Below are 138,927 nucleotides of genomic sequence, written 5' to 3'. Positions count from 1 at the left end.
AGATTGGCAAACCCAGTGGGTCTGGGTAGTGATGAACATTCCGAGTGTTTTTGGTGAGCCGGCTCATTTGGCTCCGTTGACGTAATAGAGACGGCTCATTTGGCTCCCAAATGGCTCTTCGTTCAAAATGCTTAAAAATCGACATAAAACCATGAACATTTTTCTAATATCTAGTGTAAAACCCAAAATAGAGGCTGCCATTGTCAGATTATGGAATAATTGTTGACCAGATTGACGTGCTCTCCTCAATGTTTATACTTTCTGCAGTGAGGATTCGCCCTCTTTAGAGAATGATTTTGTAATTTATTTGCAGAAAAACGTTTCAGCTCAAAAAGCCGTAGAAGCACTATGCAAATCAGGAAGACAAATGAGCGGCTTTTTCGCCGATGCGGTTCCCGATGTTCACCAAAAATATCCGTTCAAAAAGAGCCGTTCGTTCGCACTAGGGCCGGGGTTTATGCGTGTCAGTTGTACTATGTCGTTTATTTCTAGCTACATCGTTCAACGTTTCATACAGGTCAAATGACAAGGATCAAATAGTCAAGAAGAATCCGGAAAGGAGACTCGACATTGTCAAAGATTGTCTATTATATTGACAATATATTTGAGTTACTGCTCTAACAATGGAAAAACATGTAATCAAATATGGAAAGCAGGAGGGAGGAGGAAAGATCAGGTCTTGACCATTCTAGCCAATGAGATGGCAGATAGGGGCGTGACCAACAGGCCATAGAGATATATAGAGGACTCAACTTTGTATCTGTGCATTATACCGTCTGTGGCAGCATAGGCAGCGTCATTGTGGCTATTTCCATTTTAAAGTTGTACATTTTCTCCTTCTTCATCAGCTGATTGCCCCACCCAGTGACTACTTTAAAATGGGGAAGCCCCCAATGACCACGTCTATAGGATGGATTGGGGGTGGATTGAATCCCGGAGCTGACAAGGTACACATCTGTTGTTCTGCCCCTGATCAAGGCAGTTAACCCACTGTTCTCCGGGCACTGAAGACATGGATGTCGATTAAGGCAGTCTCCGCACCTCTGAGTCAGAGGTGTTGGGTTAAGGGTTAAATGCGGAAGACACATTTCAGTTGAATACATTCAGTTGGACAACTGACTAGGTATTCCCTCCCTTTCCATGCTAAAACAGGGTATATCCATGATGAGTACTCTGTCTATCTCTATCACAACAGGCACAACTCCGATATAAAGTCGTTTTTTGTAAAGTTGACGAAATTGCACATGTCCCCTTATATCAGTACATTTGTAACAACCTAACCGTTACGAAATATATATTAGATCAAATAAGCCTCACAATTAGCAATAATATAATTGCAAACCAAACATGAAATTAAGGCCACCAAAAGTATAGAAGACATGATGAGGAATAAAGTTCCACATAGAAGTGTGTCTTCTTAGCAATTGTTTAATCCAATTGATCTTAAAAGTATTATTTAAGGTAGTAAAGTCCAGAAAATTCAGCCCACAATACTCATAAGTGTTCATTACAACAGTTTTTCTAATGTAATGGGTACGGTTTCTCCACAGAAAGTTGAAAAGCACTTGGTTTATCTCTTTGCTTATTTTACCGTCAAGATATAAAGATAGAGTGGCATATGTTAGTCTAGAGATACCTTCAGCCTTGGTTATTAGGATTCTTCCTTATAAAGATAAGTCCCTCTGTAGCCATTGATTTAACTTCTTTTGGGTTTTTTTTTATATGAAGGTTAACATTTAGTAAGCCTCTAGACTTCTGATCCTTTGTAATGGTTATGCATAAATATGTAAGTTCTTCTTTCACTGGAAAATCATAATATGAGGGTGTCACACAATCGTTGACAGCCATGAGTTCACATTTATTAATGTTAAGACATTGACCAGATGCTTTGGAAAAGGATTCTATTACATTGATCGATATGGGAATCTGACTAGCGTCTTTCAGAAAAGTGTAGTATCGTCAGCCAGCTGGCTTATAATACTTTCTTTACTAGCTATGAAAATACCTTGTACAGGACTATTATTTAAATAATTTGTAAGAAATTAGGTGATTAATAAAAATAGATACGGTGAGATAGGACAACCTTGCCTAATTCCTCTCTTCAACTCAAATCTAGGTGAGGTGCCATGTTTGAGTTTGATAGAGCTGTTACAATTCGAATAGTCTTAATAGCCTTACAGAAAAATCCCCAAAGCCAAATTTATCAAAGGAGTGGAAGAGGAACTGATGTTCCACCGTGTCAAATGTTTATAAAAATCTAAAAATAATATGAAGCTATCCATGGTTATTAGGTCTGAGTAGTCAAGTATGTCTAATACTAGTCGGATATTGTTAGAAATATGTCTGTTCCTCATAAAGCCAGACTGGGTTTCATCAATGATTGCGTCCAGGACTTCTTTAATTATTTTTGCAAGTAGTAACATACAATCAGTAGTAGTCATTATTAAGAAGACGCGTTGGACGTCAGTTTTTGATGAGCAGCACCTCTTCTTTAGGTTTAGGTATCAATGTTATTAACCCCGACTCATTGTAAGAGGAAGAACATTGTTTTTAAAACTCTCTAAAAATACTTCAAGTAGGAAGGGAGCTACTTTTTAAGAAAATAACTTCTGCCGTAATTCCAACAATTTAATTAAAATATTTTAAACCTTTATTTAACTAGACACCTGGTGATTTATTGTTCTTTAGATGTTTGATAGACTCGATAATCTCTTCAACTATGATGGGTTCATCACACTGTTTAGATTCTATATCACTGATAGAGTGAACATTATTCAGTGAGTCAAAAAACATATCTGTCAATTCCTGAGAGAAGGTAGATCTATACAATTTCCTGTAAAAATTGCTACAGTAGTTAGTGATTCATTTTTTGTCATCTGTAATAACACCATCAATGTTTAAATTATGGATAGTGTTATTTGTAGAGTGACATTTGTGTTTTAAAGTGGCTTGGAAATACAATAATATTAAAAAGGAGGCAAATAATTAGTAGGAAGATCTTTTGTCATCATTTTGATGTTGCCAGATTGACTTTAGATGCAGTATACGTTACCTAGCTAAAATTGAGGGGAGGACACCGGACTTTAGCTAGATAACGTTAGCATTTCTAGCTATTTTTGATGAACTTTCTAGCTAATGACAACATTGCCATCTGTCCAAAGTAACTTTGACGACATGATAACGCTGGCAAAGTTGTTTCGTACTAAATATTTGACTACTTTAGCAATGTCATCGTATTTCCAGGCAATATAGTGTTATTTAGACGAAAAAGTAGTTCGCTTCTGACCAGAATGACTGGGTTTATCACCACTAGTATGGCGCCTCCGGTAGATAAAGCAAAGCAGTTCGACACATACAACAACACAGAGCTACACATGGAATAAGCAAACATACAATCAATAGTACAGTAGAAAAATCTATATACAGCATGTGCAAATGAGGTAGGATAAGAGAGGTAAAGGCAATAAATTGGCCATGGTGGCGAAGTAATTACAATATTGGAATTAAACACTGGAATGGTAGAATGTGCAGAAGATGAATGTGCAAGTAGAGATACTGGGGTGCAAAGGAGCAAGATAAATAAATAAATACAGTATGGGGATGAGGTAGATTGGATGGGATTTTTACAGATGAGCTATGTACAGGTGCAGTAATCTGTGAGCTGCTCTGACAGCTGGTGTTTAAAGCTAGTGAGTGAGGTAAGAGTCTCCAGCTTTAGTGATTTTTGCAGTTCGTTCCAGTCAACGGCAGTAGAGAACTGGAAGGAGAGGCGGCCAAAGGGAGAATTGGCTTTGGGGGTGACCAGTGAGATATACCTGCTGGAGCGCGTGCTACGGGTGGGTGCTGCTATGGTGACCAGTGAGCTGAGATAAGGCGGGGCTTTACCTAGCAAAGACTTGTAGATGACCTGGAGCCAGTGGGTTTGGCAACGAGTATGAAGCGATGGCCAGCCAACGAGAGCGTATAGGTCTCAGTGGTGGGTAGTATGTGGGGCTTTGGTGACAAAACGGATGGCACTGTGATAGACTGCATCCAATAAGTCACCTTGTCCTAGAGATTTACAGGGTTATTGCAAAGTCCCGCCAGGGTAAGCCTACACAAAACACAGACCTTATTTTAAGTGTTTCTCAAATCCGCTATTGGGGAAATTAAATGATGGAAAAACGAGCCATTTCACTGTATTCATACTATGGTACCAAAGATTTTTATAACTAAACCAAGGTAGACCACATCCCGTCGTTTCAAATGGGAACAAATGAAGTCATAGTGGCAGAACAAGCAAGAAGGAGTACAGAGCCAAGCATGAGTTAGCGAGATCCTGTTTGCGCATTATAGCATACATTTGAATATTTCCGTTAGGGAACGCCTACTCTGTGAAGTTCCTACTCTGTAAAGTGCGCATGTGCAATAACTCAATTCGCCTTTGCACTCCTGCACAATGCACTTTTTAAAAACGTTAGTCAAGGATAAAGTCTACAAAACTTAGTTCACTGTTCGTAACATAGTTTTGGGAACAGAAAACTGTATTAATATTAAATGTTTCATCGATGAGAAAATTAACAAAATCCATCTCGTTCCATCTTCTCACACTGCTGGACACTTGGCTTATTTGATTTATACATCCGGTGAAATATCGGTCTCATTGTTCTATCTGTGGAAAGAGAAATAGTGATGGTGTCTTTTTGTAGGCACTAACTCCTCCTGTCAGGTGCGTGAATGAGGACCCAAAAGCGAATTAACAAAACAGAGTTTCTTTAATGACGAAACACACGTAGGCTCAGATGGACAGGCAGATTCCGACAGGACAGGACAAGGTTAGATGAACAGGCAGATTCCGACAGGACAGGACAAGGTTGCAGCAAACACGACGATAGTCTGGTTCAGGCATGAGTAACACAAACGAGAATCCGACAAAGACAGAAGCAGAAACAGAGAGAGATATAGAGACCTAATCAGAGGGAAAAAGGGAACAGGTGGGAAAAGGGGTGAACGAGGTAGTTAGAGAAGACAAGGAACAGCTGGGGGAAAGAGGGGAAGAAAAGGTAACCTAATACGACCAGCAGAGGGAGACAGGGTGAAGAGTAAGAACAGGAACAGGACACAACATGACAGTACCCCCCCACTCACCGAGCGCCTCCTGGCGCACTCGAGGAGGAAACCTGGTGGCAACGGAGGAAATCATCGATCAGCGAACGGTCCAGCACGTCCCGAGAGGGAACCCAACTCCTTTCCTCAGGACCGTACCCCTCCCAATCCACTAGGTACTGGTGACCACGGCCCCGAGGACGCATGTCCAAAATCTTACGGACCCTGTAGATAGGTGCGCCCTCGACAAGGATGGGGGGGGGGGGGGGGGAGACGAGCGGGGGCGCGAAGAACGGGCTTAACACAGGAGACATGGAAGACCGGGTGGACGCGACGAAGATAACGCGGAAGAAGAAGTCGCACTGCGACAGGATTAATGATCTGAGAAATACGGAACGGACCAATGAACCGTGGGGTCAACTTGCGAGAAGCTGTCTTAAGGGGAAGGTTCTGAGTGGAGAGCCAAACTCTCTGACCGCGACAATATCTAGGACTCTTAGTTCTACGCTTATTAGCAGCTCTCACAGTCTGCGCCCTATAACGGCAAAGTGCAGACCTGACCCTCTTCCAGGTGCGCTCGCAACGTTGGACAAAAGCCTGAGCGGAGGGGACGCTGGACTCGGCGAACTGAGATGAGAACAGCGGAGGCTGGTACCCGAGGCTACTCTGAAAAGGAGATAGCCCGGTCGCAGACGAAGGAAGCGAGTTGTGGGCGTATTCTGCCCAGGGGAGCTGTTCTGACCAAGACGCAGGGTTGCGAAAAGAAAGACTGCGTAAGATGCGACCAATAGTCTGATTGGCCCGTTCTGCTTGACCGTTAGACTGGGGGTGAAAGCCGGAAGAGAGACTGACGGAAGCCCCAATCAAACGGCAAAACTCCCTCCAAAATTGAGACGTGAATTGCGGACCTCTGTCCGAAACGACGTCTGACGGAAGGCCATGAATTCTGAAAACATTCTCGATGATGATTTGTGCCGTCTCTTTAGCAGAAGGAAGCTTAGCAAGGGGAATAAAATGAGCCGCCTTAGAGAACCTATCGACAACCGTAAGAATAACAGTCTTCCCCGCTGACGAAGGCAGTCCGGTGACAAAATCTAAGGCGATGTGAGACCACGGTCGAGAGGGAATGGGAAGCGGCCTGAGACGGCCGGCAGGAGGGGAGTTACCGGACTTAGTCTGCGCGCAGACCGAACAAGCAGCCACAAAACGACGCGTGTCATGCTCCCGGGTGGGCCACCAAAAACGCTGGCGAATGGAAGCAAGCGTACCCCGAACGCCAGGGTGGCCGGCTAACTTGGCAGAGTGAGCCCACTGAAGAACGGCCAGACGAGTAGGAACGGGAACGAAAAGAGGTTCCTAGGACAAGCGCGCGGCGACGGAGTGTGAGTGAGTGCTTGCTTTACCTGCCTCTCAATTCCCCAGACAGTCAACCCGACAACACGCCCCTCAGGGAGAATCCCCTCGGGGTCAGTGGAGGCTACTGAAGAACTGAAGAGACGAGATAAAGCATCAGGCTTGGTGTTCTTAGAGCCCGGACGATAAGAAATCACGAACTCGAAACGAGCGAAAAACAGCGCCCAGCGCGCCTGACGCGCATTAAGTCGTTTGGCAGAACGGATGTACTCAAGGTTCCTATGGTCAGTCCAAACGACAAAAGGAACGGTCGCCCCCTCCAACCACTGTCGCCATTCGCCTAGGGCTAAGCGGATGGCGAGCAGTTCGCGGTTTCCCACATCATAGTTACGTTCCGACGGCGACAGGCGATGAGAAAAATACGCGCAAGGGTGGACCTTGTCGTCAGAGAGGGAGCGCTGAGAAAGAATGGCTCCCACGCCCACCTCTGACGCGTCAACCTCGACAACGAACTGTCTAGAGACGTCAGGTGTAACAAGGATAGGTGCGGATGTAAAACGATTCTTGAGGAGATCAAAAGCTCCCTGGGCGGAAACGGACCACTTAAAGCACGTCTTGACAGAAGTAAGGGCTGTGAGAGGAGCTGCCACCTGACCGAAATTACGGATGAAACGACGATAGAAGTTCGCGAAGCCGAGAAAGCGCTGCAGCTCGACGCGTGACTTAGGGACGGGCCAATCAATGACAGCTTGGACCTTAGCGGGATCCATCTTAATGCCTTCAGCGGAAATAACAGAACCGAGAAATGTGACGGAGGAGGCATGAAAAGTGCACTTCTCAGCCTTCACAAAAAGACAATTCTCTAAAAGGCGCTGGAGGACACGTCGAACGTGCTGAACATGAATCTGGAGTGACGGTGAAAAAATCAGGATATCGTCAAGGTAAACGAAAACAAAGATGTTCAGCATGTCTCTCAGGACATCATTGACTAATGCCTGAAAGACAGCTGGAGCGTTAGCGAGGCCGAAAGGAAGAACCCGGTATTCAAAGTGCCCTAACGGAGTGTTAAACGCCGTCTTCCACTCGTCCCCCTCCCTGATGCGCACGAGATGGTAAGCGTTACGAAGGTCCAACTTAGTGAAAAACCTGGCTCCCTGCAGGATCTCGAAGGCTGAAGACATAAGAGGAAGCGGATAACGATTCTTCACTGTTATGTCATTCAGCCCTCGATAATCTATGCAGGGGCGCAGGGACCCGTCCTTCTTCTTAACAAAAAAAAACCCCGCTCCGGCGGGAGAGGAGGAGGGGACTATGGTACCGGCGGCAAGAGCTACAGACAAATAATCTTCGAGAGCCTTACGTTCGGGAGCCGACAGAGAGTATAGTCTACCCCGGGGGGGAGTGGTTCCCGGAAGGAGATCAATACTACAATCATACGACCGGTGTGGAGGAAGAGAGGTGGCCCTGGACCGACTGAACACCGTGCGCAGATCGTGATATTCCTCCGGCACCCCTGTCAAATCACCAGGCTCCTCCTGTGAAGAAGAGACAGAGGAAACAGGAGGGATAGCAGACATTAAACATTTCACATGACAAGAGACGTTCCAGGAGAGGATAGAATTACTAGACCAATTAATAGAAGGATTATGACAAACTAGCCAGGGATGGCCCAAAACAACAGGTGTAAAAGGTGAACGAAAAATTAAAAAAGAAATGGTTTCGCTATGATTACCAGAGACAGTGAGGGTTAAAGGTAGCGTCTCACGCTGAATCCTGGGGAGAGGACTACCATCCAAGGCGAACAAGGCCGTGGGCTCCCTTAACTGTCTGAGAGGAATGTCATGTTCCCGAGCCCAGGTCTCGTCCATAAAACAGCCCTCCGCCCCAGAGTCTATCAAGGCACTGCAGGAAGCTGACGAACCGGTCCAGCGTAGATGGACCGACAAGGTAGTGCAGGATCTTGAAGGAGAGACAGGAGTAGTAGCGCTCACCAGTAGCCCTCCGCTTACTGATGAGCTCTGGCTTTTACTGGACATGAAGTGACAAAATGACCAGCGGAACCGCAATAGAGACAGAGGCGGTTGGTGATTCTCCGTTCCCTCTCTTTAGTCGAGATGCGGATACCTCCCAGCTGCATAGGCTCAGCACCTGAGCCGGCAGAGGAAGATGGTAGTGATGCGGAGAGGGGGACAACGGAGAACGCGAGCTCCTTTCCACGAGCTCGGTGACGAAGATCAACCCGTCGCTCAATGCGAATAGCGAGTTCAATCAAGGAATCCACGCTGGAAGGAACCTCCCGGGAGAGAATCTCATCCTTTAGCACTGCGCGGAGACCCTCCAGAAAACGAGCGAGCAAAGCCGGCTCGTTCCAGCCACTGGAGGCAGCAAGAGTGCGAAACTCAATAGAGTAGTCTGTTATGGATCGATTACCTTGACATAGGGAAGACAGGACCCTGGAAGCCTCCTCCCCAAAAACAGATCGATCAAAAACCCGTATCATCTCCTCCTTAAAGTCCTGATACTGGTTAGTACACTCAGCCCTTGCCTCCCAGATTGCCGTGCCCCACTCACGAGCCCGTCCAGTAAGGAGAGATATGACGTAGGCGATACGAGCAGTGCTCCTGGAGTAAGTGTTGGGCTGGAGAGAAAACACAATATCACACTGGGTGAGGAACGAGCGGCATTCAGTGGGCTCCCCAGAGTAACACGGCGGGTTATTGATTCTGGGCTCCGGAGATTCGAAAGCCCTGGAAGTGGCCGGTGGATCGAGGCGGAGATGGTGAACCTGTTCTGTGAGGTTGGAGACTTGGGTGGCCAGGGTCTCAACGGCATGTCGAGCAGCAGACAATTCCTGCTCGTGTCTGCCTAGCATCGCTCCCTGGATCTCGACGGCTGAGTGGAGAGGATCCGAAGTCGCTGGGTCCATTCTTGGTCGGATTCTTCTGTCAGGTGCGTGAATGAGGACCCAAAAGCGAATTAACAAAACAGAGTTTCTTTAATGACGAAACACACGTAGGCTCAGATGGACAGGCAGATTCCGACAGGACAGGACAAGGTTAGATGAACAGGCAGATTCCGACAGGACAGGACAAGGTTGCAGCAAACACGACGATAGTCTGGTTCAGGCATGAGTAACACAAACGAGAATCCGACAAAGACAGAAGCAGAAACAGAGAGAGATATAGAGACCTAATCAGAGGGAAAAAGGGAACAGGTGGGAAAAGGGGTGAACGAGGTAGTTAGAGAAGACAAGGAACAGCTGGGGGAAAGAGGGGAAGAAAAGGTAACCTAATACGACCAGCAGAGGGAGACAGGGTGAAGAGTAAGAACAGGAACAGGACACAACATGACAATACATGACACCTCCATTGTTCGTTGGACAAACCCTATGAGGAAAATGTATGTCATTTTTGTAGGGGTTTTGGATAAACGTCGACAATGAGGTCTGTGGTAAACACAGGCTTAGGAGAGCTTATACATTTTGTTTTATGAGATAATCTTCATCAGCAAACTTAACTTTTTGTGAATTTTGAAAAATATATGTAATAACTAGAAACAAATCAAATAAAGGCTTCATATTTCATAAAGTCATGTTAACTGAAATGTATTATCTCACAGAAGAAACCGTATAAGATCTAAGCCTGTGAAATGATCAGATCTTATTTTCTGCGTTTATTCCAAAACTGTATTCTTTCCCCATTCATTTTTTCCCATAGGGACGGCTGAATGAACCAGAGATCATTTTTTTCCTGATTTTATGACTACAAGCTGGCGAGTTCTTAGCTACTGCACATGCAGCAGCTACTCCTCCTGGGGTCCACATAAAACATACAGATATACTGAACAAAAATATAAACAAAACATGTAACCATTTCAACGATTTTACTGAGTTACAATTCATAGAAGGAAATCATTCAACTGAAATAAATTCATTAGGGCCTAATCTATGGATTTCACATGACTGGGCAGGGGTGAAGCCATGGGTGGGCCTGGGAGGGCATATATATCCACTCATAGGTGAGCCAGGCCCACCCACTGGGGAGCCAGGACCAGCCAATAAGAATGAGTTTTTACACACAAAAGAGCTTTATTTCAGAACGAAATACTCCTCCGTTTCATTAGCTATCCAGGTGGCTGGTCTCAGACAATCCCACAGGTGAAGAATCCGGAAGTGGAGGTCCTGGGCTGGCGTGGTTACACACGGTCTGCGGCTGTGTGGCCGGTTGGACGTACTACCAAATTCTCTAAAACGACATTAGAGTCGGCTTATGGTAGAGAAACAAACATGAAATTATCTAGCAACAGCTCTGATGGACATTCCTGCAGTCAACATGCCAATTGCACACTCCCTCAGACATCTGTGGCATTGTGTTGTGTGACAAAACTGCACATTTTATTGGCCTTTTATTGTCCCCAGCACAAGGTGAGAGTAGAGTATTACTTTATTAATCCCAGTTTGGGAATTGTTTTATCACAGCATGCAACATCAATGTCTTACAATGACAGAACATGCAACAATGACCAACACATGATAAAAATAAGAAAAATGTATAAATAAAATAACACATTAAGACAAAGGCACACGCACTAACCATAGTATCCATAAAATAATAGTCTTATTCAAGTGCTGTTTTCTATCCTTCTCTGGGGAAAATAGGAAACAACATTTTCCAATAGAATGACCTTATAACACAGTTAATTAATTACACTCATTAAAAAGCCTCATGGCTGTGGGTAAAAATGACTGTCTAAACCTCTCTGTGGAACATCTGGGCAGGATGAACCTGCTACTGAAGCTGCTCCTGTGTTGCATTAGAGAGCTGTGGAGTGTGTGTGTGTGTGTGTGTGTGTGTGTGTGTGTGTGTGTGTGTGTCACTGTCCATGATTGTGTGTGTTTTTACTTGCAGCCTTTTTATGAACATGTCCTGTATTGATTCCAGGCTGCAGCCAATTGTAACACTGGCTTTGTTAATGATTTTGTCAAGCTTGTTTGTCTTCCTTGGCTAAATGTCCTTTTCAGCACACAATGGCATAGGTCACTATACTCGCCACTACACTGCTATAGAACATACGAAGCATTTTGTCACATACACTAAAATATCTAAGCTTCCTTAAAAAGTACAGTCTGGATTGAGCTTTTTTGTAGAGAAGTATCCTTTCAGTTCAGTTTGTTGTCCACTATTACACCCAAGTTGTCACATCCGCTCCCACTACGCCCTCTTGTGTTCATCCGGTGTCGTCTTAACCTGCAGTTCTCTCCCTGTACACTCTCTCTCTCTCGCTCTTGGTGTGATTGTGTGGTTGGAGACAGTTGTGCTGGAGTCAGAGCAGATCGCTACCAGCTACAACCTGTTCCATAATCAAGACCTCTACAAATACTCATTCCTGCCACTTCCACTCTGCCAGATTGTAATCTCTGCTCATTACTGCTCTGTTGCTGGCTCCTGTACCACATCTCACCACACAACCACCTTGCTCTGGACTTCACTCACCACCACTGCCTTGGATTCCCCTCCGGACCTGTTTACCCTGTTCAACTCAGTCAACTCCAACCTCACTCTACACTTCTGGGTTTTCTGCAATTTATCTGAGCTACCCCGGTTCTGCACTCCACATCTCTCTGTGTACAATAAACATTTTGGTTAATTCATCCCTGCTTCCGCATCTGAGTCCGCTCTTGGGTTCCCCTGTGTTCGCGCTGTGAAACACAAGTACTTAGAAGAGTCAATAGGGCCAATCTCTTCACAATTAATAGAAATGGGATTAATAACATCTTTGTGAAATGGTGTGAGGCCAATTACTTGGACCTGAATGTACTGAAGATCAAGGAGCTAGTGGTAGGAAAAACAAAGGACTCCGTCATATCCCTGTGATGAGCATTGTCTCCTCTCATGACACAGCTTACTATATATAGCAGAGTCATCAGAGAATTACTGTAAGTGGCTCAGTTCATTCTTGTGTGTGAAGTCATTTGTGTAAGCAGAAAATATCTGATATTGCCTGGTTCAGTCTTACGAACTGTGGTCTATTAGTCAGGTAGTTCACAATCCATTTGATTGTGTGTGGATTTAAGTGAATGCCCTTGTAATGATGCACCTGTGTAATGATCATGCTGTTTAATCAGCTTATTGATATGCCACACCTGCCAGGTGAATGAATTATCTTGGCAAGGTAGAAATACTCACTAATAGGGATGTAAACAAATTTGTGCACAATATTTTAGATAAATAAGCTTTCTGTGCGTATAGAACATTTATGGGATCTTTTATTTAAGCTCATGAAACATGGGACCAACACTAAACATGATGCATTTATATTTTTGTGAACAGGTGATCAGAAATCAGGTGATTGGAATCTGGAGAGTGAGTTGCAGTCAGGGGATCTATGTGTTTGAGAGTGTGAGCTGGAAAGTGAGCTGCGTTCAGGGGATCTACGTGTTTGAGAGTGTAAGTTGGAAGAAGACGTTACAGTAGCAGTCCTCATGAGAGCCAGTTTCATTGTAGCGCTTGATGATTTTTGCGACTGCACTTGAAGAAACTTTTAAAGTTCTTAATGTTCTATATTGACTGACCTTCATGTCTTACGGTAATGATGGACTGTCGTTTCTCTTTGCTCATTTGAGCTGTTCTTGACATAATATGGACTTGGTATTTTACCAAATAGGGCTATCTTCTGTATACCCCCCCGTACCTTGTCACAACACAACTGACTGGCTCAAATGCATTAAGAAGGCAAGAAATTACACAAATTAAGAAGGCACACCTTGTCATGTCTGCTCTCCAGCATTATGCACTCCTGCCACCATCAGTACGCACACCTGCCTTTCCCCGTCACGCTCATCGGCGTATTATTGGACTCACCTGGACTCAATCACCAGTTTACATCCCTTATATTTGTCAGTTCCCCATCTCTGTTCCCCGCTGCTGCATTAATTGTAATTTGTCTTTGTTTACCCGTGTGCTGAAGCTGTTCCTGTCTTGTTACCTGTCTGTTCCGCGATAAATGTTCAACTCCCCGTATCTGCTTCTCATCTCCAGTGTCAGTCGTTACAGAATGCAGCAGCCATCATACAAAGCATCGGGGAGTACTGACGTTCCGGTTGGTGGTGACTCGGGTCCAGGGCCGACACCGATGGAACCAGGGTGCCTAAGCCAACTCGTCGGGCTGTCACGACCTAGGTCTCAGCCTGATCGTCAGGGTTTTACGCCCAGTAGGCTCGCCAGGCTGCTATGCCTCTGCCAGATCATCGGGCTCCCACGCCTCAGTGGGATCTACAGGCTGTCACACATCAACCGGGTTGTCAGGCTCCCACACCCCTGCCAGTTTGTCGGGATTTTGCGCCCAGCCGGTTTGTCCAGCGCACGTGCCTCAGCCGGCCATCAGGCTCTCCCAGGTGGGACACCATGTGGCGCCCCTACGGGGGGGGGGTACTGTCACGCCTGTCTTTGTTTACCCGTGTTCTGACGCTGTTCCTGTCCTGTTACCTGCTTCTCATCTCCAGCGTTGGTCGTTACACACCTGTTAGTTGAAATACATTCCAGGTGACTTACCTTATGGAGCTGGTTGAGATAATTCCAAGAGTGTGTAAAGCTGTCATGAAGGCAAGGAGTGGCTATTGGAAGAATCTCAAACATAAAATATATTTAGATTTGTTTAACACTTTTTTTGGTTACTACATGATTCCATATGTGTTATTTAATAGTTTTGATGCCCTCACTATTATTCTACAATGTAGATAATAGTACAAATAAAGAAAAACCCTTGAATGAGTAGGTGTCTAAAACTTTTGACATGTAGTGTATACATATTAATATTGCGCTGTTAAATTAGATCTTAGCATGTTGAGGCACTAGCCGCTTTGAATAGAGGGGCGTTGTGTACTCGGTGTGGAAGGCTACTTGGCGATATTACGCTCCGCTGGTTGTCTGAAAAGCTCTGCACAACATGGCCGTCATGGAGGTGCGGTCAGTGGGAGCCAGCCTCTTTGTCCTGGTTCAGCGGTGAAACTGGTTGCTGCGGTGCTGGGAGACTGCGTTGGCGGATAATTTCAATGTGCCATGTGTCCATGCAAGTCATTTGTTTATTGAAAAAAATGCTCATGTTAAATCTACGATCACCCCAAGCATCACTGTGTGTCCCAATCTTCATATTACTTTCGCTTCCAACAACAAGCACGAGGAAACAGCGCAATAACCTCTCTTCCTGCGACGTGAATAGGTTATATTCGGTAGCCTACATTATGTTTTATTGTTATACACCAGATATGTGCGGTAAAATGTGTTGTTTTACATTGTCAGGCATAGTAGTACAGTGCCCCTGTAGCAAATTAGGGTTAAGTGCCTTGCAAAGGGCCTATCGACCGATTTTTCACATTGTCGGGTAGCGTTTTCGAACCAGCAGCCTTTCGGTTATTGGCCCAGCGGGTTATTTTCCTGTGTCTGGTCCGGACTGCATTCTCACCTGCAGGGAACCGCACCATGGTACAAATTGAATCTGACCGAGACCCCCCTTTTTGAGCGAACCACTGTGCGCTCCCGAGTGCGGACAGTGATCACACCAGCCCAAACTCATCGAACAAAGGGAGAAAACGCACCAGAGTTTGGAAAACAAACGCTCCAAACCAATTCGGTGTGAAAGCCCCCTAATGTGTAGGTCTACAGTACAAATACTCACATTTATCACCATGCATCTACCTCCCCTAAACCCTATCAAATATGTACATTGCTCAGAGCAACATTAAGCAATTTATTGAATAGAAAACGGCTACACATTTATAGCTGTCTTCTGTGAATGTGCCCCTAAGCCCAATATCACACACCCATCACCACATATTATCATGTCGTCATCATATCGTCGTTGTGGTTTCCCCTCAGGTATTTTACATTACGTGATGACACTGCCATGACACGCTGTTTGGTCCAGTCTCTGTTGACCAGGGCAGGGTTCGACTGGGCAGGGTTCGACGAGCAAGACATGGCAAGCAGGTAAAGTAGACAGAGGTCTGTCTGCATTACAGTTTCAGTACTGTTCATACGCACCTATTAAGCATCTATAAATTATATTTAAAAACAATATTGCTTTTCACTGCAGGTTTGCAAAGTAATACAGCCATTCTGCAGGGCAGGGGTACGGGGCAGGTGTAATCCAGGTGTTGAGGAAGCTTGAATCTCCATACTTGAATGATCTTCCAGCCAGGACTGGCTCAGTTCAGCGGTCGTGGCTCATTTGGGAATGGTGGTGCAATGAGGTTAGCGGCTCAATAAGTATAGCTGTACTTCTGTATATCCTCTCTCTCTTTCTCTCCCTCGCTTTCTGCTCCCAGTACTCCAGGCTTGGTGCGACGCTGACCCACTCTTGTTCTCTGTGTTACAATGGAGCAGTACTCCAGGCCCTCACGGTCCACCTGCACTTACAGGGGCTTTGGAACTGCCACATAAGTTTATTAACAAACTCATTTTATAGATGGAGGAGGTGGAAGGAGAAGATTCTGCTCACAGTGACGCCAGAGTGTAATTACTTTCTGTCACACCCTGATCTGTATCACCTGTCTTTGTGCTTGTCTCCACCCTCCTCCAGATGTCAGGTCATCTTCCTCATTATCCCCAGTGTATTTATACCTGTGTTCTCTGTTTGTCTGTTTTCAGTTCGTCTTGTCAGGTCTTACCAGCGTGTTTTCCCATCTCCCTGCTTTCAAGTTCTGTTTCCTAGTTTCCCCAGTTCTGACCATTCTATCTGCCCTGACCAGGAGCCCCGCCCATTGTCTGAAGTCAGCGCAGCCTGCCCCGGGATGTCTTCCTGTGGGCTCGGAAGTTGCCCCGGACCTCTCTGCCATTCCCGCAGAGTACCAGGACCTCCGGGAGGTTTTCAGTAAGGCCCAGGTCACTTCACTTCCTCCGCACCGACACTATGATTTTGTGATCAACCTTCTCCCAGGAACCACACCACCCCGGGGACGACTGTACTCTCTGTTGGGTCCGGAGACCAAGGCCATGGAGACCTACATCGAGGACTCCCTAGCTGCCGGGTGTATCCGTCCTTCTGCCTCCCACACTGGGGCAGTGTTCTTCTTTGTGGAGAAGAAGGACAAAACCCTACGCCCATGCATTGACTACCGGGAGCTCAATGACTTCACGGTGAAGAACCGCTATCCACTACCACTCATTGCCTCGGCCTTCGAGCCTCTCCAGGGGGCCACCGTTTTTTCCAAGTTAGATCTGTAGAACGCCTACCATCTGGTGCGGATATGGGAAGGGGACGAGTGGAAGACTGCCTTCAATGCGGCCATTACGAATACCTGGTCATGCCATTTGGATTCACCAATGCCCCTGCTGTGTTCCAGGCCCTGGTTAGAAACATTCTTCGCGACATGTTGAACTGGTTCATTTTCGTCTACCTCGATGACATCATCGTTTTCTCCCACTCAGCCCAAGAACACATGCTCCACATCCGACAGGTCCTCAATCGCCTACTGGAACACCAGCTTTTTGTGAAAGCAGAGAGAAATGCTAATTCCATCGCTCCACCATCCCCTTCCTTGGTTACATCATCGCTGCAGGAATATACAGATGGATCCCAGGAAGGTGAGAGCGGTGGTGGATTGACCCCAGCCTACATCCAGAGTGCAGCTGCAATGTTTCCTGGGATTTGCCAACTTCTATCACCGCTTTATGCGGGGTTACAGCACCCTGGCTTCCCCCCTGTCTGCACTCACCTCTCCCAAGATTCCATTCACATGGTCCCCAGCTGCTGATTTGGCGTTCTGGGACCTCAAGCACTGTTTCACCACTGCTCCCATATTGGTTCATCCTGACCCGTTCAGTCAGTTTGTAGTGGAGGCTGATGCTTCGGAATGTCAGAGTGGGGGATGTCCTGTCCCAGCGTTCTGCCCTGGACCTCAAGTTACATCCCTGTGCCTTCTTCTCCCATCACCTCAATGCCACGGAGAGGAACTACGATGTGGGGAATTGTGAGCTTCTCGCGGTGAAGATGGCGTTGGAGGAGTGGAGACACTGGTTGGAGGGGGCGGAACATCCGTTTATTGTGTGGACAGACCACAAGAACCTGGAGTATCTCTGCACCGCCAAGCGTCTCAATTCCAGCCAAGCTAGGTGGGACCTGTTTTTCACCTGGTTTAACGTCTCCCTCTCCTACCAACAAGGATTCAAGAATATCAAGCCAGATGCGCTGTCACACCGCTATAGCCCCGTGGCTACCCCCTCAGACCCTGAGACCATCCTTTCCACCTTGTGTCTGGCGAAGGCACTCAGCTGGGGAATAGGGAAGCAGGTCCGTGAGGCGCAGTGTTCCCAACCGAACCTTGGGGGGGCCCAGATAACCGTATGTTTGTGCCTGATGCGGTCTGCCCCTCGGTCCTGGAGTGGGCCCACTCCTCCAGGCTTGCTTGCTACCCGGGCTCCCATCGGACCCTGACCTGTGCGGCAACGCTTTTGTAGGCCTACCATGGTCCTGGACATCTGATGATCATTAGCCCCTCTGCTGTTTGTCTTCTGTTGCACTGTTTGTCTTACATCCCACCTTTCATGTGTCTAGGATTAAACCTGTGTCTTACAGCCCTTTTGTCTCCTGTTTCCAGGCCCACCCCTCTCGCCTGTCTCATCGAAGGGCCAACCGACATACACAGTGAGGAGCCTCCTGAAGGTTCGACCGCGGGGTTGACTGGGGTGCCGGCATTGGAACTCAGCGATGAGTTCTGGGTCCAGGATGTCCCTAGCGGGGACCCAGCACCTCTCCTCCGGGCCATAACCCTCCCAGTCAACCAGGTACTGGAATCCCCTGCCCTGAGGTCGAACCTTCAGGAGGCGTCTCACCGTGTACGACAGTTGGCCGTCAATGATACTTACACAGATTTGTTACACAGACTTGTTCTAACAAACATCTTTCTTTTCTGTTTTGCATCCAGCCTCAACGAGCCAGAGTTCCCATTCTGTTGAGTCAAGGATGTGATGGAAAGGAATAGCGTCAGTATTGAGGAGGTCATATCTGATCTAGGTCAGTATTGACTCATGGAGTAAATACATACTATATTTATCACATTTCAGGTAAGACCCAAATGCAGACTGTGTTGAAGTAACAATGTTTATTACAGCAACAGGGGCAGGGGAATGACAGGTCAAGGCAGGCAGGGGTCGATAATCCTTAGTAGTGGGGCAAAGGGCAAGGGTCAAGACCAGGAGGGTGGGAAAGAGCGACTAGAGAAAAGCAGGAGCTGAGACAAACCACTGGTTGATTTGACAAACAAGACGAACTGGCAACAGACAAACAGAAAACACAGGTATAAGTGTAATGGGGAAGATGAATGACACCTGGAGGGGGGTGGAGACAAGCACAAGGACAGGTGAAACAGATCAGGGCGTGACAATATTCAGTGGTGCCATTATCCCTCTGTCACAGTCGTCGTAAATACACTCAGACCAAATTGCAGCGTGGAATCGGTTCGACATATTTTATTGACAGTCAAACGCACAAAAAACAATAAAGAATAAACTATACGTGAAGCTCAAACAGTGCTCACAGGCAACTACACAGAAACAAGATCCCACAAAACCCTGTGGGGAAATGGCTGCCTAAATATGATCCCCAATCAGAGACAACACTAAACAGCTGCGTCTGATTGGGAACCATACCAGGCCAACAAAGAAATACACACTAGATTACCCACCCTAGCCACACCCCGACCTAACCAAAATGGAGAATAAAAGGCTCTCTATGGTCAGGGTGTGACACCCTCTAAGATTTTTGTTAACTCTAAAGATAGGCTTCTTTCTGTGTTTGAATAGCATTGCAGCCCTACACTCTGTCCCCACTGCCATGTTCTGTGTGCTGCACTGCCTGGAGCCCCGGGATGGTCTGACCAATCGCTACGTTGGCCTGGAGAGGACAATCTGGCCTTGGGGGGGGGAGGCACAGACACTATCGCCTGCATGCCAGGGGCCATTGCAGGGTCACGTTATGGAATTTATACTATCCCCAAATCTAGCAGAGGTGCTGTGAAGGGGCAGAGGATGCTGATATGAAAACTCTGTACCACTAGGCACCGACTGAAGGAGACTCTGGGACTGACAGTCTGCCAAACACAGCAGCACACAGCCCCCTACTTACACAAAGGGACTTTGACCGAGATAAACATACAGTCATGACTGAAAATATTAGCACCCTAGATAAATTATTAGCAAAAAAGCCCTCTTCAATTGAAACCACAGGTTTTTAATGTGGTTCAAGTCTGGAGACTGAGATGGCCATTGCAAAATGGTCAATTAACCATTTCTTTGTGGATTTTGATGTGTACTTGGGGTTATTGTATTTCTGAAAGATCCACTAGTGGCCAAGTTTCAGCTTCCTTGCAGAGGCAACCAGGCTTTTGGCTAAAATTTCCTGGTACCGGGTTGACCTTAACAAGGGGCCCAGGACCAGTGGAAGTTAAATATCCCTATAAGATCCACCAGCATATTTTAAAGTAGGTATGGGGGTTATTTTCTGTATATGCATCCTTCGTTCCACACCGAACCTACCACTGGTGTGCCTGGCCAAAGAGCTTTATTTTCATGTCATCTAACAAATGTAAATGCTTGGACTTTTCTAAATGGCAATGTCACTTGGATTGAAACCAGTGCCATGGTCAGGTGACATGAAAATAGAGCTCTTTGGCCTCGCACCAGTGGTGGGTTTATAATCGAAGGAAGGATGCATATGCAGAAAAAAAACATACCTAGGATTTCAAGGATCTGGAAAGATTCTATATGGAGGAATGGTCTACAGTCCCTCCCAATATGTTCTCCAATCTCATAAAAAATCTAGAAGGGCTGTGTCGTTGTCCTCCGAAGGGGAAAACAGGGGTGCTAATAATTTCGAGCCCTATCTTTTCGAGGGATTAAAAAAAAACTTGTTAAACAAAATCTTTCTCTGAGTAATTGTATTAGTATAAAGACATATCCTTTCATTTTTGTTGCATGCAACATAGCTCAGTATTTGTTTCAGGTTCATTTTATACTGTCTTTTTTGCTCATCTTTATCAAGGGTACATTGATAGTGTCACGTAATACTTCCGCTCCTCCCCTCCGGCATTCGACGTCGCAGGTTTACTAATCACCCATCCAGGGAACCATCATTACGGCACCTGGCTTTCATCATTACGCGCACCTGCGCTTCATCATTAAGCACACCTGGCCTCCATTACCTCCCCTTATCTGGCACTCCCTTAGGTTCCTTCCCCAGGCAGCATTGTTTCTGTTGTTCATGTCTAGATGCTACTCCTGTGTTGTATCGTTATTTGTTATATTAAATTTACCACCTGTTTCTCGACTCCCATCGTCGACGTTACAGATAGCTATTTCATACATCCTCTTATTCCGTGGTCCTCCTTTTGCCATCTGTTGAACAATTAACGTAAACTCACTCACGTTAGTACATCGTGCTGGTCTGTACAACCTGACCTTATTTTAGTGCCCAAAAAACACGATACTTCCAGATCAACTGTAATATCAATACCAATGTAAAGCACAATTTCTCCCCTTTCCAACAAAATCAATGACGAGACCTTCATGATGCCCATCTCTGCATGATTCAAGAAGACAATGAGCTCCGTCGGGTCTTTTTTTAAATGACGGGTGGGGGAACAGCTTTTTTCACTCGATCTGTCCAATTTATCAGCTTATCGCCTCTAAAATGTAAATAAAACATTATAAAGAGTTTATATAATGTGTCATTACATACCTATTTGAAGGTTTGTGTCGAATTTGAACTGGGTTTTTAGGGCGGTGCTAAAGTGATCTTCAGAAGTAAACAGCAGCTTTTGAGAGTCATGAAATCTTGCAGTGATGATGCAAAAAATGACTAGGTATCCCCCTTACCCTGTACCTTTCTTGTTTTTAAACGGTGAGAGCAGTGCTACACCTGGTGGAGAGAGGCAGTAAGACAGAATTAGTTGATTTATGCGCACTGTACATTACGCCATGACAGGTCACGATGTAACGTACAGCTTCTCCAATACTATAGAGCCATTACTATGTCAATCAACGCTTAAATAGAAACGTAGTTCACACCCCAGATTTTGATGTCAACAGTGTCGCTACAATCCCATTTGTTTTCTTTGCAGCCTCGTTTGAATGTCGCGGTTGCGCACATTTGTACGGAATGGGGTTAGCGTACCTTAGTCTGTCACGAAAAACCTAATTTCTGAATTTAACATGAGTTACTATATGTCTTCTTTTTGATAGAGAAAATAATTGAATAAAAAAAAAAGTAAAGTAAAAAATTGTTTGATGTATTTGTGTGTTTGTTACTGACAATGTAAACCAACATCTGCGAAATACAAGCCGAGTACTTTCTTTGAGTTAAAGTACAGGAGAGATAATTAGATGTTCCTCTTCTGACAATCCTCAGCAGTCGAACTTTCAGAAATTGAATGTGACAGAACAGGAAGAACCTGCGCGGACAGGTGAGGTGAAGGCTTCCGACTCTCGAACGCAATGATCACGAACATGCCAGGGATGATTCTGGCTCAGTGGGAGTAACATTTTTGTCCAGTACCCTGTATATTTCCAAGTGTATTATTTATTCCTTGTGTTATTTTTCTATTATAAAATGTTTCTCTCTCTCTGCATTGTTGGGAAGGGCCCGTAAATCAGAATTGAACTCTTACAGGCTGACCACACCGCTTGTGTCGCGTGCGCGAGCGTTGCAAAATACATTTAGAAATCGTGTAACACCGAACCCAAACCGTCTGCGCGCGTGCGCCATCGTGCATAAATCTATTTTGTCCCCCACACCAAACGCGATCACGACAGGCAGGTTAAAATATCAAACCAACTCTGAACCAATTATATTAATTTGGGGACAGGTCGAAAAGCATGATACATTTATGGAAATTTAGCTAGTTAGCTTGCACTTGCTAGCTAATTTGTCCTATTTAGCTAGCTTGCTGTTGCTAGCTAATTTGTCCTGGGATATAAACATTGAGTTGTTATTTTACCTGAAATGCACAAGGTCCTCTACTCCACCAATAAATCCACATATAAAACGGTCAACCGAATTGTTTCTAGTCATCTCTCTTCCTTCCAGGCTTTTTCTTCTCTTGACTTTATATTGCGATTGGCAATTTTCATAAATTAGGTGCATTAAAGCCACTGACCTCTTTCGTCTTTCAGTCACCCACGTGGGTATAACTATTGAGGAGATGGCACGTAGGTACCTGCTTCTATAAACCAATAAGGAGATGAGAGAGGCAGGACTTGCACCGCGATCTGCCGCGACCAGAATAGAACTGATTTCTATTTTACACACGTGAGCAGTGTGGGTGCAATAATTGAATAACATAGATTTCTACATTTATTTTGACCTGAGCTGTGTTCGAATACCCATACTATATACTGTTAGTTCATTTTAGTAAACAAACGGTATCCTTTCAGTTGAGCGTACTAGCGCTTCGCCTGTCTGCCGGAAGTTGATGCTGTTGTAATGCAACCTCTTGCTAGCTTGTTAGCATAACAAATTAATATCAAGACTTTGGGTGTGTTGCTAAATTCAATCGCACACTGGATGCTCTGGCTGAGGAGTAGGGTTGATCCAAGCGTTCTGACCTCCCAACTGCAGTCAAGCACCTAAGCTAACTTGCTAGCTACTTCCAGTCACAAATGAGAGAACACCTCACTCTGACCATTTTACTCGCCCTAGCAGAGCTGGTTAGGCAGTTTTCATGTTATCCAGAGTGTTGGTGACTGTAACTGTGCTGCTGTCAACAATTTAATTACGCTTTTCTGCTGACGTTTACTGACACTGGCCACATTCAACGTAGTAAATTCATCCCTTATTCTGCGCTCTGCCTCTGGCACAGTCAGACTGCTCTGAAATCGGAGTAGATAGCCAGAGCGAATTTACAAACGCACCCGAACAACTATACCACTTAGCTAAGCTATGATTGACAGGGTTAGCCATAGTAGTATGGCGCCCCTGGAGCAAATTAGGGTTAAGTGCCTTGCCGTCGGATGCCAAGCAGTTGCCATACCAAGTGGTGATGCAGCCAAACAAGATGCTCTGCAGCTGTAGAACCTTTTGAGGATCTGAGGGCCAATGCAAATATTTTCAGCCTCTTGAGGTGGAAGAGGCGTTGTCGTGCCTTCTTTACGACTGTGCTGATGTGTGTGGAGCATGTTAATTCCTTAGTGATGTGGACACTGAGAGCTCGACCCACTCCGCTACATCCACGTCAATGTGGATGGGGGCATGCTCGGCCCTTCGTTTCTTGTAGTCCAGGATCAGCTCCTTTGTATTGCTGACATTGAGGGAAAGGTTGTTGTCATGGCATCACACTGCCAGGTCACTGACCTCATACCTATAGGCTGTCTCATCGTCGTCGGTGATCAGGCCTCCCACATCGTGTCGTCAGCAAACCTAATGAGGGTGTTGGAGTCATGCGTGGCCACGCAGTTGTGGGCCAAGTTTCAGGTGGCAAATTTATGGTCATTTGCACCAGTATGTAGGAGGGGGATTCCAACATGTGAGAAGAGGGCATGGGACAAAGGAGTGTGTAGTTTCAGTTTCATTTGTGGGGTTGGCCATATAGCTGGGGATCAGAAATGTCCTGTACGAGTGAGACAGTTTGAAGTTTCCAGGGATTCATGGGCCCATGTCAGGGCTGGACCGGTCATCAGAGGTAGCAGCAGACAGGTCCGGTGCTGCTGGAGGGTCCCCTAGTGCAGGGACAGGCAGGGAGTCAGAGGCACGCAGGGTCACTGGCGACAGCTCGTCAAGTAGCTCTAGCTGGTGTTGATCTGGTGGCGGTGAGGAATAGGGTCTGATCAGCAACATGTGGCGATGCTGGGGAAACCCTCTCCCTGGCTCAGGCAGCCAATGCCGACTCCAGCAGCATCGCCACGCGATAGCGAGCACCAGAAATGCACCATAAACCGGTGCTTGTAGCAGTTTAATTCCTATATCTGGCGGCTGGTCATCTGTCGCTGGGGATGGCTCCCTGAATAGGCCTCGTCTCGCCAGACTCTCAGTGCTTTCCTGAACAGACACTCTTTTGGCACATCTTTCCGTTCTAACTCTGGAATTTGCTCTTTCCCTCACAAAACATACAATTCTTTCCACGTCATTGGCACTTCTTTTATATTGAAACCCACTCAGCGTGACAGGTCCCGTTATTTCTTCTAAAGCCCGTGTGCAGTCCAGTCGCAATGAAGACGATTTACCTTGTAGAAGGTTATGTTTTGTCCCTGTTAGTCGTGCGGTTTACCACAAACACGGCATACATCAACATATTTTGATGGGTTTTAATCAGCGGTTTCACGGCCATCCTCACGCACTGTGGCACCTACAACACTAATCTAGTGAGTCCGCCCAAGCAAGGCATTTGATTGGTTTGACGTGTTGCGAGTCGTCACTGATTTACACCGGGTTCTTACCCCTTTTTAGCAGATTTTGTGCCATGGACTTCCCGTTTAGGAAAACCTGGTTCTCAATGAGGCTACTGATGAGCTAGCAAACTAGCTACTAGCTCTGGTCCAGCTTCAAATGACATCATTGACCCAGAGGTAGCTAGCTACATCCAGAGCCATATATTTCTAAATATATGGCTCTGCCTATACATCAATAGAACCAAAATGATAGCTAGTAAAAAGCCTTCCTATGTCAGCTGGTGAATAATTTGCTATGTTTTGTTGTATCTTTTATCTATCTTAATATAAAATACTAATCTACTATCCATTACCTGGTTGTTAATAAACTACCACTTCCCATATATTTGGCCACATCAGATGCATACTAGTAGGCAGGCACACTCTTTGGCCAAACATAAAAATGTATTTTCCCCAGTACAAGGATCTGAGATGACCACTCTTGGCAGAAAGTCTCAGTCTACAGTGACTGGAAGTGCAAGAAAAGTTTAAGACAATGTAGCTGACTGGCACAATCTGATTCTGAAATGGGACCAACTGAATGATGAAGGATCCACCATTGCAAATAAAATTGTCAATCTAGGGTTGACAATGTATTGCGATGTCTTGCTTGACAATAAATGGAATTGGGAGGAAAGTCATGCTAATGTTAAATGGCAATCTTCCTCATCACTTAAAAAAAAATCTGTTTACATAAAGAGATGGAAGTCATGAAGGAGGATCAGGACACATCTAATTCAGAGAATGCATTTGGAAACAGTAGTGAACTACAAGAGTTGCTAAGTGTCATGGACAAAATGGTGAATCCATAATTTGTGCCATGATTGAACAGTATCAAAGACTGTGGAACAATCAGCCAAATCTTGATTAAGGATTGTTCCACCTTTCCCTCTGGCAACACTAACAATTGTAGCCTGATTCCAGATCTGTTCGTACTATTTTGCCAACTTTGACCATTTTCTCTTTCCATTAGACACGTAATTGAATAAAAAAATTGATAAATTGGTTTAATCTGAGAAGGGGATCATCGACCTGGAGAAATTCCAATATGGAACAGGAAGACAAACTCCTTTGTTTCAGACCTGGCCTACATCACAGTTCGATGAGACTTTCCATCAGTTTAAGATGCCTTGTGCTTTGAAAATACATGTAGGACCCAGAATACACATAATTCTGGACTAAAAAACATTATGAATTGCTTTTTAGTTTTTTCTGGGAAACCGATCCTTGAGGTGTTTTTATTACGAATCAGAAAGTATTCATACCCCTTGACTTTAATCTATTTTGAATTCAGGCTGTAACACAACAAAATGTGGAATAAATCAAGGGGTATGAATACATTCTGAAGGCACTGTATGTTCCATGACAAGTAGGTTTTGTGAAATGTCACCATTTTTATTTCAGCTGAGGTCCCCTCCAAGCTCTACGAAGCCTACAAGCGTGACTGGACTCTGAAGCGGGCCATTCTTCAGGAACTAGCTCACACAACAACCTCTCAATGGTGCACCTCTCCTGCAGGCTGTATCAGCTGTACATTTTATTTATTTATTTTACCTTTATTTAACCAGGCAAGTCAGTTAAGAACAAATTCTTATTTTCAATGACGGCCTGGGAACAGTGGGTTAACTGCCTGTTCAGGGGCAGAACGACAGATTTGTACCTTGTCAGCTCGGGGGTTTGAACTCGCAACCTTCCGGTTACTAGTCCAACACTCTAACCACTAGGCTACCCTGCCGCCCCAATAGACAACAGTGCAAGGCTACGGTTAGAGGGTCTTCTTTTAGAGACATTGACGAATCTAACAAACATAAATTGGAACATTTTTTTCATATTGGAATGGGATTATATTCTGTGTATGGACTTGTAAGTACAGTAGCCATACAACTACTGTACGGATGTTACAAAGGAACTCACATGCACCGAATGAAGCACAGCAATGCTGCTGGTTTCAACTTTCCGTTAAATAAAATAATGATTTGTTCTCACATTCTTTATTAAGAGGAAAATGAGCTAAACTGTACAGTATATGAAATGGTTGTACTGCAACAATGAATCACAAATGAAACATGGAAATGAATAAAACCACAACTTTTACGATTTCTTTTAAAGTTTCCCCTCCATTGAATAAATGTCCCATGGTATTACAAACCTATTTTATGTTTGGAAAATGTTACACCCAAATATATAAAAAGTAATAAAATAGTGCAACTTTTTTTAAACTGCTTTTGATATTTATCTACATATAAACATATCACAAACAACTAAACACTTTTAAGGAAGGGCTAATAATTTGTCTAAATATGAAAACACCACATCGAAAATAATGTTTACAAATTCATAAAGAACACTTGGAATACAATAAAATCCACCAGAAGTAAGAAATCAATATGGGTGAAGTTGAGGGGGTTGAACATGGAGAAACAACAAATCACTGCTGTGTTTTCCCCTCAGCCTCAATACCAAGCAGGGCATGGACTGCTTCCAGAGGGACTCCTTCAGGGGCGCGGATGTGCATGGTGGTGCCGTCAGGCCCGTTGACGATGACGATGCGCTCAGAGGCCATGTCGCCCTCCTGGCCCTCTGCTAGGTGCATGGTGAGCCCCTCGGTCTGGATGTAGATCTCCTGGCCTTCCTGGGTCTCCTGAACCACTACCTGGCCTCCGCTGGAGACAGCCTGGGTCAGGCCACTCTCCTGGACCAGGGTACAGTTGGGCTGATGCGGCTGAGTGCTACTACTCCTGGGCTGCTGATCTACTGGGACTGGGTCTGTGGCCAAGGCCTTCTCTAACTCTTTCATCTGATCTGCTATGTCAGTGGTGCTCAGGACCTCAGTTGGTTCTGTACCAGACACACCCTGACAAGTCTCCATGGCCTCTCCTCCCGCTGAGTCAACGGTCTCTGTCATGCTGTTGGATAAGTGATCCTGGATCAGTTCCATGGGTGTTACGTTAGTCTCTGGGTTAGATGAGACAACCTGTGGTTTGACGATAGCAGTCTGAGTGGCTTGAGGGCCCATGTCACTGGTGCTCAGGACCTCGATTGGTTCCGTACCAGACGCACCCTGACCTGTCTCCATGGTCTCCTCTCCTCCCGCTGAGTCAATTGACTCTGTCATGCTGTTGGATAAGTGATCCTGGATCAGTTCCATGGGTATTACATTTGTCTCTGGGTTAGATGAGACAACCTGTGGTTTGACGACAGCAGTCTGAGTGGCTTGAGGGCCCGCGGGGCTCTTGGTGGGCGCCTGAGTTTGTGGTGAATTGTCCTTCATGCTTGTTGATGCGGTGTTCTCTACTTTGGCCTCACTGGATTCTGAGAGTATACAGGGAAATGAAAGCAGAAAGAAAATGTGTGATCTTCCATGATTTCTTCCATGTTTTGGTTAGGACATATATCAAATATCTATCCACAGGTTGTTAGTTGGTAAAATATACAACATACCTATTTTGGAAGTCTCAACGCCGTTCTGATGAATTTGAACACCAACCCGGTTTTCCATTTTAAATCTCTTCGTTGGAGGTAACATTTTAGAATTCTGGGTAAAAAATGTTAAAAAGACTTTCATCAACTTAAGAATTACCTTTACATTTTTGCATCTCATAACAATTAATTACCATGAAAAAAATATATAATTCCATAACAGCAAGAGTAGAGTTAGTGTGCAGTCTAAATGAAATGGTGCTTACCTCCATGTAGCGGACATTCTTGGTTGCCATGTTGGTGACATTCTGCTGCGTTGGAGGGTTGAGGACTTTCAACCTGTTCACCTCATCGACGATGCCAAGAGATTTGGCAACCTAAGCAACAGGATGTACATTAATGAACAATTTTACTCTGTACATTTTGTTTCCGAGACAGAATCAATTTGTTCAATGCATTTGAATACATTTCAACTCCCAGTGTAGTGGTACTAATAATGAGATGTCTGTATAGTATTTTATGCATGGAAGTTCTTTATTTGTAATCTGGCTATGACGTTATTAATTCCCCCCAAATGTATAGTTTCATTGAATTTAATAATATAGCTGTACTTCTTACATCTACATTGTGGACCTCCAAGGCCGTGTGGACACCCTGCTGAGGGTTACTGATATAGTCCCGGGCCATCTTCTTCACCTGGCTGTGGAGCTGCTCAAACTCCCGGTAGACATCCGAAAACTGGGCTTTGGGTTGCCGCCCCTTCTCCACCTGACGGTTCATGGAATACAATTATTCAGTAAACCACAAACTACAACTGTGTCTTATTCGATATTTGCCTGTTGCTAAAAATGTATGATAAAGTGCATTCAAACATTGTGTAGCAAAAACAATGTATTGTGTAAATTGCTTTATTGGCGTGCAACTGTTTGTTCAGGTGGTTAGCGTGGTGACCTTACCTTCATCAAGAGGAACTCCCAGACAGTCATGACCTTAGCCAGGCGAGGGAGCACAGTCTCCATCAGTTCTTCATTATCACACTCGTGTGTCACCTAGCAAGGGAACAAGTGACATAAACAGTCAAACAACTTATGGTGTTCAGAGATTCATGTTATACTCACAACATTACTAAATACTCATGTGTTTTGCATTATAACAACTACATTTTGTTTGTATATTTAACACTTGTTTTTAACTTCATGTAGAAACATTCCTAGCAGCAACCGTTTGTTTAAAGTGTTCTGATTCCTAATTTGATGTACCTCTTTCAGCCGTGCTTTCCTTCTCTGGGCCTGCTGCTCCACACTGGCTACTCCCCCTCCTAGCTTTGGGGGTCGGCCCCGTCGCCCCCGTCTCACTGCTGGGTGTACTGCCACCATCGGCAGGCCTTTGGTAGGTGGTCTGCCCCGTCCTCTGGGCCTCCCTGGTCCCCGAGCCTGGACCACTACCTGGCCCACTGCCTGTCTGGTAGAAGCTGCTACTCCTTGGGCTGCCGTGGTATCCACCTGTGAAGGTACAATCCGTAAAAACATTATGGACTGGTTTCCCAGACACAGATTAAGCCTAGTCACGGGCTAAAAGCTAGTTCAATGGAGATTCTCCACTGTGCTTGATTTTGTTGTTGTCTTGGACCAGGTTTAATCTGTGTCCGGAAAAACAACACTATAACAGACAGACATCACCATAATATTAGCTTTCGGGTAAATGAGCTGCAGGTTGTCAACATTCCAATGGTATTCGTTTGTCAACATTTGATTATACACAAGGTAACTTTCTAGCGACTTACTTTTTGTTGAGTGGTTGAAGTTGCAGCAGCCATTTTCTCTGTGGCATCACTTTTCTCAGGACCTGATGTATTTTTAACACTGTAGGCATTACTCTCTTCAGTTGGCTTCTTATGTTCAGCCCCAGCGCCTGCTCTCTTACCAGGGCTGTCTGTTTTTGGGGTCCCTTCAGGAGGGGACTTCAGTTCACCGTGAGAGGGATTCAGCCTGTAGTGTCTGGACAGACCTCCGTGGCCTATGTAAGCTTTATCGCACGTTTCACATTGAAAGGCCTTCCGCTTGTGACTGTAACTCATAGATGCTGCTCCCTTTTTACTATCCCCGCCATCCTCATCTTCCTCCACACTGATCTCAGAGTAATCATCAGAATCTGACTGATGGCCCTCGGCCAAATCCTCTGTCTTGATGAACTTATAGTCCTTCACCTTGTACTTGGGCGGTCTGGACACCCTCCCGGAACGGGTTTTGATATTTGGTGCCTTCTTCACTCTGGCTTTGACCCTTTTAACTTTTTCCACTGTGGAGGCTGGGACAGAGACAGACGTGGTGGCAGCAGCGGTGGCAGGTTTAACTGCTGTGCCGTTGACCGGGGCCTTACCAGAAGGCTGCTGGGCTGGGGTCTGAACAGGTATGGGCAGTTTGTGCACAATGGGAACCAGGCTGCCAACCACGGGGGTTGAACTCTGCAGAAGCAGCTGAATGGGAGGGTCTCCAGGGTTCTGCTGTAGGAAGTACTGTTGCTGTCCAACCATGGGTGTGATGTGGATGATCTGGGGGCTGCTGCTCACACTGCCATTTGTAGACACTTTGACCTGCTGGCCTTGACTCGTCAAAGCCAAGTTCTTCTGTTGGGGGATTGAAATGGTAGCCTGCGTAGGTCCTTTCACCTCCTGCTTTCCAGAGGGCATCTGGACTTGGATTCTGATTGTTTCCTGCTGGTAAAATATAAACAATAACATCTGGATAGATTTCATAGCATCGGATTAAAGTGCTATGATCAAAAGTTATCTTTTCAAACACAGAATTAGACAATTGAGCATATTAAATATCAGTGAAAATCACATGTGCAATAAGTTAATAGAAAAAACTCATCCAAAAAGTAGTTACCTTTTTCGGGACCAGGCGCGTACCATTGTGGGACTGAAGTGCCACTTGTTTTGCAACCTTCTTCAGCTGCTGTGATGCATTCTGCATAGTGACCAGTGGATGTGGGCTTCCTACTGTAATCTCTGAAGCTGCAACAGTCGTGAACAAGCCAGTTGTGGGGTCCAAAGTGGTCACAACCTGCTCCGATTCCTTGGGTGTCTGGGCCATGGATTGCTGAGATTTGATCACTTGCTCTAGCACTTGTTGCAGCTCATTGGGAGCCAGTGCTGTACTTGGAATCGTATACTGTGTCTGTGATGAAGTAGTAGGGAGTGTTTTGATTACTTGATTTTGTTCAAACAGGCGAACAGCCTCACTCTCTGTCACTGTGACAAGCTGCTGTTTGGCCAACTGCTCCACTAGCTGTTGCTGCTCCTCTGCAGTCAGACCTGATCCCTCAACAAAACTACCGTCTGGTTGCACATAAATAATGGTGGTTCCAGGTGCGAGAGCGTTTACAAAGTCAGCACTGACTGTAGAATACTCTGCACCATTTGCAATACCTGAAGTCTCAACAATAGACGTTATGTTTTGTTCAGGTTGTTGTTCATTTCCATCAGTTTGGCCGACAACCACTTGGGAGTCCTTTGCAACGAATGTCTCCTCTTTAGTGCAGCTTTGCAGGAAATCTGTCAAGCCCTGCGCTTCAATACATTTATCGCCGACTTGGTTCTGGTTTTCCAATTCTGTAGAGGTTTCATTTTCTGGCAATCCAGAAACACATTGAACTTGATATATTGTACCATGATCTGCCCCTGTTGTTGTACTTGACACATCGCTCTCATCCTCGTTGTCCGCCATTTTGACTGTTGTAGCTAGCAGGCTAGCTAGCTAGCTAGATATTCATGTGCAATCCCCGAAACAATCGATAGATTAGGTAACTTGAATTTCGATATTTTTTTACAACCCAATGAGTTAGTAATAAAAACGACAGAGGTTACTGCAATTGTAAAATATATATATATATATTTAGGATACTGTGAAACGATGCAATCATTAAACGCTACAGAAGGTAGCTAACGGCAAAGACAGACGTGAGCAGAGTGGCTGCTGGCTAGATTTTTTTTCTCCAGCGTGTGTCATTTCCGTAGCCGGTCATTTTCTTCTTCGGTGGGGTTTATCGGCAGTTGGCATCCAACGTTGTGGTGCATTACCGCCACCTACTGTAGTTGAGTGTGGGCCAGAGACTGACAAACTAAAGCCAACCCCGTTTCTCTTTAAAAAAGATAACAAAATATTTGAGGCTGTATCTAATGACGTTCTACTCAGTATGCTTTGAAATTAATTTCCTGTATCCCCTTCTCCCTCATACTGGATCTCAGCCTCTCTCTTTCCCTCTCATACTGCCCACACAGTATCAGTACATGCTCCACTGTTTCTGTTTCCTGACAATAATCACACTTTCCTGTCTGATGATTTCCTATCACATTTAAAGTATTATTCAACCGTCTGTGACCCACTCTTAGTCGTGTAAAAATAGCCTCTCTTCTGTCTCTTCCTGCCGTCCTCCTCTCCCCGACTTTCCTATGTACTTGGAATAGATGCCTGCCTTTAGTGTCTCTATTCCACTGCTGCTGCCATATCAAATCAAATCAGGTGAAAAAAAACAGGTGTAGACCTTACAGTGAAATGCTTATTTACAAGCCCTTAACCAACAATGCAGTTAAGAAAAATACGTTAAAAAAAGAAAGTACGATAATTAATTAAAAAATAATAATAATTAAAGAGCAGCAGTAAATAACAATAGCGGGGCTATATACAGGTGGTACCGGTACAGAGTCAATGTACATGTTAGAGTTATTCAAGTGACTATGCATAGATAATAACAGAGAGCAGCAGCAGCATAGAAGAGGTGGGTCAATGCAAATAGTCTGGGTATCCATTTGATTAGATGTTCAGCAGTCTTATGGCTTGGGGGTAGAAGCTGTTTAGAAGCCTCTTGGACCTAAACTTGGTGCTCCGGTACCGCTCGCCGTGCGGTAGCAGAGAGAACAGTCAGACTAGGGTGGCTGGAGTCTTTGACAATTTTTTGGGTCTTCCTCTGACACCGCCTGGTATAGAGGTCCTGGATGGCAAGAAGCTTGGCCCTGGTGATGTACTGCGCCGTACTCACTACCCTCTGTAGTGTCTTGCGGTCGGAGGCCAAGCAGTTGCCATACCAGGCAGTGATGCAACCCGTTAAGATACTCTCGATGGTGCAGTTGTTAAACCTTTTGAGGATCTGAGGTCCCATGCCAAATATTTTCAGTCTCTTGAGGGGGAATAGTTTTTGTTGTGCCCTCTTCACTTCACTGTCTTGGTGAGCTTGGACCATGTTAGTTTGTTGGTGATGTAGACACCAAGGAACTTGAAGCTCTCAACCTGCTCCACTACAGCCCCGTCAATGAGAATGGGGGCGTGCTCGGTCCTCCTTTTCCTATAGTCCACAATCATCTCCTGTGTCTTGATAGCGTTGAGGGAGTGGTTGTTGTCCTTGCACCACACGGTCAGGTCTCTGACCTCCTCCCTATAAGCTGTCTCATCGTTGTGTCATCAGCAAACTTTTTATTTTAACATTTTTTATTGAACCTTTATTAATGATGGTGTTGGAGTCGTGCCTGGCCGTGCAGTCATGAGTGAACGGGGAGTACAGGGAGGGGACTGAGCACATACTCCTGAGGGGCCCCTGTGTTGAGGATCAGCGTGGCGGATGTGTTGTTACCTACCCGTTCCACCTGGGGGCAGCCCATCAGGAAGTCCAGGATCCAGTTGCAGAGCGAGGTGTTTAGTCCCAGAGTCCTTAGCTTAGTGATGAGCTTTGAGGGCACTATGGTGTTGAACGCTGAGCTGTAGTCAATTAATATCATTCTCACATAGGTGTTCATTTTGTCCAGGTGGGAAAGGGCAGTGTGGAGTGCAATAGAGATTGCATTATCTGTAGATCTGTTGGGGCAATATGCAAATTGGGTGGTCTGCACCATCACTGTCCATATCAGGCTTTTTGCATTTGCCTTGCTCATTGAAACTACAACATCCACATCCCCACTACTAAGTGCTTGTTTAGCCAGTACATCAGCTGCCTAGTTCCCCCTCTACCCCCACATGGACTAGGACCCAAGTAAATCTTGTCTGAATACCCATCTGTCTAACCCTGCCATGGGTTTGTAGTACATCATACAGCAGGTCTTGTCTGCTACGTGAGCTAAAGACTGCAGACTCATCAACACTGCACATGAGTCAGAGCAAATAACTACATCCGGTCACTTTATTAGACCATCTATGGTCGTTCCACAAAGTTTATAAACTCAGAGGCTTAACATCGCAAGATTTTCTGGGAACGCATGTGAAACAGACCAAGCAGATCCGGCTGGGGTTTGGGGTTTTCAAAAGTCAATGAGAGAAGTGAAAAATTCTTCCTTAGTTGTTCATTTTCTCTAAATCTAAATGCACAAACTAGAATCGAGGCAATGTTATTACTCTAACCTCATAAAAGTGACAAACGGACATGTTGGAATTTTTGTCAAGAACAACTTTATATCGAAGGAGTGTGTGAGACCAGATGAAGTGATTCCGCGCATGCATTTAGCTAGCCAATGTCGCCATGACATTGTCTACAAGCGTTATCTGGAGAAGCAGGTTTAGCCCATCTTCATACTGTACTGTCTTTGGTTTTTCTGTATCAGCGCCGTTTGGGTCTTTGCGTGTCAAAAAAGATACACGTAAAATAATACTATTTGACAGGTTATATAAGCTTTTAATTTGACACGTCAAATAACATAATTCTATTATAGAAAATAACATTTGAATTAAAAACAGGTTCAGCCCCTGGTTCGACCGCTATCTTTCAGAGTTACTCCATCTCAAGAATTGCATATTCATACTCAGGTTGACTGGCTCTCATTCAGGAAAATTAGAAATAAGTGCACTTAGGCTATCCGGAAGGCCAAAGTTTGTTACTTTAAGGAGCAGTTCTCTCTGTGGGTCTAACCCCAAGAAGTTCTGGAAAATGGTTAAAGACCTGGAGAATAAACCCTCCTCCTCACAGCTGCCCATGTCCCTTAAAGTTGATGATGTGGTTGTTACTGACAAGAAGCATATGGCTGACCTCTTTAATCACCACTTCATTAAGTCAGGATTCCTATTTGACTCAGCCATGCCTTCTTGCCCGTCCAACATATCCTAATTTCCCTCCCCTTCTAATTCTACTATCCCCGATGCTTCTTCCTCTTTTTCCCCTGCCCGAAACCAAATTTCTCCCTGCAGGCAGTCACTGAGTCCGAGGTGCTAAAGGAGTTCCTGAAACTAGACCTCAAAAAGCCATCTGGGTCAGAAAATTTAGACCATTTCATCTTTAAGGTTGCTGCCCCTATCATCGCCAAGCCTATCTCCGACCTTTTTAACCTGTCTCTCCTTTCTGGGTAGTTTCCCCATTGCTTGGAAGGCATCCACAGTTTGTCCTTTATTAAAAGGGGGCGATCAAGCTGATCCTAATTGTTATAGGCCTAGTACTATTTGGCCTGTTTATCAAAAGTGTTGGAAAAACTTGTCAATAATCAACTGACTGGCTTTCTTGATGTCGATAGTATTCTCTCTGGTATGCAATCTGGTTTCCGCTCTGGTTATGGATGTGTCACTGCAACCTTAAAAGGTCCTCAATGACGTCACCATTGCCCTTGATTCTAAGCAATGTTGTGCTGCTATTTATATTGACTTGGCCAAAGCTTTTGATACGGTAGACCATTCCATTCTTGTGGGCCGGCTAAGGAGTATTGGTGTCTCTGAGGGGTCTTTGGCCTGGTTTGCTAACTACCTCTCTAAAAAAGTGCAGTGTATAAAGTCAGAAAATCTGCTGTCTCAGCCACTGCCTGTCACCAAGGAAGTACCCCAAGGCTCAATCCTAGGCCCCCACGCTCTTCTCAATTTACATCAACAACATAGCTCAGGCAGTAGGAAGCTCTCTCATCCATTTAAATGCAGATGATACAGTCTTATACAGCTGGCCTCTCCCCGGATTGTGTTAAATGCTCTACAACAAAGCTTTCTTAGTGTCCAACTAGCTTTCTCTACCCTTAACCTCGTTCTGAACACCTCCAAAACAAAGGTAATGTGATTTGATAAGAAGAATGCCTTTCTCCCCACAGGTGTGATTACTACCTCTGAGGCGTTAGAGCTTGAGGTAGTCACCTCATACAAGTACTTGAGAATATGGTTAAATGGAACACTGTTCTTCTCTCAGCACATATCAAAGCTGCAGGCTTAAGTTAAATCTAGACTTGGTTTCCTCTATCGTATTAACTCCTCTTTCACCTGAGCTGCCAAACTAACCCTGATTCAGATTACCACCCTACCCATGCAAGATTACGGAGACATAATTTATAGAGCGTCAGGTAAGGGTGCTCTCAACCGGCTAGATGATCTTTACCATTCGGCAATCTTATTTGTCACCGATGCTCCTTATAGGACACATCATTGCACTCTATACTCCTCTGTAAACTGGTCATCTCTGTATACCCGTCTCAAGACCCACTGGTTGATGCTTATTTATAAAACCCTCTTAGGCCTCACTCCCCCCTATCTGAGATATCTACTGCAGCCCTCATCCTCCACATACAACACCTGTTCTGCCCGTCACATTCTGTTAAAGGGCCCCAAAGAACACACATCCCTGGGTTGCTCGTCTTTTCAGTTCGCTGCAGCTAACGACTGGAACGAGCTGTAACAAACACTCAAACTGAACAGTTTCATCTCAATCTCTTCATTCAAAGACTTAATCATGGACACTCTTACTGATAGTTGTGGCTGCTTTGCGTGATGTATTGTTGTCTCTACCTTCTTGCCCTTTGTGCTGTTGTCTGTGCCCAATAAAGTTTGTACCATGTTTTGTGTTGCTACCATGTTTTTGTCATGTTGTGTTGCTACAATGCTGTGTTGTCATGTGTTGCTGCCTTGCTATGTTGTTGTCTTAGGTCTCTATTTATGTAATGTTGTGTTGTCTCGTCATGATGTGTGTTTAGTCCTATATTATATTTCATTTTTAATCCTAGCCCCCAACCTCGTAGGAGGCCTTTTGCCTTTTGGTAGACCGTCATTGTAAGTAAGAATTTGTTCTTAGCTGACTTGCCTTGTTAAATAAAGGTTTAAAAAAATCAACAACAAAAAATATAGAATGTTGTGTGTGCTGAATTTGCACGTGCAAGCCATTACGATCATTGTCAAAGCTGTAACATTAATAACAGTTGGTAATAAGGCATTATTTGTTCGACCAAATAGTAAAATGTCTGTGTGATCATTTGCAATTTGATCAGGATCAAAAATGTTTGCAAATATCTTTGATACAGATGTAATTAGCAACTTCTGGGGTAGCTAGCTATCTCTCCAGCTTGGTAACGTTACCTAGCTAGCACCAACGCAATCTGTCTGAAAACAATGACCAGAAGATACTGTCATTTTCAATATTCTTAACAATGATTTAGGTAGTATCTGCTAGGTATCCACTTGCTGTTCCCCTATTGAAATAACTATCTAGCCAAGCACTTCTCCGTGTTGCCCAAAACTACCGTTATAAGCAGCCAGCTAGTGTCATCTGGATAGTATGGCTTCACCGGACCGTTATGTGTTGTGAAGCTAACCACAATAAGGATTAGCCACAATAGTGGAATTTGCGTTTCGCCTTCAAAAGAAAAGTTCATCTTTGAAAGTGATGCAGAAAGTTCATTGGTGGAATCATGCCATATTTAGACTAGAATAATGTTAAACAAGGTTGGAGTGTTGGAATTTGGAGCTATGAACTGGGGTATCATTCTACTCGGTGACACCCACAGAACACAATTGTGAAGAGTTTATGCAAATATTAGCATCATATCTCTTATTGTGGGACTCTGACTGTGGGAAATCACCACCTCAGTCATTCTATTGTGTGTATTGACATTCATATTGCACTGTACAGCCTGACCTAAGGATTGGCTATCAATGCAATCAGTCTACTCAGTACCCAAATGATTTTCCCCCAAAGTCCTCCTCAAGAGTTATCAGGCTCCAAAACATCCACATTATATTGTTTTTCCTCTGGAACAGTGTTCAATATACATAGTAGGTTGACTGGTACAATAAATGTGTCTCAATTCACAGTGGTTTCAGAGTCCTGCAATAAGAGCTACGAAGCTAATCTTCTCTGGGTGTCACTGAGTAGACTGATACCCAATGTCATTAATCCACATTCCATAAGGCTGTACAGTGAAATAAGTATGCCCCCAATGCAATTCTAAAGTCTAATACATCCAGTGGGATTTCAACAGATTTAACTAATTATTGTCTTTTGTTGGATTTATATAAGAACATTCCGACCTCGTTTAGCATGATCTATTCGATTATGGCATGATTCAACTTTTTGTATTAATTTGCATCACTTTCTGTTAGACTTTTATTTTAAAGGCGAACCGCAAATTCCACTAATGTAGCTAATCCTTATTGTGGCTAGCTTCGCATAGGTGGGTCCGACCACCATTTATAAAATAAGAACTGTTTTATAAATTAGGGATATTTTAGATGATGTCACCCAGCTAGATCGTTAGCTAGCTAACTATAGCTACTGAAACGGATTATATCGTTTTGCTGTGCTTTTGGGGAAGAACATTGTTTGCATCCATCAGCTAGCTAGCTTGTTCATGACCAGCTGTCCAGAGCTCGGGAAGTGTTCCTGCGGTCGTCTGGCAGCGGCAGGTGCGGGAAACAAAACTTGACCAGCATCATAGCATAAGTATCGGTGAATCGTGGTGACATGTGAAATACGAGTGACAGTGTAATCAATCTGTAATAACTACGTAAAAATGTATGAACATGTTAAATTATTATGCGACGTGTAGTCATATTCAGGTCCCGATTGGTCAACAAGCTTATTTGACGCGTCAAATAGTGTTATTTGATATGTATCTTTTTGACACGAAAAGACCCAAACGGCGTTCGATATTTCTGTGTATTTGTTTGCAAAATTCTACTCATAAGTGCATTTCATACATTGAAATATGCTCAGCAATGCTAGAGGTGTACTGTAGGCGTAGATTTCAATACCAACTTATTATGAGTTGACAGCTAAAAACCTGGGCAACCAGAGGAATTGACTCCAACCATAGAGCTAGATAGAAGGGTTGTTCTCAAAAGCCAGTTTTAGCATGGGCAGCGTCATTGAGGATTTTCACCATTTTGAAGTAGTCAACTGGGTGGGACATGGTTTAAGGAAGTGTCACATAATTTCATCCAGGTCACAAGGACGGATCACCAAATTAATTATACTCGTGAGGATACATTCCACAACTGCAAGTGGCAGTAAATCGCAAACACCGGCTTTATACCTGTACAAACAGGCAGTGTGCACCCTTAAAGTTATTTTGCCAACTCATAGAAGTAGTAGAAGAAGAAAATTGACTACTTCAAAATGGGAATCCCTAAAAACACGTCACTTCAATACAAGTGCCTTTTCGTTGCATGATAGGAGACAATGTTCATTAACCGTAACCGAATTCTCATAACCTGTTACAAAAAAGTCATAACTGTATAGAAGTGGTGTGTTTTTATGGAATCTCACGTAAAAATGGATATGGGCCACAATGGCGCTGCACATGATCTCACGGACGCCATAATGGGAAAGCTACAAATAATATGATCATTGTGAATAGTCAGATTAATATAATAGTTAGATTTAAACGTTGACATGCTTTGCAAGAAAAATTATTTCCTTAATAACCCTGTTTACATGGACACATCTGAAATCAGGCTACATGATGGGACTTTGATAAATGCTGAAAATCGTAAACCAAAATAAAGTTTCCAACATTCTGAGTTCGGACATATAACGCTGGTATGTGTTTTTTTTTCCTTCAAACGCTTACGTTCAGTTTTTCCGAACTCACTTCACTCGCGCAAAAGAAAGAAGCTCGCGCCGCTTGTGCTATAACATGCGAAGATACACCGCTATAACTGTGCAAATCCTAATAATTCGAAAAATTCGAAAGCAAGCATTTTCTTACTTCGATTTTTACCTTACGCCGATTAAAATAACGGAGTAAGGTGTTTCCATGACTACTGCCATAATCAGTTTAATATCGAATTATTAGCGTGCATGTAAATGTACAAGGCGATGTGTATCTAACGTTAAGTCTATGGACCCAACATATCTTTGCTTCACGTATTCTATTGAAATTCAACAATTTCCCCTTGCACATACACATATGGATGCTGTTCACAGGCTGTGTCCATAAATACACAAATATTGGTAATAATAAAGATGCCTTTGACACAACAACAGAGAAAATAAACAATATTGATAAACCTGTCAATAAACGTCTCATCTGGCACAGCAGGCAGCAGTCATGCATGATTGTGTTTTCCCGCGAGACAAGGAAGTGGTGTGGTGGGGTTTGTTGACGTTCATACTCCATAGCTCGAGACGGAAACATCTGCATGATAAGAGATGTTCTCGAATAATAATTCATAGAAGTGTGCGACAGCAATGTCGTCAGCTCTCTCTTTTATACATGCTTTTAGCGTAACGTATTTGTCATCTATATGATAATAGGATATAGGGACACAATCAAATGTAAGTCTGTGTAAACAAGTCTTGTATTTTGTTTTTGTAGCTAGCTAACGTTAGCTAGGCTAGCTAACGTTAGCTAGCTAGCTTGTCATGTCTGAAACGTCAACATTACTGAAACTGCTGTTGGCCTGGTTGTGCCTTAGTCCAAAATCGTTAGCTACCCAGTATTTTCGGTTTCATACGATTTCATCTTGGACCTCCAAGTGATGTCACTATCTATTTACTATTGTTAGCTAGCTAGTTAGGGACACTATGGAGAGATATTTGGTAAGGTTAGTTTCAGTTGATGTGGAGTTAGCGCTAACTGTGTTTGTGCTAGTTAGAAGTAGAAGCAAGGTGTGAAAATTGGAGGATAACCATTGAGGATAACCCCACAGTAGCAACTAGCTAGGTACCTACCTTGCCTGGTCTCACACTGTATTTACCGTAGCCAAATATTCTATAATCATTGTATGCCATACATGTCGGCAGGTAGCCTAGTTTTTTCACATTGTATTTATTTCACCTTTATTTAACCAGGTAGGCCAGTTGAGAACAGGTTCTCATTTTACAACTGGGACCTGGCCAAGATGAAGCAAAGCAGTGCGCCAAAAAACAACAACACATTAGTTACACATGAGATAAACAAAAGTACAGTCAATAACACAATAGAAAAATCTATGTACGGTGTGTGCAAATGGAGTAAGAAGGTAAGGCAATAAATAGGCCATAGTAGTGAAGTAATTACAATTTAGCAAATTAACACTGAGCTGATAGATGTGCAGATGATGATGTGCAAGTAGAATACTGGTGTGCAAAAAAGTAAATCAAAACAATATGTGGATGAGGTAGGTTGTTGGATAGGCTATTTACAGATGGGCTATGTACAGCTGCAGGGATTGGTAAGATGCTCAGATAGTGGTTAGAGCGTTGGACTTGTAACCAAAAGGTTGCAAGATCGAATACCCGAGCTGACAAGGTAAAAATCTGTTGTTCTGCCCCTGAACACGGCAGTTAACCCACTGTTCCTAGGCCATCATTGAAAATTTGAATTTGTTCTTCACTGACTTGCTTAGTTAAATAAAGGTGAAAAAAAGTAATGTCTATCATTCATGTGTTCCCATGTTTATGATTGCCATGCCTTCTTTTCCTATTCCACAGAGAGCAGAACATTGCCTGTCCACCATGGCAGCCCAAACCCCTCCACAGAGCGCCTTAAGGGAGTTCTGTCCCCTGTACTACCTGCTCAATGCAATACCTGCCAAGGTTCAGAAAGGCTTCCGCTCTGTAGTGGTCTACCTGACTGCTCTGGACACCAACAGTGATTACATTGCTGTGGGGAGCAGTATTGGGATGCTCTATCTGTACTGCAGGCGGGTCTGCCAGATGAACAAGTACAACATAGAGGTGAGTATGCCACTGTTTCATGCATTGCTTATTTTATTAAATTATTTTGCACTTTTACCCTAAACTAAATTTGATAACAAACATCCAATTATTAGTGATTCTATGAACCACCTTTACCCCCCCCCCCCCCCCCCCCAATAAGTAAGTTTGTCATTATGTTTAACTGTTAACATGTTACTGTATCTTCCCAGGGGAAATCCGAAGCTATCACAACAGTGAAGCTGCTCAGTTGTTTTGATGACTTGGTGGCAGTGGGCACAGCGTCTGGTCGGGTTGCTCTCTTTCAACTGGTGTCTCAACTTCCAGGCAGGAATAAACAGGTATGCCAACCAACCAATCAACTGATCTGTTGATACGAGTAAAGATAGTGTCATGTTTTGAGCTTTTTTGTTGTTGTTGTATGTTATTCCCTTTTAAAATGGAAAGGTGTAAGCTTAGCACATGCACTGCTCAAGCCTTTAGTGTGTGTGTCTGTGTGTATATCGGAGGGGTTCGAGAGGGGGAAAAAAGCACAAGACATATGTCCATCTCATATGGATTAAAGTATATCTTATCATATTATGTGCTAAGTAAATGTATCCCTTTGTGTAGCGAAACACTGAGGCCTCTCTCTTTTCTGTAGCTAAGGCGATTCGATGTGGTCGGTTTGCATAAAAGCACAGTCACTGCTTTGGCCTGGAGTGCCAATGGAATGAAGCTTTTCTCTGGTGATGACAAAGGAAAGGTTGTGTACTCTGCTGTGGACCTGGATCAGGTATAGCAGCTTTCATTCTTTCAGTTATGTGCTGTTTGTTTTCTAACCATCTTCTCTCACATATTTGTTGTACCCTTATACACTCAGGGTGTATGTAACCCAGTATTGTGGTTGGAGCTTTGACCTGTGTTGTATGCTCATATCCTTAGGGTGTGTGTAACCCAGTGCTGCTGTTTGAGGAGCCCTCAGCCATAGTCCAGCTGGAGTACAGTCAGAAAGTCCTGCTCATCTCCTCTCATCAGAGATCCTTGCTCTTCTACACTCAGGAGCAGGCCCTGCAGCAGCTGGGCACCAAGCCCAGGAAGAGGTAACCTACATGTTGTACTTATTCATTAAAAAGTACCACAACTTCTACATCAGTGACTTTTCAGCAACAAATCAAGTATGTCCCCTTCAGACAATTTATTGAGACATTTACATTTTCTCAGCTGAGCTTCTTCATATTTTTCTGATGTATTAAACCAGAGAGGAATAGACGGTGCAACAATCTAAGCTCTGAAGCTATGTGTATATCTTATATATGTCTCTTGCGTTATTCTTTTCCTCGAAGCAATGGGAAGTTTGGTGCGTGCTTCCAGCCAGGCCTGTGTAAGCAGAGTGGCCTGCTGGTCTATGCAGCGAGGCCTGGTCTTCGGTTGTGGCGGACGGACGTGCGAGGACTGGTGGAGGACACGCGGGTCCTGAAGCCTCTGTTCAACCAGCAGGTGCCCCAGTTTGAGCTGTTCCCCAGGCCAGCCCCCACAGGGGGTTATCGGCCCCAGGAGAGGCAGCTGGGCCTGGTGAGCTGCTTCCTCAGAGAGGGCTGGGTCCTCAGCTGGAACGAATACAGTGTCTACGTGTTGGACTGCCTCAACCAGGTAAAGATGTCCTCAGGCTGGAATGGATACTAAACTAATAATACATGTATTTTATTTAGCGCTTGTTACAATGTTTTGTTAGAGAGTAATGGCGAGAGGTGGTTAGAAGTGGATCAGTTGAGACTGCAAAGAATGTAGTAATTTAAGCCATCTTAAATTGGATTGCCTCAACCACAAGGTAATCAAGTGTGAATTGCATGTGTTACAAATCATATATTGATGGAGAATAATGAAAGATAGTCGGGTAAGTGAATCAGCTTAGAGAATACAGGTACCTGTAATTGAAGCCATCTTTGTGTCCTGTCAGAGTGTTTCTTCTTTCTAAAGGTCGGACACATCGCATCGAATGTGGATCTCCCGTTGACGTCTGACTGCTGACATTTTCGTGCGATTCTACATTTAAAATCGTTTTTCACTCGGTTCGCAAGTACTCTCGGCAGGCAAACGCTATTGGTGTGTTCGAGCCCTTACGGGAAGTCGATCTGTCAATGTTATTTTGTCTTTGACTTTCAAGGTGATCATCGGTGCACTGGAAAGCTGCGGGGACATTGTCTCTGTGTCATGCACTGAAAATGAGATCTTCATCTTGAAAGGAGATCGAGACATCGTTCGCATCTCCAATACTCCCGAGGGCCTAGCTTCCAACAGTAAGATGTCATATTGTATTTTGTTTGCTTGAATACATTGAAACCACTTTGGACTACAGTTCAAACCAACCAGACGGTGGAAAGAGAGACAATCACGATCTACAGATAACTTTCTTTAGTCCTTTAATTTCTTTAGTCCTTTAATTTCTTCTATCTCTATAGTCATTCCCTGAAAAGTCATTCCCTCTTAACCTTCTTCCCGTCCAGTTTCTGAGTTGTCCCTCCGTTTGACCTCTCCCCTGACCACTCCCACCATCCTGCTCCCGCCCACCGGCTCCGTGGAGACAGCCCAGCCTATCAGGACCATGGCCATCATCACAGAGCACGGGGAGAGGCTGGTGGATGAGGAGGTGGAAGAGGTAGAGGAAGTTCTAGAGCAGGACCAGCTGAGTGACAACCCCGAGGCGGGGGAGGCCGTAGCCCTGGTGGAGAGGCCTGAGGTGGGGGAGCGACTGAGCCACCAGAGAGGGGCCAGTGTAGGGGGCACCAGTGAGTCTCGTAGCCGCAGCAGCTCCATAACGTCCTGGGATAGCGTTCAGGGCATGATGCTCTCCACCCCAACCACCACGGAGCAGTCGGACCTCTCCTCCAGCCGCTACAGTGCCATCAACCAGGAGGACTTCCAGCAGGAGCTGGTGGTCAAGGCCATTAAAGTCAAGAAAAAGGCAAAGAGGAGGAGACAAGGTGAGTGGCAGTAGTAACCAATTTGGTAAGGCTCTGATTTTCAAAAGGGCCAAGAAAACTTTGAGGTCTAGTGTTCTCTGCTCTGGTTGATCACAAAATGTTCCAAAATGGCTCTAAGTAGCATTTTGATAGCTTTAAAAAAGTTAATTGCTTGTCTTATAATTGACCTTTTCCATATGAGTCTGGATTCAATACATTAATGTTGAAACTTAATTTCGGCTATGTTCTCTCTCTCTTTTTCTCTCTACAGAAAGTGGAAACCGCATCTGTGAGCAGCACAACAGCTGGTCCGAGAGCATTTGCAGTCAGGATGGAGGAGGGGGCAGCGACGGGGGGGCCAGCACCCCTATGAGTGAGCCCCCATCCGCCTCCGACCACACCAGTCTCATGTGCAGCAGTCTGGACCTACAGAGCAGGAGCAGCGGATCCCCAGACCAGGAGGGATCCGTCAGTGGAGGTTCCCCAGAACTAAATAACTCTGGAGCTCAGAGCCAGGGTGGTGGCCAGGGACAGGACCCTCAGACTCAACCCCCTGGGACTCGGCCTCCTTCCTGCCCCGCGTCCCTGCCTTTCCAGGACATGGAGTGTCAGTCCTACCCAGAGAACGGCCACGGCCCCTCGGCCACGAACAAACAGGGAGAGGCCCCTACCCCAGATGTAGACCTTCTACTGGAGTGCACCTTTGCCTACATGCAGACCTCAGAGGACCAGGACCCCACTGAGGAGCAGGAGGATGACTTCCTGAGCCCCCTCATTGGACCGGATGACTCTGAGGACCAGGACGACCCGCACCATCTGGAGCCTCCTAGCTGTGTTGATCAGATGTGTTATTCCCGGGAGCCTGAGCAGTGCCACTCCAGTGACGAGGAGGACATCTATGCTGCCCAGGGAGTCCCGTACTCAGCCTCCAGTGTCAGCCTTGGAGACGGCCTCAACGCCCTCAACCTCCAGGGCTCCAACATCGGACAGCAGGACCAAGACAAGACAGTAATATAACACACAACATGTTGTGTGATGTTTCTGCTTCCTTCCTCAGTGTGTGTGCTGCTACAGTACATTGCATTCAGTTTCGTTCTGACACTATATGACTAGTAGTGTCACATCAAAATAGAAGCATTGACTCATTTGATTGTTGTTACACGGTTGGATAGTTTTCACCATAGAATGTTGTTCATCACCAATACCAACAGTTCTGTCCCTGGTTGAACCCTCTCTCCTCTCGTCTCCTCTGTAGTTAGCAGAGAGCTGGATGGGCTACACAGGGCCAGGCTGTGGCATTCTGAACCTGGTGGTGACTGACCGATACATCTGGTGCCTGGACTTTAAAGGAGGCCTGTACTGCAGTGCTCTCCCAGATGGGGGGCTGAGCTGGCAGAAGTTTGAGGAGAACGTGCAGCAGGTGGCACTATCACCTTCAGGTGAGGATGTCTAAAATATGATAATTTAGCGGCAGACACTTTTATTCACAGTATCTCTGTATTATGCGTTATAGGTAGAAGGTACTGTGGTACCTGGTCTACATCGTTGTTGCCTCTATTTAAGATGAGCATTCAATGTGTTGGTACTTTTGGGAGTTGGTAAGTTCATTACCCAAGATTTCTCCTTTGGATGTATATACTAGTGGTTTGTCATGGCTGTTACATTGAAGTCTGATTTCATTTCAGGGTCCCTGCTATGGAAGGTGGAACAGAAGACCATGACAGCGTATGCATGTGGTAAAGTCACCATCAAAGGCAAGAGGCACTGGTACAAAGCCCTGGAGGATTCTGCCTTTGTGGCGCTTAGTGAAGACACAGCCTGGATCATCCATACCAGCGGAGACCTCTACCTGCAGACAGGTGAGATAGTTAACCACAGGGAAGGAGTTTGTGATTATACTCATGAGTCTTGTTCTTCTTTACTATCTGCTTTAAGAATAAGATCACTTTATTGGTCAAACCACATTACAGGGTTCATCTGAAATTTGACCTCCTCTTTTAACCCAACCCCCCCCGAAAGACACACATACATGTTTTTGGAGAGGTGCGGGGAGCTACCACGCTGGGCGCCCGGGGGGTTACAACGACAGGCAATGGGTTTGAAACCAGAAATCCTTCAGTTGCCAGCTCAACTCTCGGCAGACTTTTCCAATCGAAACCGGGATTCGACCCTCCGCTTGCTGTCTTGCCTCTCTAACCGCTGGGCTACCTGACACCCCCTTGCTCATTCCGCTATGGAGTAAAGATGAAGAAATCTGCCACTACATTTAGCAAATTCATTGCTGCATAGAAAATGTGCTCACAGGAAGTTTCTATAATATGGTTTTTGTTACAAACCATTTTACTTTATTTTAAATGTAAGATTTGTTCATGTAAGCTATTTGGACTATTCAATTCACTCCTCCATTTGAAACAAGACTTCAGGGTTTCAGCAGCAGGTGGCCTCAGGGCATAAAGAATATTACATCATGACCCTGTTCATTGGCAGTCTCAAGCCGGCAAATAAGTTCCTGCAATTAACCAATTGGCCATTAGATGGAGCTGTTTAGGCTCCATAATAAATAGTGTCATCAGTCACTGGCTAAATTAGTTTAGAGGTAATCATAGTGCTGTATAGATGCCATATTTGGGATGAGAATAATGAAGACGAATAAATCCCAAACATTACAAAATAATATCTGTCCCTTGTATTATGATGGCTTGTGAACAACACCGCTAACGCTGCAGGTTAAGACGAGTAATATTATTTCCCTGGTTGTGTAAGGATGTCAGTTGTACATGAAGCATGACTCTAGCAGCTGTCCTGACACATCCAGAGCCAACAGACACAGAGGCCTGTTCATTAAAGTACATGCTGTGTACGTCTGCCTCTGTCTAACCTCAGAGAAACCCTCTGAAATGGGCAGGATTTGTCACAGAAATTGGGTGGTGGCAACGAGATAAATATACACTTTGGAGACCGACATCAAAGAAATTGAAGATTAGTGATTGGTGGGCATAGTGTTGCTGCAGGCTTGTAATTTCTAGTGGCACATTTAATTTCAATTAGATATGATAAACTAAGAAACTAATGGGAGACTGCTATACTGGTAATATGGCTAGATGTTCTTTACTATTCGGTCATCAGATTTGCCACCAATGCTCCTTATAGGACACATCACTGCACTCTATACTCCTCTGTAAACTGGTCATCTCTGTATACCTGTTGCAAGACCAACTGGTTGATGCTTATTTATAAAACCCTCTTAGGCCTCACTCCCCACCATCTGAGATCTACTGCCCTCATCCTCTACATACAACACCCGTTTTGCCAGTCACATTCTGTTAAAGGGCCCCAAAGAACACACATCCCTGGGTCGCTCGTCTTTTCAGTTTGCTGCATCTAGCGATTGGAATGAGCTGCAACAACCACTCAAACTGGACAGTTTTATCTCAATCTCTTCATTCAAAGACTCAATCATGGACACTCTTACTGATAGTTGTGGCTGCTTTGCGTGATGTATTGTTGTCTCAACCTTCTTGCCCTTTGTGCTGTTGTCTGTGCCCAATATTGTTTGTACCATGTTTTGTGCTGCTACCATGTTGTGTTGCTACTATCCTGTGTTGTCATGTGTTGCTGCCTTGATATGTTGTTGTCTTAGGTCTCTCTTTATGTAGTGTTGTGTTGTCTTGTCGTTATGTGTGTTTTGTCCTATATTTATATATATTTATTTTTAATCCCAGCACCCGTTCCCGCATGAGGCCTTTCGCCTGTTGGTAGGCTGTCATTGTAAATAAGAATTTGTTCTTAACTGACTTGCCTAGTTAAATATAGGTTAAATAAAATAGAAAAATAGTAGTCTAGACTTGGCATGATTACCATTCTGTTTACATACAGACACTCACTCACTTACTCACAAAAAACACAACAAATGCACTAACTCACAGACTAATCCCTGATTGTGGTCGTGGTCCCATCCTGCAGGGTTGAGTGTGGACCGTCCATGTGCACGGGCTGTGAAGGTGGACTGCCCGTGCCCAATGACCCAGATCGCAGCACGGGGTGGGGTGGTATGGGCCCTCAGTGAACACAGGGCCGTCTTCTACAGAGAAGGCCTCAGCAGCTACTGCTCTGAGGGGGAAATGTGGAAGTACGACAAAATCAGGTAGAACCTTTTCTGTGTGTCATAGACCCCAGTAACAGTGATAGTTGAGTTAGCTATGCTTGCTTCTCGTGAAACTCATACGGGTTGTCATGTGTTTGTTCTATTAAATTGTAATCCAACAATGACTCTTTCACCTCATTTGAAAAGAGGAAGGAAGATGTCTGTCATACAGGCCTAGTAACAGTGAAAGTTGAGTTAGTATGACCAACCTGGGTTAAAATCCAGCTCTCCTGCATACCAGAAGACTGCGTTAGCCTGCTGAGCTAAAGGAAGCTAATGCACGTCTTCAGGACTCAGGCAATGTTGGCTATGCTTTCTTTGCTAATCATCATGTATTTGTGTGTGTGTTTTTCCTCCTTTCAAAGTGAGAGTCAAGGTCTGGAGCCAATCTGTATAGCCCTGGGAGAGAACAACACGGCCTGGGCTCTGGACACCGGTGGAAGTCTGTGGTTCAGGACTGGAGTCACTGCCAAAAAGCCCCAGGGGGACGATGACCACTGGTGGCAGGTTGGTATCCAATGTTACCCACACAGTGGCGGTCACAAAACTTTGTCAGCCGGTGATTGTCAAGCAAATAACTGTCGGTCTCACGGTAATTGACTGTTAATTAACATAAACACATTTAGCATCTCCTGGCTTCCACACATAGCCTACAAGGCATTTGAAAAAAGTCTAATAAATTAATGTAGTATAGCCTACACCTTCACAATAAATCCATTATTTATTGTAGACAGGTCTATAGAAACATGATATGAAGAACATGTAGTCTATTTCAGAAGAACAGAATAGCATACTCTGAGTTGTCCTTATGTTAAGTACTGATGTGGCTATGTCAAATGGCTGTAGCAGACAAGATCTACTTATAATTCCGTGGCATTATTTTATAGTATGAAGAATCCAATTGAACAAATATAAATATTTTCCCCAAACGATTTGAGGGATGTTCTGTGTTGAGCGGTTAACAAAGAAATATGCTTACTTTAGAGTTATTCATGTAACTTTAGTTGATCTACAAATGTTGGGCTATATGTTTTGATTTTTAATACATTGTATGGCTGCGTGACGAGACTCTAATGATGAATTGAGTTGCTTGAAAGGCATGAGCTCTGCTTTGTTTTTTGCACAGGCTGTACACATCCAAGTTCTATTTTAGCGCTTGGCTACGCAGACACTCGCGAGCAGTGTGTGTGCGCAATAATTGAATAGCATGTATTTGTACATTTATTTTGCAACGCATGTTAGGCTATTTCTTCACATTATAAACGCAGCAATGCCCACATGGTAGTAGGCTATAATGCTTTTATTATAAAGCTGCATTTTTATGGTGAAAATGATCTTCCCCAATCTTGAAACTCACACGCTGCTTATATATGCCAGTTAGGTTCTACACCCCATGTGAAGCAGATGAATGTGCTTAATTGGCCACTTTAGTTGTGATACAAACCTTTTAAAACATCTAGGCCTATGGGCTAGGCTACATGAGGTGTGCTACTATGTTTCAAACAAGTCGCAAAAAAAGCTTTGTTTCTATGGGCATGATGCTGGGCGTCATTCACAAGTGATAATATATCATTCACAAGTGGTAGGCTAATATTGTCACCCATCAGACTATTATTGGTTTAATCTTGTCTTTACATATACTAAATAATATACAGTTGAAGTCGGAAGTTTACATACACTTAGGTTGGAGTCATCAAAACACGTTTTTCAACCACTCCACAAATTTCTTGTTAACAAACTATAGTTTTGGCAAGTCGGTTAGGACATCTACTTTGTGCATGACACAAGACATTTTTCCAACAATTGTTTACAGACAGATTATTTTACTTATAATTCACTGTATCACAATTCCAGTGTGTCAGAAGTTTATATACACTAAGTTGACTGTGCCTGAAGGTACCACTTTAATCTGTACAAACAATAGTAAGCAAGTATAATCACCATGGGACCAGACAGCCATCATACTGCACAGGAAGGAGACGCGTCCTGTCTCCTAGAGATGAACGTACTTTGGTGAGAAAAGTGCAAATCAATCCCAGAACAACAGCAAAGGACCTTGTGAAGATGCTGGAGGAAATGGGTACAAAAGTGTCTATATCCAGTAAAACGAGTCCTATATCGACATAACCTGACAGGCCACTCAGCAAGGAAGAAGCCACTGCTCCAAAACTGCCATTAAAAAGCCAGACTACGGTTTGCAACTGCACATGGGGACAAAGATCATACTTTTTGGAGAAATGTCCTCTGGTCTGATGAAACAAAAATAGAACTGTTTGGCCTTAATTACCGTCGTTATGTTTGGAGGGAAAAGCGGGAGGCTTCCAAGCTGAAGAACACCATCCCAACCGTGAAGCACGGGGGTGGCAGCATCATGTTGTGGGGGTGCTTTGCTGCAGGAGGGACTGGTGCACTTCACAAAATAGATGTCATCATGGGGAAAGAAAATGATGTGGATATATTGAGGCAACATCTGAAGACATCAGTCAGGAAGTTAAAGCTTGGTTGCAAATGGACAATGACCCCAAGCATACTTCCAAAGTTGCGTCAAAATGGCTTAAGGACAACAAAGTCAAGGTATTGGAGAGGCCATCACAAAGCCCTGACCTCAATCCTATAGAAAATCTGTGGGCCGAACTGAAAAAGTGTGTGCTAGCAAGGAGGCCAACAAACCTGACTCAGTTACACCAGCTCTGTCAGGAGGAATGGGACAAAATTCACCCAACTTATTGTGGGAAGCTACCCAAAACGTTTTACCCAAGTTAAACTATTTAAAGGCAATACTACCAAATACTAATTGAGTTGTATGTAAACTTCTGACCCACTGGGAATGTGATGAAAGAAATAAAAGCTGAAATAATTAATTCTCTCTACTAATTATTCTGACATTTCACATTCTTAAAATAAAGTGGTGATCGTAACTGACCTAAGACAGGGAATGTTTACTAGGATTAAATGTCAGGAATTGTGAAAAAATGAGTGTAAATGTATTTGTCCAAGGTGTATATAAACATCCGACTTCAAATGTATGTGTGACATTTGTTTTGATTTGGAATGGACCATTATCATGTACATGTCTCGAAACAGGGGCATCGGGAAAAAATGTATGTACTTAAATAGCGAATGGATGATGCTTTTCCCCGTGGTTTATTTTCATGCCAGCCAGGTAGGCTATACACCTGTTGTAAATATAAGCAATGTGCTTTATAGAGTTGAGAAATAAATATAGGAGGCCTAGCCTATAGAAAGCTGATTCTGTTATTTTTAGTAGAGGCCATCACCCTTTTTTCTTGCACTGTTGCATAACCTATTGAAATGAGCTCATGGGCTCTCATGAAGTGTGTTTGGTTAGATTATCAAAAGCATTTGCTTTGATGTCAGAGTGATTAGAGGAACAATAAAGTGCTGAGTACCAGGCAGTTAGCAAGTTTGGTAGGCTACTAATGACCAGCAGCAGCATCAGAGCTTGGAGAAGCCTAATTACCGCGACTAAATGGTCATATGGAATTTGACTGCCTTCATGACTCGTGACCGCCGGTGTGGCGGTAATACGGTCACCGCAACAGCCCTACTCACACCCATAATTTCCATCGGTCCTCTATTTTGCACTTTGATCGTTTTTTAAGAATGTCTATTTTTTTAAGTCAAAGGGGTTGTATTACAGACTTCACCCCGAGATGACTGGCACACCTTCTAATGCTTATCTATTTCTGGCCTTTTGTTCCCTCCCTCAGGTGAGCATCACAGACTATGTGGTGTTTGACCAGGGCAGTCTGTTCCAGACGCTGATCCAGGCCACTCAAAACGTGGCCACGGCCACCAAGGCCCCGGTGGAGCGGGTGGCAGAATGCCTCCGCGTGGCCTTCCTCTCCCAGCAGTCCCAGTGCCAGCCCAGCCTGGTCTCTTCCAACACCACTGGCGTCTGGATTGCATCTGGCAGGAACGACTTCCATGTCGCCAAAGGCAGCCTCAGCGGTTTGTAATTAGACCTCAATACTTTTTTGTTAACTCACCAAGCTAATGCCTAGGCTTAAGCTTGGTGGGTTAACACAGATGTTCAGTCAGGAGCCATTTTAATTGTTGTTTTCTGCATTAAAATGCCTTTTATGGAGAGCCCTTGATGACATAACCACATTCCATAGAAACACAGAACTTCATCAGCTAAGCCTTCAGCCCAGTTCAGGTACAACAGCCAGTCAAGATGAGACTAGATGGTTTTAAGCAGTTTTAGAACTCTGAGTGGTGTAGTTTTTGAATGTGTCATGTCAGCTGCTGGAGTTTTCAATATTCAACATGTCAAATCTTAGCAAAATACTTGAAATGAGACGGGTCCGTTTAAATAAGAAATCAAATCAAATTTTATTGGTCACATACACATGGTTAGCAGATGTTAATGCGAGTGTAGTGAAATGCTTGTGCTTCTAGTTCTGACCTTGCAGTAATATCTAACAAGTAATCGAACAATTTCACAACAACTACCTTATACACACAAGTGTAAAGGAATGAATAAGAATATTAACATAAATATATGTACAGCGAGCTGATGTTCTGTGTTTAGCCAAGCAGGCTAACTAGCTATTTTGCTGCAGTTAGATACCCTAGCTTGCTGATATTTCTCTGACAAGTTGCAAAGTGAGCCTGGTTTCTGGTGCATATATTTCATAATACTCGTTTCCTACAGCACTATTTTCTTCAACACTTTTTTTTAAATATCATTTCTATTGAACCTTTATTTAACTAGGCAAGTCAGTTAAGAACAAATTAATTTGCTACAACAAGCGGCAACTTTTTCTCAAAGTTTCTTCAGATCCTTGTAAAGAGGCACCTTGACCGTAGAAACGGTCTCAACCGTGCGTCCTATATTTTTGATCTGAATTCCCCGTCTCTCTCCTTATGTCGGCTGTTCTATCTGAACGGGCTTTAAGGCAAAAACTATTTACATTTCTTTACTGACACCTTCTCAAAGGTCAAAGTGTGTTAAGGCAGTGAGATGGACAGTGAGTTTTGTGATAATACTGCAGAGTGTTTAGTGTGACAGTGATGTTTTGTGACACCACAGGCACTTTCTGGCAGGGTGTCGTACCCAGAGGAACCGTCTCTGCCACAAAGTGGGCCTTCGTCTACTCCTCGGCTTTACTCAGTAAAGAAGGTAGATTGATGACCACTCTTTGTGAACACATAACATTATTACTATCATCCCTCCACCTTATGGCAACAACCCATTTCAAATAAATGTACAGAAATAAAGAAGACCACTCCTTTGACATTACATTTACATTACATGTTATCTGTGTCTCTCTGTGTATTACATCACCAACATGTGACTGTGTTTGTATCTCTCTGTCTCTGCAGGGAGCTTCCTGTGGCTGGGCCAGAGCAGGAAAGACCTGTTCTGTGTTTGGGACCAGGATGGTCAGATGCACCCCACCACGGTCCAGCTGCCCCAGGACATAGAGATGGTGCAGCTCACTGCCTGCCGCGATGCCCTGTGGGGACTGGACCACCACGGCCGTGTCCACATCCGCACCCTCTCCACCAGCTGCCCCACTGGCATGCACTGGAATCTGCTGGACCTCAGCCAGCTCGGTGAGACCATACTGTTCACACATAGAAATAACATTGGTTGCCTCATCAGACAGATCACAAGCTAGGTAGCATCTAGCCTAAACTTAGCTAAATGCAAAAAATAACTGTGATTTTGTTTGCTAAATTGGTGATTTAGTGGCCTCACTGGGAGATTGATTGCAGTAGTTTTGTGGTATTTCCTTTCTGTTTTGTAGGAAAACTATACTGAACAAAAATATAAACGCAACATGTAAAGTGTTGGTCCCATGTTTCATGAGCTGAAATAAAAGATCCCTGAAATTTTCCAAATGCACAAAAAGCATATTTCTCTCAAATGTTGTGCACACATTTGTTTACAGTGCCTTGAGAAAGTATTCGGCCCCCTTGAACTTTGCGACCTTTTGCCACATTTCAGGCTTCAAACATAAAGATATAAAACTGTATTTTTTTGTGAAGAATCAACAACAAGTGGGACACAATCATGAAGTGGAACAACATTTATTGGATATTTCAAACTTTTTTAACAAATCAAAAACTGAAAAATTGGGCGTGCAAAATTATTCAGCCCCCTTAAGTTAATACTTTGTAGCGCCACCTTTTGCTGCGATTACAGCTGTAAGTCGCTTGGGGTATGTCTCTATCAGTTTTGCACATCGAGAGACTGACATTTTTTCCCATTCCTCCTTGCAAAACAGCTCGAGCTCAGTGAGGTTGGATGGAGAGCATTTGTGAACAGCAGTTTTCAGTTCTTTCCACAGATTCTCGATTGGATTCAGGTCTGGACTTTGACTTGGCCATTCTAACACCTGGATATGTTTATTTTTGAACCATTCCATTGTAGATTTTGCTTTATGTTTTGGATCATTGTCTTGTTGGAAGACAAATCTCCGTCCCAGTCGCAGGTCTTTTGCAGACTCCATCAGGTTTTCTTCCAGAATGGTCCTGTATTTGGCTCCATCCATCTTCCCATCAATTTTAACCATCTTCCCTGTCCCTGCTGAAGAAAAGCAGGCCCAAACCATGATGCTGCCACCACCATGTTTGACAGTGGGGATGGTGTGTTCAGCTGTGTTGCTTTTACGCCAAACATAACGTTTTGCATTGTTGCCAAAAAGTTCGATTTTGGTTTCATCTGACCAGAGCACCTTCTTCCACATGTTTGGTGTGTCTCCCAGGTGGCTTGTGGCAAACTTTAAACGACACTTTTTATGGATATCTTTAAGAAATGGCTTTCTTCTTGCCACTCTTCCATAAAGGCCAGATTTGTGCAATATACGACTGATTGTTGTCCTGTGGACAGAGTCTCCCACCTCAGCTGTAGATCTCTGCAGTTCATCCATAGTGATCATTGGCCTCTTGGCTGCATCTCTGATCAGTCTTCTCCTTGTATGAGCTGAAAGTTTAGAGGGACGGCCAGGTCTTGGTAGATTTGCAGTGGTCTGATACTCCTTCCATTTCAATATTATCGCTTGCACAGTGCTCCTTGGGATGTTTAAAGCTTGGGAAATATTTTTGTATCCAGATCCGGATGTAAACTTCTTCACAACAGTATCTCGGACCTGCCTGGTGTGTTCCTTGTTCTTCATGATGCTCTCTGCGCTTTTAACGGACCTCTGAGACTATCACAGTGCAGGTGCATTTATACGGAGACTTGATTACACACAGGTGGTTTGTATTTATCATCATTAGTCATTTAGGTCAACATTGGATCATTCAGAGATCCTCACTGAACTTCTGGAGAGAGTTTGCTGCACTGAAAGTAAAGGGGCTGAATAATTTTGCACGCCCAATTTTTCAGTTTTTGATTTGTTCAAAAAGTTTGAAATATCCAATAAATGTCGTTCCACTTCATGATTGTGTCCCACTTGTTGTTGATTCTTCACAAAAAAATACAGTTTTATATCTTTACGTTTGAAGCCTGAAATGTGGCAAAAGGTCGCAAAGTTCAAAGGGGCCGAATACTTTTGCAAGGCACTGTACATCCCTGTTCGTGAGCATTTCTCCTTTGCCAAGACAATCCATCCACCTGACAGGTGTGGCATATCAAGAAGCTGATTAAACGGCATGATCATTACACAGGTGCACCTTGTGCTGTGGACAATAAAAGGCCACTCTAAAATGAGCAATTTTGTCACACAACACAAGGCCACAGATGTCTCAAGTTTTGAGGGAGCATGCAATTGGCATGCTGACTGCAGGGCTGTCCACCAGAGCTCTTGCCAGAGATTTGAATGTTCATACAGAGGCGGCGCTCCTAGTGAACAGGGTCTTTAATGCAGGGAAACTTAAATCAGTTTTAACTAATTTCTATCAGCATGTTAAATGTGTGCAACCAGAGGGGGAAAAATTTGAGACCACCTTTACTCCACACACCAAGACGCGTACAAAGCTCTCCCTCGCCCTCCATTTGGCAAATCTGACCATAATTCTATCCTCCTGATTCCTGCTTACAAGCTAAAATTTAAGCAGGAAGCACCAGTGACCTGGGTCTATAAAAAAAGTGGTCAGATTAAGCAGATGCTAACCTTCAGGACTGTTTTGCTAACACAGACTGGACTATGTTCAGGGATTCTTCCGATGGCATTGAGGAGTACACCACATCAGTCACTATCAATAAGTGCATCGAGGACGTCGTCCCCACAGTGACTGTACATACATACCCCAACCAGAAGCCATGAATTACAGGCAATATTTGCACTGAGCTATAGGCTAGAGCTGTCACTTTCAAGGAGCGGGACTCTAACCCAGAAGCTTATAAGAAATCCCACTATTCCCTCCGACACACCATCAAACAAGCAAAGCGTCAATACAGGACTAAGATCGAATCATACTACACCGGCTCTGGCGCTCGTCGGATGTGGCATGTCCTGCAAACTATTACAGACTACAAAGGGAAGCGCAGCCGAGAGCTGCCCAGTGACACAAGCCTACCAGATGTGCTAAATAACGTCTATGCTCGCTTCGAGGCAAGTAACACTGAAACATGCATGAGAGCATCTGCTGTTCCGGAAGACTGTGTGATCACACTCTCCGCAGCCGATGTAAGACCTTTAAACAGGTCAATATTCACAAGGCCAGGGGCCTCCCGGGTGGAGCAGTGGTTAAGGGCGCAGTACTGCAGCGCCAGCTGTGCCATCAGAGTTCCTGGGTTCGCGCCCAGGCTCTGTCGTAACCGGCCGCGAACGGGAGGTCCGTGAGGCGACGCACAATTGGCCTAGCGTCGCCCGGGTTAGGGAGGGCTTGGTCGGTAGGGGAGGCCCAAGAGGCTTCTACCCCCAAGCCATAAGACTCCTGAACTGCTAATCAAATGGCTACCCAGACTACACATTGCACATTGACTCTGTACCGGTATATAGCCCCACTATTGTTATTCACTGCTGCTCTTTAATCATTTGTTATTCTTATCTCTTACTTTTTGGGGGTGTATTTTCTTAACTGCATTTTGTTAGGGCTTGTAAGTAAGCATTTCACTGTAAGGTTTACACATGTTGTATTCTGCGCATGTGACAAATAGATTTAGATTTGATTAAATTAGTCTACTATAAGCCACCTCAAACGTAGTTTTAGAGAATTTGGCAGTATGTCCAACCGGCCTCACAACCTCAGATCACGTGTAACCACGCCAGCCAGGACCTCCACATCCTGCTTCTTCCCCTGCGAGATCATCTGAGACCGGCCACCCGTACAGGTGATGAAACTGTGGGTTTGCACAACCAAAGAATTTCTGTACAAATCGTCGCAGAGAAGCTCATCTGTATGCTCGTCGTCCTCACTAGGTTCTTGACCTGATTGCAGTTCGCCATTGTAACCGACATCAGTGGGTTAATGTTAACCTTCAATGGCCACTAGCATGCTGGAAAAGTTTGGTATTCACGGTGCATGATGCAAATGGTGGTCACACCAGATACTGACTTGTTTTATTGACCGTTTCTTTTTTTAAAGGTATCTGTGATGACCAACATATGCAAATCTGTATTCCATTCATGTGAAATCCATAGATTAGGGCCTAATTAAGTTCTTTATTTTGACTTATTTCCTTAAATGAACTGTAACTGTATGAAATTGTTGCATTATGCATATATATTTTTGTTCAGTGTAAATGTTTTCCACATTTCATTATACTGTAGTAATAACTAAGCCATTTTGTTTGCAGATGTTAAAGGAACATTTTATATATAGGCAATAAGCATTCTTAAAAATTAAATGGCCATTTCATAACTGATCAGAGCTGAACATTTATTCCCAGTGTGACATACTTATCTAGCACATGCTGTATGTCTAGTCTGTCAAATGTCAGCCTGTCTTTTGGTGTCAGTTCCATGTAGCTGCATACTTTCGCACGCCCATCGTAGTGTCCCCACCAGCTTACGTTTCATGTCCCAGTGGTCGGCAATGGTACTCGCACCTCCAAACTGCAGTCTGACTTTGACCTAGTTCATGTGAGGTTGTCTTTCTAGTCCTAGTTACGCCCCTCAGGAATACAGGGAGAGCAATACACTAGCACTCCTGAAACAGAGGATCTGGATCTAGAGGCATTGTCTTGAGTTGGCTGCTGACACAGATTCAGCAGGCAGACGTCACTCGCTTCCTCAGTTTTACTAGGGAGTTTTTTTACTTATGTATAGGCAGGTGGTACTTACATAATACTTTTTTTTGTAATAAGGCACTCCTTGAGCAAGGTGTCAAAGTTCATGCCAGGCAGGGAAATTATCAGAGCAATTCCTCCTACTACAAGTCAAGACCTTTCAATACTCCATGAAGGAGTGTCTGATAAGTTCTCCAAAGAAATCCATATATTTTTTGGAGTGAACCGTTTACATTGCCTTTTAGACTTTTTTGGGCTGTACCACGTCTCAAGCAGTAAGCTGACATGCCTGTAGAAAACACATGATTCTAAAGAGATATTAGGCCTATGTATTACCGTCATTTTGGCAATGAGTCCCTACCCTCCATTCCAAGAGGTTGGTGTCATTTAAAATTCATGGAAAGTAAGTTATCTAACAGCAGATAGATTTCAACCCTTCGATAGATGCACCAGGGTCTTGGTAGAAGCTTCAGTGTTTGTTTATTGAAGAGGTTCAGGTTGTATATGTTCTGCTGCTGGAAAGTGTCTGGATGCAAATAGACAGCCATGTGACGACAGCAGACAGCTGTAGCCAGGCCGTATTGGGCTATGTGTGCATCACAATGTAACATGAGAGGGGAGGGAGCTGAGAGTACACACATTTTTAGCCGTGTTCTGTTAGATCATGTGGTCATTGACACTAAGTCTCCGTGCTAGAACACTGCACAGGAATCAGGACAGGGACAAGAGTGTTTGACACCTTTCACAGTTCATTATAGTTCATGAAGGAAGTTTTGAAAGTTATCGCATAATGAAAAGACATTTTTCAGTGAAACTTATTTCATTGTAAGACGTTCATTGGGTGTCGAACATTTAGGTAATTTGTTATAAAAGATTGATTTACTATATAATAAAATTATTTTTGGAAGGGAAATAAATCACAAAGCATTGGTCTATCTTGTGTGGGTTCTCCATGTTTGACATAAATAAACATTTAACAATGTTTTATCATTTGTTTCTCAATTGGCATCTTGTCCCTGATAAAACTACTAGTAAGCTTAGGGCTGTGGCGGTCATGAAATGTTGTCAGCCAGTTGTTGTCATGCACAAGACTTCCAGGCTCACAGTAATTGAACGCTAATTAACATAAATATGTTTAGCATCTCCAGGTACACATACAAGTCACTGATGCGCCACTTTGGAACATCGACATTTAAAAAAGTATAATAAATCAATTTAATGTACACCTTCAGAATAAACCCATTATTTATTTTTAGTCAGGTCTAAAGAAACATTATGAAGAAAATTTATTTCAGAAGAACAGAATATGAATTGGCCTACTGTAGGCAAATGTTATCTGGCTATGCGCCATGCTATAGGCTGTAGGCTTGTTTATTTAGCTGACAAAATAATACCATATAGTCCTGTGGTATTATTTTATATGATCTTATAGTAAAAATAATATAATTGGACTTAGCCACTTCATATCCTTTCCATTTTATTCAGCTATGTTGAGTGTAAAAGTGAACATTTTGAAACAGGTCCTATACACTAGATTTTGAGTTATTTGGGAACTTTAGTTGTGAATGATACAAACCTTAGAATGTCTTAGAAATCAAGACATACAGTATATGGGTTGCATTGTGCGACTATAGGCTATTGATGATTTGAGAAAGTAGCAACAAAAAAAGCTTGCGCTCTGTTCCTTGCCTCAGGCTGCTCAGCTGTTATCTCATCAAGTGATCATATTTTCACCCATCACACTATATTCAATGTAATCTTGTCTTAACTAATATGAAAATAGGCAGGAACAGGGGGGGAAAAAGACATGTCATCTGTATACACTCAAATAGCGAATGGAGGCCTCGCGTGTCCGTTTTGTAGGCTACTTCGGGTTTATATCGGAGCATGTGCTTAATATGAGCAGCTGAGAAATAAATCTAAGAACACTTATTTCACTCCAAGCATCAAACACTGCTTGATTAGCATGCTCTTGCTGCCCTGTAGGTAATATTCCGCCCAAACTCTGTATGCCATGGCCTGTCCCAGCTACCCAGTGCTTAATTTGGGAAACTTTTTTTGAAATCTGTTCCGGACCATCGATAGTGACATGTTTTCGCAAAACAAATCATATTTCACTAAACTGTTGAGAGCAGGAGATGGAAACGCATGGTGGTGAGATATTCTGTATAGCTAAATGTAATGTGTAAGCCAATTAATTGTGAAAATATAAAACAATCCCTATTACTAGGCTATTAAAATACAAATTCATTGATTGTAAGCCACCCTGCACAATCAATGAACCAACAGCATCAGCTAGGGCTATACGTTCTCTCCCAGACTCATGGATAGACATTTTGGAGCGTAGCATACCAGTCCATTCTGTATGCATTATAATACTGTCCACACTCAAAGGCCATTACTCACATTTGTTTAATTTTGGAGTATAGGCTAGACCAATTATGTACCAAAGACATATCAGTTTTATTTTGTGTTTTTCTACCATGCGTGATATGCCTTAGGCTATGTATTGTATTACGGCACAATCATCATTTTAATTCCGTTTTTTTTTACGGGCTTGGGCTCATAAGCTTATGCATATGCATAAGCTTTAATATGCTTATGGGAGTTTTGAATTAATCATCACCTTAGAAAGCAATGTCCATTTCGTTGTGTTAGTCTTTGAAACAAAGACTAACTACACTGTTTCAACCTGCTGTTGAAGTTCTTTCTTCAAATTGATCATCACAGTGAGGTGAGTTTTAAAAGTAAGGTAGGCCTTCTGTTTTGATGATAAGTATTTGATGTGATTATGTAAGCCAATGTAAATTGTCTGTATGAACACATATTTTCTCCACTTTCATGTGAGCATCAGTTGCTGCTTGAAGGCATAGTACACTAGTAATGTGTGCTTGCCCTGTGACCATCTTTGGTCCTAGAGTAGGCATAAATAGGGCTTTTAGTGTATTCGTCCTGACCTGGTGACCTTGCCAGGAAAATTGTTTGGCTCATAGATCACCTGATATACAGTACCAGTCAAAAGTTTGGACACACCTACTCATTCAAGGGTTTTTCTTTATTTTTACTATTTTCTACATCATAAAATAATAGTGAAGACATCAAAACTATGAAATAACACATGGAATAATGTAGTAACCAAATATGTGTTAAATAAATCTAAATATTTTACATTTGAGATTCTTCAAAGTAGCCACCCTTTGACTTGATGACAGCTTTGCACACTCTTGGTATTCTCTCAACCATATTCATGAGCTAGTCACCTGGAATGCATTTCAATTAACAGGTGTGTCTTGTTGAAAGTTGTGGAATTTCTTTCCTTCTTAATATGTTTGAGCCAATCAGTTGTGTTGTGACAAGGTCGGGGTGGTATACAGAAGATTGGCCTATTTGGTGAAAGACCAAGTCCATATTATGGCAAGAACAGCTCAAATAAGCAAAGAGAAACGACAGTCCATCATTACTTTAAAACATGAAGGTCAGACAATCCAGAACATTTCAAAAACTTTGAGCGTTTCTTCAAGTGCAGTCACAAAAACCATCAAGCGTTATGATGAAACTGGCTCTCATGAGGACCACCACAAGAAAGGAAGACCCAGAGTTACCTCTGCTGCAGAGGATAAGTTCATTAGAGTTACCAGCCTCAGAAATTGCAGCTCGAATAAATGCAGACACATATCAACATCAATTGTTCAGAGGAGACTGTGTGAATCAGGCCTTCATGGTCAAATTGCTGCAAAGAAACCACCACTAAAGGATTCCAATAAGAAGAATCGACTTGCTTGAAACACAAGCAATGGACATTAGACCGGTGTAAATCTGTCCTTTGGTCTGAGTCCAATTATTATTATTTTTTTCCAACCGCTGTGTCTTTGTGAGATGCAGAGTAGGCCGAACGGATGATCTCTGCATGTGTGATTACCACCATAAAGGAGGAGGTTGCTGGTGACACTGTCTGTGATTTATTTAGAATTCAAGGCACAATTAACCAGCATGGCTACCACAGCATTCTGTTTGCGCTTAGTGGGACTATTATTTGTTTTTCAACAGGACAATGATCCAACACACCTCCAGGCTGTGTAAGGACTTTTTGACCAAGAAGGTGCTGCATCAGATGACCTGGCCTTGGCAATCACCCGACCTCAACCCAATTGAGATGGTTTGGGATGAGTTGGACCGCAGAGTGAAGGAAAAGCAGCCAACAAGAGCTCAGCATATGTGGGAAGTCCTTCAAGACTGTTGGGAAAGCATTCCTCATGATGCTGGTTGAGCGAATGCCAAGAGTGTGGAAAGCTGTCATCAAGGCAAAGGGTGGCTACTTTTACCACCAGAGGATTTCCCAGTGAGGTCAGAGGTGAAAGGGTGATGTCAAAGGGTTAAAACAGTATATCCAATGTCTCTGAACACCAATGCATGTTGGATCTAGTACCATATACACTATTCAGAAAAAGAAATACAAATACTTGTTTAGGCTAGACATGGCTGTAGACCCCTATGGCATCTATGGGCTCCACACCCAAGTCTCAGGCAACATTTAGGACTAGGCTAATCTTTTCTAAGAATGTATCTTGCCCAGAAACTCCAGGAGTAATCTTGAATTGCAACCGATCCCTTTAGCGATCCCTATAGATTATAGGTTATTTCTATAGAGGTCCAGGTTTTCATTTTTTAGGGATAGGTGGAATTCATCAAGTCGATATGTTCCAGATTTTTACATTGTCAGCTTGGGAATTCAATCCAGCAACCTTTTGGTGACTGGCCCAGTGCTCCTACCCGCCAGGCTACAATGACAGCCACCTTATCAACAGTAGGGTGGTTTCACTGTCCCTGACCCTGTCTCTCCCCACACAAAGTTTGTTACAGAATGTCAATAGCTTAATCTAATAGTGATAATGTGATGAATGCAGAGAACAATGATTTTGGAAGGGTTGACCATTAAAGGGATGCTCCCAAGCATTTCAGCCAGTAGTTTTAAAAGTAGTGCTCACGAGCAAAAAACAGTTCCTTGAAAATGTTGCGCAATTGTGTACTACGCCATCCATTTCGTATAATATGTTACACCCTGCAACAAAAAAACATCCAATTTGTACAATCTGTTACGAAATTGTAAGTACTTAAGATCCCAGAATGCATCTTTAACCCTTTGACAAGAAAATACTAAGTAATACGCTATGTTTTGGTGTGTCGGTCCTCATATTTCATAAAAGTATTCACATCATTCAGTCGGAAACCTCTTCTAAAGACTGAAATAAGTATTTGTTTTTAAGTGATGAAGCCTTTGAAAACACAGTAAGTGTTGTAATGTTTCACATGAAATAATAACTTGTCTTTTTTGCCTTATTGGCTTACAACCCCTCGGCCTTCATTCATTTGTTAAACAGAAGCTCAGAGAACTCTTTGCATCATCAACATTTTTATTTTATTTTATTTTCATTTAACCTTTTATTTAAACATGCCATCTCCTGTTCTGGGCGATGTGCTTTTCCTTATCTGGCTTAGATTAAAGGGACTGTCATCACATCAATGCAATCATGGGATAGAGGAGCGTCAAGGTTAGCAGGACAAACCAGTTCACTTTATCAACACCTTGCCCTGATGTGTCTGTGAGGACATCCAGGCATTTAAACTTAACCTCTCCCGGTGGTCGTTGTCCATCCGTATTCTCTGTCCTGATATCACATGCCCTATGGTTTAGTTTGGGAAAGGTATAACATACCAAGCTTCTACAGTGTCAGTTTTTTACGCACGCACGAAACCATGCATACGTCACTCACTGAACATTTTGAAGTGGACGTATATGTATGCAGTCTTTATTAGAATAGAATAGATTGACTTCATTTTTCCCTGAGCGAACTTGCCATTGTGTCATTTGGATTAGATAATAAACACAGCACAAGTGTCATGTACTGTCATGTTGTGTCTTGTTTCTGTCCTTTCCCTTCACCCTGTCTCCCTCTGCTGGTCGTTGTTAGGTTACCTTTTCTCCCCCTCTTTCCCCCAGCTGTGCCTTGTCTCCTCCTAACTACCTCGTCACCCCTTTTCCCACCTGTTCCCTTTTTCCCTCTGATTAGTCCTCTATATCTCTCTCTGTTTCTGCTCCTGTCTTTGTCGGATTCTTGTTTGTGTTGTTCATGCCTGAACCAGACTATCGTCATGTTTGCTGCAACCTTGTCCTGTCCTGTCGGAACCTGCCGGTCCATCTGAGCCTACGTTTTGTTTTGTTATTAAAGAAGCTCTGTTTACGTTAATTCGCTTTTGGGTCCTCATTCACGCACCGTAACAACAAGAAACCGATGACAGATATACAAATAATACAAAGTCATTAACATAAAGTCAAGAATATTGCAGGCGAATGGGATTGCTTTATTTGGAGGTCATTGTTTGTTTAGAGGTCAGCCAGCCCAATAGTCAGATTATATAATGTGTGAGATTACTGTGACGTAATAGTGTTTTGTCACATGGGCCTCTAGTGTGCTGTGTTATATTGTGCCGCACAAAGCAATATCAATGGCTGTGGTTTCTGTTTTTCTTACTGAACAATAGTAAGAGAAAGTCGTACATACATATACTCCCAGTTAAAATGAGCCTATTATCAAAGTCTGTTACAATATTATGTAAAAGATCTCTGTTATTATTAGGCCTATATGTCTGAACCAATGTTCCTGCACAATCGTTTCTTCAGTGTCATGAAGAAAGACTTCACAGAAGCTGAAGAACTGACATTGGTTTGGTTTGCTTTGTCTTGCAGGTCAGGTAAGGCTGATCAGCATATCATGTGGCAGTCAGAATGTGTGGGCGTGTGATGGCTATGGGATGGTCTATTTCCGCGTGGGCACGCAACCCCTCAACCCCAGCATGATGCTTCCTGCCTGGATCTGCATTGAACCACCAGAGCAGGTAAATCCACACAGTGCATCTGCTTAGATTATGAATACCATTTGATTGATACAGTGATAGTTGCTTATACGGTGGAGTCCGAAATTATTGACACCCTTGATAAAGATGAGCAAAATGGCTGTATAAAATAAGGAATTAAAATACTGAGCTATATTGTATGCTCCAAAAAATTGGGAAATTATATTATTTTATACAATTGCTAAGAGAAAGATATATATACACTGCTCAAAAAAATAAAGGGAACACTTAAACAACACAATGTAACTCCAAGTCAATCACACTTCTGTGAAATCAAACTGTCCACTTAGGAAGCAACACTGATTGACAATAAATTTCACATGCTGTTGTGCAAATGGAATAGACAACAGGTGGAAATTATAGGCAATTAGCAAGACACCCTCAATAAAGGAGTGGTTCTGCAGGTGGGGACCACAGACCACTTCTCAGTTCCTATGCTTCCTGGCTGAGGTTTTGGTCACTTTTGAATGCTGGCGGTGCTTTCACTCAAGTGGTAGCATGAGACGGAGTCTACAACCCACACAAGTGGCTCAGGTAGTGCAGCTCATCCAGGATGGCACATCAATGCGAGCTGTGGCAAGAAGGTTTGCTGTGTCTGTCAGCGTAGTGTACAGAGCATGGAGGCGCTACCAGGAGACAGGCCAGTACATCAGGAGACGTGGAGGAGGCCGTAGGAGGGCAACAACCCAGCAGCAGGACCGCTACCTCCGCCTTTGTGCCAGAGCCCTGCAAAATGACCTCCAGCAGGCCACAAATGTGCATGTGTCTGCTCAAACGGTCAGAAACAGACTCCATGAGGGTGGTATGAGGGCCCGACGTCCACAGGTGGGGGTTGTGCTTACAGCCCAACACCGTGCAGGACGTTTTTAATTTGCCAGAGAACACCAAGATTGGCAAATTCGCCACTGGCGCCCTGTGCTCTTCACAGATGAAAGCAGGTTCACACTGAGCACATGTGACAGACGTGACAGTCTGGAGACGCCGTGGAGAACGTTCTGCTGCCTGCAACATCCTCCAGCATGACCGGTTTGGCGGAGGGTCAGTTATGGTGTGGGGTGCCATTTCTTTGGGGGGCCGCACAGCCCTCCATGTGCTCGCCAGAGGTAGCCTGACTGCCATTAGGTACCGAGATGAGATCCTCAGACCCCTTGTGAGACCATATGCTGGTGCGGTTGGCCCTGGGTTCCTCCTAATGCAAGACAATGCTAGACCTCATGTTGCTGGAGTGTGTCAGCAGTTCCTGCAAGAGGAAGGTATTGATGCTATGGACTGGCCCGCCCGTTCCCCAGACCTGAATCCAATTGAGCACATCTGGGACATCATGTCTCGCTCCATCCACCAATGCCACATTGCACCACAGACTGTCCGGGAGTTGGCAGATGCTTTAGTCCAGGTCTGGGAGGAGATCCCTCAGGAGACCATCCGCCACCTCATCAGGAGCATGCCCAGGCGTTGTAGGGAGGTCATACAGGCACGTGGAGGCCACACACACTACTGAGCCTCATTTTGACTTGTTTTAAAGACATTACATCAAAGTTGGATCAGCCTGTAGTGTTGTTTTCCACTTTAATTTTGAGTGTGACTCCAAATCCAGACCTCCATGGGTTGATAAATTTGATTTCCATTGATCATTTTTGTGTGATTTTGTTGTCAGCACATTCAACTATGTAAAAAAAAAAGTATTTAATAAGAATATTTCATTCATTCAGATCTAGGATGTGTTATTTTAGTGTTCCCTTTATTTTTTTGAGCAGTGTATATATTTTTGACAAGTAATACTTTTTTTTCTCAACGGTAGGGGTTATAATTATTGGACACCCCTGTTTTCAATACCTCACCTTGCGAGGATAACGGCACTGAACCTTTTCTAAAAGGTTTTATGAGTTTGAGAACACTTTGGGAGGGATCTTAGACCATTCCTCCATACAGAATATTTTCAGATCCTTGATATCCTTCGTCTGCACTTATGGACTGCCCTCTTCAATTCAATCCACAGGTTTTCAATGGGTTTCATTTCCGGAGACTGAGATGGACATTGCAAAATGTTGGTTTTGTGGCCATTTAACCATTTCATTGTGGATTTTGATGTGTGCTTGGGGTTATTGTCTTGCTGGAAGATCCACTTGCAGCCAAGTTGTTGCCTCCTCGCAGAGGCAAACAGGTTTTTGTCCTGGTACTGGGTAAAGTTCATGATGCCGTTGACCATAACTAGGGCCCCAGGACCAGTGGAAGCAATATATCCCCATAACATCAAAGATCCACCCCCATATTTTACAGTAGGCATGGGGCTCTTTTCTGCTTATGTATTCTCATTCCGACCCCAAACACACAACTGGTGTGTGTGACTAAACAGCTCTATTAACATGTCATCTGACCATAGCACTGGTTCGAATCCAAGTGCCAATGCCGTTTAGCAAACTCCAGACATTCACATTTGTTGGATGACATAAAATAAAGCTCTTTGGCCACGCACACCAGTGGTACGTTTGGCATCAAAATGAGAATGTATGAGGGGGAAAAAAACATACCTACTGTAAAATATGGTGGTAGATCTCAGTTATGGGGCTATTTTGCCTCTGCTGGTCCTGGGGCCCTTGTTCAGCCCATTATATTTCGAGTTGTGCTGTGTTGTTCACATCGTCATGGTTTCCTCCTCCATCAGCCAGTAGGAGTGCACTTGATAAGGATCCACACCAGTCCCAACGACCGCATGCTGTGGGCCATGGACAACAGAGGGAACGTACATGTCCGCACAGGAATCACAGACGAGATGCCTGTCGGCACAGACTGGGAACACATTCCAGGTAGATGACCTGACGATTGACCATCAATCAGACACCCAATGATATAACACCTTTTGTTCCCTATCCCTACACCTGTCATCCATTTTCGATTTTTACCCAGTGCGTTATTGTCTCTTTGTTTAAGTTAGACAACCACGTTTCCATAAGCGGAAGATCAGACACCCATTCATAAAACCTTTGTCCAAAGACGAGACAATCAACTTCAGTGTTCTATATCCAATGTGTTCCCAGGCCTTCAGGCCAGTCAGCTGGTGCTGAGTGTGAAGACAGTTTGGGTGCGTTGCCCCAACGGGGAGGTGGCGAGGCGCTACGGTATCACTGACAAGAACCCAGCAGGGGACTACTGGAAGAAGATACCAGGCCTGCTCAACTGGCTAACAGGTGAGTGATGAGATGGAGAGAGAGAGAGAGAGAGAGTGTTCCAGTTGTGGAACAACACGTTTTAATGTCAAATGAACAAGTACAGTGAAATGCCTTTCTTGCTAGCTCTAACCCCAACAATACAATAATCAATAACAAGGTAGAACGAGATATACAAATAAAAAATAAGAAGAACATGATACAGTAAGAACACAACTGTGTTCTAGTACAGTAGCAACAACAAAGTGTTGGCTTCCGCTCATTCCCACATATCTTGGTCCACAATTCAAGCATGTTTTGTACACAGGTCAGGGGCTTACTGTAGCTTAGAGTTAATACACTCTCAGCCATTGTTAATGTTTGGCTTGGTGTTCCTTTGTGCATGTTTGAGATCGACTCCACAGCCAGAATCACTGATCTACAAATCACCTTGCGTCCCAAATAAGTCCTCATTAAGTGATCAAGATTAGCGATTCTGCTCCTTGCTTTGCTCAATCTGATCCCTCCAACCCGCTGATTGTCCCACAGTGACACCCATGGACGAACTGTGGGCTGTGAGTTTGTCTGGAGGTCTGAGTCACCGGCTCACCAAGACCATGGTGCACACCGTTGTCAAGTGCCACGTCAACACAGGCTCCCTGAGCGGAGAGGACCTGGAGGAGGAGTGGGAGGTCATCTAAAGAAGACAGAATTTGCATTCTATTCCCTATACAGTGTACTACTTTTGACTAGGAACCACAGGGTGCATAGGGCTCTTGTCAAAAGTAGTGCACAATGTAGGGAATAGGGTGCCATTTGCCATGTCTCTTCCCAACCGAAACAACCACTATTATTATTCTCTTTCACTACTGAAATGGGCTGCATTTCATTTATTAGTCTGTACTTTACTTACTGTGTATTTTTTATGTTAACCTCCTATGTACATAATATCTAAGATTTTATGGCAACTGCTATATGGTTATGAATCAGAACTGAGTGCACAATGGCTCTGTAGACAGACAGGACGGGATGATTTTGTGTTACCAAGGGAATGGGGTGTGTCGCCCAGACCTCCTTATGCTGTTTTCAAGCATTATTAAGTGTCCGACCAGTGTTTACGTTTAACCTAACCCAACCAATCCCTATTGAATTTGAATTAATTAATTTATTGATATATTAGTTATTTTATTTGTTATTTTTATCTGATGACATTGTAGGAAGGCGATTTTGTTATATTTATTCATTTTAGTTAGTCTGCACTTTAGTTGTAAGTGAGAAGGTAACCCCACTCAAGTACACATCACTAGTCTAGACTTGCTGCCCTGAGACAGTTTATTTTTGTTTTCTTAGGAAACACCCTCTCCCAAAGGAACTTACTGTAGCTCTGGTGTTATTTTTTACACATTGATCAATTCCGTTGAATACAGTATTTACCACAGCACACTCAAGAGCCTTCCAATAGGGTACCTTCGATTAAAGACTAAGACCTTTAGTCCAGTTTAACCATTGTCACCCAACTCAATGCCACAGGAGTTAGATAGGGCCATGGTCTGAAATGATGTTTGTATATTGTTTTAAAGGGAACTATGACTGTAGTAGGAAGGAGATCCATTATTTATTGTTATTTTTACTGTATATAATAACACAGTTGTAACATGTGAATGTAAGTACTTGAATGGAGAAATTGATTACGTTAGTCACCTTGCAAGGGTACCTTAAGTTCATCTCTGTAGGTGCTTACTGTGCACAGATTGATTGATTGCTTCCTTTTTTACTGTGGAATGATGTGTGCTCACTAAGGAAGGGATATTACTTTGCAGGATTTTGAGCTGGGAGATTTCTAACGTGTATTTTGTATAACTACCAGAAAGGGAAACTAACCAATTAATTTATCCAGTCTTAATACAGCTACTGTATAAATATGGGAATCATGCATTTAATGGTTGACAGATACTTTAATCAAGCATATTAACAACAGCTAAACAGCTTTGGAAATATAACTCACTCACTGACTAGTACATCTCATAGCTTTGTGAATAAGTTGGTTGTGTTTGTGAAAAGCTATAAGTGTGGCTTAACTAGTACTGTATTACAATGCTGAATTATCTAGCTATAATATTAACATATAGAAACCAGGGTTACACATTGACATTAGGCATACTACATGTGATCATAATGCTGCTTCTGAATACTGTACTCTACATCAGTACTACTTAGTCATTAGGGGCTTGCCAGTTCAATTCACTTTGACAAAGAGTGCATCCCAAATGGCAACCTATTATTCCCTATGTAGTGCACTACTCTATTGTTTCAACAGTGGGGGATCCTTAATAAAAAAGTAGTAAATACTTTTGACCAGAGCCCGCACCCTGGTCAGAAGTAGTGCACTCTGTAGGGGAATAGGGTGCCATTTGAGATGTAAAGAAAATCTGGTGGGTCATCAAATGACCAATATTTTGGAATATACTGGACAAGTTGAAGTACTGTTGCCCCTCTGTGCGTCTTTCATGGGATGCACAGTACTGTAAGTCCACTGTATGAATCAATGCCTCTCCTCAGTATGACTTCCTTAATAAAGATGTTTACAGTTATTGACTCTACGTGATGATACTGTATGACGACCATAAAGCAGCGTTTCTCAACTCTATAGGACTGCACATTTTTTTGCTCTAGCCCAGCACTAACACAGTGCTGAGCTGGAACAAAAATGTGGGAGCTGGAGTTGAGAATGTTCTCCTTCTGACCATGAGCCAAGCATTTGTCACAGAAAACAAAACCATGAATGTGTGTAAAGAGCTTATTCAAACCATTGTGCCATTTTATGGGTGGGTGATACGATGATGTAAAACACATGTTCATGCTGCCATGTAGTTTTGGACCTATTCTATAGTTTATTCTGTAGTTCTGTAACTACATTGTTGTTCCATTGCCTGTGTAGTAACTGTAATTACTGTAGTAGTAACATTGTATTAACATGTTCTCTGCACCCCTTCAGCCCACAACTTCCAGATAATGGCCCTATAGGTGAAGCACATTATAGATAAAAGAAAACAACAGATTCATATATTTTATAGACAATAATAGTATTTTATTTACACATTGCAACATTAACACCATTACATTCACTCTTTAGTGTCAAATATGAGAACTCAACATTTATTCTAAAGTGCATTGTTTTTAAACATCAAAATGTAAAGAACATTTTGAGTTGCTATTTACAAAGCCACATGCTGCATTTAATTAACTTTTATTGACACTGTTGTCAAAGTGTTCACACCATAGCCAAAAATAACTATTTGATTCCAGAAGTCAGTACAGTAGTTTTATCTGAGAGGTCTTGAGAGAATGTTTAACTGGCATACTGGTGTAGTCTGAAGTCCAGTGGTTTCAGAAAGTCTGGCAGAGGGTCCAGCTGTTCAACAGGTATGGACTGGGTCAACTTCTGCATAGCCTGAACAAAGAGAGAGGGGGGAGATAGTCCTGATAGCCACTGGAACGCTTGCTCTCCAATAAGACCCTGCCACAGCCCTGGATTCTTCTCCAACTTTCCCTTCATTTGAAAATGGAATTTTGGCATGAAGAGAATGAGATAACCAAGGCAGACGTGCTTCCGGCGCATGTCAGGCTCACCCCGGCGTATCTGATTTAAGAGGCAGTCCAAGGGGGTGTTCCCATCTCGATCTGTGACATAAGGACATGCACCGTGTCCTAGTAACAGAATCAAACACTCTGGGCGAACTAGTTCGCACGCCAGATGCAATGCGCCTTTGCCTCCCTCCACGTGAAAACATCCACGACTGTTAATGTAGCTCACGCGCTCGCTATTGGAGAAGTCTTTCAGAGAGTCCAGAATCATTTTCAGGATAGTAATACGGTTATAGCGGACAGCTACTGTGAGATGTGGTGTTGCAGATGCTTGGCAGCAGCAGAAGCTTCGACTGGGCATCTCCAGTGCGCGGACAGAGTATCTGTTGAGCAGGTATCTGGCGTATTGTTGATGATCGTGCACAAGTGCATACAGAAAAGCCTCGGATGGAGTAAAAGTGCACGCCCGCCCGTCATCTTCCCAGTGAAACACCTCCATTGTCCGCATGTCCTCGAGTACCCATACTGGTAGCAGGTCTCGCACTGCTTGGTAGAAGGCAAAGGAGGTTCTTTGGCACTGTTTCTCGGATTTATAATCCGCCCGGTTGTCAAACACACCCGCTAGATCGTAAGGCATGGTCACTTTGTTCTGCAGATACGTTTAATTTCGGAATATACCTTTTTTTTGCAAGGTATAAGCACCTCTGTGCCAGGTTTGTTTACATCAAGACAGGATGTCAACCGAAGTGATTTTTTTAGAAGACAAAAATAATCAATAGCTGAATTTAGAAAAGTTGCATGACACACTGGAAAATGTGTTTCAAAATAAGAAATAAAAGCCGATAGCAATCGTTTAGAGCTCTTCGGTCTCGCTGCTCTCTGAGTCTGTGTTCAGTAGCAAGGACCCTGCCTGAGTCTGTTCAGCACCACTATTCTTGACTTGCTTCAAACCCCTTTTCGAACTCCATCGGCAGTTTATATATCCTTGCTGGTGGCGAACCGTAGTGGAACTCCCTTCACGACTGCCCTCGTTGGCCGCTGACTGCGTCAACAAATATCCCCATTGGTTGATGACGACTTCATAGTGAGATTAAATGTGACGTCAGTTCAAGTGTCCCTAACTTTTCCATATTTGTTGTGTGCCATGTGAGCGATTTGTTTGGGAGACGCGCTATCGCCCCCCTATCGAGTGTCCCCACTGCATACAGTACATTCAGAACAGTCCGGTGTAGAGGATGTATGTTGGGTTGTGGGTCACCAGTGCAAGTTATATAATTGCGCGTCTGGTGCAACGTGCAGCTACCAACACCCCTCACTGCTAAATTCTGACAGACATGTCTGTTTTACGCGTTATAACTGCTTCTCGTTTGGGTCGTAATGTCTCATCAGGATTAGGCTAAACCTATCAAGTGTAAAATCTATTTTAAGGATAGAATAAAAACGTATATTTACACCACATTACAATGTCAAGCAACTATAGGCATTTGAAAAGCGGTGACATATGCATTGCAAAAACACTAACTTTAACATTAAAATGTAACCTCAAATTATGAAACAGTTTGTGAGTTCATGCAAAGTCAAATCTAGGCTATTGGTTTTAGTAGCTTCAGTATAGGGCAGACCATAATCGGCTTTTAGATAGTCGACCACGCCATCTGTTTGGTGAATACGTGTCATTACATGTCATGCATAACCTTGAATTGACAAAGTAGCCTGTCTTCACCACTCATTTTCAAATTTACAGCAAACAGTATGTCCCCACATCATGATCAAATCTGATGTATTGAAATTATTTCTTATGAGCCATGAAGTGGAAATGCAATGTGAAATGGGTATAGAAGTGGGAATTCAATGTAAAATGGTTAGGAATCTGCTAATTAAAAATGTCTAGTTAGGAAGACAGACTGGTATCAATAAAACATTTTGGGGAAAGTGACATCCTGGTATGGAGTTGCATGGACTTATTCATATCCTCATTGAGCATGGTTGTGAGAAGCATGATCCAGCTGCAGGTGGCACTCTCATGTCCCAGTGACTATGATGCAAACAGACACAGTGATGTTTCACAGTCATAAACCCCAACCCTAACCCTGCGTTATGGCCTGGGTAATCTGTGTAGCCTATGTCATGAGAAATAGATGATCACAAAAGATAATATTTAGATTTAGTGTATATCAACATGACGTGAGCATGCCTGCTGCAGCTAGATAGGTAGGATGGGACTATACTGTATAAAATAGGCAACTTTACAGTTCAAAAGAAGCATAATGGATGAGTCTTTTTGATTAAATGAATGTTAAGTGAAGAATGAAATCCATCACCATCTGTAACAACCACATCTCTGTGGGAACAACATTGGAAAAAGGAATAATAATCTTGTATCTTATTCATGTATCTGCACAGATACGGTGCCTTCCAGATGTATTTTACCAGTGTAGTAAAAAGACCAGGTACATTAACATCAGGCAATAGTAGCCTATATAAAGTATTCCCAATGCCTATGGGAGGACCCCCCGATTTAGCAAGAAATTAGTCTAGCTCAAGTGCAATTTTTTGGAGGTATGATCTTTGAGCCTCTGTAAGCTTCTCACTCATCGTTATTCATTAATTCATGATTATCCCTAATCATGGTAGCATCCACATTTAATGTAGAGGTGTTCAGAAACATCTTCTATTCCTATTTACAATAAAAGTACATCAAATGACACAATACATTGTTCACCATTCAGTTCCTATTGGTCAAAACAAACCGAAACACAACCAAAACAAACTGCAAATGCATCCAGAAAGTTTGTAGAGTCACAAGCTTGATTTAATCTTTGTGTGCTTGGCATATGGAACCAAATAATACACTTTTGACTACTTTAATACAACCTCAGGAGGCTGAATAAATGTGGCTTGTCACCTAAAACCCTCATAAACTTTTACAGATGCACAATTGAGAGCTTCTTGTCAGGCTGTATCACCACCTGGTATGGCAACTGCACCGCCGACAACTGCAGGGTAGTCTACCGGGGGCAAACTAACTGCCCCCCAGGACACCTACAGAACCAGATGTCACAGGAAGGCCAAAAAGATCATCAAGGACAACAACCAGGAGCTGCTGCCTGTTCACCCCGCTACCATCCAGAAGGCGAGGTCAGTACAGGTGGATCGAAGCTGGGACCGAGAGACTGAAAAACAGCTCCTATCTCAAGGCCATCAGACAGTTTGCCATCACTAACACAGAGAGGCTGCTGCATACATACAGACATGAAATCTTTGGCCACTTTAACAAATGGATCACTAGTCACTTTATTAATGCCACTTTAATGATGATGTTTACATATCTTGCATTACTCATCCCATATGTAAATACTGCTTTTATACCATCTGTTGCATCTTGCCTATGCCACTCAGTCATTACTCTTCCATATATATATATATATATATATATATATATACATATGTACATATTCTTAATCCATCCCTTTACTTAGATTTGTCTGTATTAGGTAGTTGTTGTGGAATTGTTAGATTACTTGTTGATATTACTGCACTGTCAGAACTAGTAGCACAAGCATTTCGCTACACTCACAATAACATCTGCTAACCATGTGTATTTGACCGATAGAATTTGTTTTAATTTATAAGTGAATTTGTCCAAATAGGGGGGACTAGCAGTGGTGGAAAAAGTATTAAATTGTCATACTTGAGTAAAAGTAAAGATACCTTAATAGAAAATGACTTAAGTAAAAGTGAAAGTCACCCAGTAAAATACTACTTGAGTAAAAATCTAAAAGTATTTGGTTTTAAATATACTTAAGTATCAAAAGTAAATGGAATTGCTAAAATGTACTTAAGTATTAAAAAGTAGAAGTATAAATAATTTCAAGTTCCTTATATAAGCAAACCAGATGGCACAATTTTCTTGTTTTTTTTATTGACAAATAGCCAGGGGCACACTCCAACACAGACACAATTTACAAACAAAGCATTTGTGTTTAGTGAGTCTGTCAGATGTTCTCTTGATGAAGGATGTTCTCTTGATAAGTGTGTGAATTGAACCATTTCCCTGTCAACATATAATGAGTACTTTTGGGTGTCAGGGAAAATGTATGGAGTAAAAAGTACATTATTTTCTTTAGAAATGTAGTAAAGTAAAAGTTGCCAAATATTTAAATAGTAAAGTAAAGTATAGATACCCCAAAAAACTACTTAAGTAGAACTTTAAAGTAGTTTTACTTAAGTACTTTACGCCACTGGGGACTAGATACATAAAGTTCCTTTAGTTCTAAAACAGATATGTATGAAAATACCTTCAAATAAAAGGTGACATTCTGTACTGTCGTCTCATATGAAACATTTCAAAATCCAAACAGCTGCAGTATAGAGACAAATTCAAATGTTTTAGCTTCACTCCAAATAAATACAGGGAGGAGTTTATATAGCCTCCAGCCTCTTCATTTTCAAGGAGTCCAGAAGTAGCTTGAATGTGACAGTGCGAATGCAAGACACTGCTCCCTTATACGGCTTCTAAGGTTGGAGAACACGGCCCTGAGGTTAGGCCATGGGGGCACATATTTGGGATATTCTGATAGGCATATGTATAATTTGTACATGGTCCCTGACACATAAAGAAAATATAAATTAAATGCAGTCCATATGATTTGAGGAATGTGTCCATTGTTGAATTAGATTATTTTAATTCGCCTTTTTGAATGTAAATTAATTCCATGAATTGGCTGTGGAACGTAGGAAAACTTTTTTTAAAAAATTGCATAAGTTCCCATCTACCCAATTAATTAATTAATTGTAGCCTCTAGTTTCCAGGCAAGAAGAGAGTTGGTCCACTCATCATTATTAGCTTGAGGGAGGCCTCTTCAGGGCAAGCCTTGAAAAATTCAGTTCCATCTGATGCAGCCAGGCACTTTATCAAGACCCCGTGGAGTGTCAACTAGCAACCGACCCACCTGGCAAGATTCTCGACACCTAGCTAGTAACGATTGTAATGGACAAAAGTAGCCAGCTAACTAGTCAAAATCTGTAGAATATCGTCGACAAATGCGTGTGTTAAAGCCACGTAGCTCTAGCTATGCTAATTGATTTCATAAATCAAGCTAGCTAGCTAGTTGCTACCGCAACTTTTATCCAAGTAGCAGCGAGCTAGCAGTCAAGCATCCTCGCGAACTTGGGGTATTTTTGCTCGCTAACTGGGGTGGCTGGTTAATATTGAAAGACCCATACAACACAGTTATTTGGCCACCCGTTATATTTTTGGAGCCAGCTATCTTAACTTTTATAACATAGCCGTCTTAATTGAGATTGCTGGCTAGTTGAACAGTTTAATCAGTTAGTCATCGCTTCGTCTAGCTAGCCACAATAGCTTTGCTAGCCAACCTGCTAACGTTACTTTGTTCGCTAGCTAGCGAACTAGCGCCAGGCATCTAGCAAGGTGCTGCTGACTACAGACAGACAGTAACGTTACAGTAGCTAGCTAGCCAAAATCCGAGTAGTTTTGTTGCTCTTTCTCCGTTAAAAAATCCCCGCAATGATGGAAAAGAGTGGTTCGGAAATGTCAGGGAAAAGAAGGGGTAGGAATACAGTTAATAATCCTAACAAAAGTTTAGCTACGAATGGAAATAGCAACAATTCATGGGAGGAAGGAAGTTCGGGCTCCTCCAGTGATGATGAGCATGGTAGGTCAACACGACGGTGGTAGCCTCGGTCACTCTAAACTAGTTCATACACTTGTACAGTGATTTAAAAATGTTAATCCTGTGTTTTGTTATATGTTTAGGTAGTGGTGGTATGAGAGTTGGGACTCAGTATCAAGCACTCGTGCCAGACTATGATCCAGGTGAGTCATTTTACTGTTCAGACAGTCAAGAAGATGGAACAGGTTACCAGACATGATAGCCTCGAACAATTCCTGGTCGTCTATTCCACGAGCCTTGACTAAGCGGGCTACTGCTAACTACATCTTTATTATTTTGACATTCCGACTCCTGTCCACGGCTACATTGTTTCATGTTTGAACCGATTTAACTGCGGAACTATTGTCAATGTATCCAATATATTTCAGCATATTTAGCATATAACAAATCTGAGATGAGCTAATTAAAAAGTTTGTAACAGATCTGTTATAGCTAGGCCCTAATTGTTGGTCGAACGACCATGGTTATAAACGTTTAATTAACTATCTGGAGTGAGAATGGTGTTGATTGCTTCCCTTTAAGCAATTAATCATTATGAAATGTATTATTTGTAACATGAACTGAATAAATTGTAGTTGCTTTCACTAGCCTATTTGATTAAGCCCTGACTTCTAATGGTCCATATCTTTTTCCTTTTCAATTTGGTCTCCATGCGAGAATTGATAGGCTTGTGCTGCTAATAATACATCTTGTATTTTCCAATGGGACATAACATTTCATTCTGGCTAAACTTGTATTGTTGGAAATTGGTTTCACTTTCACCAGAGTTTCACTTTCAACATAAAAGCATTTAGGATGAAGGCAATGAGTAGTTTTGAGTAATTAAGTCACTGGTCCTCATTCGATCCTTTATCCCCCGTGACAGAGATTGCCAAGGCGGCGGAGGAGAGGGACAACCTGGGCATGCTGGTGTGGCTCCCCAGCCCGAACCTGGCTGAAGCTAAATGTGAGAGCCATTCATGCCATTTTCCTCATTATGTACCAAATGTAAACTACTTGCCCATTTTACTTTACAAATTGTACGTTTATCTGAAGCAAAATATTTAGTTATTGTAATAGCTATGCAATAACAGAAATGGGTAGCTGAGTGTTGTGCAAGTGAGTGTTATGCCACAGTCTTTCGGATCTATATATTTACACACACACAGAGAACCAGTCAAAAGTTTGGACACACCTACTCATTCAAGGGTTTTTCTTTATTTTTACTATTTTCTACATTGTAAAATAATAGTGAAGACATCAAAACTATGAAATGGCTCGTATGGAATCATGTAGTAGCCAAAAAAGTGTTAAACAAATCTAAATATATTTTACATTTGAGATTCATCAAAGTAGCCACCCTTTGCTTTGATTACAGATTGGCCCACTCTTGGCATTATCTCAACCATCTTCATGAGGTAGTCACCTGGAATGCATTTCAATTAACAGGTGTGTCTTGTTAAAAGTTCATTTGTGGAATTTCTTTCCTTCCTAATGAGTTTGAACCAATCAGTTGTGTTGTGACATGGTAGGGTTGGTATACAGAAAAGAACAAGTCCATATTATGGCAAGAACAGCTCAAATAAACAAAGAGAAACGACAGTCAATCATTACTTTAATTAAGACATGAAGGTCAGTCAATCCGGAAAATTTCAGGAGGACCGCCATAGGAAAGGAAGACACTGATATACCTCGGTAGAAGGTAAGTTCATTAGTTACCAGCCTCATAAATTGCAGCCCAAATAAATGCTTCAGTTCAAGTAACAGACACATTTCAACATCAAGTTTTCAGAGGAGACTTCAGCAATTTGACCATGAATTCGACCTGATTCGCACAAAGAACCCCCTACTAAAGGACACAATAAGAAAATACTTGCTTGGGCCAAGAAACATGAGTAATGGCATTAGACTGGTGGAAATCTGTCCTTTGGTTGGATGAGTCCAAATTTGAGATTTTTGGTTCCAACCGCAGTGTCTATGAGACGCAGATAAGGTGAACGGATGATCTCTGCATGTGTGGTTCCCACCGTGGAGGTGTGGTGGTGCTTTGCTGGTGACACTGTCAGTGATTTATTTAGAGTTCAAGGCACACTTAACCAGCATGGCTACCACAGCATTCTGCAACAATATGCCATCCGATGTGGTTTGTGCTTAGTGGGACTATTATTTGTTTTAGAACAGGACCATGACCCAACACACCTCCAGGCTGTGTAAGGGCTATTTGACCAAGAAGGAGAGTGATGGAGTGCTGCATCAGATGACCTGGCCTCCACAATCCCCCGACCTCAACCCAATTGAGATGAGTTGGACCGCAGAGTGACGGAAAAGCAGCCAACAAGTGCTCAGCATATGTGGGAACTCCTTCAAGACTGTTGGAAAAGCATTCCAGGTGAAGCTGGTTGAGAGAATGCCTTGACAGCTTTGCACACGCTTGGCAAAGGGTGGATATTTTGAAGAATCTCAAATATAAAATATATTTTGATTTAACACTTTTGGTTACTACTTCATTTCATGTGTTTCATATTTGAGGTCTTAACTATTATTCTACAATGTAAAAATAAAGAAACCCTTGTCCAAACTTGAGACTGGTAGTGTACTTCGATACAATGCATTCAGAAAGTATTCAGACCCCTTGACTTTTTCCACATTGTTACGTTAACGCATTATTCTAAAATAGATTGACAGCCTTGCATTCTCTCGACCAGCTACATGAGGAATGCTTTTCCAACAGTCTGGAAGGACTCACCACATATGTTGAGCTGTTGGCTGCTTTTCCTTCACTCTGCGGTCCATCTCATCCCAAACCATGTCAATTGCGTTGAGATCGGCTGCTTGTCGAGGCCAGGTCATCTGATGCAGCACTCCATCCCTCCTTGGTCAAATAGCCCTTACACAGCCTGGAAGTGTATGTTGTCCTGTTGAAAAGCATATGATTGTCCCACTAAGCGCAAACCAGATGGGATGGCGTATTGCTGCAGAATGCTGTGGTAGCCATGCTGGTTAAGTGTACCTTGAATTCTAAATAAATCAGACGGTGTCACCAGCAAAGCACCATTACACCACCATCTCCATGCTTCACCATGGGAACCACACATGCAGAGATCATCCGTTCACATACTCTGTGACTCACAAAGACACGGCGGTTGGAACAAAAAATCTCAAATTTGGACTCATCCGACCAAAGGACAGATTTCCACCAGTCTAATATACATTGCTCGTGTTTCTTGGCCCAAGCAAGTGGCTTCTTCTTATTGGTGTCCTTTAGTGGTTGGTTCTTTGCAGCAATTCGACCATGAAGGCCTGATTCACGCAGTCTCCTCTGAACAGTTGATGTGTCTGTTACTTGAACTCTGTGAAGCATTTATTTGTGCTGCAATTTCTGGGGATGGTAACTCTAGTGAACTGATCCTCTGCAGCAGAGGTAACTCTGGATCTTTCCTGTGGCGGTCCTCATGAGAGCCAGTTTCATCATAGCGCTTGATGGTTTTGTGATTGCACTTGGAAAAAACTTTTGAAGTTCTTAATGTTCCCGGATTGACTGACCTTCATGTTTTAAAGTAATGATGGACTGTCGTTTCTCTTTGCTTACTTGAGCTGCCATAATATGGACTTGGTCTTTTACCAAATAGGGCTATCTTCTGTATACCATCCCTACCTTGTCACAACACAACTGATTGACTCAAACACGTCAAGAAGGAAAGAAATTCCACAAATTCACTTTTAACAAGGCACACCTGTTCATTGAAATGCATTTTTGTTACTACATGATTCCATATGTGTTATTTCATAGTGTTGATGTCTTCCCTATTATTCTACAATGTAGAAATAAAGAAAAACCCTTGAATGAGTAGGTGTGTCCACACATTTGACTGGTACTGTATGTAAATATTATTATTTTTTTTATTTTTTCATATATTTGCCAAATTTCTTCACCAAATTTGTCTTTTGTCATTATGGGGTATTGTGTGTAGATTGATGAAAAACATTTTATTTAATACATTTTAGAATAAGGCTGTAACAAAATGTGGAAAAAGTCAACTGGTCTGAATACTTTTCGAATGCACTGTGTGTGTGTAAATATTTTTTTGTACAGTGGATGAATACATTGCAATTGCCAAAGAGAAGCATGGGTACAACATGGAACAGGCACTGGGGATGCTCTTCTGGCACAAGCACAACATTGAGAAGTCCCTGGCAGATTTGCCCAACTTCACACCTTTCCCAGATGAGTGGACAGTGGAGGACAAGGTCCTGTTTGAACAGGGCTTCAGCTTCCACGGAAAAACGTTCCACCGTATACAGCAGATGGTGAGACTAACGCCTCCGAATTGTATCATTTTTTGTTGGTTAACAGCAGACTACTCCATTGGCTAACATGGAACACACGATGACATGAGACATTGAATTCTAATTTGGGGTGTTCATTGTGTGAAGTCTCTAAAACACAAATAATGCACAAAACTGTGCTTTCGTTTGTTATTTACAAGTTCTTCTTGTTCATGTGCTAGCTACCAGACAAGTCCATTGCTAGCTTGGTTAGATTCTACTATTCATGGAAGAAGACAAGGAGCAAAACCAGTGTCATGGATCGCCACGCACGCAAGCAGAAGAGGGAACGAGAGCAGAGGTATGAAGTTTGTTCTTTTGTTTAAAAAGCATGAACCGCATTCTCTCAACTTCCACTCCTTTTTGGAAAAACTAGTCCTGGGTGGTTTCAACCATTCCAAATTAGACACAAAAAAATGTATTGGAAAGTTAGGCCAAGAATACCATAATTTGTTTTCTATGTGTTAAGTTTTTGCTTTATGTTTCAGTGAGGATGAGGCTGAGGAGACCAATGGAAATGCTCCAAGCGATGTAGAGTACGACCCAAATAAGGAGGAGAAGAAAGAGGTGGATCTGTTCAGAGGCTCTTATCAGTTTTAATAAATGTTGTTTATTGAAGCCAACTAACATGGTAATTTTGTGTTTTAGCTGGGCGCAGCACCTGAGAAACAGGAGCCAAAACCACTAGCAGTGGTACAGAAGGTAGCTTTCGAATTGCAAATATTTTCATTACCATTTCAATAGAAACCTACAACATTCATATTAAATTGACACTACTTTTGATGGTTTGGCTTTTTAACCTAAATCTATTCCTTCACGTCTAGCCGACTACTGGCGTGGCAGAGAAACTGACCCACGTCAAAAAAGAACCACAGGGTCCTCCAGGGAAGAACCTGCACCGTGCTAAGAAGAAGCCTCCTAAAGGAATGCATCTGAGCCAGGGAGACGTAGCTGCAATGTCCACCAGCACCCCCGCTGCAGTCGGTGTGCTGCGGCAAATGGACATGGAGCTGGTTGGCATCAAACGCCAGGTTAGTGCACTGTCTTAACATTAATACATTCATCTTCTGTGACCGCATTTCCTGTCCATTTTGTGTCGATCATGTATTCATGTCAATGGGAGATTTGTGTGGAAATGGAAGAGCTAAGCCTGTGTACCTAGAGTGTCTTTAGGGTGACGAGTTAACCTGGCCATTTTTCTTTAATGAGTTTTATCCCCTTCTAGATCCAGAGCATCAAACAGAATAACAGTGCCCTGAAAGAGAAGCTTGATGTGGGAGTAGACAACTTCAGAGTACCTGAGGTAATGCTACTGCTGACCTAAAGTTCTGACCATCTCATTTTACTATCTCCATAGAATTAAAGGTGCATTATGCAGAAATGGCTCGTAACAGTTAGCCTAATTTCAGTTTGTGACAAAACAAGCAAGTATACTGTGGAGAACCATTGTACCATCTAAACTGCTGTGAAATATATTTTTTAGAACCAAAAATATTGTATTTTTTAGCTGTTTGAAGCTGGTGTGCAAAAAAAAAAAGTAAAAGATGCAATATGAAACATAAGAACGGGAAGCATAGGAATAGTGCATGCGCATAGAATTGATCTACTACTGCTTAGACTTGCTTTCAATGAGTGACAGATCTATAACATACATTTAGTCAGATCGCCCAAAAAGTGACATATTGCAGCTTAAATGTTACTATTGTTTTGCAAAGTGATGGGAAAACAAAGCTTTCTGAAGCATGGACGCTTTCCAGCCAAATGTGGAAAAATAGGTTGATCACCCTAGTGGTGGTGTCTGCTGGTCAAAAGAATTTAGAGCTGCCAAATGATTATAGATTACGTCACACATGCCGTAGCGCAGAGACAGCGTTCAGATGTCTAGCAGTTGTAATGTTTTCAAATACTATGTATTTTAAATCTACACTCTTCATTATGTTTGAAATTTAAAAAAGTCCCATTTCCCAGCTCAATAGACGCTAGCGGCTCTCAAAATCCACTTACACACAACTTTCGGCAACCAACCCTCGAAATGAAAGGCATTTCGCTTCCTTTTTGTCTTCGACCAATGCCAAACCAATCAGGTGGTTTGCGACAAAACAACGTTTCGGATGTCGTTGATGACATGCTTCGGATAAAGGGATAAGGGTCTCGGCACACTGCTTTGAAGTAAACTGCTTTGCGGTTTCAATGCATGCTCCGGTATGCATTGTTACGGTAAATGTAACATCACTAGTCTTGTAATACATTTTGACCTGTCTTGTTGCTTGTATGTTTGACCATTTTATGTCTCAGGTGAACCAGAAGTTTAACACTCGCTGGACAACAGAGGAGCAACTGCTTGCTGTACAAGGTAATAGATTGCAAGCGCAACAGATGGGTTGGGATTCGAGAAAGGGTAGAAAGTGGAACCAACTGAAGTGGGACCCATGTGAAAAGTCAGATGATAAAAAAATATCTTGAATTCTGTTTCACTGGGGGGGCCTGGCACATAACAATCTCAATTTGTTCAAAATGTATTTTCACTCCATTGTAACCTCTTCCAGCCATCAGAAAATATGGGCGGGACTTCCAGGCTATCTCAGATGTGATTGGCAACAAGTCTGTGGTGCAGGTGAAGAACTTCTTTGTAAACTACCGCCGACGCTTCAACTTGGATGAGGTGCTGCAGGAGTGGGAGGCCGAGCACGGGATGGAGGGAGCAGCCAAGGGAGGAGAGGAGAAAATGGACACATCACCATCTCCCACTGAGGATGGAGCCACCAACCCTGTGCCGCCAGAGGACCAAAAAGAGGTATGTGACTCCACTCTTTGTATTGCAAATCGTCCTCCAACGACCCATATTAAGAAGAGTGTGTAATTACAGATGTATTCTAATAACTCGAGACCCACCTCTCACATGCCCAGGTTCGGACCCATAGTTTTTAAGAAACCTTGCTTTAAAGAGCCTTAATTGAAACAATGGCAAGGCAGTCACCCTGCCTGTGTTTTGGTAAAAAGCTGAGGGATGGGCCTTGACAAATGTAACCACTCTCAAAATCATAGACCGAGCTATGGATACAAGGACTGACCATCCATGATATAAAAATTATAGTTTTAACTGTGTTTTGAGGCTATACAATGTTTGTTTACATTTACATTGTTTACAAACGTTGGAGTAAAACAAGCTTCTATTGTGGGCCCTGATGGGGTATGACAGTTGAACTTAGCTCATGAGGCATTTAAAAGTTATATTTAAGCAATTAGGCCTGAGGGGGTGTGGTATATTGCCAATATACCACGGCTAAGGGCTGTTCTTAGCAAAACAACGCGGAGTGCCTGGTACAGCCCTTAGCTGTGGTACAGTATATTGGCCATTTACAACAAACCCCCAAGGTGCCTTATTGCTATTATAAACTGGTTACCAATGTAATTAGAGTAGTAAAAATGTTTTAGGTTTTGTCATACCTGTGGTTTACGGCCTGATATGCCACGGCTGTCAGCCAATCAGCTTTCAGGGCTCGAACCACCAATTTATGATCTTTATGAATCAATGGTTCTATATCATTATGTCTATAAGCAATTAAGGATTCCAGTATTTTATTTGAGTTTTTGCAGATGTATTAAGTGCAAATACTCCCCAATGTTGTCTCGTTACAGGAATCCTCACTAGTGGAAGCACAACAACCTCTAGCATCCTGAGTGGCCAGCCATTTTGGATAATTCTGTTGGCAGAACTCCTCCCTCTGAGATTTTACGTCTGTTCTGAAGAGGCGATGATGAATCTGCACAGGTTACTCCCTGTCTTTGCGGGCCTGTTCAAGAAGGTCATTCCTGTTACCTCATCCCCGATTCAAGGATGTTTTGCAGCTGCCCACCAATTAACTTACAGCACCAGTCTTCAGCCGGACTGACAGTCAAAGTAACCAGAATTATCTGACTGCACTTTATCTCATCCCTGAAAAATCTTCTGTATCAAATGTAACTTGTTTATGCATCTGGCGCCTTTTACCCTGCCTCGGTCACTCAACATTACAGATGATCCCTGTTATCCAGCCCACAATATCCCTTTGTCATCTTATCCTTCTGCAACCCTCTTTACTTTGTAAAGACTGGTTTTTGTTGTGTAGTATTTAATCGCAGTAGGTCTCGGTATGAACTGAACCTGTCGACTACAATTATTTTGTATTGTGCCCAACGTGAGGAAGCTGTCTTTGTACACCAGACAGCCATAAAGAAAAACAACCCAAGGATATACCATTGCCATGTTGGAGTTGGAGAAAAGGTGAGTCAGGTGATTTGCCCCCTGATACACACAGTGCAGAACAAGATTTTTCCACAGGGCCATTTTATACTGAGACCCAATGCAAGTTAATAACACACAACCAAATCTATTTATATTCTTCCTTCCAAAACTCTTGTCTGCAGCTGTTTCCTTTACCCCCTAATGGGTACTTGTCCCCCCATGGATTTACAAAGAACAGACTGGTGTATGAAGGCTTTAAATCCAGGAGGGGGAGTTAGCGAGACGGGTGCACAGTGTGGGAGTGAGATAGGAAATCGGAATGCAGAAATTGCCTTGCAGTATTCTACAAACTCCAATCACCATTTGGTACAAAGTAAACACTACAATCTCCCTTCCCTCTGCTTCTATGCGTTACTTACGGCTGAACCTCAGCCCTCCCCTACTGAAATACACGCAATGTTTGTCATAAAAGGTTGCTCTTACGGAATGGATGTGCCTCCAGCATAATGCAAGTAGGATTCTGGGATCTTGAAATTGCCATATCCATGGCATGATGAATGTTGCCCCCCCCCCCCCCCACCGTACTGAAAAGACTGTACAGATTTATTGAAAACTGACATTACATATAGTAAGTGTAGAACTTAGAATCCCAACAGGCGCTTCCATTGAAGAAATAAAGTAGGTGTTGAATTTTAAACGGTAGTGCACTTTTGGTGTTCAGTGTTCAATATTACTCAATTTAAACTAAAGTTAACATGTTCTGGTGCATATTTATAAATAATGCATTAATTGTTTGGATGACAGGTTAAAGAGACATACAAATAATGTAAAACTTTAAATAGGAGCTGTTCATCATTGAGGGATGTCCATTTTCAGTTTACTAGTAACCTCAGGACACACAATCATGTTAAAGAATGCTTTTCAGTTGGAAGGAGAGTTGAGTGAGAAATTCCTTAAGTTGATGATTAGGGAGCAAGGCTACAGTAAACATGTCTCCCCGGGCCAAATGAGATTGCTGTGACTAACACATTTCAGTTAATTACTATAGCACCCGCCTTGGGCCGATCAGTGTAATTTTGTAAATGCCGGGTATCAATGGCAAGACTCATCGTTCGCCCAAGTTTCGTCAAAATCGGACCAGTGCTGTCTGAGATATTGCGTGTGACTAACGGACAGACTGAGAGAGATCCACAGTCCCCTCTCCGATTTTCATCTTGGGGAACAATTTTTACATTTTAATTTAAACCTTTTTTGAGTTCTGAAGTGTTTTTATTTGTCATTTCAAACCCTGTCCCTTTCACAACAACTGGCCTATGCTATTCTACCGTTTTTACTGTACTGGTACCATGATTTAGCATACTGTTTTGAAATCTTTTTATATATTTATGAAGAAATTGTGAATGCCTGAGGTGGGGTTTTAATGAGGTTGTGTGTATTGCTGTCATTTACCATTGTGTATTCAATTTGCGCATCAATTAACTAGACAATAAATTTGAAGGATTTATAGGGACATTCACTGGATGCTCATTTGTCTTTTCCTGCTATTTGTATTTAGCCTGTTCCCAGAACTGTTTTGTGCTTTTGCCAAATCTATTGCTCATTGTCAAGTCCAACATTCAGTTTGGCATAATAGCACAAGCAGACAGGCACTCTTGTTCTGTCTTTCAGCACACATTTTGTCATAAATATTTCAATTGTGTGTTTTAAACTGTTTCAATATTGTGCCTGATGACCAACAGTGAAAACCTTGTTGATTTTGTGATGAACAGTTCTAGGAATGGGGCTCCCCAGTGGTGCAGCGGTGTAAGGCACTGCAACTGTGTTAGAGGTGTAACTACAGACCCTGGTTTGATTCCAGGCTGTATCACAACAGGCTGTGATTGGGAGTCCCATAGGGCGGCACACAATTGGCCGAGCATCGTTAGGGTTTGGCCGGTGTAGGGCGTCATCGTAAATAAGAATTTGTGCTTAACTGACTTGGTTAAATAAAAGTTATTTTTAAATAAATGCCTTTGCTGAAGAAGGATCAAGTATTGTTTCAGGACAGGAGGAGAAAATAAACGTTTTACTGAATAGGAGGAAATGACTCATGTGCTGTAAGTGATGGGTACAGACCATTACAAACAGTAAAATGTCCCACGTTTGTATATCTGACAGCAATTCCCGTAGTACACTTGATGGTGATGACGACACTGCCACCTAGCGGAAATGCCATACAACACATCATGGCCTCTACCACTGGCTGACTACCATTTTTTTCTTCTTGACGGGGATTTCCTGAGGAAGTAAGACCAAAGCAAAGGGGGCTTTCCAACCACTAGACATCAAGACAAGAGCAAGTCAGCAGCGGCTGCTTTTTCTGCTATATTCCCGTATGGATTTTAGTACATTTCCTTTTAACATTCTGTTTTTAAAATGTCAGCTACGGATCAAAAGCCTCTAGCTGCCTGTTTTAAAACCGGCAGTGTTTGGTCGTTTTCATTGTAAGCGGTTACATTGTGGCGCTCATGAAAGTGCCATTCATCGAAGCTCCATTTGTAACATTGTAGCTCCTGGAAAACTGCGTTGCGTTGGCCCACGTTATATCTGATTCATGTAAGTATTGTTTGTTGCTAGACGGGAAAGCTAATTATATTATAGTGATTTTGACTTTTATGTAGCTATGTCTGTCTGTAGATTGCAACATGTTGAGTAGCCATGCAGCTGTGAGCCAAAACATGTGTGTGGAGCTAGGGAGGCTTCAAATTGGGGTATGATGTAATTTAAAACATCCATTGTGGTGCACTGACTTGCCTACACTCAGCCATCTAAACCATGGTGACAATTTACCAATAATGGCATATTCTAAATATGTATTATTCCACATGATCACCTTATCATGTCATTTTACGTTGACATGACATATATTATAAGATCTTCAGTTTTACACCAATGCATTTGCAAGACATTAATTGCAGTTATGACAAATTGGTTGTCCAAAAATGTACCTCAAGTCATTTGCATGATTTTCTATTTTGGAGGGTGGTTTCTATTATCAGACACGGTGAACAGTCTGGTAATCGTAAATATTGGGTGCAAAAATATATTTGTATTGAAATATATGCTTATATATATCATATGTCAATAATGCCTTTGGGACATGCCAAGCGGTATGCCTGTATGCATATGAAACATTATTTAACAAAATCACATTTCTGATTGGCCAGGTCTAAGATCACTGATCAGAAAAACATGCATCTGTTCTGGGTAGATTCACCTGTTTCCAAGTTATCTTGCTTTCAGGTTATAGTGTTCCATGTAGCTAGAAACACGAGCATTTCGCTGCACCTGCGATAACATCTGCAAATCTGTGTATGTGACCAACACACTCTGATCTGATTTAGAGCAATTAGGGCTGTGACGGTCATGGAATTTTGGATGACGGTAATTGGTCAGCCAAATGATCGCGGTTACTGTTATAACAGACGCACATTTTCTCTCCTGACTGCATGTGTTTCTGCTGGGAGGGGGGTATTGCTGAGACAACTGAAGACTCATTTGCTACAACATTTTGCTTGTTTCAGCAAAGAGCAACAATGTTTAATCATGTTGCATAGTCCATGTTACAGCAGAAACCGACTCAACTGCTTGAATGCCCAGCCATCCCGTCTTCAGTTAGCTGTTCATTCCACACAATTAAAAAAAGAAATATATATATGGTCATGATGGCTGTTATTTTATTTTCATGATGATCTTTATCCATACCAGTAGTTACATGGTTATGGTAATTGTGCCAAACCTAAGTGCAATGAAAGGTCACTCAGAGAATTCCCCTACTTGTTTCGTTTTTGTTTTGTGATGTCATGTTACTCAACCAGCATAACAAGACTTGGCTACATCTGTATAATGGGAGTGGAGAGACTGCCCTCTGTACCGATATTGTCTGAGTAGAATAGATAGCTCGTGCATTTCATGGCCGTATGAGAGGATCTCGCCTGAGAAACTATGACATGTAACTGATTTCCCTCGTCTTTTTTCTTCCTCCACTCACTGTTAGACACAATGTGTCCTTTCAGCATCAAGCATTATGACCATGTTTAAATACGGTAGAATAATGAGCCTGTTTCTCAAAAGATGTCGGACATTCTCCATGTAAACCTATCAGTGAGTGTATTTAACAGGGGAAATACCCAATTTTACATAATGCTCAGCGTTTCATCAGAAACAGATTTCCTGTCAAGGAACCTGACTAATCTCGTCCCTGGCCCAAATGTACCCGAAACAATCTCAAATGTACTATATGCGTTACTGCAGGTAGGAGATAACGAAGATATCTATCTAGCCTAACCAATCTAAATTTCTATCTTTTGCTGACAGCTTTTATCTAGCTGTGTCTGGAGTTTGTGTAGGCTTACGTGTGTGTTTGTGTGTGTGAGAGTACTAAGTTGTGTGTGTGTGTGTGTGTGTGTGTGTGTGTGTAGTCAGTCAGTCAGTGGTGATGGACAGGGACAGGCATGTGGAAAAGCCCCTTGAATATCCCAGGAAGTCCCTTGCGAACCACATGAACTGGTCAGCGAATAGTCTAGGCCTAGTCCATTTGCTCATCCGGTGATGATGGTTGGATGGACTTTCAACGTTGAGGGCAGAGTTGTAGAAGTGGCTAGTCTTGATATCCTAACCAGTGTCAGTCTGAATGGGTTCAGTTGTACTATATGAATGAGTCATTTGAACAACATGTAACAGGATGTAGACCTGCTGGTTCAGTCATTAGTTCAGAGTTGATTTCTAGCTTCTCGGGAACCTTTCTCAGTTCTCCATTTGAACTAGAACCTACTACTAGAAGTTTTTTGGGGGGGGTGATGGTATTTACATGGGATTTGAGTCAATTGAAGGATGTTCTAGCCTAGACTGCTTGCACTCCTAAAGTGAATAATGTTTTGGCAAGTCAATGATAAAGGCTTGGTTCAGTCTAGATTAAGTTCTGTCCTCTCTATCTAATTTTGGGTATGTTTTATTCCAGTCCCAGGCCTTCCTGCTTGTGCACTCCACTCTGCTCCGAGTCAGAGCGGGGATAAATTTAGACCCAGTTAGCTATGCCTGTTATAAAGGGGTTTCCCAAGGCTTGGCCTGACAGTCGTGAGCTGTTGATGTGGCAATGAATGCTTAGCATTAACACACACAGCCTCAGCTGAAACACCATGTTGTGTTTGTCCTGTATGTTGCAACTGTACATTTTATGAAACATCTCTCACCTCATGTCTGTCTGTGTGTGTGTGCCCTCCCCAGGTCATGTCAGCAGGGCGGAATGCGGACGGGCGGGAGCTGCAGATCCCCCTCCAGCAATGCGCTCTCTCCCTGGCCGCTCTCTCCCTGGCCCAGCGCCCCTGGCCCAGCGACCACGTGGCAGGCTTCCTACCCCAGCACGGGGGCTTCAGGGACCACTTCGTAGCCACCCCGGAACCCAAGTACTGCTGTGAGTCCTGCAAGCTGGTGCTCTGCAACCCCAGGCAGACAGAATGCGGACACAGGTTCTGTGAAACCTGTATCTCTGATCAGCTAAGGTGAGGAGAAGAGATTTGATATTCATGCTGAGTGTGAGAATGAATGGGTATGTTTATTTTTTAGGAAATTACAGTTGAGAAATTACAGAAATGTCTTCTTGTCAGTGTGTTTGATATGTCAGCTGTCTTTCTGGTAAGATTGGTTTGTCATTCAATGATCATGTGATGATGATGGAGGAATAATGAAGTCATTGGCCACTAGTTGTTAATAGGATGCTTGATTGGACATAAATAATTAGTTAAATCTACTTTACAGCAAACCGAATCCAGTATGTCCAGAAGATAAGGAACCTCTGTTCAAAGACAAGGTAAGACTGAAAATGATTTTCATCACTTTCATCACCCCTATATACCAGCCCCAAGGGGGGAAAAAATGAAAGTTTATTTTTATATTTTATTTTTATATTTTATTTTTAACTCCGTCAGGGTCTCAACTAACTGTTGAGAGTTAAAATAGTAGAATACACAAGGTACATTTTGAAATTTGGTTGTGCACTCAATTAGCCCATATCAGCTAAAGTTTTTTAAATTGATAAGTTAGTTTAGCGAGCGATCTAAACCCATTCAGTTTATTAGTTACTCATTCAGATATCAATTCAAATCTGCAAACATTTCTCTCCACCCTATGGCAAAATGAGTAGAATTGCAGGAAATGAGTTATAAAAGTGGCAAGATCTTCTCTACACCCATGGTAAAGTTGCTTTAAAAACAGCAACATTTTCTCTACACCCCATGGCAGAATGTGTAGAATTGCACTAAATAACATTTAAAACGTCATCTGACTGCGTGTGTGGGTATGGATGTGGGTACGCAGACCCACGAGCCACTGAGGCCCCTCATGATGAGTTCAGATTTTTGGTGGCCCCCATTCCCATCAAAGTTGCCCATCCCTGCTATATACCCGTTCTAAATGGCCTTGAACATAATCAGTGACAATCGTGTGTGTGTGTGTGTGTGTGTTTTTGTCAGGTCTTCCGTGACGTATGCTGCCATAGAGAGATCATGGCTCTGAGAGTGTACTGCAGGAGTGAAAAGAACGGCTGTAAGGAGCAGATCAGTTTACAGCAGGTCATGGTAAGTGTCTGACTGAGGGAAATAAAACGTCCCATTGTTGCACAGTGCTTTCCGTCGGTATTCAAACTCTGAACTGCAAAAGATCCACCCATTTTTTGAATGACCGTTTTTAGAAAAATGTTTATCTACAATTCTCCTTGATGCTCGTCACATTGGTTGGACATTTCCCATCAAATGTTATGAATTAATATAATAATACGTAACATTTTCTTTACACTCATGATTCCTTTTCCTTAAATGTTTATTTTTTTATTTTTTACCAGGATCATTTAAATGTGTGTCCGTATTTTGAGGTGCCATGCCCTTTGGGAAAGTGCAAAGAGAAGATGATGCGCAAAGACATTCCTGAACATTTGAGTTGGAAATGTAAACACAGGGAGACCACCTGTGAATTCTGCATGCAGAAGATGGCCATGACTGAGTTACAGGTAACTAGAACCACTACTGGAGTTGGGCCGGTGCTCACCAAACCTGCACCTCCTATAGAATATTTTGTCTTTAAGGGGGCAGTTTAAGTTTCCTGCTTAATTTGTATTTATTTTTTTACACACTACGAGGTCGTAGACCTGTGAAAAACAATGCAAAAGTAGTCCAATGGACGGCCATATCGACAACGATAAAGTACTTGCAGCTCTGACGTGTGCTGAAAGATATCTACTTTTTTCTTTCTTTTCTGACAGGCAAAGACAAAATAATTGTGTTTTAATATAAAAGTGGCAAGTATACACAACCTTTCTGTGTAAAAAAAAATTAAAAAATACCTGGAATTTAAGCCTGTTCAGGTGGTATGGAACTTTTGACCCACATCATGACGTCATAATGTGATCTGATTATAATAGAGCTCATCAGATTGTAGTCCTAAAACCCGGAAATTAGTTACCTCTGGTTTGTTCAGCCATCCCTATGGGAAATATGAATGGCGAAAGAATAGGGTTTTTGAATAATCTCCGAAAATGAGGTCAACACAGGCTTTGGAGATCCTATACGTTTTGTTATGTGAGATAATAGCAGTCCGTTAACATGACCTTTATCAATTATGAAGCCTTTATGTGATTACATAAATTATTCAAAATTCACAAAAAGTGTTGTTTGCTGAAGTTTATCTCATAGAAGAAAACATATAAGATCTCCTAAGCCTGTGTTTACCACAGACTAGAGGTTGACACCGGAGTGAAAATTAATTCCTGTCACTTGTCCTGTCATTTTTTTCCCTGAATTGTCCTGATCTCGCAACAGTTATATCACCCCGGGAACTTTCTTGTCCCTTCCCAATTAAAATCACTCCTGTCCAGTCTGTGCACATTTTTGTGCACAGAAATATAGGCTATTGTATTTGTTTAGGAAGTATTGAAAATAATTTCAGCAATATGCGACTGATATGTGGTTGTCTTACCTATTGTTGGCCTAAGTCGCTCTGGATAAGCGTATTCTATATTACATATCGACTAAGGCTGAAGGATGAGGACAGAGACCCCAGCAGGATGGGATGCACATAACAGCACCAGCATAAATTTGTAGCCAACAGCTGAGCACTGCGCACATATGAACATTTCCAACGCATTGTCATTTACAATATGAACATGATTATTTTTTATTTATTTTTTACCTGAGTGGCAGTACTGCATAAATCAATATTTTTCTTTCACTCTTTAAATAGAATTAGTACTGGCACCAAGTTAGTTAAGAACAAATTCTTATTTACAATGACGGCCTACCAAAAGGCAAAAGACCTCCTGGCGGGACGGGGGCTGGGATTAAAAGATAAATAACATATAAATATAGGACAAAACACACATCACGCCAAGAGAGACAACACTACATAAAGAGAGACCTAAAGACAACAACATACTGTATAAAAGGATATAAAGAGGACCGGCACCCAAAATAAGTACTGCAGCGTTTCCCGTACATTCATTTAGCAGAGGCAGCCCAAAAATATGACTGCAGTTTGAAAGAAGTTGCTGACTAGCGTTTGCACAATTACTAACTAGCATTAGCGCAATGACTGGAAGTCTATGGGAACAGCTAGCATGCTAGTGAAACTAGCTCCGTTCAAACTGCACGCAGAGACATACACATGGTATCCATGAGTTCATCTGACTCTGGGTAAGTAGAAAAGGGGCTTAATTGCCAAATGTTGCACTATCCCTTTAAGATCAGTGACACGTTACAAGGTATATTTGAAGGAAACAGTGGTGTGAAAGAGAGCCATGAGCGCACAGCCACTACTTGCTCCTCATCATCTCCCTACAGTGCAGTGGCGCACATCAGTTATATTTCAGATGTTAACATCATTACATTTTCATGAATTTTGGAGTAGAATGTATTTTTAAATAGTCACCAGAATTGACCTTCTCACTGTCGTTCTGGTACTGGCATGTATTTAAGTCCACCTTAATCACTATAACAACACTGTTACTTCCCTAAACAATATCATTGATTGATGTTGTAGAGCCAGTTCAGTATTTGTGTTCAATGTTTTTTGTGTGAATATTTACTAGGTGTATTTTCTTTCCATAGTGCCAATTTCTCTTTACTTGATAACTTTTTCAGAAACACAAAGACACCGTTTGTCCTTCATTTCCGGTGGCCTGCCCCAATCATTGTACTTTCCCCTCCATCTTACGGAGCAAAGTAAGGGAGTTTTATTTAAATTTTCGTAATATAAATTGTATTCATGCAAAACAAGAATAGTCATCTTTCCACTTATCATCAGATGGATAAACATCGTTTTAGTTTTTGTGATACAATGGTTGCTCATTTCATTGAGACCACGTTGCACTGAGAAATGCTTGACACAGAAGGAAATGATTGAACCTGAATGTGTGTTTCTACTCTCAGCTGACGAGTCATCAACATGAGTGTCCCAAGGCTCATGTCACCTGCTCCTTTATCCGCTTTGGATGCAATTTCAAGGTCAGCCTTCATGTTACTATGACTGTTAAAAATGTTATAAATAATAACATGCTTAATATAAGTTCTAATAACATGGCCACTATGAACTCCCTGTGATGGCTCTCCTACTCCTTTGTCTTGCTATTGTGATCATAAGAAAGTGGTGCTACTGTCGCACTGAATACCAACCCGGCCACATTTAGGAGATCGTACAGTAGTTTTAAGCTGGTATGTTACTGATCTGATGTTCCCTGTTGCTCCGCTGTAGGGTCTCAACCAAGACATGAGGGACCATGAATCTAGCTTTGCCTCTGAACATCTGCGGTTGATGGCAACCAGAAACACTACACTGGAGGCCAAGGTACTGCAATTACCTTGAATTTTTTACAACAATTTGCCCTGTGTACAATTAGAGGAAACATTTTATAGAATCAGCATAATGAAATTGTTAATTCGCACGTTTTTGTACGTGCATTTATATGTAACACACTTAACAACAAAATATATTTTGGGAAGTACCCGAAAGAAATCAATTGGGAGAATTGAAACTAAATGAACCACACAGCTAACTTCCTAACAACAACTAACCCTAGGGCTGAATGGTTACTGTAGTTCAGGGCGACGAAGCAGTAATAACAACAACAGATATTGTTTATCGTCTAGGTGGAGGATGTTAAAGGAGAGCTTCTAGAGCGGTACAAGGTTCTGCCGGGCCTGAGCAGCCGTCTGTCTGAAACATTGTCTCACTACGAGGAGATGAGGGAGAAGAATAGACAGCTGGACCAGAAGCTCAATACCATGCAGGTACAGGTCCACTTCTGTGTCATTATCTAACCTTGTAATAAAGACGTAATACTCGCCTTTGGCATACATAATAATACTTGTCTTTGACATGCATCATGACATAATGCACTGTCCCTCAGTCCCATTTACTTATTTCTCAGTTGCAGGTAAAGTCCTGTCATGTATGGAAGTGGGGCTGCACGATATATGCAAAACATTAATTGAGATTTTTGTACCAATTATTGCAATTGCGATTTTACTTGCGATTATAGATCAAAACACTTGGGTGAACTGTTAGAAACGTAAAATTAGAATGATCATTCTATTGCTATGGTTGGAATACAGTGGGAACATGGAATGCAGTTTTGTTTGGTATGACAACGGAAGTAAGGGAGGAGATAGTTGTGACAGAGTAGGAACCAAAGTGTTGGTCAGTGTTTCCCGGGGGACCCTAATTCGATTGAAATAGATGGGTACATTCAGACAAAGATTTTAGAATATTCTTTGCATTTTCTTCTCTGATTTTAAGAACAAGCTATTGCACAAACAATGCTGAAATACTCCACCACTGGTACCGGCCTGTATATTAGCCAAAGTTTGCTAGCAATATTTGCCCTATCAGTGGATTTAGCCAGAGATTTTAGAGAAAGGAGGAGATAAGAATCCCAGCGGAAAATGAAGAGAAACTTATAACGCTCCGCCCAGCAGGCTCACGACCAGTCATCAGCGCTATATTCGCGCAATCGCAAAGATTTGTTTTCCGGTTGAGTGGTGACCGACATCTGATCAACAGAAACATAGCAATCAAATTGTAGAAATATGTTGTTAAATTGAACAATGATGAGTTTCTGAGTCATAATTTGATAAAAAAGGAGTTGTTGAAGTTTGTCATCTGCTATTTTGCAAAAGCAGTCAATTGTGTTAGTTGTGTGTTAGTATCGAAATGAGTTAGCTAGCTGGAAATGTAAATAAAACAGACCTGAGGAAGATCATATAACATTATTTTTTAGTTATTCAGGTGTCATTGTTCTTGGTCTGGCAAAGCCAACATGGTTGGGTAATATTAGAAGGATGAGGTAGTGGAAGGATTAAGGAACCGCACCTGCTTAGCAGTAGCCAGCAAAATCATCACATACTTTCTCAGTGGACACAACGATCTAAACATAGTAAGTACCAATGTGGTACTGCAATTTTAAAGAGAACTGCAAAACTCTGATACTATGATAGGAGACCGGGTGATAGGTGGGAGTGGGTGAGGAGACATTACGTTGTTCCTATAATATGTAACCTGTAATATGTTGAGACTATAGCAATAGTGCTGCTGCAGATACAAAGTACCGTGCGTGACGAGGAACCCGTGATTCTAGCTACAACAGACAAGGCAGGAGAATGAGAAATACAACATCACCAAAATATAAAGGATAGTCTATGTAATAACAATGTTTATCAAGAGAACATAGAATATAAGTGTAATACTATATGAGCGATGCAGCTGATATGGTACGATGTCCCTGTCTAAATCCAGATCCGTACTAGGCAGCAAGGTTCGGAGGTTCATCAATGTTTCTAGTTTTTAAGCTACACTGTTCAACATTTTCGTTTTTGAGTTTTTCTTGGCTGCCTCTTGTCCTATGAATTGTTTCGCGCTGTCTGCGCAGCTCTGCACTGATTCGACACATGGCGTACTACTGCTCTGAAAGCAGGGTGGCATGCTTTGGCTGGTCTGTGTGTTGTGCAGTGAATGTGTCTTTGTGATTTTGTAAGTGTGCTTTTTATTATTTAATGTTTTTCTCTGCCAAATATGTGTGATTGGATTTTCTATTTTTCTCTAGTGCCCAATAACACATCTGAAGGCCTGATTTTAGATTTGCTGTGTCTGTGAATCTTTTGTGCTGTATGAATGTGCTCCTTGCTGGGCTGCATAGGAGTGGTCCTCTCCTCTGGTCGACTAGGTCACCACGCCTGTCCCAATTCCCTAGGTCTCCATCCAGGGACAGCTTCCGGGCCACCCAACCAGCCACATACGCTTGCACCTCTGCCTCGACGCTGTCACTGATCTCTTCCTTTTTAGAGGAGTGACATCAACCATATTAGTAACATTCATTTTTCTCCATTGCTTTGGTATATTGTTGGGATAAAGGATCATATTCTCAATTAATCACTTTTTTACAATTTGACTTAGATTTATGTAGTTATTCCTATAGAATTATTCGTAGTCATATGAGTACAACGCTACACAACATGATTTGGTCAATCATTGTGTTTCTCGTTATCAATTATGTCACTAAATTTCACAGAGTGAAATTAATTGTGTATCTCCTGCACTATAAACTACTCTTACACACCTGTTCAAGTGGTGTCGATGGGAGACCGTATGGGATGTAGGTCACAGATGTCTCAGGTTTTGAGGGAGTGTGGAATTGGCATGTTGACTGCAAGAATGTCCACCAGAGCTGTTGCCAGAGAATATCACTTTAATTTCACTACCATAAGCCGCCTCCTGTCGATTTAAGGCAGCCCCCCGCTCCTCTCTGATTCAGAGGGGTTAGTGGTTAAACGCGGAAGACACATTACAGTTGAATGCATTCAGTTGTACAACTGAGTAGGTATCCCCCTTTCCAATGTTGTTTTAGAGAATTTGACAGTACGTCCAACCGGCCTCACAACCACAGACTGTGTGTAACCACGCCAACCCAGGACCTCCACGACCGGCTTCTTCACTTGCGAGGTTATCTGAGACCCGCCACCCGGACAGCTGATGAATCTGTGGATTTGCACAACCGAAGAATTTCTGCACAAACTGTCTGTGAAGCTCATCTGCATGCTCGTCCTCACCAGGGTCTTGACCTGACTGCTGATCGGCATCGTAACCGACTTCATTGGGCAAATGCTCACCTTCAATGGCAACTAGCACGCTGGAGAAGTGTGCTCTTCACGGATTAATCCCGGTTTCAACTGATCCGGGCAGATGGCAGACAACGTGTATGTCATCGTGTGGGAGAGTGTTTTGCTGATGTGAACGGAGTGCCCCATGGTCGCGGTGGGGTTATGATATGGGCAAGCATAAGCTATAGACAACAAACACAATTGCATTTTATCAATGGCCATTTGAATGCACATAGATGACGTGATCCTGATGCCCGTTGTCATGTCATTCATTCGCCGTCATCACCTCATGTTTCAGAATGATAATGCACAGCTCCATGTCACAAGGGCCTGTACATAATTCATGGAAGCTGAAAATGTCCCAGTTCTTACATGGCCTGCATACTTACCAGACATGTCACCCATTGAGCACATTTGGGATGCTCTGGATCGACGTGTACAACAGAATGTTCCAGTTCCCCCCCCCAAAAAAATCCAGCAACTTCACACAGCCATTGAAGAGGAGTGGGACAACATTCCAGAGGCCACAATCAAACCGCCTGATCAACTCTATGTGAAGGAGATGTGTCGCGCTGCATGATGCAAATGGTGGTCACACCAGATACTGACTGGTTTTCTGATCCACGCCCCCTTTTTTTAAAGTTATGAGACCAACAGATCCATATCCGTATTCCCAGTCATATGAAATCCATAGATTAAGGCTTAATGATATATGTGACTGAAACTCAGTAAAATGTTTGAAATTGTTGCATTTCTATTTTAGTTCAGTGTAGATTGGTAGGTAATGCAGTTGATCCAGTCAGCAACATTATGCATTACATTGACAGTGTGCATTGGCATTGTTTGATAAGTGAGATATGTGAAGGCCTACCTGCAGTAACAGAATGGCTGAAGATTTGAGTTGCCAGCCCGAGCCCTCATGTTGGCAGGTGGATGTGTCGGTCTGTTAGCTCAGGAGAAAGCTTCCAGCTGTTTGTTTTATCAATGTTGTAAAACATTTTGATGTGCTGCCACAAAAAACTGATGACCAGACTCCTATCGGGACAGAAATATAGGGACAGAAGCATAGTGATTAACCTATTGAACCTCAATAACGATAGTATAATTAGTCATTTGTAATCATCTATTACATGAACTAAGCAGTAATTACTTCTAGTCCATGCTTTTTAAAGTTTTTCTGGCATATTTTAAAGAGACGAGGTAGATGATGGGGACGAGTCGACCAATGTTTATGCAGTGGGCTGTGTGACCGCTGTCCTTGTGTTCTAGGGAAGCACCAAGTTCCTTCATGGCCTTCACATTGTTGGACCCCCTGATCACAAGTTACTGCTTTCACTCAAATGATTCCTGAATATGCGTTAAGGTGTGATTAGCAGGTGTCAAACAGTGGGTCAAGCAAGAGCTCTAGGCTATAGAGGGAGTGTTCCTTCCACTCAGTCCAACATCATCAAGGAGATGAACTGCACCCTCCTATAGGGAGACTATACATACGGTCATTGGGCATGGTAGATTTGGAAACTAAATAACCTATTGGCTGTAAAAGTAGGAGTGCATTAGTATAAGTGGTTGTCCCTCTGGTTAGTTTAGGTGGTTGTCCTCTTTTCTGTTGTCTTGATGATAGGTAAGTAAAGAAGACATGATATAGGCCTACCTGTTTCCATTTTTCCGTTAGGCTAGTGTTCATAGATCCTGTCTGGCAGGCTCTTTTTGTTGTCTTAACAGACACCATCAACTCTTGTTGTAATCAAGATGATCTTTAACTGTTATCTCATCAAGGACAAGTATGCACCTTCTTTCTTCAGTGGTCACGCGCTGTGCTCCTCTTCATTTGGCTGAGGACACACACACAAAATAATACAATTCCTAATAGCCAGCCTAGACTATGCATGTAAGCACTGAAAAGTCTGTCTGAAACATTTGCCACTTGACACACTTTAAACAAATATCTGGATAAGTTATTTTGGTCTTTGGTGTTGCTAGGGAGAATGTCTTCCTCAACTCTTTGTAGCACTTTGGGCTGTGGTGTAGTAATTGTAGGGAAAACTCCTTTAATCTCTTTTGTGAATCTTCTCCCTCTTGTTTTTGAGCAACGCATGTTTCACTTGAGTCCTGCAGAACGCCTTTGCCTCAGGGCTCAACTGTTCGAAGGAGTCCTGCATTCCTGCCTCTTTAATAGACTCCTTCAACTTCTGCATCCTTGAAAGAAGTAATATATCAAATAATATATCACTCAGTTCAGTTTCTGAAAGTAGGGCTATAGGCTACGCCTAATAGTACTGAGTGTAGAAAACATTAAGGACACCTGCTCTTTCCATGACCGACTGACCAGGTGAAAGCTATGATCCCTTATTGACGTCACTTGTTAAATCCACTTCAGTCAGTGTAGATGAAGGGGAGGGGATTTTTGAAGCCTTGAGACAATTGACACATGGGTTGTGTATGTATGCCGCTCAGAGGGTGAACGGGCTAGACAAAATATTTGAAGTGTGTTTTGAATGGGATATGGTAGTAGGTGCCAGGCGTAACGGTTTGTGTCAAGAACTGCAACGCTGCTGGGTTTTTTACGCTCAACAGTTTCCCGTGTATATCAAGAATAGTCTACCACCCAAAGGGACATCCAGCCAGTTTGACACAACCTTGGGAAGCATTGGAGTCAACATGGGCCAGAATCCCTGTGGAACGCTTTTGACACCTTGTAGAGTCCATGCTGTTCAGAGGGCGTAACTTAATATTAGGAAGGTGTTCCTAATGTTTTGTACACAGTGTATATTAAGCGACATATTTGTTTTCTATCGTGTTTATCCTCTTCCTCATTAGAAACGTAATTAGCCTCCTCTTCCCTCTCTCTTGTTCTAGCAAGAGTTCAAGCTCCTTTATTCTCTGAAATATTGTATTGCTGTATACAGTTTTAGTATAGAATTCAATGTTGGAGGGTCAAGACGTTGTGGACCTAGGTTGAAATATATCCTTAAGTTGATCTAATTGGTTATTACAGGGTCATAATTGCCCAATCAGAGCCACGTCTACATCTCCGTAATCCCTCCCACTTGCACTTGAAAGTCAAGTTATCCTTACTCTGTAGATTTATGGCAGTGTTAGAACAGGTCTTGAAATCGTGACATTACGTAATTTACCCTGACTTTTAAGGGATTGTGTGAAGATTAGTTTAGCAACTGCGAGACACAGCATGGCAACGTGAACGTTATTGGTCAACAGTCTGCTGGGTGGCGCGTTATACGTTTCTCCATTCATTTCCCGCTGTGATTCTTATCTCCTTTTCTAATATCTCTAGAAGAGTGCATCTCGAGTGTGAGGAACTCTGACTGCTTGAGTGACAGGGGGTGGGGCTTGGCGTGTGTGTGTGATTGGGAAGCGGACAAAAGAAGAGAGGCTGCGAGAGAAATCTGTTTAAAAAATTGTCTTTACGGACGGCTATGTGGCGCTTTCTAAATATCGAAGCCTCATGCGATATTGCACATGTCAACATCGCAATTTTGATTAAAATTCGATTGATCGAGCAGCCCTATATGGAAGTGTGTGTAACTGCGTGTGTGTGTGTGATTGTTCCTCCATGTAGGAGTTGATGAGTTCCCACTCTGAGAAGCTTCTGGAGATGGAGCTGGAGCTGAGGTCTCTGAGGTCTGTCCGAGAGGAGGTGGAGACCCTCCGAGGAACCGTGGAGAGCATCCGCTCCAGAGTCGCCATTCTAGAAGGAGGGCGGGGCGGGGCCAACCCAGCCACACACACACTAGGTGAGTTGCCTTGAATTCTCTCGTTCTCAACACTTGTCTTGTGAATGCTCTTTAGCACTTCACTGCCACTAAAACCTGTAATCATGTGTAACTCGCTTTTAGGAGTTTCTCAAAGTGTAATGTGACATTGGACCAATCTGTTATGCTCAAAGTCTGAAACGACATTATGAGCAAAGAAATTATTGAACATTTAAAAAAAAAAAAATTAAATAGCTTTTTAGTCAAGAGTAGAGAGCAGTCCAGAGTGGTGCAGACAATACAGGGCTCTTATTCCATTGGCTTGCTTTTGTTTCTCTGCATGTTCTTTAGAGACACAGCTCTCCCGTCACGACGACATGCTGAGCGTCCATGAGATCCGACTAGCAGACATGGACCTGCGCTTCCAGGTCCTAGAGACGGCCTCCTTCAATGGGATGCTCATCTGGAAGATCCGTGACTACAAGCGGCGGAAACAAGAAGCCGTGGCGTCAAAGACCCTGTCGCTCTACAGCCAGCCTTTCTACACTGGCTACTTTGGCTACAAGATGTGTGCCCGGGTCTACCTGAACGGAGACGGCATGGGGAAAGGAACCCACTTGTCGCTGTTCTTCGTGGTGATGCGTGGCGAGTACGATGCCCTTCTGCTCTGGCCCTTTAAGCAGAAGGTGACCTTGATGCTGATGGATCAGGGCCCAGCCAGAAAGCACTTAGGGGATGCCTTTAAACCAGACCCCAATAGCAGCAGCTTCAGACGGCCCACGGCAGAGATGAACATAGCCTCAGGCTGCCCGCTGTTCGTGGCCCAGACTGTGCTGGAGAACGGTACTTACATCAAGGACGATACCATCTTCATTAAGGTCACAGTAGATACGTCTGACCTCCCTGACCCTTGACCTATGGTCTGTAGAGAACAGAAGATGTATCCGGATCAGTTTTATCTGTCAGAGGGAGAGGTGCCCTTATGTGAGAGAGATTGCAAGATGAAATGGAGTAAAAAAAGAAGGAAGCAGAACGAGAAAAGAACAAAAAAGTTAGCAGAATAAGGTTTCTTTGCAGATCTCAGTGTGTAGCCTAAGCCTGTAGAAAGAGCAGAGTGGACCTCCGAGCAGTAGCCTGTGGTCCCTTTGTTGCTCACTAGAGGTGAGAGGATTATTTTTCAACAAGGGAGATATGTCACAAGCAGGGTTGGGTAGGTTACTTTCTAAATATCATCCGTTACAGTTACTAGTTGCCTTTCCAAAATTGTAATCAATAACGTAACTTTTGGATTACCCAGAGGCTTTGTTACTTTTAGATTACTTTCCCCTTAAGAGGCATTAGAAGAAGACAGAAATGTATGTTACCAATTGAACGACATCTATTGCAGGATAAATCAATGTTAAAGTTTACTTAGCTGGCCTTATATGGATACAACATTTTACATTATGGGTTGGTTATGTAGGCTTCTTCCAACCCATCGCTTTCTACTACATACAATAATACGATTTAAATGATATCTTTACATTAAAAACCTAACTCTGTCAGATTTCCAGTCATTCCAATAAATGTTATACCCCTTGATCTTCAAGAATAGGATGTGGAAATATGGAAGTATAGATTAGCCAAATTGTTTTACCTGAGCACAACCCCAAAACTAAGGACTTATTAGCCAGCCCTACTCTGTTGTTTGATTTTTGTTATTGGGCTCATTGATTCCAGTTGAAAAATAAATGCTGCGCTCATGGAATGGCATGCTTTGAGCACTACTGAAAAGTGCTGTTTACATGTGAAAAATGAATGCCATTTGCTGTAGGCCAATTGTTTTCACCTTTTTGTTGGTGACACTTTAATATCTCGATAATATGCAGCTGTTTAAAGGGCAAATCCACAGATGAAACGATAACAAAATGGCCAACCCGCCTCTGTTTTGGTAAAAAGCTGAGGGATGGGCCTGGTGAAATGTAACCACTCTCAGATTAAGACACCGCTATGGATGCAAGGACTGACCATCCATGATATGAAAATTGTTTTAACCACGTTATGAGGATATACAGTGTATGTTTACATTTGAGGCATTTATAAGTTCAATTCCTCAAGAAGCAATGGATATTTATCATCATGAATTAGATTGAGCAATAAAAGCCCCACTTTTATTCCATAGGCTGGGATCCACACTAAGCAGCTGTTTTCACTGGCTGTCCACTGGTTTCATAAGCAATGATTGATATGCAGCTTAAACTTTTTGAATTCAACCATTATTGGGGTCAAATACCCGTTTTATATTTGTGAACAGCCATCCACGATCCGTAAGTCGCAAATAGCGAAATGAGAGAGAAGCAGTGTGATTTACATCAATGAGCATCACTGCTGTCATCCTTACTTCCAAGCTTTTATTCAAGTTGTATAATCGTTGGATGCCGACAGCAGTCGCACCATTGGAAGACAGCTTGGACTGTAGCCTACAAAAGCCTATTCCTGCTCTTTTCCTGCAATCCATCAAACACATTTGGTGTGTCATCATAGTGGTCTCTGACTTGTGGTCAGACTCGCTCAGGTGGAACAAACTTAATCTTGCACCTGTTTCCTCAATGACGTTCAAATCAGCATTGAAAAAAGTGTCTAAGATTTCTTTTCGCAAACATCCTTTCTGAATTTATAAGTAATCCTCTAAATAATCATAGCGTTTTTCAAAAGTATCTGTAATCTGATTACAATATTTTTGCTGGTAATGGATTACAGTTACCGTTTTTTTTGTAATCCATTACTCCCCAGCCCTGGTCACCAGTGGCAACCAGGCTGAATATTAAATAGAGCAGTGAGCATGGTGGTTTAATAAGTGATAATGCCCTCGAAGCTGGTTTTTGGAGGATATATTTGCAGGGGTGGTGTTAGGCAAACCGTGCCAATATGTCCTCCAAACACCGTCTTCGAGGGCCTTATCCCTTTTATACAACGGGTTTCCAACGTTTTCAAATAATGATTGACATATTTTCATAAATGTTATTTTGATTAATTTATTCATATTGTTTCATTCTTCCACGAGATATAGTCCCGACAGAAATCTAGGGTTGCTACCCAAGCCAGCTGGTCCTTCGTTCTATTGGTTCGGTTCCCTTGGGCACGACCCAAGTAAAGTATTTTTGTTCTAAATCTATGGATTTTGTTGATGGCTGGCAACTTCCTTTTCCTTTGCTAGCTAGCCAACTTTAGCTAACACAGTCATGTCAAACAGTGCAGCTAGAATAACATCAACATAGCTGCATTCGCATTTGTTTAAGCTGTTTTCTAGTGACGTTATTTGGATACATCCATAACAATGAGCTAATGATGCTCAATTTCAACTGGCATAGAAAATGTGTTCTCTCGTCGGGGTACTTGTTCAGAGGAGCTAGCCAACAACACAACTAACCCAGTCACTTCAAACTGGAAAGACTGAACTAGCAGCATTTTGTTTGACCTATTTTCTGTTGACATGTATTTGTATATATCCATAAAAAAATATGGTGGTTCATGATTTCGACTGGCTGATAAAAGCTGTCTGCCTGTCTGTCTCATCCCGACCCTACAGGTTCATTGCTATGGGACAGCTGGAGATCGAATTTCAATATTGAAACAATGTTACAAATGTCAGAGACAGACCGCAAGGTTTATACAAATCTCTGCTATTGAAAACCAATTGCTAGTCTAAAAGAAATGGGAGAATGTCTAGATGCTTTTTACAGTGGAGAACAAGTTAATAAATTGTCTGGCTGGGCTGATGAGACGGTGGATTGCGCAGTGAGATGGAACAGAGTAAACAGTCATTTTAACGTCATAGTTTTAGCCGGTGGTAACTTGTGGGATGGACACCGGCTTGAATGGGGTTTTAACCAATCAGTATCCAGGATTAGACCCACCCGTTGTATAAGTCTAAAAAATGTCTATGCTACTCAGAGCAGGGATAGGTATAAATGGCATGGAGAGTGGATCATTCTAAGCCAAGTTATCAGGATCTAACCATCATCAAACTACATGGACCCATTATTTATGTATGCATGTATGGCAATCTACCAAAACTAAAAATCATATAGAATGGAGATAATGAATAAATTTACTTCGACATTAATCATTTCTGCCTTGAAGAACATGTGGGACAACGCATCATCCAACGCAAGTCGAGGTACAGACAAATATTACAGGAGACATCAAATATCACTAAGGAGAACTCGACTTGACTTTGTTTGATGAAACATTTCTAAATTAAAGCTTGAAGAGACAATCCCACATGACATGTTGGATAAGGAGATACAATACTTTACCTTGTTGTGTTTGCATTGATGGTGAAGTTTGGTCGTATTATTGCATTGTTAAAGTACAGAATGTAACGTATAGTATGTATGTTTCCAGTGTTGTGATGGTGTTGGAGAACGTTGTTGATTGACAAGCTTTTATTAACAGAGTAATAGTGTTTTGTGTGCAGGCTCTTATTTCAGATTTGGTTTTAGTGGACCTGGTACTTAGGCAGTGTGCAAAGTCTGCATCTGAAACGGCACCCTATTCCCTATATGGTGCACTACTTTTGGCCAGAGCTGGCCAAAAGTAGTGCACTACATGGGGATTCAGGTGCTATTTCAGACACATATGGCACAAAGGAATGGATACACACTGGTATAGAAATGCCACTGCTTCGTGGAGTTAACAGGAATAGCCTTTCATTTCTGAAGATCTATATAGATCTGTAAATTACTTCTATACCGCTTTTTGTACCAATACCTTACACATTGTTTTTGTAATGTTCAAAACGGATGCTGTGCATCATGCTAATTATTATTTTTTAACAGTTGGGAAAGCAAAATGCCTCAAACTCCAACCATGTTGATTGAGCTGAGACATAAAGTTGACTTGTTTTTGTGATGGTTGGCGGAGAATGTTATTTGCACAAGTTATGTTTTGAATGTGTAATATTAAAATTGTTAAAGAACTTGAATTTGTCTCTTGGGTGTGATGTTTGGTTCCTGTGGCGGAGGAGATCCAAAGGAGAAGATGGATTGGCCACACATTCTGAAAGCCTCCTCCAACATCACCAGGCAAGCTCTATCCTGGAACACACAATGGAAACTGAAAAGTGGGCACCAGAGAAACATCTTGTGGTGGGAGCTTGAAGCAGACCCCAAAAGATCAGGCACGGGATGGAACGAGATTGACAAGACAGCCTAGGACAAAGTGCGTTGGAGAGGTATCGTCAATGGCTTAAAGAGTTGGGGTGGGAGATGATCCTGAGTGAGTTGTCAAGCCATAGGCAATGGGAGCTAAAATGTGGAGGTGTAGATGGAATGGCTGCTTAAAGTTCTAATCATAATATATATATTTTTTAATGTAACCTTTATTTAATTAGGCAAGTCTGTTAAGAACAAAATCTTATTTACAATGACTGTCTACATGGGCCAAACCCTAACCAGGACGACCCTGGGCCAATTGTGCGCCGCCCTAGGATTGAACCAAGGTCTGTTTTGACACCTCTAGCACTGTGGCACAGTGCATTAGACCACTGCGTGATACCTACTTTGTCTAATTTTATTATATGACTGACACTGGTCTGCCACACTTGCCTCTTTTGAATCAAGAAAACTACAGTGACGTTGATGAATTGATGTCTTGATATGTTTAGTGATGGGTGGGGAAAAGGTCTGCGCAGACTGTAGCTAGCTCTCCAGGATATGGTGACCACTGCTTCATAGGAAAAAGTCTATCTTCTCCTTCCACTAGATGTCAGGATAGTACAGAAGCATAGTATCTACTACTGTATATTTTCCACCAAGGGTAGGCGACAACCGCCACGTGACTTTTCAAGAAAACCTGACAACCACAGTTACAAGACCAGACACCCTCGGTGAACTGTAGTGTTTAGATAGTTGCAGGTAGAAACATGTCATGTAGACACAATTCCACATTCTGTATGACCGGTCTGATCGAGTACATTCAGGTCATGTATTATGTAACCTTGATTTAACTAGGCAAGTCGGTTAAGAACAATTTTGTATTTACAATGATGGCCTTCACCGGCCGAACCCGGACAACGCAATCACGGACGGTTGTGATACACCCATGATTCCAACCAGGGTGTCTGTGGTGACGCCTCAAGCACTGAGTTGCAGTGTCTTAGACCACTGCGCCACTCGGGAGCCATTTCTGTTAAGTTGCACCCATCTGGATATTAAACCCCTGGCATTAGCCGCTGTCTGGTAATGCTATTCAGTGTATACATATAATGAGCTCTGAAAGTATTGGGACAGTGACACAATTTTAGTTGTTTTGGCCCTGTACTCCAGCACTTTGAATTTGAAATGATCCAATGACTATGTTTAAAGTGCAGACTGTGCTATGCTACCATGATTACAGCTAGTCCTGAATGAGTGAGAAAATCAGACACATGTCATACCCCCAAGACATGCTAACCTCTCACCATTACAATAACGGGAGGTTAGCATTTTTGGGGGGGTTTGATATTTATGCCCCTAACTTTCTCACTCATTCACAATTCATTCAGGATTATCTGTAATCATGGTAGCATCCACATATTAATGTAGAGGTGTTTAGAAACATATTCTTAGTTACAATAAGCGACTCCAAAATGACACAATACATGATTTAGCATTCATTTCTATTGGGCACAAAATAATCTGAAACAAAAACAAAACAAACAGCAAAAGCATCCAACAAGTTTGTAGTGACACAAGTTTGATGTAATCATTGCCTCCTTTTGACAACTTTGATACACATACGTGAGTTTGTCCCAATGCTTTTGGTCCCCTAAAATGGGGGGACTATGGAAAGTGCTGTAATTTCTAAACGGTTCACCCGATATGGATGAAAATACCCTCAAATTAAAGCTGACAGTCTGCACTTTAATCTTAGTCATTGTATCATTTCAAATCCAAAGCACTCACTGTCCCAATACTTTTGGAGCTCACTGTATAAATCATGTTAGTATGTGAAGATATTGTATGATACCACACTTCTTTCTGATATTTGCATCTAAGCAACATAAATGTAGACGCCTACATACTGTATGTAGTACATGTATTCTTATCAGACCTGGGTTCAATACTATTTAGTATTTTACTTTCAAAGTAAGGATTTGGATATTGTTTCTTTGAAAATACAAGTTGTTAACTATTGGAATGTATTTGGAAATACACTTGGAAAGTATAGGCAAGTATTTGAGAATGCTCAAATACACAGACAAGTGTATTTTCAAATACAAATATTGAAATACTCCCGTGCATGTGAACCCAGGGCCCGTATCCACAAAGCATCTCATCGATCAATTTATCGATCAGTACTCCTACTCTGAGATGCTTTGTGGATACAGGGGTCTATTTGGTATTTGAAATAATGAAAACACTTTAAAATACATCCAAAGGAAGTAGTTGATTCAGGCCACATCGTTTGAAAATACTCAAACAGAAAATAAGTATTTAAATAACAAATTATGTATTTGTTTAACCCAGGTCTGATTGTCACTGAATATCGATTAAATTGTGTGTGTGTGTAATAATTAGACAATATAAAACTCCTGTATTGTCCATACAAGTTTGCAGTGAAGACTTGGAAAACTATATTGCCCTGCTTGGTGTAGAGCAGGGCTGCCAAATCCTGGTCATGAGATTCCGTAAAAACACGCCATTTCTTTGGTGGGAGGTTAGGAGAAAGGGTAATTAGATAAGGTTAGGGTTTAGCGAAAATGCTCTCCTAACCTGATACAAAAAGTCACTGCCGGTCGAAGCGGGATTTTTTTTAGGGAGTTCCCAGCTCCCGAAGGGCTGAAACATTTCTTCTTCTAATCGGGGATTTATATAGTCCTGGACACCAGGGGAGTAAAATTAACTACCAGGTAGAAAAAAAACAGAAGTGATTTTACCCTCCAAGACCAGGATTGGGAATGCTAGAGTATTTTTCGCTCTTGAATTCTCAGTCATGCCCCTATGTCATTTACAGGAAGGGCGGTGCCGTTCAGGTAAGGCAGAGTCAACACTGAACCACTGCGCCACGCAGAGGAGCTACTGTGAGCGACCAGTAATCAGTTGGAAAACAACCGTGGAATACATGTGCCAAATAAGAACATATTTTATTGAAAGTAACAAGTGAGACATTCGGATGCAAAGTAGATCATTGCGCAAATCTTGAAAGCTGTGGAAAATAAGGAAGTCAAACGTTAGTTCTTGGTTTGGGAACATAGAAGAACAGCAGCATCATGTTTAGTTGGGTGAATAATGAACAAGGAGGCAGAAACAAGGACGGCGAGATGTACCAAACTGTAACGGAGGGTCTTCAACAACTTTACACCAAAAAAATATTACCATTGGAAGAAACGTACCTTTTTCATGATTTCCATTCACCGGCGTTGGAGGCAGCAGATTTTCAGAGCAAGCCAATGGTTCTACTGGTTGGACAGTATTCTACGGGGAAGACGACGTTCATAAGGTAGTCCATCCAGACATCTGCAACAGTTATGCAGCCTCATTTTTGTGACAACTGTATTTTACCTACAGAGCCTGCATGTCAAATTATTGAGTTGTTAAATAATCCCTATGCAAGTACTTTGACAAGTTGAGCTGTCAAAATGTAAATGAGGAAACAACCACAGATGAAGGTTGTTGCCCTCTGCAACCTAATATGTAGTGTTAGAAAATGATCTAACATTATGTTGAGGTTGTAGATGGTTTGTTTTTTTAAATGTTTCTTTTTAACCTATTCCATGTTCACATTCAATACAACATGAATTAGACTTCCCATTGTCCTTAGATCAGGGGAGGGAGGTGCCACACTAACTGCTTCTTAGATATGTTTTTTTTTAAATGTCAAGAGGTAGTGACATTAAATGTGTGCTGATGGGTGTACTCAAGGACTGGAGTTGGGAAACATTGCTTAGCGAGAACAAGTTAATCCACCAGCCTGTTCTTGATTGGTTGCTTTCGAGTTTCCGCCATTAATATCAATGACACGTCTGGTGACCATTGAAACTTAAGTCTTTTGTGCACTCCAGGTCTCTGAACAACCAACCACAATCGGTGAGAAATAATAGAACCATTATAAAAGTCTAACTTCTCAGTTTCAATGGCAATTTTGAACACATTATTTTTGACTCATCAGGCCTAGAGCAAACACTGTCAGTTTAGTAACTTGGTGAGCGGCAGGTTCTGCATCAAGATGGGACATGCAGCTTCACTATCTTTAGGAAAGGAGCCTCTGGTGGGCTGCCAGCCTGCTGAAAGTAGATGCACAATACTGAGAATTAGGTCAACACACCCCTTTTTGTCGCAGGGGTCACATCTCACATTGCAGATTATGTGCACACAAGAAGAAAAATGGTTTCAATTTAGTCAAATCCCTTTTATTACTTGACCTTAAAGTTTAAAAAAAAGTTTTTAAAAAATAAACTTGAGTGAAAACAGTTTCTTATCCTAAGTAGACTACACAATTACTTGGTGTTTGTACTGCTCCTACACAATAGCTGATTTCATTCTTGCAGCGCTCAGTTACATCAGACAGAATCCCACCCAATTCTAAGGAATGTAAATGATGAATCAGGGGAGTTGATCATTGCCTGATCCCAGATATGTTTGTGCTGTCTTGTCAACTGCTATGGTCATTGTCAAGCTGAACGTGATGTGTTTGGTGGAACAATGACCACAGGAGTTGGCAAGACTGCACACAACGATATGGGACGAGACTAGGGTAGAAAGCCATTAACAGTCCTCCTAAAGACATGTCTTCTCCTTTGAGTGGATGTGGCCAAGGCAAGCTGGCGTTCCTCTTTTTGAAGACCTTTGACACAATGTCTTCCCCTCACAGGAAGGGCTGAGTACCTGTAGCATGGCCAGAACTTTGCAGGAAAAACAATGTTCGTCTTTTTTTTTTTGTCTTGGGGGACATATATCAAGCACTCCGCCAGACTCCGCCAGACATTTTCAACTGCCTTGGCAGATAAGCCCATATCAAACAAAGTGTTTGTTTTTTAACACTCTTGTACATGCTGAATTTGGAATGCACATGAGCGAATGAGAGACCAGATGGGACGCGAGCATCTACGGCGTCATAGCTCTTCAAATTAGAAAGCGAGTCTATTTTTCTGGTGTCTATGCAGAGTAATGCTGGTCAAATAAGCAGATTGCGTGGGTCGTTTTGTGGAAAAGGAATTTGAGGAATTATGATCTTCCCTATGCCAGACTAAAGATGTATTGGGCTGTAAGGTTTATCAGCTTAGTGGTTAGAGCGTTGGACTTGTAACCGAAAGGTTGCAAGATCAAATCCCCGAGCTGATAAGGTAGAAATCAGTCGTTCTGCCTGTGAACAAAGGCAGTTAACCCACTGTTCCTAGGCCGTTATTGAAAAATAACCATTTGTTCTTAACTGACTTGCCTAGGTAAATAAAGTCAGTCAAATAGGCTACAAATCAAATGTATTTATATAGCCCTTCTTACATCAGCTGATATCTCAAAGTGCTGTACAGAAACCCAGCCTAAAACCCCAAACAGCAAGCAATGCAGGTGTAGAAGCACGGTGGGTAGGAAAAACTCCCTAGAAAGGCCAAAACCTAGGAAGAAACCTAGAGGAACCAGGCTCTGAGGGGTGGCCAGTCCTCTTCTGGCTGTGCCGGATGGAGATTATAACAGAACATGGCCAAGATGTTCATAGATGACGCACTTTGCGCACACTTTCTTTTTTGTTGGTTTACATCTCACATTATTTTACATTTATTTATTGTAATTTTGGAAATTCAATTGCGCCCTGGTCATGTGACCCACACACCTCAAACAAGGTTCCTAATGTACACTGTGGGCCATGTGACCTACAACCCTCAAACTACTTTCAGAACTTCCAGTCACTAGCCTTATATATTGCACACCCTTTAGTTTGTCTATTTTTATCTCAGGGGATTTTACATAAATGTTTCTGTTTTTCACTGTTTCTAATTTCAATAGCTCCTTGGTCATGTGACCTGCTGGACTCAAACAAGGTTCAGAATGTACACTCAGTGGGCCTACACATTGCCCACCCTTTAGTTGGTCCATTTCCATCTCACATGTTTTTAGATTAATTTTGTCAACTTTACAATTGCAATAGCTCCCTGGTCATGTGACCAACTGACATCAACCTAGGTTCAGATTGTCCACTAACTACCCTTCTATATTGCACACCCTTTAGTTTTTTAATTTATCTCACACAATCTTACATTGATGTTTCAAAATGTTAGATTTCAATAGCTCATTGGTCATGTGACCTACTGTCCTCAACCAAGGTTAAGAATGTCCACTGACTACCCTTGTATATTGCACACTCTTTAGTTTGTCCATGTTCATCTCAAGTGAATTTACATGAGTTTTTCAAAATTTAAAATGACAATAGCTCCTTGGTCATGTGACCTACTGACTTCAAACAAGGTTCAGAATGTACACTCAGTGGGTCTACACGTTGCACACCCTTTAGTGTGTCCAATTTCATCTTGCATGTTTTTACATGAATTTTAAAATGTTTTTAATTTCAATAGTTTTGTGGTCATATGACCTACAACCCTCAAACTACTTTCAGAATATCCACTGACTAGCCTTCTACACGGCACACCCTTCTGTTCGTCAATTTTCATCCCACACGATTTTACATTAATTGCCTGCTCCGCTCCCCTGAAGGACAGTGTCACTCACACACCTATTCACTTGGCCTTCTCCCTGGGGCTTTCCTGACCCCCAGGCAGTCCCCCATTGACCTGGTGACTTCTGACTCCAGGCCTCTAGCCGTACACTCCCTGCCCGCCTGCCTGCCCTCTCCCTGGGCCTGAGAGTGTATAGCTTACTCCCTGGAACTATAGACCTCCAGGCCTCCACACCTACTCTCCTTACCTGGTCAACCCCCCTCTCCCTTGGCCTTAGAGCAGGGGTGGGCAAACTTTTTTTTGGCTCAAGGGCCACGTTGGGATTTTGAAATTCAATGGAAGGACGCATTTTTGGGGGGACCAATTGTTTGTTAAAATCAATTAGCAGGGTCTTCCCAAGTGGTGCAGTGGTCTAAGGCAGTGCTTGAGGTGTCACTACAGACCTGGGTTCAATCCCAGGCTGTGTCACAGCTGGCTGTGACTGGGAGACCCATGAGGCGGCGCACAATTTGCTCAGAGTCGTCCAGGTTAGTAGAGGGTTTGGCAGGCCGAGATGTCCTTGTCCCATCGTGCTCTAGCGACTCCTGTGGCGGGCCGGGCGCATGCATGCTGACATGGTCGCCAGGTGTACGGTGTTTCCTCTGACACATTGGTGCGGCTGGCTTCCGGATTATGCAGACATTGTGTCAAGAAGATACCACCAAAATGGGGTAAAAAATAAGTACATGTAAGGTGAGTTAGAAGGAACACACAACAATAATTCACAAGGGGTACATAGTGAACATAACAAATAACTGTTTTATTATGGATTCTCATGGCAATTAAGTTGGCATATGCTGTGCTGTGTATGTGCATTGACAGTCTCCTCTCGCACGCAGGTTTTGATGCCGTTGACGGCGTCTCTGTGTGATTTCAACTAGGCAGATGGCACTCCCATAGTAGTGTAGTATAGAATGTGACATTCACATAAATGTGTATATGCAAGTATTCTTTAGTCGTTCTGCCTAAACAGAAAGGCCTAGTAATAGTAGGCGTTGGCCTGGTGTTTGTGCAGATGTTTCAGTCGGATGTTTCACTCGAGAGCTTTGTAATCATGTTGGAGTCAGATGATCATTACTGCTGCTGTTCTATTACTTCATCTTCATCCACCATCATGCCAAGTCCTGTGTTGTATTGATGTAATGTTTTGCAGATCTCAAAATATATAAATGTCCACAGTAGTGATTTACTCTGTTCTGTTTCAGGTACCTGCTGGAGCAGGACTTCCCAGGCATGCGGATTGGCCCAGAGCCCACAACGGATGGCTTCATCGCTGTCATGTATGGGGAGAACGAGGGGGTTGTCCCTGGTAACGCTCTGGTGGTTGACCCCAAGAAACCCTTCCGTAAACTCAACGCCTTTGGTAACTCCTTCCTCAATAGGTAAAGTGGACAGTTTTTTTTTTTTCTTGTTTTTTAATTACGGCTAACACTTTACATTAAAGGGGAACTGCACCCGCTGATTAGGCCTCGTTTTTTGGCTTGCTCAAGAAATGCTTTGCGGCCATGCCCAAAGCCAAACGTGATGGCTTGGGGGTGTGGTTTGATGTGGGCTGTGTCCTTGCCACCACCAAGACACACCCATCGTCAGAACCTTGCCCACAGCTGTTTCCCCCTGCTCAATCACAACAAACAAACCTCCTGCAGGTTGAGTTCAATAACTACAGGCAAATGTATGGTGAGATGCCTGAAGAATCTTTGGATAGGTCAGTAGCCTACAGATTAATATGAGAATGCATTTGCTGATTTTATGTAGATATTCTAAATGTTTTTTTGTTAAATTTTAAATGTAGTAACAGGTCCATGTAGAATAAACTAAACTTTACATAACACCATAGACGCAGTGTTCTGCTAATATAACTAACAATGTGTACCTTTCATTGTCATTCCCAGCCAATACAGATACTGTGCATTATGTCTGGTGGTAATGGTAAACTTGGCAAACAATTTATTGGTCATACCTTCCTGTGCGGTGTCCCATATACAACAGGAGTTCCCTGATCCTGGTGCAGAATACACAGGGTTTCTCCCTCCCCATATTGACTGAAGCCATTCAATTAAATAATACAAAAAAGACAATGCAAGTCGAATTTGTCTAGTAAACTTTTAATGCTGAGTTCCAGGTCTCTTCATTCAGAGACATCAGTATCAAACCTGTCTGTCAGTCTGGACTTCATCACATCATTTTGCAAGTCTCCATGTTCTGGCTCCATACATGTTTTTGTGAACACCAATGGCAGTTAGGATAGGGGATATCTGACAAACAAACATACTATGTTGAAGTTTGAACAGGTCAGACTAAACCTACCTAATTCTGGTCTCGCCATCAAACGACTGAGGCTGGCTTCTGCCTATTTCTACAGATGGAGAGTACTGTAGATGCTATTGCCAGAGTTCATGCAGAGTTCATTTGTGACACATGGAATGAAAAGGGTGTTGGAAATACGGGGCATTTCTGCTGTACTGTATTATTAGTAATCACCTTCAGTCCCACATTGTGGATGTGTTGAGTGCCAGGTCTCTCTCCATTCAGAGACGTCTGTACCAAGCCTGTCCGTCGATCAGCACTCCATCACATCATCTTGCAAGTCTCCAAGTGCTGGCTCATTTGATCCATCTGTGAACACATGCACACATAGTCACTGTTCTAATACCAATGGCAGTTAGGATAGGTTATATTTTACAAACAAACATACTATGTTGAAGTTTGAACAGGTCAGACTAAACCTACCTAATTCTGGTCTACCCATCAACAACCGTTGGTGAGCAGACGAGGTGGCTGGAGGTAAGGTCTTTGCCAGCTCCACATTGGTTGGCATGGCAGCGTAGATCAGCTCCTGGCCCCTCATCAAATATACTGGTTACACACACACACACACACACACACACACAATTACATTGTCAATGGTTGTTATGATTAGCCTGGTGCAACCAACCTGATCGCTGTGTTCACCTTTCTGTTTCACTTCAGATATCATATGATGTGAAATGGAATAGTGAACACAGCGATCAGTTTAGGTTATGCCCTAGACATTATATGGACCTAGGAAGTAGAAAATAAGCAACAAATAATATCAGTTTGAATAAATTATGTTTCACTATTGGGTTATCAAATGTATCAAAGTAATAAAGTGGGTTACCTTCTGTATTTGTACAAATGAGCCTGTGAAAGCTGTTTCCGCTGACAGGTGAAGGTTGATGGCCGGATACTTACCAAAATGTGTCTGACTGTTCCATTCATAGGAATGCTCAAAGCGAGAGCATTTCTGCATGATGCTGATGAGAGCCCCCTTGCTGGTCTTCTCTAGGCTGCAAGCTGGACATCCCTCAAGCAACTGCAGCATGCAATCTTATGAAGTGGTGTTGCCTGGGAGGGCCTGTGAAAGGGTGATGTAATTGACGGCCGAGTGGTAAATTGCATTTTTTTCTAAAGAAAGAACAACGTTTTTTGCTCGTGCAGTTCATGACCAAAATGACGACTAGTTATAACTGCTTGGCTGGGGAATAAGCCTACTAGTTTATTAAGCCAGGTATTTTTTTATACTACAATTCACAACATACCTTACCTGTCATTGTTGATGGAGCCATCTTTGTCATCAGGGCAGTAACTCGGGTCAATATCAGAGGCCTCATGATGGCGTGTCCTTTTCATAAGAGTCGAGGGAGATTTTGGCAACAATGGAGGAGGTGTCACAAGGGTAATTCTCCCATGACGCACATTTATTTGGAGGTCTTCCCTGACAAGCTGTGAAAATAGCAAGTGAACAGTGAATGAAATTATTTTTCGAGGTCAATTGCAATCATATTTCTGGACATGTTAATATACCCACCTTTGCTCCTTGTGGTACGTCCTGGCGTCCGTTCATAACCAGGGGATCAGTCTGCACCCAACTGCACTTTGTCTAATAGAAAAACAGGGTCAACGATTGTGATCATCCCTCACTTATGCATATAGTTAGAGAAATAACGTGATCACGTTTGGAAGCTAATTCTATGCTTTACCAATGTAGACTGACTGGCTCCAAATTGGATTCAGGCCGGTGACGCCGTTACACTATGCAACCAAATGTGACAAATGTTTTGTTATGGCCCTGGGTTGGTTTGTTTGTTGCTGCTAGTTTGAACACTGTTGTAGTCACACGGGGCGGGAGGTAGCTTAGTGGTTAGAGCGTTGGGCCAGTAACCGAAAGGTTGCTGGATCGAATCCCCGAGCTGACAAGGTAAAAATCTGTAATTCTGACCCTGAACAAGGGAGTTAACCCACTATTCCCTGGTAGGCAGTCATTGTAAATAAGAATTTGTTCTTGGATCTACCCATCCCGGATCCGGGAGAATTGTCATCAACTGACACTAATTATCATAACGCAACGGACACAAATATTACTAGAAAATGAAATCACAAGTGAAATATTTTGAAACACAGCTTAGCCTTTTGTTAATCACCCTGTCATCTCCGATTTTTTTAATTATGCTTTACAGCCAAAGCAAGACAAGCATTTGTGTAAGTTTATCGATAATCTAGCATAGCATTATGCCTAGCTAGCAGCAGGCAACCTGGTCACGAAAATCAGAAAAACAATCAAATTAAATTGTTTACCTTTGAGCGTCGGATGTTTTCACTCACGAGACTCCCAGTTAGATAGCAAATGTTCCTTTTCCCCAAAAATATTACTTTTGTAGCCGAAATAACTCCGTTAGTTCTTCACGTTTGGCTGAGAATTCAACCGGAAATTGCGGTCACGACAAAATATTCCTAATTAGCTCCATAATATCGACAGAAACATGGCAAACGTTGTTTCTAATCAATCCTCAAGGTGTTTTTTAAATATCTATTTGATAATATATCAACCGGGACAGGTGGCTTCTTAGTAGGAAAGAGAGAAACAATGGCCGCATTTGTCTTTTTCGCACATATCACTCAGAGCCTCCAGCTGACCACTGACGCAATGTTGACGTTCAGGCTCATTTTTCTAAATAAAAGCCTGAAACTATGTATTGTGACACTAGACACATTAGGGAAGCCATAGAAAAAGGAATCTGGTTGATATCTCATTCACTGCTCAATAGGGACGCATAGGAACGCAGAGCTTTCTAAATAAGAGTCCCTTCTTGATTGGCTTTTTCTCAGGCTTTCGCCTGCAATATCAGTTCTGTTATACTCGCAGACCAATATTTTACAGTTTTGGAAACTTTAGAGTGTTTTCTATCATAAGCTGTCAATTATATGCATATTCTAGCATCTTGTCCTGACAAAATAGCCCGTTTACTTTGGGAATGTTATTTTTCCAAAAATGAAAATAGTGCCCCCTAGATTCAACAGGTTTTAACTGACTTGCCTAGTTAAATAAAATAAACACACAAGTTAGCTGCATCCAATATTTATTTGTGCCCTAGACATGTGTTGCACATGGTAGGCTAACTTGACTGTAAAAGTAAGTTATGGAATGACATTGCTCAAGTAGGCAAATATCTGTTGCCATTACTGTTAGTTAGCTAATATACACTGGTTCCCTCAATCTTAGTTAGCTGGCAAAATTTATAGCTACTGCATCTTAAGTCAATCTGGCGACATCACAATCATGACAAAAGGTGTTCCTACTAATTATTTGCCTACTTCTGAAAGGTTATCGTGTTTTCAAGCCAAATCCGAGTTGTATTGAGGTAGGCTAACATTAGCCAGCTAGCTGGGTAGCTGTGCTAGTGACCATTGGGGACTAACAAACTCCAACCACGTATTCCGTATGGTAGGGACCTTCAGCAGGGCGTGCAAACCATAGTTGTGCATCCTGCTGGAAGCATGCATTGCCGAGCCGGAGGCATGGTCATTCCATATAGGGCTTTTCAGTCTCAATGGCCATGATCCTTTGAGCCCATTGAGGGAGACGAATCAACGGAGCCCCATTTTAATGAAGGGGGAAAAGTGGGCGGAGGGGCGATTTGCACCAGTGTAGCAAAAGGGGGCATGACACATTTACTTGTTGTGGCGCATTCAGGTTTAAAACTCCGTTTTAGACGAGGCTGAATTTATGACGACAAATTCCTATTTACACGTTGTAGTCAATACTAGAATATATGTTGCTGACTCATATCGATGCGACAGGCCTTTTTCAAAGAGATTAGTTCAGGGGTGGGCAAACCTTTCGGCTCGAGGGCCACATCGGGATTTTGAAATTCAACGGAGGGATGCATTTTTCCGGGGACCAATTGTTTGTTAAAATCCATTTGTGGGGGCTTCCCGAGTGGCGCGGGCCTTCACTACAGACCCGGGTTTGATCTGAGGCTGTGTCACAGCTGGCCGTGACTGGGAGACCCATGACGCGTCGCACAATTTGGCCCAGCGTCGTCCGGGTGAGAAGAGGGTTTGACTGGCCGACATTTCCTTGTCCCATTGCGCTCTAGCGACTCCTGTGGCAGGCCGGGCGCATGCATGCTGACACGGTCGCCAGGTGTCCGGTGTTTCCTCCGACACATTGGTGCGGCTGGCTTCCGGGTTAAGCAGACATTGTGTCAAGAAGTAGTGCGGCTTGGCTGGGTCGTGTTTCGGAGGATGCACAGCTCTCGACCTTCGCCTCTCCCGAGTCCGTACGGGAGTTGCAGCGATGGGACAAGACTATAACTACTAATTGGGGAGGGAAAAAATGGTAAAATAAAAATGTCTTTAAATATATTTTTTAAGTGTCTCACGGGCTAGATTGAATTGCCCGGTGGGACGTGCTTTGTCCCCCCTTGGATTAGTTCGTTTTTAGGGGCAGCCGTTTTTTAAGTTGCTCTCACAAAGCTGCTTTCACATTTATGTAACAACACTATTGTAACAAGTAATTAGTGTTACACACAAGTAGAAGCATAGAATTACATTACTTTAATTTGAAGGATCTGTGGGTATAAGAGCAACTCAATGTCAGGGATTACCCACATAGTTACAATTATTACTGAAATGCTGTGGCATGTGGAACTTTCCATTACATAAATAGGCAGCTGAGCCTTGGCGGAGGCTTTGAGCAGAGATATATGTGGAACATCCCCCCTAGCTGATAACTCAAGGTGAAGACATTTTCTTTGATATGAGGATTGATTACGACCAGACACCACCTTCCACTGCCCCATGATCTATTATCTTCTCTACGTTTACCTCCCTCTCTCACTTGTCCTAATAAATCAGACATTAGTGACATGGGGGTCCCTATTCATTATAACATCCTGTATAATTCATTCTTGTGCAACGAGAAAACAACATATTTGAAATGTTTTTTTTTTCTTCACATTCTAAATATGTTTTGTTGACTACATTTGTCCAATCCTGCATTCCTGCAGTGCAAACAAACAAAACATGAATTTGCTTTTCTCTCCCTGTGGTTAGAAGGTTTGGTTGGATCCATTTTTTTAATGTAATCATGTTTTAAAAAAGCAGAAGTTAGCGATTTATTTTGGTATTGTCGTCCCATTTCTTCCTGTCAGCCCAGCCCTTTTGACATAGCTGTCATTTTTTTCTGAAAACAGTTAGGAGAGGGAAGTGACTGTCACTTTTCCTTTAGTGTGTGCTGCAACCACAATATCTTTGATGTCTGTTGTTGGCTCAGTCAAGAGGTTCTCTTAACTTTAACTTTAACCAAACAACACTTGTCTGAAGCATGTTTCCTATTTCCAGATGTTTGTAATCCATGGGAAATGGTTAAGTACTTATATGACACTTGGCCAAGTTAAGGTCAAAGACATTCCTGACAGGACAGAGGACATCTCCTCCTTTCCAGAGGAACCTCTGACAATGCACATTGTTTCCAGTGGACGTTAATGTGCGTCACACAAGATGTCACTTAGAGTATCAGTTATTTTACATAGCGGAATTTATATAGCTTAAGAAGGCACACTGGTTGCATACTAGACTTACATCATGTTTTATTTTTGCAGTTGAATCCTTCCTGCCCAAGTGCCCAGACAAAAATAATAGACATCACCGGTGTTGGCCTGAATCTGCCAACAAGCCAGATTTACCGCAAACACTAAAGCTATCTCTGTTACCATCACACGCGATCTGATCTGAATGGCTGAATCACTGCCCTTCCAAAGCAAAAACATACCAGCTTAGAAATGGGAAAGAATGGGGGTAAATAAAAGAAGAGGAAGAAAACATCCTTTATGTTTAAAATCAAATCAAATTTTATTTGTCACATACACATGGTTAGCAGATGTTAATGCGAGTGTAGCGAAATGCTTGTAAAGGTTTAGCAGGGTGTTTTTCTGGAGCTGCTCTTCAATTCATGTCTGTAACATGTGTTTTCTCTTCTCCTGAAGGTTAATCTGTTCCCAGATCCCTAACCAGGTCCTCCGGGGTATTAGTATAATTGACACACCAGGAATCCTGTCTGGAGAGAAGCAACGCATTAGCCGAGGTCAGTAGCTAGCTATCGAGCTGAGATGTGGCATTGATTGATACAGGAGGAAGGTCTGTATCAATCAAACTACCCAACTTGGGAGCGCTATGGTTGTACATTGCTTTAAGAAAGTTATTTTGTTTATGATGAATCAATTTAACAAGTCTATGCTTGTTTGTATACATTTCACAGGTGCAGATATTTAACATACTGGCTTTTTATTCAAAAGTGGACTAATTTGATAAAACTAATGGTAAATGGGTAGCTATCAAGTGTGATTTTAAATTGTCAAAGCATGGGTTGTATGGCTGTTTTTAAGTGTGTTGTGTAGTTCTTGTCAACAGATAGGTCACTCTATGCCAGCTGTTTGTCCTAATTGTACCAATATTACATCTGATAATATCACAACATGATGCAATGCCTCCAGTGCTGTAGTTATGTTTTCTCCATAATTAGAATCCAACATTGGCTTTCCAAGCCTCCACTGGAGACCCTGAGATATGAAGTTATACTGAAGTAGGTCTTATGACCCTGCTACACTGCAACCATTGGGCAACTGGCGTTGCAGTCAGACATCAGCCATTGAGGGAATGCTTCCTTTAAAAATCAATGAAAGCTGCTCTACTGCCCATGTTGCGCTCATGTTGCGTCGCGTCCAATGAAAGCATCCAAGCTCAATAATCGCAGAGGTTCAATTCTTGATGCCTGCATTCATTCTATCTTGTGAATTGAAATTGTGAAAAAAAACTTGATTTTGGCTGCTTATCTTATTTGGATATCCATTAGCTGTTGCGAAAGCAGCAGCCGCTCTTCCTGGGGTCCACACAAAACAGGAAACATGACAATACAGAACGTTAATAGACAAGAACAACTCGAGGACAGAAGTACATAAATGTAAAAATGACACACACAGCCTACATATTAATACAGACGCACAAAATATCTAGGTCAGGTAGGGGAGAGCTGTTGTGCTGTGAGGTGTTGCTTTTAGGGCTGTCCCCGACCTAAAATAAATCTTGGTTGACTTAGATTTGTCCTGTTTAAACCAATCGATTGGTTGAAATGTTTTTACTTATTTTTCCATATATAGACAAAATAAAATCAACTGCATATCCACTGAGCTTGTCTGATGCTTTAAGCACACTGTTTTGAATAATTAACACACGTAAATTACTCAAAAAAGAGCCCGATGGTCACACTATGTTAAAAGAAATGACAGCGAGTGCCTGTGTGACTGGCGCAAGTTGTTGCTCTCCTCCCTGCTGCGGTGAAAAGGCACCACAGCAAGTTTTTATCACACTGTCCTTGCTGAAGCTGTAACATAATTACAGCCATTTTAGTTTCTTTCTAGTTTGTGACTGAAAAGTTCTGTTACCGAAATCACTTTAAGAAAGACATTCCCTCTTCCCTCAGCCCGTACTCTCTTTACGTGAAACATGTAAGCATCGCATGCATGTGACCAATAGGTCCTGCCCTATAGCCTATCATAATCACATCAATAAATTGGTTAAAACAAAATGGATGTGGAGGACGTGAGAAATAAACTCAAAATGAGCAAGTGTTTACTGGTTGCTCAGGAGGGAAAAGGGAAGTCAGATCTGTGGGAGACATTTGACTTACTTGTGGAAACTACTGGAGGGTATAGGAGCAACCATTGCGTGAGTATTATGTGAGCCAAACCGTTGCTGTTAGATTACAATGTTATATTTTTTTCTGACCATTTGGAACAATGTAACAACCCTAAGTGAATCAGAGAGTCTGTTCTAACAATTTTTTATTTATACACTACCGTTTAAAAGTTTGGGGTCACTTAGAAATGCCCTTGTTTTGTAAAGAAAAGCACTTTTTTGTCAATTTTTTTAAAAATATCCTTAAATTGATCATAAATACAGTGTAGACAAATGTTAATGTTGTAAATGACCATTGTAGCTGGAAACAGCTGATTAAAAAAAAAAAAAATGGAATATCTACATAGGTGTACAGAGGCCCATTATCAGCAACCATCACTCCTGTGTTAGCTAATCCAAGTTTATCATTTTTAAAAGGCGAAGTGATCATTAGAAAACCCCTTTTGCTATTATGTTAGTGTAACTGATGTAAAATGGCTAGCTAGTTAGCGGTGGTTCGCGCTAATAGCGTTTAAATCGATGACGTCACTCGCTCTGAGACCTTGAAGTAGTTGTTCCCCTTGCTCTGCAAGGGCTGCAGCTTTTGTGGCGCGATGGGTAACGATGCTTCGTGAGTGACTGTGGTTGATGTGTGCAGAAGGTCCCTGGTTCGAGCCCAGGTTGGGGCGAGGAGAGGGACGGAAGTTATACTGTTACATTAGCACAGCTGAAAACTGTTGTTCTGATTTAAAGAAGCAATAAAACTGGCCTTTAGACCATAGTACGGTGGCAAAACCACTTCACACACCAGCGTCACCTGGCATTTTTTGGTCTCAGAAATTCAACCATTTGCAACCACCGCTCACACTGGGGTTAGCTTAGTCCTAACTATTCGTGACCACAGCTCACACTGGGGTTTGCTTAGTCTGACGTGAATTGGTCATGAGTGGGTTTTATATGTAACAGTAGAAAAGGGTCCATGACACCTAATCTGGGCCTGGGCTCATGGGGGTGTAGCCACTGACTGACTAGTTCATCTTTATGGAAATCCATACTCTTATTTAGAAGGTTAATATCATATTACATCTTTTCACAAATAGTTTAATGTTTAGTCACATACTTTTCACAATATTTAGATGTAAACTTGATAGCTGGGGAATGTACACTTTAAGAGATACCAATATGTGTGTTTCCTGTACCTCATGAGATCATCAAATGAAACACACTCAACATGACTGTCCCTTAAGTGTCCAGGGATCATTCTCAAAAGCAGAAACAATGTTTAATTCAACCATTTTGGTGAATTAGGTGTCTCCAAGTGTCCATTGTTCTCTCTCTGTGCTCTCTTTCTGCACGACCAGGGGGAAAGAGTCTCCGCCAGGAATTTATAACCTGAGATAACAGAACCTGGGTGTAGGAGAGGGGAGGTAGCCACGATCTACACCCAGAAAGGGCCACGTCATGACAAGATCTACAGTGCATTTGGAAGGAATACAGACCCCTTGACTTTTTCCACATTTTGTTATGCTACAACTTTATTCTAAAATTAATTAAATTGATTTTCACTTTGTCATTATGGGGCATTGTGTGTAGATTGATAAGGAAAATGTTTTTTTTTTTGTCCATTTTAGAATAAGGCTCTAATGCAACAAAATGTTGAAAAGGGGAAGGAGTCTGAATACTTTCCGAATGGATTGTATATGGATGATTTACAAAGCCAGGCACATTTAACAGTTAGGCTATTGATTATAGACCTACAGTTGAAGTTGGAAGTTTACGTACACTTAGGTTGGAGTCATTAAAACTCGTTTTTAAACCACTACACATTTTTTGTTAACAAACTATAGTTTTGGCAAGTCGGTTAGGACATCTTCTTTGTGCATGACACAAGTAATTTTTCCAACAATTGTTTACAGACAGATTATTTCACTTATAATTCACTGTATCACAATTCCAGGGTGTCAGAAGTTTACATACACTACGTTGACTGTGCCTTTAACCAGCTTGAAAAGTTCCAGAAAATGATGTCATGGCTTTAGAAGCTTCTGATAGGCAAATTGACATCATTTGAGTCCATTGGAGGTGTACCTGTGGATGTATTTGAAGGCCTACCTTCAATCTCAGTGCCTCTTTGCTTGACATCATGGGAAAATCAAAAGAAATCAGCCAAGACCTAAACAAAAAAAATGTAGACCTCCACAAGTCTGGTTCATCCTTGGTAGCAATTTAAAAAAGTGCAAATCAATCCCAGAACAACAGCAAAGGACCGTGTGAAGATGCTGGAGGAAACGGGTACAAAAGTATATATATCCATAGTAAAACGAGTTCTATATCGACATAACCTGAAAGGCCGCTCAGCAAGGAAGAAGCCACTGCTCCAAAACCGCCATAAAAAAGTCAGACTACGGTTTGCAACTGCACATGGTGACAAACATCATACTTTTTGGCGAAATGTCCTCTGATGAAACAAAAATAGAACAGTTTGGCCATAATGACCATCGTTATGTTTGGAGGATAAAGGGGGAGGCTTGCGAGCCAAAGAACACCATCCCAACCGTGAAGCACGGGGGTGGCAGCATCATGTTGTGGGGGTAATTTGCTGCAGGAGGGACTGGTGCACTTCACAAAATAGATGGCATCATGAGGAAAGAAAATTATGTGGATATATTGAGGCAACATCTCAAGACATTAGTCAGGAAGATAAAGCTTGGTCGCAAATGGGTTTTTCAAATGGACAATGACCCCAAGCATACTTCAAAAGTTGTGGCAAAATGGCTCAAGGACAACAAAGTCAAGGTGTTGGAGTGGCCATCACAAAGCTCTGACCTCAATCCTATAGAAAATCTGTGGGCAGGACTGAAAAGCGTGTGTGAGCAAGGAGGCCTACAAACATGCCTCAGTTACACCAGCTCTGTCAGGAGGAATGGGCCAAAATTCACCCAACTTATTGTGGGAAGCTTGTGGAAGGCTACCTGAAATGTTTGACCAAAGTTAAACAAATTAAAGGCAATGCTACCAAATACTAATTGAGTGTATGTGAACTTCTGGGAATGTGATGAAAGAAATAAAAGCTGAAATAAATCATTCTCTCTACTATTATTCTGACATTGCACATTCTGAAAATAAAGTGGTGATCCTAACTGACCTAAAACAGGGAATTTGTCTGGAATTGTGAAAAGCTGAGTTTAAATGTATTTGGCTAAGGTGTATGTTATATTCTGACTTCAATGGTATGTAGTGCACTACTTTTGACCAGGGCCCATAGAGCTCTGGTCAAAAGTAATGCACTATGTAGCGAATAGGGTGCCATTTGGGACACATACCATGGGGATATGGGCGTTCTTCTACATCTGTTGTTGGTTGCTCTCTGTGTACAGCTGAGGTTGCATTCCTCAAGCTCTAGCTATTTAAACATTCTTTCAATGACTCATCATAGCATCACGACATCGGTAGTTTTCATGTTGAATTATATTGTACATTTTTAAAGGCCCACTCCTCAAAATCACAGAGTGGGCGTTTTTGAATAGGACTTAAACATCATGGCCAAATTAAGTCATTCATGATTACTGGACTTGGTGAACTCGGAGTAGTTATCAGAATAAGAAGTGGTATTGATATATTTCCAATTGATTCAAATTAGTCATACCGATTAAGTTTGTTTCATGAGTGTCCGTCTATACCAATGTCCTCTGAGTACTCTCTCACGTCATTACAGCGTTGACAGTTCCCACACTATCCTCTCTCAGAACTCCTCCTAAATGGCTTGGCCCTTTTAGGCTGCTCTCATTTTTTATAACCTTGTAATCCCTGACATTTGTTTGTGTTAGCAACACAGCATTAAAGGGAAATTGATTGCTGCTCGAAGGCAACTTTTTACATTTTCCTTTTGAAATTGAAGCACAATTATTTGAGGATTATTGCTCATTCAAGAAAATCACAATATGCCTCGTCTTCCAGGCAATCATTTGATTGTAATGTCCTTTGCAAATGCATGTATGCACACTTTTACTGGCGACCGTCTACGATACTTGTCAATGGGCCAGCATATGATACGCCTCCTGAAATCTGTAAGACGATCTAGCTGTCTGTCTTTGTGGACCCGTTTTCATTACAACCTGACATGGTTTATTTAGAAAAGGAGTGCCACAGCTGCCACATGCACATTTTGTTTTACCTGGCCCTGTAGGCTAGTGTTTGAACCTCCAATAGTGTGTATTTAGTCAACAGAAACATAAAGGATATATCTGTCATTCATATGTCAACCCTCATTCTATTTCAGGAGGCCCAGAGTGTAGTCACTGGTTGGCTGTTGTATAAACATTAGTGGTGACCTTTAAAGAGATGGTGCGCTCTTTTTCTACTTACCCAGTCAGATTAACTCGTGGATACTATTTGTATGGCTCAGTGTCCAGTTTGAAGGTAGTTTCACTAGCATTTAGCCCAATGATTGGAAGTCTACCGGAACAGCTAGCATAGCTGCAGAGACATAAAAATGGTAGCGGAGAAATACAATTGGTATCTATGAGTTCATCTGACTAGAAGTAGAAAAAGAGCTTAATTGCCAAAATCTCGCACTATCCCTTTTAAGCCAGCAGCATGCCACCCTGCATACCACTGCTGGCTTGCTTCTGAAGCTAAGCAGGGAGTCCTGACTCTCTGAGGTCATTAAAGATCCCATGGCACTTATTGTAAGAGTAGGGTTGTTAACCCCGGTGTCCTAGCTAAATTCCCAATCTGGCCCTCAAACCCTCATGGTCACCTAGTAATCCCCAGTTTACAATTGGCTCATTCATCCCCCTCCTCTCCCCTGTAACTATTCCCCAGGTCGTTGCTGTAAATGGGAATGTGTTCTCAGTCAATTTACCTGGGAAAATAAATAAAAGATGGTGCTTTCACCCTTGGGCCACTGTAGAGATCTTAGTTAGAGGATGTATAAAAATCAGACTTTTTGTTGGATTTGTGTCTGATTATTTGTTTGTTCCATCTATCTTTTCAAGTGCAGGAAATCGTCACATTGCAATAGATTGTAAATCAGGTGTTCTGCAGACAAGACTGTAACCAATAGCAGTACAGCTACAGTGGGGCAAAAAAGTATTTAGTCAGCCACCAATTGTGCAAGTTCTCCCACTTAAAGATGAGAGGCCTGTAATTTTCATCGTAGGTACACTTCAACTAATGACAGACAAAATGAGAGAGAAAAAATCCAGAAAATCACATTGTAAGATTTTTTATGAATTTATTTGCAAATTATGGTGGAAAATAAGTATTTGGTCACCTACAAACAAGCAAGATTTCTGGCTCTCACAGACCTGTAACTTCGTCTTTAAGAGGCTCCTCTGTCCTCCACTCGTTACCTGTATTAATGGCACCTGTTTGAACTTGTTATCAGTATAAAAGACACCTGTCCACAACCTCAAACAGTCACACTCCAAACTCCATTATGGCCAAGACCAAAGAGCTGTCAAAGGACACCAGAAACAAAATTGTAGACCTGCACCAGGCTGGGAAGACTGAATCTGCAATAGGTAAGCAGCTTGGTTTGAAGAAATCAACTGTGGGAGCAATTATTAGGAAATGGAAGACATACAAGACCACTGATAATCTCCCTCGATCTGGGGCTCCACGCAAGATCTCACCCCGTGGGGTCAAAATGATCACAAGAACAGTGAGCAAAAATCCCAGAACCACACGGGGGGACCTAGGGAATTACCTGCAGAGAGCTGTGACCAAAGTAACAAAGCCTACCATCAGTAACACACTACGCCGCCAGCGACTCAAATCCTGCAGTGCCAGACGTGTCCCCCTGCTTAAGCCAGTACATGTCCAGGCCCGTCTGAAGTTTGCTAGAGAGCATTTGGATGATCCAGAAGAAGATTGGGAGAATGTCATATGGTCAGATGAAACCAAAATATAACTTTTTGGTAAAAACTCAACTCGTCGTGTTTGGAGGACAAAGAATGCTGAGTTGCATCCAAAGAACACCATACCTACTGTGAAGCATGGGGGTGGAAACATCATGCTTTGGGGCTGTTTTTCTGCAAAGGGACCAGGACGACTGATCCGTGTAAAGGGAAGAACGAATGGGGCCATGTATTGTGAGATTTTGAGTGAAAACCTCCTTCCATCAGCAAGGGCATTGAAGATGAAACGTGGCTGGGTCTTTCAGCATGACAATGATCCCAAACACACCGCCCGGGCAACGAAGGAGTGGCTTCGTAAGAAGCATTTCAAGGTCCTGGAGTGGCCTAGCCAGTCTCCAGATCTCAACCCCATAGAAAATCTTTGGAGGGAGTTGAAAGTCCGTGTTGCCCAGCAACAGCCCCAAAACATCACTGCTCTAGAGGAGATCTGCATGGAGGAATGGGCCAAAATACCAGCAACAGTGTGTGAAAACCTTGTGAAGACTTAGAGAAAACGTTTGACCTCTGTCATTGCCAACAAAGGGTATATAACAAAGTATTGAGAAACTTTTGTTATTGACCAAATACTTATTTTTCACCATAATTTGCAAATAAATTCATTAAAAATCCTACAATGTGATTTTCTGGATTTTTTTTCCATTTTGTCTGTCATAGTTGAAGTGTACCTATGATGAAAATGACAGGCCTCTCATCTTTTTAAGTAGCAGAACTTTCACAATTGGTGGCTGACTAAATACTTTTTTGCCCCACTGTATATCAGTTATAATTGATGTTTATCGAAGAGTGATACCTCTTCAATGTTGGCTGAGCGTCATGATTGTATATTTTTTTTTTTTTCACTCAACAGGCTATGATTTCTCAGAGGTGCTGCGATGGTTCGGGGAGCGGGTGGACCGCATCATCCTCCTCTTTGACGCCCACAAACTGGACATATCAGACGAGTTCTCTGAGGCCATCAAGGCCTTCCGTGGCCAGGACGACAAGATCCGCGTGGTGCTGAACAAGGCTGACCAGGTGGACAGCCAGCAGCTGATGAGGGTCTATGGAGCTCTGATGTGGTCCCTGGGGAAGGTGATCAACACACCCGAGGTGGTGAGGGTCTACCTGGGTTCGTTCTGGGCCAAACCCCTGCGGAACACGGAAAACCGTAGGCTCTTTGAGGCAGAGACGCAAGACCTCTTCAAGGACATTCAGGGCCTGCCTCGGAATGCTGCCTTACGCAAACTCAATGACCTCATCAAACGGGCTCGACTTGCTAAGGTAATAAGCTGCTACGGTAACTCTACCGTTACTGTTCTCCCCACTCTGCCCTGACAAATCCTGTGCTTTCTGCCCTGCCCAATCAGCTGCTTCTGAAAAAGCTAACGGGGATCTAAATAAACAAAAACAGGAATCCCGCAGCTCTCTGTATTTCTTCCTTCTATGCTGAGAGTGTGTGAGTGTGAGACCATGTGATGTAGTAAAGCACTCTGTACCCCCAGGTTGGCCCTTTTCCCTGGTCAGTGGAGAATGTATGACGTCCTAACCAAAAACTAAGACCCTGCTTACCCACCCTCTCAACCTCTCCCACCCTGTCCCTGCCAGTCTGTCTGCCATGTTTACGCCGACCTTGTCTGTCTTTGTCTGTCTGTTTGTCCATCCCCACAATGCCTGCCTGCTTCCAAGAGGAATAAACATGGAAACTAAAGGCAAAACCTTACCTTGTCCCCTGGAGCGAACTTCCTTCCCTTTATTGAGGACATGTTAGTGTAAACATTGGTGTGAATGTTCCCCTGGCAAGGACATCTTAAAAGGTGTAGTCGCACTTGCGAACACATTGATAACCCTGCTGGTCCAACAATGCTTGGAGAGGTTGAAGGACACTGCTGAATGAATGCAATCAACTTCTTTCCGATGTGTTCTATTTTTAACCCACCTTATCATTTCCCCTCATACAATTTGAGTTCACACATAATGTGCAAGTCTCATTATGAAATCAGATGAAAATATCAAAGCATGGAGAAGGAAGGGAACCACACAGATGTAGACCGAGTTTGCTCGACAGCAGCATGACCCCATACCTACAGTGTAATAGGAACTTTATTTCAATATGTGGAAAGCTGAAATCTGCAACTGAATTCAAAAGACAAGTGGTTAATGCTGAAACATACTAATACATTACCTCTCTCTCTCTCATAGGTGCATGCTTACATCATCAGCTACCTGAAGAAAGAGATGCCGTCGTTGTTTGGGAAGGAGAAGAAGAAGGAGGAACTGATCATGAGACTTCCTGAGATCTACACCATACTGCAGAGAGAGCACCACATATCCGCTGGAGACTTCCCCAATGTCGTCAAGATGCAGGTCAGCTGGGTTACCATGGCTCCAGAGAATGAACGCGGCTGTGTCCCAAATGGCACCTTATTTCCTATATAGTGCACTACTTTTGACCAGCGCTATCTGTGCCCTAGTCGAGAGTAGTGCACTATAAAGGGAATAGCGTGCCAATTTGGGACGCATGATAGGTTATCATCTAGGTGCAACTCAATGGCTCATCTGAAAATGCAGAGTATTGTCAAATATTTAACCCTTAATCGGTTTTGTTATCTTGAACACCTCAAGGGAGTTGTGAGACCATACGTGTAGATTCAAGTAAAGGGGATAGGTCATCAACAATGAATCAGAACGTCATCGTTGCCGGACGTTTCCATCCAGTTGAAAGCGAGAGACGGCAACGCCCCGGCTCTGTGTGAACGCAGCTGTTTTCTGTCAGCTACACAGGAGAGTGAGAGCTAGGCCTTAGAGGTAGACTGAGCCTGGCTTTGGAAGGGAGTAGCTCAACTCGTTGAGCCTAGAAAATCATCACAACACTTGGACGCGAGAGCATTGCAGCTGGTTATGAGACATTGTCTAGAGAGAATGCTCCACATTGAGCATGTTCTAGTATGTATGGATCCCCGAGGAGCAGTGTTATGCCCGGTCCTGTTGTTGTGTGTTGAGGAGAGGGACCACCCGCCATAGTCTCAAATTCCTCTGCATTTTAGTCATGGGAGTTTTACTTAACTAAATGTTCTACACAGCACCTCAGAGACCTGTCAATCAAAAACAGTCAAACAATGAAAAGTAACCGTAACATACCCTTTGGTCAACCCACCGTAATCTTAACCCTGATATGATTTTAGGATCCCTTTAATCCAGATCCTACCTGCACCCTACTTATTGGTTGTATGTAGGAAGCCTGTAATGTGTGATTTTGTGCCACAACAAATTACATTGATCTCTGAACGTTCTTTGTTTCTTTTGTTTCTATCTTTTGTTTATACAGGAGCAGCTCCAGCACTATGACTTCAGCAAGTTCCCCTCCCTGAAGATGAAGCTGATCGAGTCTGTGGACAAGATGCTGGCCAACAAGATCTCCGGCCTGATGACCATGATCCGCGATGAGGAGAGCAAGGCGCCACCAGCTATGGTGAGCGGCGGGGCCTTTGAGGGCTCCCAGGATGGGCCCTTTGGCCAGGGCTACGGAGAGGGCATCAGCGCCGGGTCTGACTGTGACGACTGGATCGTGAGCCATGACAAGCACAAGTACGACGAGATCTTCTACTCCTTGAATCCCATCAACGGGAAAATTAGTGGAGTCAACGCCAAGAAGGAGATGATGAGCTCCCGTTTGCCCAACACAGTCCTGGGGAAGATCTGGAAGCTGGCGGACTGTGATAAAGACGGCATGCTGGATGACGAGGAGTTTGCCCTGGCACAGCACCTGATCAAGGTGAAGCTGGAGGGGTACGAGCTGCCCTCCGAACTACCTCAGCACCTGGTGCCTCCCGCTCACAGGAAGAACGAGGTCGCTGACATCCTCTACAACCATGACGCGGACTAAGGACGAGCAAAAGAAACACCAGTGGAGGACACTCCAACTCTGTGTCCCAATGCCCAAACTCATACATTATGTAGTATGATGTGATGTTTTGGCCATGCATACTAAGTAGTGTGCTAGTGTGAATATTGGGAAATAGGCAGTGATCCAGTCTTAACAGGAAATAAAGCGGGGGGAAATTTGATTCAAAAACAAGCAGTGACCTTACTAAAGTTGGAATTAAAAACTTATTTTTTTGACCCAAAGCTTTTATTTTCATCAATGAAGGATTTATTTAAAAGATTGACACTGCACTTTAGTTAATTAGTGAAGGTTAGTTGTATAAGTATCCAGGAGCGGTGCTTACCATACAATGCCTACAGTACCATTCTGCCACACAATTTCACAATTGTCTCAAATATGTTTAGTCTGTAGTCAAAATATAGAGAGAAAATATGCGGAATTCTATTCTTGAACAAATACATCCTGGGAAGCTGTCTGGGTGAGATACAGAGGAAGTTTTCACATGGAGAGGTTGATGTCATAGACTTGACAAAGGTTAGAGTGCATCTCCTCTTGTTTTAAGTGGCTTGGCCATTTTACCTACCGGGAAAGAGATTTCTATTTTCAGAGAGCACAGTCTGGTTTTGAAAAATCAAGCATTGAGGCAATGGTGGTCTTTTTGCAACAAAATAAACAGTTTGGGTAACAAAATCAATTTTGTTTGTGTGCTTAGGACAGGAGTGGATTCCTTGAGGACACATCACTGATACTCGCAACAAGTTTATGATTGTGCCTTTTGTATAAGTTCTTGTCTGTATAGTTAAGTTAAAAATGGTGCACTGTCTTGCATATAGAGAAACTCAAACATTTTAAATGTAATAAAAAGTTAAAATGTGTTTTTGTAACATTTGTTATTGAAATAGTTTAAGTGATATGCATGTTCATCTCTTCAGCCTTAAAGCGACAGTCTGACATTTAGGCAATTTAAACCCTTTTTTTCTACTTACCCAGAGTCAGATGAACTTATGGATACAATTTGTATGTCTGTGTGTGCAGTTTGAAGGCTGTTGAAGGTAGTTTCTGGAGCCATTGTTAACTAGTGTTAATGCTATGACTGAAAGTCCACAGGAACAGCTTGTTAGCTACCTTCAACTTCCTCCTCTCTGTAAGTAGAAAAAATGTTGCGCTGTCCCTTTAAAACTTCTATGCAAATCCTGTTTTATTTCACTTTATCCAGGTATTTATGATCGGAGAAATTTCCGTATTATTCACCCAAAACAGACCTGTCCTGAGGCAGAATTCATGTTTTCAGAACATAGTTTGCAGGGCGGGGCAATAGTAAACCTAAGATCTCATGCATACAACACTGTCTGTTGCTCTTGGGAGATGTGCTTGAGTGTAAATTCCTGCCTGTCAACATTGAAAAAAACAAAACAATTGATGTTGTATAATTTCCTCTCTTGGGAGGTGGAGGCTCTTTTTGCTTGTGTTGTAAAAATGTGTTGTGCATTCGAGTGATTTACTCATTCTAATGACTTATTTTTGGCTCACTAAAAATGTCCAAATTAGCTGGAAAGGGAGGTGAGTTATGAATATACAGGAAACTCTATATCATATGGGTCAAACCACACGTGATGCACTGAAACCCATCTGAAACATTTTGATTTCTCCTTTGTCAAGATAATCCATCCACCTAACAGGTGTGGCATATCAAGAAGCTGATTAAACAGCATGATCATAACACAGGTGCACCTTGTGCTGGGGACAATAAAAGGCCACTCTAAAATGTGTAGTTTTGTCACTCAACTCTATGCCACAGATGTCCCAAGTTTTGAGGGAGTGTGCAATTGGCATGCTGACTGCAGAAATGTCCACCAGAGGTGTTACCAGAGAATTTAATGTTAATTTCGTTACCATAAGCCGCCTCCAATGTTGTTTTCGGGAATTTGGCAGTACGTCCAACCGGCCCCACAACGGCAGACCACGTGTATGGCGTTGTGTTGGCGAGCGGGTTGCTGACGTCAACGTTGTGAACAAAGTGCCCATGATGGCGGTGGGGTTATGATATGGGCAAGCATAAGCTGTGGACAACTTACACATTTGCTTTTTTAATCGATGGAAATTTTACCGTGATGAGATCCTGAGGCCCATGGTCGTGCCATTTATCCGCCGCCATCACCTCATGTTTCAGCATGATAATGCACGGCCCCATGTCGCAATGATCTGTACACAATTCCTGGAAGCTGAGTGTCCCAGTTCTTCCCTGGCCTGCGTTCTCACCAGGCATTTCACCCATTGAGCATGTTAGGGATGCTCTGGGTCAATGTGTACGAGTACGACTGCAATGTTCCAGTTTCCGCCAATACACAGCAACTTCGCACAGCCATTTGAAAAGGAGTGGGACCACATTCCACAGGCCACAATCATCAGCCTGAAACATATTGCTTTGCATGAGGCAAATGGTGGCCACTCAATATTCTGACTGGTTTTCTAATCCACACCCCTTACTTTTTTTAAAGGTATCCCAGTCATGTGAAATCCATAGATTAAGGCCTAATGAATTTATTTCAATGGACTGATTTCCTTATAGGAACTAACTCAGTAAAACCATTCAATTTTTTGCATGTTACATTTATATTTTTGTTCAGTGTATAGTCGTAGCCAAAAGTTTTGAGAATGACACAAATATTGATTTCCACAAAGTTTGCTGCTTCAGTGTCTTTAGATATTTTTGTCAGATGTTACTATGGAATACTGAAGTATAATTACAAGCATTTCATACGTATCAAAGGCTTTTAATGACAATTACATGAAGTTGATGCAAAAAGTCAATATTTGCAGTGTTGACCCTTCTTTTTCAAGACCTCTGCAATCCGCCCTGGCATGCTGTCAATTAACATCCTGACTGATGGCAGCCCATTCTTGCATAATCAATGCTTGGAGTTTGTCAGCATTTGTGGGTTTTTGTTTGTCCACCCGCCTCTTGAGAACCACAAGTTCTCAATGGGATTAAGGTCTGGGGAGTTTCCTGGCCATGGACCCAAAAAATCAATGTTTTATCCCCGAGCCGCTTAGTTATCACTTTTGCCTTATGGCAAGGTGCTCCATCATGCTGGAAAAGGCATTGTTTGTCACCAAACTGTTCCTGGAGGGTTGAGAAAAGTTGCTTTCAGAGGATGTGTTGGTACCATTCTTTATTCATGGCTGTGTTCTTAGGCAAAATTGTGAGTGAGCCCACTCCCTTAGCTGAGAAGCAACCCCACACATGAATGGTCTCAGGATACTTTACTGTTGGCATGACACAGGACTCATGGTAGCGCTCACCTTGTCTTCTCCGGACAAGCTTTTTTCCGGATGCCCCAAACAATCGGAAAGGGGATTCATCAGAGAAAATGACTTTA

General features: G+C 42.7%; 6 protein-coding genes and 1 pseudogene across 9 annotated transcripts; 5 read left to right on the top strand and 2 right to left on the bottom strand.

Annotated features, from left to right (window-relative positions):
- Positions 1–24,079: 24,079 nt before the first annotated feature.
- On the top strand, positions 24,080–26,804 carry LOC110498333 (cyclin-dependent kinase 2-interacting protein-like; annotated as a pseudogene).
- Positions 26,805–26,826: 22 nt separating this feature from the next.
- On the bottom strand, positions 26,827–32,296 carry LOC110497711 (uncharacterized). Of its 2 annotated transcripts, none has more exons than XM_021574005.3 (8): positions 31,160–32,296; positions 30,055–30,987; positions 29,531–29,773; positions 29,228–29,320; positions 28,890–29,039; positions 28,538–28,648; positions 28,293–28,386; positions 26,827–28,163 (listed from the first exon to the last, which is right to left on the bottom strand). In XM_021574005.3, the coding sequence occupies exons 1-8, from the start codon at positions 31,997–31,999 to the stop codon at positions 27,280–27,282; spliced, it is 3,348 nt and encodes a 1,115-aa protein (XP_021429680.3). In that variant the 5' UTR covers positions 32,000–32,296; the 3' UTR covers positions 26,827–27,279. The 2 variants fall into 2 exon arrangements, with proteins under 2 accessions (XP_021429680.3, XP_021429681.3); XM_021574006.3 differs by having other exon boundaries at positions 30,055–30,984; positions 31,160–32,271.
- A 6,334-nt stretch (positions 32,297–38,630) lies between these two features.
- On the top strand, positions 38,631–72,010 carry tecpr2 (tectonin beta-propeller repeat containing 2). Of its 2 annotated transcripts, none has more exons than XM_021574003.3 (20): positions 38,631–38,896; positions 41,907–42,152; positions 42,344–42,472; positions 42,775–42,906; positions 43,056–43,213; positions 43,457–43,763; positions 44,278–44,410; positions 44,618–45,094; positions 45,345–46,081; positions 46,329–46,512; positions 46,759–46,932; positions 49,037–49,217; positions 49,583–49,724; positions 52,949–53,189; positions 54,274–54,363; positions 54,567–54,800; positions 66,110–66,258; positions 68,939–69,080; positions 69,312–69,461; positions 69,969–72,010. In XM_021574003.3, exons 2-20 carry the CDS (start codon positions 41,931–41,933, stop codon positions 70,118–70,120), a joined length of 4,134 nt encoding a protein of 1,377 aa, XP_021429678.1. In that variant the 5' UTR covers positions 38,631–38,896; positions 41,907–41,930; the 3' UTR covers positions 70,121–72,010. The 2 variants fall into 2 exon arrangements, with proteins under 2 accessions (XP_021429678.1, XP_021429676.1); XM_021574001.3 differs by lacking the exon at positions 38,631–38,896 and adding an exon at positions 40,479–40,769.
- Positions 72,011–72,653: 643 nt separating this feature from the next.
- ankrd9 (ankyrin repeat domain 9) lies at positions 72,654–74,934 on the bottom strand. Its single transcript, XM_021574004.3, has one exon. The coding sequence runs from the start codon at positions 73,639–73,641 to the stop codon at positions 72,769–72,771; it is 873 nt and encodes a 290-aa protein (XP_021429679.1). The 5' UTR covers positions 73,642–74,934; the 3' UTR covers positions 72,654–72,768.
- Positions 74,935–77,463: 2,529 nt separating this feature from the next.
- rcor1 (REST corepressor 1) lies at positions 77,464–88,746 on the top strand. Of its 2 annotated transcripts, none has more exons than XM_021574000.3 (12): positions 77,464–78,682; positions 78,784–78,843; positions 79,566–79,646; positions 82,773–82,987; positions 83,188–83,306; positions 83,494–83,572; positions 83,654–83,707; positions 83,830–84,036; positions 84,231–84,308; positions 85,301–85,358; positions 85,552–85,799; positions 86,645–88,746. In XM_021574000.3, exons 1-12 carry the CDS (start codon positions 78,535–78,537, stop codon positions 86,684–86,686), a joined length of 1,389 nt encoding a protein of 462 aa, XP_021429675.1. In that variant the 5' UTR covers positions 77,464–78,534; the 3' UTR covers positions 86,687–88,746. The 2 variants fall into 2 exon arrangements, with proteins under 2 accessions (XP_021429675.1, XP_090067171.1); XM_090211045.1 differs by having other exon boundaries at positions 77,855–78,686; positions 78,788–78,843.
- A 685-nt stretch (positions 88,747–89,431) lies between these two features.
- Positions 89,432–109,084, top strand: traf3 (TNF receptor-associated factor 3). Its single transcript, XM_021573999.3, has 11 exons — positions 89,432–89,825; positions 92,496–92,770; positions 93,027–93,078; positions 93,740–93,844; positions 94,108–94,272; positions 96,398–96,478; positions 96,686–96,760; positions 97,008–97,100; positions 97,403–97,543; positions 103,986–104,160; positions 104,470–109,084. Exons 2-11 carry the CDS (start codon positions 92,499–92,501, stop codon positions 105,030–105,032), a joined length of 1,722 nt encoding a protein of 573 aa, XP_021429674.2. The 5' UTR covers positions 89,432–89,825; positions 92,496–92,498; the 3' UTR covers positions 105,033–109,084.
- Positions 109,085–110,713: 1,629 nt separating this feature from the next.
- On the top strand, positions 110,714–136,422 carry ehd4 (EH domain containing 4). The gene is made up of 6 exons (XM_021573998.3): positions 110,714–112,581; positions 116,995–117,171; positions 124,078–124,175; positions 132,533–132,945; positions 133,864–134,028; positions 134,990–136,422. The coding sequence occupies exons 1-6, from the start codon at positions 112,352–112,354 to the stop codon at positions 135,545–135,547; spliced, it is 1,641 nt and encodes a 546-aa protein (XP_021429673.1). The 5' UTR covers positions 110,714–112,351; the 3' UTR covers positions 135,548–136,422.
- The last annotated feature ends 2,505 nt before the right edge of the window (positions 136,423–138,927 follow it).

Source organism: Oncorhynchus mykiss, chromosome 19 (assembly GCF_057628025.1).
Source record: "Oncorhynchus mykiss isolate SJ-2025 chromosome 19, ASM5762802v1, whole genome shotgun sequence".
NCBI lineage: Eukaryota > Metazoa > Chordata > Actinopteri > Salmoniformes > Salmonidae > Oncorhynchus > Oncorhynchus mykiss.
This window is presented reverse-complemented; position numbering and strand designations above follow the sequence as displayed.

Excerpts from the sequence above, each read along its gene's own strand:
- LOC110497711 (XM_021574005.3), bottom strand. The coding sequence starts at position 31,999 with ATGGCGGACAACGAGGATGAGAGCGATGTGTCAAGTACAACAACAGGG. Across the intron at positions 29,774-30,054 it reads CTTCAACCACTCAACAAAAA|GTGGATACCACGGCAGCCCA; the intron begins GTAAGTCGCTAG and ends GTACCTTCACAG. Across the intron at positions 28,164-28,292 it reads CGTTGAGACTTCCAAAATAG|AATCCAGTGAGGCCAAAGTA; the intron begins GTATGTTGTATA and ends GTATACTCTCAG.
- tecpr2 (XM_021574003.3), top strand. The coding sequence starts at position 41,931 with ATGGCAGCCCAAACCCCTCCACAGAGCGCCTTAAGGGAGTTCTGTCCC. Across the intron at positions 49,725-52,948 it reads ACGATGACCACTGGTGGCAG|GTGAGCATCACAGACTATGT; the intron begins GTTGGTATCCAA and ends TCCCTCCCTCAG. Across the intron at positions 66,259-68,938 it reads GCATTGAACCACCAGAGCAG|CCAGTAGGAGTGCACTTGAT; the intron begins GTAAATCCACAC and ends CTCCTCCATCAG.
- ankrd9 (XM_021574004.3), bottom strand. The coding sequence starts at position 73,641 with ATGCCTTACGATCTAGCGGGTGTGTTTGACAACCGGGCGGATTATAAA.
- rcor1 (XM_021574000.3), top strand. The coding sequence starts at position 78,535 with ATGATGGAAAAGAGTGGTTCGGAAATGTCAGGGAAAAGAAGGGGTAGG. Across the intron at positions 79,647-82,772 it reads GAACCTGGCTGAAGCTAAAT|TGGATGAATACATTGCAATT; the intron begins GTGAGAGCCATT and ends TTTTTTGTACAG. Across the intron at positions 85,800-86,644 it reads CGCCAGAGGACCAAAAAGAG|GAATCCTCACTAGTGGAAGC; the intron begins GTATGTGACTCC and ends GTCTCGTTACAG.
- traf3 (XM_021573999.3), top strand. The coding sequence starts at position 92,499 with ATGTCAGCAGGGCGGAATGCGGACGGGCGGGAGCTGCAGATCCCCCTC. Across the intron at positions 93,845-94,107 it reads TCAGTTTACAGCAGGTCATG|GATCATTTAAATGTGTGTCC; the intron begins GTAAGTGTCTGA and ends ATTTTTTACCAG. Across the intron at positions 104,161-104,469 it reads CCCAGCCACACACACACTAG|AGACACAGCTCTCCCGTCAC; the intron begins GTGAGTTGCCTT and ends CATGTTCTTTAG.
- ehd4 (XM_021573998.3), top strand. The coding sequence starts at position 112,352 with ATGTTTAGTTGGGTGAATAATGAACAAGGAGGCAGAAACAAGGACGGC. Across the intron at positions 124,176-132,532 it reads GAAGCAACGCATTAGCCGAG|GCTATGATTTCTCAGAGGTG; the intron begins GTCAGTAGCTAG and ends TTCACTCAACAG. Across the intron at positions 134,029-134,989 it reads CCAATGTCGTCAAGATGCAG|GAGCAGCTCCAGCACTATGA; the intron begins GTCAGCTGGGTT and ends TTGTTTATACAG.